This window comes from Engystomops pustulosus, chromosome 9 (assembly GCF_040894005.1).
Source record: "Engystomops pustulosus chromosome 9, aEngPut4.maternal, whole genome shotgun sequence".
Lineage (NCBI taxonomy): Eukaryota > Metazoa > Chordata > Amphibia > Anura > Leptodactylidae > Engystomops > Engystomops pustulosus.
Genome location: NC_092419.1, coordinates 84,439,753 through 84,583,931, shown reverse-complemented (window position 1 = coordinate 84,583,931; position 144,179 = coordinate 84,439,753). Strand labels below are relative to the sequence as shown.

The following is a 144,179-nucleotide window of genomic DNA, read 5'->3' as shown; positions in this document are numbered from 1 at the left end:
CAACAGGTGCAGAGAGGAAAAAAAAATAAAACACTGCAAGTTTTCCATTTGAAAGACCATAATAAATGTCCCCCAATGACTCCCAAAGCAAAACAAATGTAACAAAATGATTCTTTTTTCCTATACTGATTATTGTTAAAAGTTGATGTTCTCTATTCTTTAAAAGAATGGCTTAGAATAAATAAAAATTAATATAAAGGAATGAATTAAAAGTTAAGGGAAAACTGAAAAAGGGAAAATGTGAAGATGGTGCATATATTAAAACATAATGGGGGAATAAGTATATGATTCTGTTGGCCTTAAACTGAAGCAGCAAAGTACATTGCAAAATAAAAAAGAAAAACTAAAAACCAAAAAGAAGGGAATTTATTTACAGTATGGCTATTTTAATCTGAGAGTGAAACCTACAGGTAACAGCAGGTTTGCTATATTTGTGCCATCAAAAGTGCAACAATAAATTGATGAAATTTTTTTTTTTTTATGCAAAAGTCCCAAGTCATGATGAATATGGCTTTGCAGTGGTTCTATGTTTCCACCAGATGAATGAAGTGGTGGAAATATCCCTGAAAGACTTCTTGCAGTGAAAAGGCCCAAAAGTGTCAATGCAACTTTTTGGAGACTTTTTTTATGCCAAAAAAGCCCAGGAAAACCAATGACAAATAACCCCCATTCTCTCTGTGTATCCATATTTTACACAGTTCTATAGACTTCTATGGAAGGGCAGAGCTGTAAAGTCGGCCAAGAATAAGACAAACTATGAGTTCGTCCTCAGGAACACTAGGCTGAGACACTGGGGCTGAGGAATTCTTAGATGTATGTATGAGCCCATAGCAATACATTGGTATGTGAGAATGCCCCACAAAAAATGTCCATATCACCAGAGAAAAAAATACTTGTTTGCCTGAGGGCACATGGATACGAAGTTTGTATAGTATTTCTTACATAATACTGGTTAATTCTTAAAGATTGGACTTGACAGACTTGTGTCTTATTTCAGCCTTATATAGTATGATACTATCTTATAAAATGTCATCTTAAAAAAAAAAAAAAACTCCAAATATTCATTTTGGCGCTTCCTCTTTTTCTTAACAATTTGTAAGATAAGAATCTGATCTTCAAAAATGCAACAGCACTGTAGTTATGTGTCTTATAGACCCAGAAATACAGCAAGTAAAAGACATAGTTAGGAATTGGATCCTTATCTGCAGCTCATATACTCTTTATATAGTTTCTGGTCACAAAGTAGGCTATACTTAGGCCAGAATTAATTTAAATTCGTAAATTTCCCCTATTGGATGAACTGGGTGTAGCCTTATATGAACTTTTCTGGCTCTACTGAAAGCTGTAAATAGAGGAAATTTAGGCAGAAGAACAAGCCTTCTAAGTTCTCTGACCTGATTCACTTTATACTTTTTCCACTCAAAATCAGCCTCATACACGGATGTCTGGATACTTGGCTGCTCCGAGTTACAGTCTCCTTCTCAGTGACACTAGTTAAACTGTGATGGGACCACACCCGGTCGGCAGAGTCGGTGGATGGGAATGAGCCAAAGCAAAATTCTGAAGCATTTCTGTACTGAGAAATATCTTCTGACATTTTTCCAGCATGTCATAGATTTGCTCTGTCCAGTAAAATGATTTTAGCCCCCCGCCAGCCCCATAGGCCTGATTTTGTATAATAATGCAGATTATTGGCTGAATTTTATTTTTTTAGTGTGAATGGTTTGTATTTTTCTAAACTTCTCTTCCCTTTCGGCTTAATTCCTGAAACTTTATGCCACAAGTGACCTAGGCTATATATATACACTCACCGGCCACTTTATTAGGTACACCTGTCCAACTGCTTGTTAACACTTAATTTCTAATCAGCCAATCACATGGCGGCAACTCCGTGCATTTAGGCATGTAGACATGGTCAAGACAATCTCCTGCAGTTCAAACCGAGCATCAGTATGGGGAAGAAAGGTGATTTGAGGCTTTTGAACGTGGCATGGTTGTTGGTGCCAGAAGGGCTGGTCTGAGTATTTCAGAAACTGCTGATCTACTGGGATTTTCACGCACAACCATCTCTATGGTTTACAGAGAATGGTCCGAAAAAGAAAAAACATCCAGTGAGCGGCAGTTCTGTGAGCGGAAATGCCTTGTTGATGCCAGAGGTCAGAGGAGAATGGGCAGACTGGTTCGAGCTGATAGAAAGGCAACAGTGACTCAAATCGCCACCCGTTACAACCAAGGTAGGCAGAAGAGCATCTCTCAACGCACAGTACGTCGAACTTTGAGGCAGATGGGCTACAGCAGCAGAAGACCACACCGGGTGCCACTCCTTTCAGCTAAGAACAGGAAACTGAGGCTACAATTTGCACAAGCTCATCGAAATTGGACAGTAGAAGACTGGAAAAACATTGCCTGGTCTGATGAGTCTCAATTTCTGCTGCGACATTCGGATGGTAGGGTCAGAATTTGGCGTCAACAACATGAAAGCATGGATCCATCCTGCCTTGTATCAACGGTTCCGGCTGGTGGTGGTGGTGTCATGGTGTGGGGAATATTTTCTTGGCACTCTTTGGGCCCCTTGGTACCAATTGAGCATCGTTGCAACGCCACAGCCTACCTGAGTATTGTTGCTGACCATGTCCATACCTTTATGACCACAATGTACCCAACATCTGATGGCTACTTTCAGCAGGATAATGCGCCATGTCATAAAGCTGGAATCATCTCAGACTGGTTTCTTGAACATGACAATGAGGTCACTGTACTCTAATGGCCTCAACAGTCACCAGATCTCAATCCAATAGAGCATCTTTGGGATGTGGTGGAACAGGAGATTCGCATCATGGATGTGCAGCCGACAAATCTGCGGCAACTGTGTGATGCCATCATGTCAATATGGACCAAAATCTCTGAGGAATGCTTCCAGCACCTTGTTGAATCTATGCCACGAAGAATTGAGGCAGTTCTGAAGGCAAAAGGGGGTCCAACCCGTTACTAGCATGGTGTACCTAATAAAGTGGCCGGTGAGTGTATATATCATATATTTACACTGGTTATCAAAATTAGAGAACAATGTATGATTACTTGATCTTTTCAGAAATAATGTAATCTCCATTGATTAACATTTGATATTTTTTTTTGTAATGGGTTACAATGCCACACGAACATCAGCAAAGTATTCCCACATAAAACCTTTATGATTGTATCACAGACTGTGACTGTAGCACAGAGAAAGATTATGGGGGAGATTTATCAGTGCTTCTGGTGTAGAAGCACTGAAACAATTGCAATTTCTTGCAACTGAAATTTTGGGCCTAGGCCACCTCCATGCCATTTATGGATGGAGAGGGCGTGGTGGGGTGTGTATGATAAATTGTTAGCTCTGGTGGGATTGTGGTCCACTCTTCTTCCAGTCTCTTCTATAGTTCTTTGACTGTTTTGGTTTTTTTGGCCATGTCACCAAGGAATATCTAGATTTTTTTCTATTGGATTTAGATCTAGGCTGTCAGTTAATGGTGTTTGTCAGATAAATAAGATAAATAAGGAAATCAGCACCAGGTGCCAGATTAACACCAATAACTTGCCGGGATCTGAAAGTGTTCTCTAATTATGATGGGCCGTCTGTGCAGCTGCCAGGAAGTAGCCTGTACTCTGCTCTTCCTGGCAGCATAAGACCCCCACAAGCCTGGAGCATGTGTGACAGGCCCTGTGCCTGCAATGGGACACCAGGAACCAGCTGTCTGGAGGGGAGAAAGCAGCAGTGCAGTGACCCAGGTGCTGGAGTAGCTTTGAATCTGCTGGTTCTTCTCCTGGGAAGCAAAGGTCCACCTACAGCTTATCAAATGGAGAGGTAAGTACACTCACCGGCCACTTTATTAGGTACACCTGTCCAACTGCTCGTTAACACTTAATTTCTAATCAGCCAATCACATGGCGGCAACTCAGTGCATTTAGGCATGTAGACATGGTCAAGACAATCTCCTGCAGTTCAAACCGAGCATCAGTATGGGGAAGAAAGGTGATTTGAGGCTTTTGAACGTGGCATGGTTGTTGGTGCCAGAAGGGCTGGTCTGAGTATTTCAGAAACTGCTGATCTACTGGGATTTTCATGCACAACCATCTCTAGAGTTTACAGAGAATGGTCCGAAAAAAAAAAACATCCAGTGAGCGGCAGTTCTGTGGGCAGAAATGCCTTGTTGATGCCAGAGGTCAGAGGAGAATGGGCAGACTGGTTCGAGCTGATAGAAAGGCAACAGTGACTCAAATCGCCACCCGTTACAACCAAGGTAGGCAGAAGAGCATCTCTGAACGCACACTACGTCGAACTTTGAGGCAGATGGGCTACAGCAGCAGAAGACCACACCGGGTGTCACTCCTTTCAGCTAAGAACAGGAAACTGAGGCTACAATTTGCACAAGCTCATCGAAATTGGACAGTAGAAGATTGGAAAAACGTTGCCTGGTCTGATGTGTCTCAATTTCTGCTGCGACATTCGGATGGTAGGGTCAGAATTTGGCGTCAACAACATGAAAGCATGGATCCATCCTGCCTTGTATCAACGGTTCCGGCTGGTGGTGGCGTTGTCATGGTGTGGGGAATATTTTCTTGGCACTCTTTGGGCCCCTTGGTACCAATTGAGCATCGTTGCAACGCCACAGCCTACCTGAGTATTGTTGCTGACCATGTCCATCCCTTTATGAGCACAATGTACCCTGTAACATCTGATGGCTACTTTCAGCAGGATAATGCGCCATGTCATAAAGCTGGAATCATCTCAGACTGGTTTCTTGAACATGACAATGAGGTCACTGGACTCAAATGGCCTCCACAGTCACCAGATCTCAATCCAATAGAGCATCTTTGGGATGTGGTGGAACGGGAGATTCGCATCATGGATGTGCAGCCGACAAATCTGCGGCCACTGTGTGATGCCATCATGTCAATATGGACCACAATCTCTGAGGAGCTTCCAGCACCTTGTTGTATCTATGCCACGAAGAATTGAGGCAGTTCTGAAGGCAAAAGGGGGTCCAACCCGTTACTAGCATGGTGTACCTAATAAAGTGGCCGGTGAGTGTATGTGACTGCACTTGTATGTTTACATGTTGTGTATATGTGTGTGATGTGAGCAAATATACATGGGTGACTGTACATTATATGTGTGTGTGTGTTTACAGCCTGTTATCTGAGTAATGTCTGCTATATATACATCATGTGTTTGTGTGAAGGGGATAAGTGTATGAGTGATGTTTATTATGTGTAATAGATGTCTGTAACCTGTACCTGTTTGTTACCTGTACTATGTACATGTGTCTATATTATACATATGTGTAATAGGTATATGCTGCATCTATGTGAGTATATGTTATATGCATTCTAAATAGGTATATGCTGTATGTAATGTATGTATGTGAGTACATATTATATACGTGTATAATAGGTATATGCTGTATGTAATGTATGTATGTGAGTATATATTATATGCGTGTATAATAGGTTTATCCTGTATGTAATGTATGTATGTGAGTACATATTATATAGGTGCGTAATAGGTATGTGCTGTATGCAGGGCAGCTTCTGTATTTTATAGTGGAAAAAAAACTCTACTGCTACTATTTGTGGATTAAAAGCAGCCTCAGAAAGCAGGACATGGCTCTGCAGCCTGCACAGTACAGCACGTGTAATTCACATGCTACGCGAGCCTAGACACAGAGCTGGTATCACAATGTGAGGGGGAGGTTGGAGGCACTAATGGGGGTATACTATGTAGGAAGGAATTTCTCTACCGCAAAATTCGGGAGGTAAGGAGCACAGGGGCCCGCTGAGACTCTGTCGCCCAGGGGCCTCCTTAAACCTGGAGCCGGCCCTAATCCCCACAGTCACACATGGTGGGGGCACCATCCCCACTGTCACACATGGTGGTGGCACCATCCCCACTGTCACACATGGTGGTGGCAGCATCATGATTTGGGCTTTTCTTCAGCAGGGAGAAGGAAGTGGGATAAAAATGATGGGAAGATGGATGGAGCCAAATACAGGAGCATTCTGGAAGAAAACCTGTTGGAGTCTGCAAAAGACCCGAGACTGGGAAGGAGATTTATCTACCAACAAGACAATGATCTGAAACATAAAGCAAAATCTTCAATGGAAGGTTCACAAATAAACGCATCCCTGTGTTAGAATGGCCAAGTCACAATCCAGACCTGAATCCAATCGAGAAACAGTGGAAAGAGCTGAAAACTGCTGCTCACAAACACTTTTTGTTGTGTCCCACTTGTTGATTCTTCACCAAAAAAAAGTTTAAGGGGGCCGAATACTTTCGCAAGGCACTGTATGTACCTTAAGGGTCCCATAAACAGTGTGTTCAGACTGTGGTAAACACATAAGAAAATGTCAGGCCATACTTGATATTCATACAGTACTAAAACTGTATGAATCCCGGGATGTCACTTAGTGTCAGGGTTCCCAGGGATCCTTAGAATACAGAAGAGCTGCTGCATTTACTTAAAAGTGAACACTGCACAAGTAGGGAGGGTATTTACATTTTTCACATTCAACATTTTTTTTACGTATTTACTACGTATTTTACTTACTTACCTATTTAGGATACAAATGCATTGGTTGGCTGAGCATGTAATTAGGGTAATTTGGCAAGACGACAATAAGATTTTGACAACGTCTGTTGAATAGTCTTATTGTGACCTTTTGATAAAACAACAGTAAAGTGATTTTAGCTTTGAAATGGAGAAGACAGCAAACTTCACAAAATGTCTGCCATTGGTAACCTATTCTTTACACCTGTGAGAGCGTGTAATGTGCATTATAGATAGTCAGGAACATTTAGCAGTTTTCTGGCACTGAAATAATCGTAGTTACTAGCAATCCACCTGTAATCGTGATTATTTCTAGGGGGTGTGGCCAGAAGCGGAGTGGGTCGGTGCATGGTGTTCCTTGTTACAGCTGGAACCTCCTGATGCATCCAGCGTTGTCGGAGGGGCAGAGCTTCATCATATGTTGCCGCAATGATGTCCCCCAATGAGCCTGATCAAATTAAGGTTCTATAAATACGAAAACTTTTGGAAGCCTAAGTTTGGCCATCATTTACTGTTATCAGAGTTTCTTATTTTGTCATGGAAATTAGCTTTACTCTAAAATAGGCGCCATGTTTTGGATAAGTAACATGAAAGCCATAGTCATGGAATAAATAGAATGCAATGAATCCTGGGACCGGATGTTATTGACAACATGAAGCTACCAGGTGTGGAAGAAAGGTTTGGGTTGTAGACTTCCTGGAAATAGGGTAAAAACAAGCTGCAGCGGATACTCAGAAAGGGACAGATAGATCCTGAATGTGAACTGCTTACAAAACAGCTGCGGGGAATATAAAACCTATCGACAATATCCTGGTAAAGCCTGGAGAAGCCCATGAAGAAATGAATAACAAGTCATGGGTAACTATGGCAGAAGAGATATATAACCACAGAAAAATATTATACATAAGCATAATAAAATATTGTTATAAAACTAAACCAACTTCTTCTAATTCCGTTTCATATGCAATTATGCCATAAATTATGCTCATAAATAGATGAGCATCCATTGATGCAGGTGAGCTAATATTAATAGATCAAACCTTCTCTAGAATAACCACTGTAGGTAGCCTGAAAGAGTATAGTGAACTTGTCACCATGAAAATGCCCTGGATGTATGGTTTTCATGGGGTGACTCTTTGTGCCCCGTTCTACATAAACAAGTCAACTCAGTTTTTCCTGCTCTATGACCTGCTGACTGGACAGAGGACACTATGGGGCACATTTACTTAATGGAGTTCACCGAAATTGTCTGATGATAATGCCCTGTGCCGCGATCCACCGAGATCATACGCCCGATATCCTGCATGTGTTGCTTCCCTGCTCAGGTCTGACAGAGTTCACCATCTTTTTAGTGGTGCATGTAAGTGCTTGGGCTCGTGACACAATTTGAAAGTTAAATCTGGCGCTCAGATCGAATATGACGGATCGTCCAATGGCTCACCCCCTAATTTGTGTCGCATGAAAGCCAGCGCAGCTGCGGCAAAAAAGGATGGTGTGCACCAAAATTCCAGTTCAGACGCTAGTTAAATACATGTCCCAGCCATGCAATCCCAGAAAAAGGCGCAAAGTTTGATGAAAGAGGGCCGGGCAACCCTTAATGAATAATCTGTTCACCTACTGTTGCTCTATAACATGCGATCTGTAGATTACAATAATTTCTCTAAGAGTGCAAAGTCTTAAAATGCACTACATTTATCCAATTGTCTGATGCTAGTTCCGTAGTTTGAGACTGAAGTCTAACGTAGACCCTCATTTGTTGAATTAGTTAACAAGTAGCACAATTCTGGTGCAGTCTCATATATTCTGGTGCAGGCCACTTTTCCTGTTTTATCAGATCCCTTTCATTGTACTAGACACAAAAGTGTCCAATAACGGTCTAAATCAGTGGTTCTTAACTTTGAGGTACCAAACCCACCAGTTTCATATGCACGGGATGAATCAAATATGTGTGTGTCATGATTTTTGTGGCGCAGGCTCCTCTGACCCCCTGAGACCGACTCACTGAACCCCTAGGTCTAAATGATAAGCACCTTGCAGCACAAGGCATTTTAGGTGGATATTTTTTGCCTTAAATTACGTGAGACTTCTGTCCTTAAATAGATTATTAAATCTGCCCCAATGTTTACAATAATAAATTAAAGACTTTTATATAGGGTTAAAGCAAATCTATCTTTTCATATAACCGCTATTAGCTGTTACTGCTGCGGTGCAGATCTCACCCTCGGGATTGTAGCCATATGTTTATAAAGATGACAGTCTTTCCAAATAAAATAATGTTTTATATTTATGTAAATGGTGCAGAAGTCCTTTAAATGCATAACCCCATAACACTTCTACAGCACCCGCTTATTTCTTTAGCGCTTTCACCTACCAATAATGTAACTGCTCTTGGCTGAAATCTCAAGAGAAATTAGCTATAGAATCCAGAGCCTGGAGGGGCTTCGGTAACACTCCTGGAGCACTTCTTCTTGATAAATATAAAACATTATTTCATTCCTGGCCCAGAGCTGCTGGAGGGGGGGGGGGCACATAAGTCCATATATAAGGAATCCATAGGAACCTGTGTCTTATAAATCCATAGGGGCTGTATATAAAATAACCATGAGGAGGCTGTTTGGTATGATAAACTTGGGAATAATTTAGGGAACTGGAGACTGAATTTTCAATGCGTCCAACGTGAGTTCACTGCGAAGGGGTCCACTGATGAGCTGTCGCCCAGGGGCCCACTGAAACCTGGACCCTGTACAAGAAGGGTTTGGTTGAAATTGCATTCTACCAAATGGTAGATTTCCTTTCACATAGAATTTATACAATTCCTGATCTTGTGGCTTTTTCTTCTTTTCTTCTCAATAACCTGCTTCTTGGGTGACACTTCATAGTGTAATAAAATGTTTCCACATGGTAGTTCCCCAACCTGTTACACCTTTCCCACATTTTGCGCTAGTAAAATCCTCCTCAATATCAGTGATTAGACAGCTGTGCAAGGAAATATTTTGGTGAGAAATAATGTGAAACCCTAGAGAAAGAATAATATATTTAGCAAAGATCCCTAAAGAGCGCTTTGAAGAAGATCCCTATGGGGCTGCTATGGAAAAGAGAGAAGTATATGGAACACAGTGGATACAGGTGCAGACAGGCTGGATGTCCCTCTTTAATACACGTGCAGGACCAGATGTCAGAAAGTAGTTACTTTTTTTTTTCCTTTAAATGCTGTGTTTGGCCACATTACACAAACTTTGAAGTTAGTACATTTTGAGCCAAAATGAACAGAGAAATATCCCTTTTATTGGATTGTTAAAGACCCTTTAAACGGGAGATAAACCTTACATCTGTCATTATCATTTCAGTTTAATGCTTTGTATCTGTTCCAGAATTATGTGACTGTTTCCTTCTTTCTGCCATATAATATTCTAGACTTCCCGTCTGCATTAGACATTTTCCTTTTGGGATGATTCATAGCTCTACATATAGAAATACATACACAACGTTACAACTGCATTACATATGGAAGGCAAGACCTTCTAAACCTTTTAGGATTTTAGGACATGTTTCACCTCTAGTAGCCAGGACAATGAACAGGTTTGCCCAAATTTTAAAATTATGCTAAAGTATCATACCCGTTAGGCTGGTAAATAATTTAAAATGACCCTCATTCCTATTGTATCGCCTGACAATGTTATTGTTTTATAATGTTATTTTGTCTCATAAGATCCCCAGGATCTGTTAAACACGACAAAACATGATGGTGTTATATAAATAAAGATTCATTATTATTATTAATTACCGTATTTTTCGGACTATAAGGCGCACAAAAAATCCTTTGATTCTCTCAGAAATCAAAGGTGCGCCTTATAAGTCCAGCGTGCCTTATATATGAACAATACTTACAGACAACAGCTGCCTTGAACTGTGCACAGGCCTGCCACCTGCTGGTCATTCATCCTTATAATCAGGTGCGCCTTATAATCTGGTGCACCTTATATATGAACCTAGATCTTTTAGCAGGCATTTATTGATGGTGCGCCCTATAATCCAGTGCGCCTTATAGTCCAAAAAATACGGTAATGCAGGTCTATATTCCAAGTTCCATCTCCTGGCTTTAGAGCCACACACAGCAGTAGTTGGGAAGTAAGCAGAGCTGCTGCAAGGGATTAGGAAAAGTAAGCATATGTTTTTTTTTAATATAAGACAACAAAAAAATTGAGTGGTGGAGAGGAGAGGCGGGAATACAATTTGAGCGGGGTATTGTAAATTAGAGAGATATACAGAAAAGGAGGGCATTATAAATGGGGACAGAGTAGTGAATTAAAGGGTTTGCCTGGGAATAAAAAAATAAATAAATGAGTCTGTTGGACTGTAATAACAATAAACCTCTAGCATCGGCCTCAGTATACAAACAGAGATCAGCGGTTATGTCTGGTCCTGCAGGGAACAGGAGCACGGAGAGAGGTGAGTATAAGAGGTTTACTGTTTTTACAGCCCTGCAGCTATATATATATATATTCTATTCCATTCCTGGACATTCACTTCCTTTAAAAAGGTCACCGTAAGGGGAGGACCAACAGTAAAATGAGATTATATGTGAGGGGCCTACAGAAAAGGGAGTATTGTCATTGTGTGACTACAGAGAAGGGGGCATCACTGTGGGCTTAGCTACAGAAATGGGCAACATTTAAGTGTTGGCTACAATTAAGGGGTACTTATATGTAGGTGACCACAGGAATTATTAGTTGGTATTGTCTATGGGGCACATAAGGGCATTATACAGTTTTGGTGCTGGCCACATGACAGGAGGTGTTGTACAGTGGGGGCCAAAATAAGTGGTCAATACACAGTGTGGGTGGGCCACAGAATAGGCAGAATTATAGGAGGATGGAGGTCTCAAAGAGGCAATTTACTATGTATGATTATTTACTGTGTAGAATTGCAAAGGGTATAGTTAGGGATGGATTCATATGTTGCTAATGCTACATCCTTATCATTGCTACATCTGTGAAGCCACAGCGTGAAGAGGCTCTGGTAGCACCCCCAGAGCCCTCCTGAAGTAGATTTTAGAAAAAACGAGGCCAGGATAACAAATATAAGAAGATTACTACAGTCACGGTGCCTGGATCTATGAGGAAGTGCCCCTGGTTTATCATGATGGATTTTGATGGTAGATTTCCTTTATTCCATCATAGATGATGAATATACAGTAGTTGCAAAATATATAAAAAAGTGTGACTGCTAACAGTACAGATAGCGACTGTAGTGACTTCATATTCACGTGTAGCCACGTTTTTCTTCATGGCTAACACGTTAATGAAATACAGGCATTCCCCAAGTTACATACAAGATCAGTTCTTTAGGTTTGTTCTTAAGTTGAATTAGTATGTAATTTTTAAATGTCAGATTTTAAAAATGTTGGGTTGTCATAAGAACCAGGATTTACAATAAAACTTAATTGCAGACACCTTTGATAACTGCTTTAGGCTAAAGTACAGTAAATTATTGATTTCCAGTGGGCCGTTTGTAACTAGGGGTCGTCTGTAAGTCAGGTGTTCTTAAGTAGGGGACCGCCTGTAGTTGTAGCCATTCTTCACTTGATTTTTTATCATTGCTCTTGGAGATAACGGTCTAGTGTGTATTCAGATTTAAGTTGAAGAGAGCTTCATTGGTATAGAACTTTTAGTCATTTTATTACAAACTTTAACTACTATGTGGACCATTAATATTGAGAGCTCTTATACACTATGCTCCAATACATACTGACTCATTACATATTCCAGTGTCTACATGGTAACTTTCTCCCTTTAATCTTTTTTATTTAGGTCAATGAATGATGGCTCTTTGCATTGAGTGTTGTCAGGAAATGCCTTCACATGTAGAGTATGCCGAGCGCTCTCATCTCTTGGGAAGGGCTTCCTGACACATTCCATAGGTCAAGACTGGATCTTGGAGTCACTTCATTCCATGGCTATGATGCTTAGTAAGTGATATACCAATCACTAGATTGTAGCAGCTGAAGTCACCGGAATTCACATCTAGCAGGACAATTACGTCTTCAGGAAGTAAGGCTGGGTCATCAGAGGAAGTCTAGGAAGTAACGTTGACTAATTGAAATACCATTAAAGACATTTGATGTAAATGAAATACACACTGCCCTTTCATGTTCAGACATTATCCTGCCCGCTAATTGTATAAACTTCATGTAGCTAAAAGCATGGGTGTTAAAGCACACCTGTCACCAGGATTGTCATTTTGACAGGTTCAGATGGACTCTGATATGCTGATTTTAATAATTCCAGTAGTTTATAATAGTTTATTTTACATTACCTGGATCCCCGCCAGCAGCATGTGGCGAGCAATAGCCGATCTTCATATTTGACTTCCCAGGGGCCCACGCCTGCCCATACCTGGGCCCTAAAAGAAGATTGCCGCAGCTTCAGAAAAAAAAACCCCCACTATACTCACCTCTGCTGTGGCCATTTCTTTAAAGGGGGCTCTGCAGTGGACATTTCATTGAAGGGGGGGGAGGCTCTGCAGTGGACATTTCATTAAAGGGGGGACCCTACAGTGGACATTTCATTAACCCCTTAAGGACGCAGGGTATTTTCGCTAATTTCTCGCTCTCCATCTTCAAAAATCCATAACTTTTTCATTTTTCCGTGTATAGAGCTGTGTGAGGGCTTATTTTGTGCGTAACAAATTTTACTTTCCCATGATGTTATTTATTATTCCATGCCATGTAGTGGGAAGCCGCAAAAAAATTCCAAATGTGGAAAAATTGAAAAAAACTGCATGTGCGTCATGTTCTTGTGGGCTCAGTTTTTACGACTTTCACTCTGCGCTCTAAATAACACCTCTACTTTATTCTTTGGTTCGGTACGATCCCGGTGATACCAAATTTATACAGGTTTTATTGCGTTTTAATACATTTTCAAAAATTAAACGAATGTGTACAAAAAAGAAAAAAAAATTTTTGCCATCTTCTGACGGTAATAACTTTTTCATACTTTGGTGCACGGAGATGTGTGAGGGGTCATTTTTTGCGAAATGAGGCGACGTTTTCATTGCTACCATTTTGAGGACTGTGCGACATTTCTATCATTTTTTATTACATTTTTTATGCCATCTAAAAAGGTGTAAAAGTTGCGTTTTGGACATTTGGGCGCCATTTGCCGTTCCGGAGGTCACCGCCGTCAATAACCATTTTTATATTTTGATAGATCGGGCATTTTGGGACGCGGCGATACCTAATGTGTCTGTGATTTTATTATATTTTATATCAGTTCAAGGGAAAGGGGGGTGATTTGAACTTTTAATATTTTATTATTTTTTTACATTTTTTAAACTTTTTTTTTTCTTTTTTTCCCCACTATTTCTTAGACCCTCTAGGGTACATTAACCCTAGATGGTCTGATCGCTTCTGCCATATACTGCTATACTACTGTATGGCAGTATATGGCATTTCTGCTCACTATACATTACAATGAGCCACAGGCTCATTGTAATGCATGTGCAGAAGCCATGTATCCTCGGGTCAAACGATGATGACGTTCGGGGGAGCGGCGATCGGAGGTAAGACGGCGGCGCCCATGCGCCGCCAAATTTAAAGTGCCGCCGGCTACTTTGCCAGTGGCAAAGAAAAGGTTAACACCCGCGATCGGTGCAGGCACCGACCGCGGGTGATAGCGATGGGTCTTTGCTGCGATATGCAGCAAAGCCCATCTCTGTATGAAGAAGGCTCAGCCCGTGAGCCTTCTTCATACAACCTTCACAGCTCCATGGCGGATATATCCGTCACGGACCGTGAAGGGGTTAAAGAGGTCTCTGCAGTGGCCATTTCATTAAAAGGGGCATGTGCTGTAGACATTTATGTAAAGGAGGGCTCTGCTGTAGACATTTCTGTAAAGGGGGGCTGTACTGTGTACATTTCATGAAAGGGGGGTCAGTATGGACTGTGGTGGTGCCATTGGGCGGAGGAGATTAGGCCTGGGGGCACAAGGTTAATTTAGATGCTTGGGGGGCCCTAGTCGTGTTAGCAGCCTAGGGCCCCTGGGACACTTAATCCACCACTGGTGGTAAGTCGCTGAGCAGGGGACAGCTTCAGCCTGTGTGTGACTGTGTCAGTCTCCTCCACACTGATGCAGCTCCCTCCCCACTTTCTGTCATGTGTATTGAGCAGGCAGGGGAGGGGGGATGGTGTGGAGGAGAAGAAGAATGCATGAGGAGATAACTGATAACTGTGTTTTGCAACGAAAACTCTTTATGCCTCTGTGTGGCATTAGAAACACAATAGGGCATCTTTACATTGCCAAGGCTACATTTATACCACCAATTAGATGGATCCCTTTACACCACATTATCCCCTCTTAAATCAAGCCCCATCAAGTTAGCCACATCATCTTCCTGTTACATCATGCTCCTTGCAGGAAAAGAAAAAAAAGAGCATAAACAATCATTTTGGTACGTTTTGTCTAAAGCTCCTGTATCCACCGGTACATCGATTTCTACCTGTTAAGTGTGCTAGTGTCATAGTCCCTTTTATCATAGAATCATAGATGTATTGAAACAATAAAAACTGGCAATTAAAGTAATTACCTTTACATTTTTCTACAAAATAAAAATGATAGTACATGATTGACATAATTTATTGACTAAAAGCTCCACGGGGCTCATATTCTCATATTCTCAACCATTCGCTCCCATGTAAACAGAGAAATAGTTTCCACTGTTTGCCCTTTGTAACTTTCTTACCGTGCTACCACATGAAATAAAAACTAATCCAAGTGCCAAGTACAATCTTACCCACAGATCTACATTCAACACTAACCAGATCCCCCACACAGGTAGACCACTGGTAGGCTCATCACTCATTCTATATAAAGCTCATCCTGGTGTTTATAGCCCGGAAGATACATAAAGTGCACTAAAGGTTAGCGCTGCAGCCGTGACTTGTGTTCTTCACGATAACATATATTTCTTATATGGCTGAATATACCAGGAGGAAGGCAACTCACAGCAATATCAGGATTTATTGTGCACTTATAATCATTAGTAAGAAAAGACAACACAAGTGGCTCTTAAATAGATCTGTTCCAACTCCTTTTAAAAATATGTAATGGTTTGATCTTAAAACTCAGTTATTGACCGAGTTTTTAATTAACCGTTTCAAGACAAGAATATTTTACACAGTCCTGAGCAGACAAAGGTTTTTTTTGTTAAAAAGAATAGAAAAGGCGTTGGCCTTCAATTTTTCTTAGAATAGCAGATTACCACTAGCTTACCATAGTAAATTGCTTAAATCTGCTTAGTCATGAAGCAGAAACTACTGTACCACATATTCTTGAGTATAAGCCAACCTGAGTATAAGCCAAGACCCCTAATTTTGACAGAAAAAGTGGAAAAAACCTATTGACTCGAGTATAAGCCGAGGGTGGGAAATGCATTGGTCACAGCCCCCTGGAGTATATAGCCTGCCAGCCCCCTGGAGTATATAGCCTGCCCCTCCTGGTCCGTCGCAAGCACCATGACATCAGGCGGAAGCTGACCTCATAGTGTGTGCCGATGCGGCTGACATCACAAAGACTGACGGACCAGGACCCGTTGTTGGAGCCGGGATGGATGGCGGGGAGCGTCAGAAGGTGAGGTCACTTTTTGGTTTTTTCCTTGACTCGAGTATAAGCCGAGTTAGGGTTTTTCAGCATGGCTAAATAAATATGTTTTTAGGTTGATTTCTCATATGAGTGGCATATAATGGCCAGTTCCTCTGTAGTAAACCTTCTCAGTTTGCACTGTGGGGACTAAAACAACAATTGGGAGAGGCCAGAGGATGGTGCCTCAGTTAATACCTTCTGGAGTAGACACAAAATCGTAACAGAAAACTGCTCACCTGGTAAACCACTTGGTTTCATGAAAAGCAGAAAGGAAATCAATTGCTAGTGTAGTACTCAGAAAAAATACACTCCACCAAATCGATGAAAAGCCAGAGTGCCTGCAATGGCTGTCAGAGTGCCCCCCCATCTCCGAAACAGACAGCAGCCATCCCCATGTATGACCCACTCTGAAAAAAAAAAACATTTACTCACCTTTCCCCGCTCCCTCGAAGTTACATCAGTCTTTTTCTTTACTCCTTCGTCCTGAGGCTGTATGCAACGGCTCTGAAGCCAGAAGAGGCAATGTGATGATGCCATCATGTCTTAAGAACTGCAGCCATCGCACAAAGAAGTAAAGAAAAAGACTGCTGTAGCTTCTTGGAAGCAGCATAGGGATAGGAAGCCAGAGTAAGTTGCGAATAATAGAAGGCCGCGGGCCAAAATTGTGTTTGATACCCATGCTCTAAGGGAAATCAGGCTGTTGGTGACATGTTGTCAGGTGGTCAGTAAGTGGTTAAAGTTGTTATCCAGGACAAGAAAACTCATGAATGTCCTCTTCCAACAACAGCTCTGTACACTAGCTTTTTGTGGTATTGAAGCTCTCGTTTTTTATGTTTTAATAATAATAGCCACTCAAATGATTGCAAAGTAGTGTAAGGACTGTGAGGTGTTTTACACTTTTGCACTTCATGTCTCTTTGAAAATCTGTCACCAGAAATTTGGTCTGGATAAGTGGGTCATCTTTCCCGACACTCCTCTGGAGAGGTTATGCTGTATAGAAGGATGGATCATTCAGATGTAGATAGTAAATGTAAGCTCAAGGTGGTGAAAGCATTAAATACCTTCTTTCCCCTAAAAGTAAGACAGTGTCATATTACTTTTTGCTCCTAAAGATGTACTAGATCTTATTTCCAGGGGTGTCTTATTTTTCCATGAACAATAATTCACATTTATTGTTCAACAAAAAAAGCAACATTTATTTGCAACACCCCTGTTTAATTGCAGCTGTAGATTCTGCCTGCAAAGGCAACAGTTAAACTGGTGTTAGTAATTATTCTATTATGTGCTGTATTGTGAGCTGGAGTGTAATTGGAGAGGTGCCACCACCTGACCAGGGGGAGTATAAAACCCCTGTGCAGGGGGAGCACATGGTCTTAGCTGGTCAGTCTGAGTGAAGAGAGAGACAGTGGTGCACATTTACTAAGGGTCCGTCGGACGCATTTCCATCGGGTTTCCCAAATTTTTCCAATTAGTGCTGAATTGCCCAGGGTTTTTGGCGCACAAGATCGGCGTCGGCTTTCATGCGATACAAATCGGGGACGTGGCCGTCAGACTACCCGACTGATTCGGACAAACTGCGGAATTAAAAAACAAAATTGTGTCACAAGATCAGCACTCACATGCACCGGGAAGAAGAAGGTGAACTCCGGCGGACCTCAGTGGGGAAGCGACATATGCAGGAAATTGGACGCATGAACTTAGTGTCGGACATTCCAGATTGGCAGTGTCAACGGGACGGGTAAGTAAATGTGCCCTAGTGTGTGCAGCACACCTTCAGTGCTGTCACAGATACCAATCCTAGGAACTGAGTCAGGATACTCTAACCCAGAGCAACAGCTTCCACAATTTGGACACAGATCCACCTCAACTATCCCTCACTGCATCTACCATCAGGCTGGTGCACTATTTCTGCGGACCACTCTCTATGACCACTCCAGTAACCAGAATCTGATGTTTGAGGTTCAATAAAGAACTGTAAGTTGATTTGCACAATGTTGCCTCTGTCTGATCCCTGGATACGGCTGCTTACCACCACGGGCTCCCCTATCCATTACCCAGGGATTCATCCTACAGACACTCAGGGGCTGCCCCAGGGAGAACCAGTACATCAGCCTCTCCCTCCATATTTCTTGCACACACCACCTGCTGGAGACCTGCCAGGCTGTAGGACAGCCCTCCTGCCCCCATACCAAGCACTGACAACAGCATGCCCAAGGCACTATTCTGGGCCCCAGCTGCCTCCAGGTGCACAACAAAAGGCTAGGCCTCGGTGGGGGATGTTGCATATTATTAACACAGTCAGGGATTTTATTCCATAAATTCTTCCCCCATGTCACATCCTCCTGAAGTATCTAAATGATCTACTAATACTAATGTATGGCATGGAGGGAGCTGTAGCAATGACTGCCGCTAGGTCTTATTTTTAGGGGAGGCCTTATATTTCTAGGCTTGAAAAAAATTGCACTAGATCTCAGCGTCGGACTGGCCCACCGGAGTACCGGAGAAACGCCTGCTGTTCTCCGGTGCCCGATGCCTGCGGGGGCCCGATACCTACGAGGGCCGCGCCTGTCTGATGCCTGTGCGGCCGCGCCTGTCGGAAGCCGGCACGGGCCGGGCCTAGCTGATGGCGGCGCACGCCGGGCCTAGCTGATAGGGGGCCGGGCCTAGCTGATGCCGGCGCAGGCCGGGCCTAGCTGATGCCGGCGCGGGCCGGGCCTAGCTGATGCCGGCGCGGGCCGGGCCTAGCTGATGCCGGCGCGGGCCGGGCCTAGCTGATGCCGGCGCGGGCCGGGCCTAGCTGATGCCGGCGCGGGCCGGGCCTGACCATTGCTTCTGGGTCCCGATGTTCTGTGCTGCGGTGCGAGGAAATACCCCAGTCGGTGATGTGTTGGTAAGTGTAAGACCCTGTGTGTGTCTGTCTATACTGGGGTGTGGGGGGGCCCTGTCTCTATACTGGGGTGTGGGGGGGCCCTGTCTCTATACTGGGGTGTGGGGGGAGGCCCTGTCTCTATACCGGGATGTGGGTGGGGGGGGAGGCCCTGTCTCTACACTGGGGTGTGGGAAGGCCCGGTCTCTATACTGGGGTGTGGGAAGGCCCTGTCTCTATACTGGGATGGGGGGGAGGCCCTGTCTCTATACACAGCCGTACATGGGGCTACAGACGCAGTTCACAGCCATACATGGGGCTACAGCCGCAGCACACAGCCATACATGGGACTACAGCCGCAGTACACAGCCATACATGGGGCTACAGCCGCAGTACACAGCCATACATGTAGCTACAGCCGCAGTACACAGCCATACATGTAGCTACAGCCGCAGTACACAGCCATACATGGAGCTACAGCCGCAGAACACAGGCATACATGGAGCTACAGCCGCAGTACACAGCCATACATGGAGCTACAGCCGCAGAACACAGGTATACATGGAGCTACAGACGCAGTACACAGCCATACATGGAGCTACAGCTGCAGTACACAGCCATACATGGAGCTACAGCTGCAGTACACAGCCATACATGGAGCTACAGCCGCAGTACACAGCCATACACGGGGCTACAGCCCCAGTACACAACCATACATGAGGCTACAGCCCCAGTACACAGCCCTACATGGGGCTACAGCCCCAGTACACAGCCCTACATGGAGCTACAGCCGCAGTACACAGCCATACATGGAGCTATAGCCGCAGTACACAGCCATACATGGAGCTATAGCCGCAGTACACAGCCATACATGGAGCTACAGCCACAGTACACAGCCATACATGGAGCTCCAGCACATTACACAACCATACATATAGCTACAGTCACAGTACACAGCCATATATGGAGCTACAGCCACAGTACACAGCCATACATGGAAATACAGCCACAGTGCACAGTCATACATGGAGCTATAGCCACAGTACATAGCCATACATGGAGCTACAGACACAGTACACAGCCATACATGGAGCTACAGCCACAGTACACAGCCATTCATGGAGCTACAGCCCCAGTACACAGCACTACATGGAGCTACAGCACAGTACACAGCCATACATGGAGCTACAGCCCCAGTACACAGCCCTAAATGGAGCTACAGCCGCAGTACAGCAATACATGAAGCCACAGTACACAGCCCAACATGGAGCTACAGCCACAGTACACAGCCATACATGGAGCTACAGCCACAGTACACAGCCATACATGGATCTACAGCCCCAGTACACAGCCCTACATGGAGCTACAGCACAGTACACAGCCATACATGGAGCTACAGCCGCAGTACACAGCTATACATGGAGCTACAGCCGCAGTACACAGCTATACATGGAGCTACAGCCCCAGTACACAGCCCTACATGGAGCTACAGCACAGTACACAGCCATACATGGAGCTACAGCCCCAGTACAGCAATACATGAAGCCACAGTACACAGCCCTACATGGAGCTACAGCCGCAGTACAGCAATACATGGAGCCACAGTACACAGTAATATAATAAGATGTTTTCCCAGCGATGATTGGACACAGTTAGGGTGCGAGCTTGGCCGAATGCAACAGTTATGTATGGACCTTGGTTCTGGCTCTGTATCTAATGTTTGATGCTTCTAATAAATCTGCCAGAATGTGTTTTACACTTCAATTAGGAGAAGTCTGGTAGTATTTCTTGTTACATGAAGGGTGGGCCCCCCCAAAATTTTTCTCTGGTGGGCCCAAGGTATTCCAGTCCGACACTGCTAGATCTTATTTCCGTGGGGATGTCTTACACCTTTCATTACCATATGTGACGTGAGTTATCAGAATCTCTGAATTACTGTTCTGCAAAGGACCCTGCATTTTTTTGGACCTACAACTCATTTGAACACACACGGTCACTGGTGGTTTAGTTACGACACACTTGGCACTATGCACAAAGTATCCACATACTGCCGGCTAACCTGTCTTTATATTAGTTAGTGGTTTATAGAAGACATTGGGGCTCATTTACTCAGGGTGGCGTGCGCACTTTTGTCAGACCGTGCACCGTTTTTGTTGATAAAACAACTTAAGAAGTGTGCGCTCTGGAATTGTGGCACAAGCGATCCTTTTTTGCGATCCTTTTTTGCGATCCTTTTTTTCATGCGACACAAAATGGAGGGGGGGGGGTTTGCCGTCGGAAGTGGGATTTAACTTTTAAATTGCGTCGCAAGCCCTAGAGAACCACAAAAGAGAACTCTGTCGGACCTGAGCGGGGAAGCAACACATCCAGCACTGCAGAGAGTCTAGTAAGGCTCAGGCACTCCTCAGTACAAGACCTTAAACTGTTTATAATGGTTATAAATATTTGGTCACTCATTTCGTTTTTGGCTGTGTTAACAACAACTCAGATTATCCACTAATATTCTCGGATAAACAAGAGAAGAGTAAAGTGAGGTTTATTAAACTACTCATCATTGTCTTCTTGTGGAGAATGTGTTCTACAAATGAGAAGCCAAATTGTTTATTTGCCATCGCCAGCATTAGAGTAACCAGGTCTGTTTTCAATGAAGTGACCATGTATCCAGCAATAAGATTTCTCACAGTTCTAAACTTTAATTTCAATACAGTAAAAGTAGAGGAATAGGAATATGGTTAGAATCTAGAGCAAATCCATAAGAACAACACAAATACATATAGACAGCATTATGAGATTATCTCAAAACTAACTGCACTTGACCAGAACTCCAGCGATTGTCACCAGTTTATCACATAATGTCGTCTCTCTATCAGTGACTTTAAGGGGTTTTCTCTCGAAAGAAAATTCTAAAATCTCAGTCCCCCAGTGATGTTTACGCAATAAACATTTTAACCCCTTACTTTACAATTTTACTCAGTTTTAGTGCTATTTTAGCTCCTATAACTCTTATAACATAGGCTGCTCAGTGCAAAATCCCAGGGTGTGGGTGGGGACTCTCTAAGCAGACATCTAGTTCATTTAGCTGAAAATGTGGTTAGATTATCAGGGTACAGGTTTATATAGACTTTCATCTGGCTTCTGAACATTATACTAATACACTGGCACATAGAAAGAGAGATGAGACAGATCAGCGATGAGATGCATGAGATGCCTATTGCACACCGTCAGCACTGCTACATATCTGCTCTCCCTCTCCATACAAAGAACTTATCTGCCTGTAGCTTGCAGCTTCTTTCTCCTGACAATGTTCCGTTTGCTGGCAGGAAGTGAGTGAGTGCCTGTGAGCTCCGTCCGGGACTGCAGGGGGCGGGGCTAGAGTGCAGATAGAGACCTCACACAGAGAGGCGTCACACAGAAATCCAAGATGGTATCCCTGACCCTAAGTCAGAAGTTACAGGGTTGTGTCTAGGAGCAACTTAAATTGTACACACCAGGACTGATAGAGACAGGTTGGACTTATATCTGTGAAATGCTGTATTTTTTTATTAATAACAGTGAATTAGAGAATGTGTTATTTTGTTATCCTGGGTATATTTAACCCCTTAAGGACTTATCCAGTTTATAGCTTAAGGCTCAGCCGTAATTTTTGTATTCTGACTTGTGTCACTTTATATGGTTATAACTTTTGAACACTGTTACTTATCAAACTGATTGTTGAGATTGTTGTTTCCTCACAAGTTGTACTTTATTTTAATGGTAAATGTTGGCCTATATAATCAACCCAATTTTGCACCTCTCAAACTATCAGCTTTTAGGAAGATTGTTAACCCCTTGAGATCTTCATAGTAATTCAATCAAAATGGAGGTGAAATTTAGAACGGTCAAATTTTGTCGGTTACATGTTCATTTAGCCCTGATCCTGCTATTGTCCTAGATAACAAGATGGTGACAATTTATGGCCCTAAATCATCAAGACAGGGTTCAAGTTAAAGGGTTAGTTCACTTTCAGCAAATAATTGCTAAGATTTGTGTAAGCAAGTTATAAAATTTTCCAATACACTTTCTGTATCGATTCCTCACCATTTTCTAGATCTCTGCTTGCTGTCATTCTATAGAAAGCTTCTATGTTTACTTCCAGAGGACAGAAATCTGTCCATGGTCATGTGATGGACAGGCAGGTGCACAAGTCGTTAGTCTCACACGGCTCTCATTACTCCCTGTGATATAATGAGCCGTGCACCTGTGTGACCATGGACAGATTTCTATCCACTGGAAGTAAACATAGAGGGGCAAATTTACCAAGCTGTCTGAAAGTCAGAATATTCCTAGTTGCCCATGGCAACCAATTACAGCTCAACTTTCATTTTACCAGTTGTCAAAGGTGCTGTGCCTGTCCCCGTCCCTCAGCCCGGACTTACCTATTCTGGCTCCTGATGCTGCCACGGTCCCGTCCAGGCCGTAGACCGGCTTCTTTAACTAGGCCCCGTGCTCACGCTGCTATTGTGTGCACATCAGCTCTTTAAGACTTAAAGGGCCAGAGTCCTGCTCATTGGAGTTCTCTGATCTGGCCCGCCCTTATAATCCGGCACCTCCCTTCACTCCCTGCAGGATCTCCTCCTAGGAGCTCCTATGGTTTCCATACCAGGCTTCACTAAGCCGTTCCTTTGGAAGAAAAAGCCCATTAGCGTTCTCAGACGCTTTCCGGTGCCTATTACATTTGACCTTTCAAGAACAATTTCATGTAAAGATAGCAGATTAATTAAAGGCTAATAATAACTATGTCATTGGAAGCAAGTTACTTGTTAATTGAGGTTTTTGAGGTTTTGTAATTTGAGGTTTTGCTTACATTGTGCACATTTTTGCTCTTCAGCCGAGAACTTATGAGCTTACTGCCCTCTTGTGGGTAAGACAGAAATGTTTGCAGCTGGCAAGTTTCAAGTTCCTGTTTATTTTTTTTGACTCGCAGCAATAGATCATTGTATAATGTGTGGATCTGCGGTCGGAAGTGTCATTTTGAATCATTTTGAATTCTATCCCAATTTTTTTTTGTTTGTACTCTGGCACCAGCGTCATCACATTCTTGGAGCCATAACTTCTGAAGTTATTTGTCAAATTGTTAGGGCATATTTTCTGCATTAAGACCTGTAGTCTTTATTTGTACATACAGGGGGAATCATAAACCCTTTTCATTGCTTTTATTATCCAAAGGTCATTGGTGTCTGCATGTCCTGGTCAATTTATGCAGTTCTGTTCTGCCTTTTATTTAAATAATGGGGCACATTTACTTACCTGTCCCGACAGGTTCCCCGAAAGTGCATTGTCTGACCGGAATGAACTGTGCTGCGATTCACTAAGATTGTGCGTCCGATATCCTGCATGTGTCGCTTCCCCGCTCAGGTCCGCCGGAGTTCAGCTTCTTCTTCCTGGTGCATGTAAGTGATTTGTTGTGCGACACAATTTGAAAGTTAAATCATGTGCTCAGTTTGAATCAGTCGGATCATCCAACGCTCACCCCCCCCCCCAATTTTTGTTGCATGAAAGCCGGCAATCCGATCGCGTGCGACACATGTGCAGCTGCGGACCCTTACTAAATAAGCCCCAATATCTTTTAAATCGCTTTACATATCAATAATTTTTACTTAGTTTTCCTTATAACTTTAATTTGATAGGATAATTACATTAATAAGATTTTTTGCTATAGAATTAGTAGTCAAATTGTTTTGAAAAATGTGACAAATATGCTTTTTTGTCATTTTCCCATTAAAATATGTAAGTGGTAAAATTGTATACACTTTTACCAAAATATGCTATAAATAAGTACAGTATCAATCCATCACCAGCTGTCTTCTCCAGCTCCAGCTTCATCTGACAGGCTGGAGAGGGTTCACTTCAAATTATCATATCTCCTGAACTCTATCACCTAGAAACAAAAATTTATACAGGTTTTAATGTGTTTTAGTACATTTTCAAAATGTAAACGAATGTGTACAAAAAGAAAAATTTAGCGGTACAGAGCTGTGGGAGGTGCCAATTTTTGCTAAATGAGCCGACGTTTTCATTGCTACCATTGCTATTGCTACCATATTGCAATATATGGCATTTCTGCACATGATTCATTACAATGAGCCTCTGGCAACTACTATGGCAACCGATCGCCGGCCCCCGATGATGTTCAGGGGAGCAGCGATCGGAGGTAAGATGGTGGCACCCATGCGCCGCCATGCTTTCAGTGCCGCCGCCGGGAAACAACAGGTTAACACCCGCGACCGGTGCAAGCACCGACCACGGGTATTAGCAATGGGTCTTTGCTGCGATATGCAGCAAAGCCCTTCTCTGTGTGAAGAGGGCTCAGCCCGTGAGCCCTCTTCATATCCGCCACGGAGCGTGAAAGGGTTAAACAGTGGATATCTCTGGTTCTGTTTCATCTAGAAACACAAAGACACTGATATTATATTAAAGGGGAGATCTCCCCCCTCACCACTGTTAAACATGGCACCAAAATTTTTCTAGGTGTTTCATTTAAAGTTTGACATTATTATGGCGTTTATATATGTGCTATTTGCATAGGGCTCATGTAAATATATAGCCATAAAGCAGTCGTGAAGAGGTTAAGATAATTTTTTGTGGAATGGATGATTGCTTCCAACTGCCATTATAGTACGTTCTTGGACATCAAGGGGAGGAAAAGCAAAGGGAGAGGCAAATCTTCTGGTGGCATTTAAATGCCACCAGCGTGTCGGTGCCTCCGTATTGGCTCCCCGGGGAACAACGATCTGGAGTCTTATTAAGACTCTAGGACCTGTCAATTATGCAGATCTGTAATTGTGTGCCAGTAGCATACCTACAGATCAAAAGCAAATCTACCATATTCTAGATACTGTAGTATCACAGTATATGGTAGAAGTCATCAAGCCCACTAGGGTAAAAGCTCCCTAGGAGGTCTACAAATATAATAAAAAAAAGTTTCATTCACTCTTCTTTGCCTGGAACTCATAAACATGTTAGTTATCACTGTGTCCTAAAAGTGCTGATCTTTCAAAATTTAAAAACAGTTATTCTCTGTGGTCAACCCCCACTATGGAAAATTGCACTCCAATGTCAAAAGTGGCACTTTTTCACCATTTTCCAACTCATAATAATAAGTGTAAAAAGTGATAAAAAAGTTTATACAGTTCCAAAAAGGTAGAAATTAAAACGTCAGCTCGGTTTGCAAAAACAGAGTCCACATGAAAATGGTACAAATGATTTTTTTTTTGTTAATTTCACATAAAATACCGGCACTAGGAAGTACAAATTGTTATGCAGAAAACAAGCTCTCATGTGGTTCTGTACATGGAAAAATAAAATGGTATGGATTTTTAAAGAATGGGGACAATAAAATGGAAATGCAAAATTGAAAAATGGCATAGGCACAAAGGGGTTAAAAAAAAGTTTTTGGGACATAAATTTACCGATATTTACTTTTGTCTTACAGGTGCAATATCCCTGACCTTTTTATTCAGTCTACTCATTGGATGGACTGAGTCCGGGTCCTGGACCTTGCATCTGAGTGCATATATTTTTGCATGGGCTGCTCCTTTTTGATATTTCTTCTATGTATGTACAGGTATGTATTTATAGACATTGTTACTTATTTATACAGAAAATGTTTCATTCAGTTCCATTATCACATGGCTATTATAACCCAGCCTCCTAGCCACTCAATCTTCCTTTACAAACCCTGAAAATTTTAAGTATACTGAATTTAGTTTTCTTTCTTTTTTTGCAATTTGGAGCGCTGCTGCAAAGGATTCATACACACAATGGGGCACATTTACTAAGGGTCCGTGCGGCGCATTTTCGCCAGGTTTCCCGACTATTTCAGATTTGTGATGCATTTAAGTGGGGTTTTTGCTGCACGTGATACAATTTTGGCGGAATCGCGTCGACTTGCATGGGGCACAAATTGGGGGGCTTGGCCAACGAACAACCCGACTGAATCGGACTAAGCACGGGATTTACAATTCAAATTGTGTTGCAAGACATGCACCGGGAAGAAGAAGGTGAACTCCGGCGGACTTCAGCGGGGAAGCAACAGATGCATGAAAATGGATGCATGATCTTGAAGAATCGTGCCAGACTTCATCCTCGTCAGAGAATGAATCAGTTGGACTGTCCGATGTCACTAACCTAATTTGTGTCGCGTGGAAGCCCACAAAAGGGTCGCGTGCACCACAATCCCAGCGCACACACTTTTCAAATATCAGTGCAAGCCGTTTTTTGCCCCGAAAAAGGTGCACAGGCTGACGAAAGTGCAGTGCACGACCCTTAGTAAATGAGCCCCAATAGTAACTAAAAGGACATGCACCATCAGATTACCTGGTAGAAGATGCTTATAACTCCCCATTCTGTGCCCATGGCCAGAAAACGTCTTTTTGTATCTTTTAGAATGACTGCGGTTCATAGGAATAATGCTTTTTGGCTCCGCTGATAAGTAATTTATTCATGCCCCACGGTGGACTGGCTCAACCTACACTGTGTTAAGTTAATTGGAGACGCCACCGGCACTCTCTCTGCTATTCTGCTCGCTCAGCAATGAGAATACAGCAGGGAGGGTCACTGCACAAATGCTAAGGAAGCAGGGGGAAGGTGAGACAGTGTAACAGCCTGTAAAGCCAGAAGGCTAGGGTATCCTCTTAGGCTCACTAGCATAATTTTGAAAATTGATTTGAGAAGGAAGGAGGCCATAGATAACAAATATAAGAACATTACCACAGTCATGGTGCCTGAATCTCTGAGTATGTGTCCCTGGATTATAATAATAATATCAGGATGTATTTTGATGGTAGATTCCCTTTAAATATGAATTAGCAATCTTTTATCACAAGTTTACAAAGAATGGAGTTTTATTTGGTAAACTATTAATGTACTTCCCTTCTAGTGTCGTTGGCTTTTTTTTTATGGGATAGGTCATCAGTTTTGTTCTGGTAAACCCTTTTATTATTAGTATTGCGCAATATTAAGAAATGTGATGACATTTCTATCACTGTTTGAAACTTCAATCTCAAGAACAAAAAAATAAATGGGAAGTGAAAAACGAATATTTTTTGCACTTAGATACAGGTTACATAAAGGCATGTGATTCCCCACAAACAGTATAAACTAACTATAATAGCATATGATTCAAGCTAGTGACATTATAACTACATACTGTAAGGTAAAGTGTTGGCAAAATTATAGTGGCAGATAGAGTGCTCCAAAAAATAATAGTGCTTAAAATCGTGCACCAAACATTTGTGCCATCTTGTGTATAGCACATGGTAATAGTCTTACAAGTAATGTTCTATGGACTGCCCTCATGCCTCCATGTCTTTGTAAAAAACACTGTTCCAAAGGCTTTCATCTCATGGAGACTTTATCACATACTTATATGATATACCTCAGGCCCTCTTTGTTACGCAGAATACCTCCTGGTCAGTTTTTCATGCCCTCTTCTACAGATGTCTCCCATAGGTCCAGTTCAAAATGGCCGTCTGGTATGATACTATGGGGCACATTTACTAAGGGTCCGCAGCCGCGAATCCGTCGGGTTTTTCCCGAATATTTCCTCTTTGCGCTGTATTTCACGGAATTGTGGCGCACGCGATCGATTTTTGGCGCAATCGCGCCGACTTTCGCGCGACAGAAATCGGGGGGCGTGGCCACCGGACAACCCGAAGGATTCGGAAAAACCGCAGAATTTAAAAAGCCATTTGTGTCGCAAGATCAAGCACTCACATACACCAGAAAAAAGCAGGTGAACTCCAGCGGACCTCGGCGCTGCAGCGACACCTGGTGAATATCGGCGTACGGACCTTAGTGAATCACAGCAGAACCCGACGCTGGATCGCGACTGGACCAGGTAAGTAAATGTGCCCCTATGTCTTATATAGGCATCTCATTATGCCCCCATTTGTCTCACATACTGCCCTCAATGCCAGTCTCTCCTAGACTGGTCCCTATTTCATCTTTAATAAAGACAGCTCCCTATTTCCTCCCCTAAATAAAGGCACATATTATTTCCCATGCTACCACCCTCCCCAGTAAAGATAATGCACAGTTTTAGTAGTAGAAATTACATTTACTTTCATATTGCCTCTGGTGTAGTAGAGACATATAATAATTCCCTTGTTACAAGTCATATGTATTTGTATAAATAACATTGTCTGATCACAATACCCCAAACTTCCAATATCTCACAGTGTTGTTACCTATAAAGGTCTCGTTCAGTTTCAGTATATACATTCTATTGTTTGTGTTAGGCTACATTCACACGATGTATGCCCGTCGTACCGTAGTACGGAGGGCATACATCGGCGCTGCGGAGAGGAGCAGGGGATAAGCGCTGCTCACCCCCGCCCCTCTCCACAGGGAGATACAGCGCACAGCGCCGTATCACGGGAAAAGATAGGACATGTCCTATCTTTTCCCGTGCTACGGAGCGGTACGGTGCCGCACGTGTGCCCATAGGAGTGTATGGGGGACGTATATCGGCCATATATATGTCGGCCGTATATACGTCCCCCATACATGTGTGTGAATGTAGCCTTATATCTATCATTTTCCTTTGTACTTTTTGTGTTGATTCCTCACAGAATTCCAGATTTCTGCTGTCATTCCTTGCTTACTTCTTGAATCAGATGGTCTTTATTAAAGCATATAAATTGACATCAATTTTGAGGAAAAAACATACATTAGTGCAGTCTTAAATATAAAAATTACAGCACATGACCATAACCATAAACCAACCCCTCCCTTCCCTAACGAACTTCTTCCCCCCACCCAGCGGCCCCCTCCCTCCTAGTCCAAAATTAAAGTCCATTTTTGCTGTACCAAAACACTGCCCCTGCGTAATTCCAGCTCCTACCTGCCCCTCAACAGTCTCCCTGGGCACACCCGTCTCCTTTTTCTGAGTAGCTCCTCTGACCCTAGTCTTGGGCAATCCAACCATTTACTCCACTGCTTTTCGAATTTCCCCAATGCATTACGTTTGAGGTAAACCCCCATTTCCATACGAAGTGTGACATTTACCATTCTTTTAACTTCTGATATACCAGGAGGCGCAGCACCCAGCTAATGTGTAGCTATTGTTTTTCGCATTTGATATAGGATTTTGGCTATCGCCTGCTGTTCTGCCCTTGTAACCTCCAGTTTCCCTACACAGCCCAGTTCACACACCTTCGGGTCAGGCCCCACTGTCACACCAAACACTCTTTCCAGCAGTCTTCTAGCCCTATCCCATAAGTCTCTTAACGCCGGGCATGACCAGAACATGTGCATGATGTCAGCCTCATCCATTAAACATCGCGGACACCTAGCCTCATTACGGATCCCCATTTTTCTCAACAGGACTGGGGTACGGTAGGCTCTATGGAGCAAGAATAACTGCGACCGCCTCTGCGCCACGTTCAGCGACAATTTACAGGGGGACTCCAGTGCCTCCTCCCACTCCTCCTCTTCCAACTCACCTACATCCCTTTCTCACCTTTGCCGCGTTCCAGTCATCTGGTTCCCCAGCACCTTGTCCAATATTTCTCCATACAGCAAAGAAATTAGCCCTCTCATGGATTTAGCATGAACCACCCCAGTCATCACTCCTAGTGGAGAAATCTCTACATCCCCTGACTCAAATTGCGACTGTAAACTGTGCCTTGTAGATATTGGTAAAACATTTGTCTGGGAACCTCAAACTCCTCCTCCAACTGCTGAAACAACTTCAATGTGGAGTCCACATATAATTGGTGTAGGTATTTAACCCCTTTCTGCTCCCACCGTCTTGTGTCGTCCAACATGAACACCTCCCTCAAATACGGATTATTCCACAGAGGCGTATACTTAGTCCAGGGCCCCACCCCCACTAATTGTTTATACGTCCGCCACACCTTGTTCATTAATGCCAGAGTCGGATATTGCCTCACTCTGCCCCCTAACTTCCCTTTCTCCAGTAGCTCCTTGCTTACTTCTAGTGGATAAAAATCCGCCCCTGGTTATGTGATGGATACACTTGTGTATGGTACTACAACTGCGACAAGCCAAGTCAGGGAGGCGGAGAGTTTAACATTGAAGTCAAGCTCTCCCTGCCTCTAAACATCTTCTCCCACGTGATTGACAACATTGGCTGGACTTCAGGAGATCTGATCAATGATGTCCTTGGACGCAGTACCATCATTTACAGTCAAGGGGGGATTTAAAGGCAGAGAAGGCCTGACTTCAGTGTTAAACTCTCCAACACCTTGACTTCATAAAACCAATTTACATTCCACATCAAAGGTGATTTTCTGGATGGTGCCACCAAACAAGGCCATGAAAGAAAGATCATCTAGAACAGTGATGGCGAACCTTTAAGAGGCCGAGTGCCCAAACTGCAAACCAAAGCCGACGTTTGTATCGCAAGTAGCCAACACAGCAATTTAGCCCAATAGTGCCACAATACAACTATACAAGAGCCAAATAACACTTTGACATCATGAGGCCACCATTACAACCACATAAATAGCAGAATTCTGGTTATAAAGATCACTATAGAAAGGCCAACATTACCAATAATAACGCTATACTAGAAGCTAATGTAGTGATGAATACTGTATTACCGCCTGCAGCTGTAGCTCCATATATGGCTGTGTACTGTGACTGTAACTCTATGTATGGCCGTGTACTGCGGCTGTAGCTCCATGTATGGCTGTGTACTGTGCCTGTAGCTCCATGTATATATGTGTACTGCGGCTGTAGCTCCATGTATGGCTGTGTACTGTGCCTGTAGCTCCATGTATATATGTGTACTGTGGCTGTAGCTCCATGTATGGCTGTGTACTGTGCCTGTAGCTCCATGTATATATGTGTACTGTGGCTGTCGCTCTTTAAGTAAAAGTTTTATTTTCTCAGAAAATAACATACACAACATAGGAGAAATGCTGCAGCATTGTGAGTTTAGGGGTAATACCCAGTCCCTCCAGTAGCCAGTATAGAGACAGGGCCTCACCCCCACCCCACTATAGAAACAGGGCCCCCCACCTCAGTATAGACACAGGGCCTCACCCCCCACCCCAGGATAGAAATAGGGCCTCATCCCCCACCCCAGGGTAGAAATAGGGCCTCATCCCCCACCCCAGGGTAGAAATAGGGCCTCATCCCCCACCCCAGGGTAGAAATAGGGCCTCATCCCCCACCCCAGGGTAGAAATAGGGCCTCATCCCCCACCCCAGGGTAGAAATAGGGCCTCATCTCCCACCCCAGGGTAGAAATAGGGCCTCATCCCCCACCCCAGGGTAGAAATAGGGCCTCATCCCCCACCCCAGGGTAGAAATAAGGCCTCATCCCCCACCCCAGGGTAGAAATAAGGCCTCATCCCCCACCCCAGGGTAGAAATAAGGCCTCATCCCCCACCCCAGGATATAAATAGGGCCTCATCCCCCACCCCAGGATAGAAATAGGGCCTCACCCCCACCCCAGTATAGACAGACACACACAGAGGGCCTTACCAAGTGCAGCAGCCGAAACGCGCCATCTCAAGTGCCAGCGAGGATGCAGTGACGTCACCGCCGGAGCACAGGAGCCAGACAGCAGGCATCGGGCGCTGGGACCCCGCAGGCAGCGGGACGCCGGGGCCGCGCAGACGACGACGCGCCGGGGGCCACGCAGGAAGCGGAGCGCCGGGGCCGCGCAGGTATCAGAGCCGCGCACAAGACCCAGCAGGCGTCGGGGCCCACTTTCATGAGACTTGGGAGATGGCACGCGTGCCATACGTTCGCCATCACTGATCTAGAAGCTGCTCAGCTGCTTGACAACATACTGCTAGTGGTTTATTAGGCCAATTTCTAATGACAGCTGGCAACAGGTTCGGATGGCCTATGCTATGCTGATTTTAAAAATTCCTTTGTCAGCATTCTGAATCAATTCAGTAGGTTATATAAGTAAAAAGGGGTATTTCCATGAAGACACAATTCTGAAATGTACTCAGGATAACAAAAAAAAATCACACACACATTCTCTAATTTACTGTTATTAACAAAAATACAGCATTTCACAGATAAAATTCCAACCTTTATCAGTCCTGGTGTGCACAATTTTGGTTGCCCCTGGATTCGTCATAAATCTTCTGACTATTGTCAGATTCTTTTCATAAATATCATCTCCAATATGCACACTGCAGTGCTCTCTGCCTCCTGCCTATCCTCCTGCATTACAAGACCAGATCAGACACAGACACCTCCTGCCACCAAGCAGCAGTGAGCAGATCTGACTTTGAGTGTTATAGGTAACTTAGCAGAGCTGAGAGTGTCATTGTGTTTTATATCCATTTTATGGATCTTCATCTCTCATCTGTCTCATCTCTCTTTTTCTATATGTAACACCTGTACCTTGATAATCTAAGCACATTGTCAACACACAACATCTCATAGCACAGAGGAATCATGAAGTATCTTATTAGAAAGTCTCCGCCCACACTCTGGGATTTTACACTGACCATCACTGAGTGATAAGAGCTAAAACAGCAATAAAACTGAGTAAAACTGTAAAGTATGGCAGATAAATATATCTTTATTGTGTAAACATCACTAGGGGATTAAAATTTGAGAACCATTTTAATTCACAATACCTGGCTCCCTGTCAGCAACATGTGGTAAATCCCATGACAGGGGGGAAACTGCAGCCTATGTGTGCCTCTGTCAGTCTCATCATTATCATAATTTTATAATTGTTTTTTTCAGCAAATCCACTGTTAGAGACTTTATCCAGGGCTCCAACAACCCTCCCTCAATTGTAAGGTGATCTCCAAATTATATGATTCTTTGTTCCCATCACTGGGATCAACAGCACAGAAAAACACACGTAGTTCATAAGCTGTACTCAATCACATTTTATTCAGGGTGCGCAGCCATGTATATAGAAAACAGAAATAGTTTGCATAGGGTGTGAAAAGGTGATACTGAAATGCTATAGGTTAGCTTAAATGTACTTTGAGCACCTCCCCTTAGGCTATTTTCCCAAAATAATGTTGTTGAAATCTCAGTAGCGTTTCTTCTAAAAAGCACTGTTCAGGAATTATCACTAAATGTAATGTGATGTAATGCTCCCCACTAGTCAAAACTTAACCTTCAGGCAGGAGCTGCAGAGAAAAACAGGAGTCAAAGACAGATTACACAAAATGGTGTCTGAATTATGAGATTGTTGACAGTGAACAAGATGGCATCTGGGTGAACAAGTTGGCATCTGGAGAGAAACAGGATATCCATCACACTACTCAATTCAGGGATTAAACAAGATATGTTTCTGCATCAGTGTAGCTAAAGCATTCTCAAGGTATGTTTGGTTCATAATGCATGAAACCAAATGGTAGGTTTCCTTTATTTTTCCGCAATCTAACTTATTATGCATAAAAAAGAATAATAGAGTTGAGTTGTAAGGAGATTTCATTAACATTTCTGTATGCATCCCTATGCCCTTCATATGCAGCAGCAGGTTGTAAATAGATCTTGTTGTATGAGAAAATCACAAAGAGGTTTCCTTAGTGGAGAGTAACCATGGGAGAAACAAGCATCAATAAATAATGGTCATTCTGTTATCAGGGAAAACCAGTCCTGGTGAGTCCATTCCCATAACAACCGGTAAAAATGACATGGGAAAACTATGTGCAGAGAAGCTGGTCCCACGAGAGGACATTTCTGTCAAGTTTAATCAAAAAATAATAGTCAGCATGCTAGAACACTAGAGAGGGGGTTCTACAAATAGTGAGACTGACCCAAAGAGAATGTAACCTGGTCTCCCTACATACCGATGTTTACACACTGAACTGTACTCAAATTTGGTTAATTAAGACTTTAAAGGAAACCTATCACTTTAAAATGGTAGCCTCAAATACCTTGCACCAGCTCAGGGTGAGCTGGTGCCGGAGCATATCTTCCTAATTTTCAGAAACCGCTATATTGCTTTAGAAACTCTTTTATTCATTAGATTTTACCCCCCTTCGGTGCAGCACAATACGTTCTTGGCGCACCATGTGCGCGACCGTGCGTGCACCTGAATAATAAGTGCTTGGTGACGTCACCAAGCTCTCGGGCACACTCGCGTCTGCGCAACTTTAAATTTTTATCCTGGCCAGTATCACGGGTGCTCCCGCGATCCCTGTCTCGGATCACGGGCGCATCTGTGCACCCCCGTTTGCCCCCGCTGCAGGCCGGTCGCTGAACTCACCTCTCCCGGCTCCTGCTCTTCCCCGGACTGCCGTGCGCGCGCGTCCCCGCCTCCTAGGGCGCGCGCGGCTCCTGCCGAAAATTTAAAGGGCCAGCGCAGCACTAATTGGTGCACTGGCTGAACCTCACCTTTAAGAATCCTGCCTCTTCCTGTGTCCCCTGCCGGATCTTTGTGCCTCATAGCCTTAGAGAAAGCTTCCTAGCGATTATTCCTGCGTTCCTGTGTATTCCTGCGTTCCTGTGTATTCCTGCGTTCCTGTGTATTCCTGCGTTCCTGTGTATTCCTGCGTGTTCCCGCTCCTGTGTCCTGTGTTACCCGAGTTCCTCCGTGTTGCTGTGTTCCCGTTCCCACCTGCCTGGACCTCCTGTTGCTGACCCCGGATTTGGACCTGACGTTGCACCTCTGCCGCCTGCCCTGACCCTGTGCCTGGACCTGTCTACGAGATTGTCATCCGCTAAGGTACCTCGACCTCGGCTGCCACCGTGGGCTAGTCACACCTGGGAACGACCTAGTGGTATCCTGCCACAGCCAGTCCAACCCGCTTTGCGGCGGGCTCTGGTGAATACCAGGTGCCGCTAGGCTCCGGTTCCGGGTGTTGGCTAGTTCCATCTCCCGCGGTGGTCCAGAGGATCCACTGATCCTAACAGCCGGCTTCGCATGCAAAGTTGCGCAGGCTCGAGTGTGCCCTAGAGCTTGGTGACGTCACCAGCTCTCCAGCACTTCCTAAAAAGATAGGACATGTTCTACCTTTTCACAGCATACAGCGCCGTGCGCCATATATCCCTATGGAGAGGGGCGGGGTGTGCAGCGCTCACCTCCTCTTCTCCCCACGCGCTGCCGTGTGCCCGCCGTGCTACGGTATGGCGGGCAATGGCAGTGTGAAACCAGCCTAAGTGTGGGGGGAGGATATTAAGTAATTTCCCAATATACATCTATTAATAGTTCTGCTCCACTTTCTTGATATGTAAAGTGAAGCCTCCTGTCTTTTACCTCATCAGCCAGACATTCCTGTCCAGAAAATGGCTGCAGATGAACAACCAGCCCGACAGATCTTATATTTATAAATACCATCATAAGATCCTGGCTCAGCGACAGAAAGAAATCACATGACCCTTATCTGCGGCCATTTTATGGACAGGAATGTCTGGCTGATGAGGTAAAAGACAGGAGGCTTCACTTTATATATTACGAAAGTGGAGCAGAACTATTAATAGATATATATAGGTAAATCGCCTAATATCCTGCCCCCCACACTCCAGGTTCCACACACAAAAGGGCAAAACCCTTTTAAGACATTGCGGCAGTTTGCCTGTGTAGATTGCAGGGGCCGCCAGATTCATGATTTCTGGCGCATGTTCTTCATGAATCCAGATCTCCCTGCACTGCCCCGACAGAGTGCATCAACTTATTTTTGGTGCATTTTGACTTGATAAATCTGGCGCAAGGTCCAATTGAGCACCGAAACGCCCCCTAATTTGTGCAGCATGGTGCCTAGTGCAGCTGTACCACAAAAGGTTCGCTTGGGACACAATTGTGGTGCAAACACTTCTTAAATATCTGTGCAAGCAGTTTGCACCTAAAAGAATGTGCAAAGCCCTTAGTAAATGTGCCCCACTGTTTCAAGTTTGCATGTTATCCTCCATCCACCAGAAAGGTTGGGACCAAAAATGGAGCTTGTACTGTCTTCTTTTACTTAACTTGACAATTTCCAGCATAAGATAATGAATGGCGAGCATCATGCATGCCAAATCGGTACTTCACTCATTAGGGAGAATGGGATCCAAATTCTTTCGATCCACCAGAATCCATACAATTTGACCCCACCAATTAGCACTGAATTCCCTAACTTCAGCAAACCCCTTTAAGTCATTCCACTAAAGTTGTGTGTCTTTATTTAAATACTATACCCCAAAAATCATATTTAATGTAATACATGTTTTTCCATAAATTTTTGTTAAAAATTAGATGCTATCTGGTCAGAAATATAGTATGTACATTACACTTATTATTTAGCACATCATCTTAAAGAGGAAGTTAGTTTTTTTCTGCAGTTCTTCCACATTAACTGACTGCTCAGTTTGCACATAGTGAGGAAACATAGAGCAAGAAAAGAACATTTAGAAACTGAATTAACGGTTGACAGGACATTGCACCACTGTGGTTAGCCAATTCCTCACCTGAAGACACGTTAAGCATAGTGGCACACGATGTGTAATAAATTTGGTGCATCTTTTCTTATTCCATTAGAATACTGGCGCACATCATTAATACATTACACTTTTTACTTCTAAACGTAGTGCTCTTAAAGATCTCCAAAAATACACAACAGTAGTAATTAAACCTGCAGATAAAGGGGGAGGGGGTAGTCATTATGGATAAGGACTACTATCTAGGGGAAATGAATAGGATTTTATCAGACCAGACCACTTATTTAAAACTAAGGGATAACCCAGTTGAAAAATACAGGAAATTATTCAACATTTTAAATGAAGCTAAGAAGAAAGGGATAATTAATATTAAGGAATTTGATTATCTCTTTATCAAGTTCCCTAGAACACCGACAATATATTTTTTACCAAAACTACACAAAAATAAGACATCCATTCCAGGACGCCCAATAGTAGCGGGTATTGATTCAATATCCAGCTGAATATCTCAATATATATCGATAAATTCCTACAACCGTTTGTGTGTAGTACACCAGCTTATCTAAAAGATTCAGGATCCTTTTTGGAAATCATTAACGAACAAAAGGTGGATACAGATACTATACTTTGTACTTGTGATGTGACTTCGCTCTACACATGTATTCCACACCAACAAGGTATAGAAGCTATTAAAGACACTTTAGAGAGAGACGAAAACATCACTGCTGAACAGAAAGATTTTATTCTTGAGTTAATTAAGTTTGGATTGGAGAAGAAGTATTTCTGGTTCGAGGGGTCTATTTTCCTTCAGCAATCTGGGACGGCGATGGGGGCAAAATTTGCCCCCTGTTATGCCAATTTATATATGCCCTTTTGGCAAAATAAATATATCTTTCATAACAACCCCTTTAAAGGGTATTTGAAAATGTATAAAAGGTACATAGATGATGTGGTCTTCTTATGGAAAGGTACCCAAGAATTATTAGACAGCTTCATTATGTATCTGAATAAAAATGATTTTAACATGTCATTTACTTCCAATTATAGTAAAAAAAGTATCTGTTTCCTTGGCTTGGAATTAATTAAAGAGAACAATATCATTTATACTAGAACCCATTTCAAGGAAACAGATTGCAACAGTTTTATTGAACACGGGAGCTGTCATTATGCTCCATGGATAAAAAATATCCCCAAAGGGCAATTTAAACGTATTAAACGTAATTGCACTAAGGAGGAAGATTACAACAAACAATGTACTCTCCTAAGAGATAGATTTATAGAAAGAAATTACAAAAGGGAAGATATCAACAGAGCTATAGCAGAACTTTAGGAAGAGAACCTAACTAAAGAAACAAATACAATATCACAAAATAAGAATACAGGAACGGAGGACAGTAATAAATCTCTCACTATCCCGTTCATTATGGACTACACAGGAGACCCTTACCATATTCAGCGAATCATTAAGCTGAATTGGCATATTTTGAAATATGATCCTGTGATAGGACCCTCATTGGCAGGACCCAAGTTTATCCATCGAAGGTCCAAAAAAAATGAGGGACCACATAGTACACAGTAGTATTAATAGTCAATTTTTAAAAAAAGATACACTACACACCGGTTTCTTTAGATGTACCCTTTGTAAAGCATGTAGAAATATTGGCAGAATGAACACTGGAAGCATCCACAATTTTTCTTCATCAGATAATTCTGTATCATATGATATTAAACACTTGGCCACTTGCGACACTGATCAAGTTATTTATATGATAATTTGTCCTTGTGGTTTGAAATACATAGGAAGAGCCATAAGAAAGTTGAAAACATGGATAAATGAACATTTTAGAAATATAAAAAAATGGAAGCTGGATCATCTGCGCACTATGCACAACACCACCACAAAAACCTTAGAGGTACCACTTTCTTTAGTTTAGAACGGGTCTCCTCACATTGGAGGGGTGAGGATTTAATTAAAAAAATGAGCCAAAGAGAGTCCTTGTTGACTTTTAAATAAAAACTCTGACCCCACTTGGTTTAAATGCGAATTTTGAAATTACCTTATATACTCGAGTATAAGCCTAGTTTTTCAGCACAAAAAATGTGCTGAAACCCCCAAACTCGGCTTATACTCGAGTCAAAAAAATAAATCAAAACTCACCTTTCCGGCGGCCCCCGTAGATCTTCTGTGCGATCCATCCGCTACAATGGTATTGTTGTGTTGCACAACGGGGGGGGGAGGGGGGTTATATATACTGGGGCAGGGCCTATCAGGCTATATACACTGGGGCAGGGGCTGGCAGGCTATATACACTGGGGCAGGGGCTGGCAGGCTATATACACTCGGGCAGGGGCTGGCAGGCTATATACTGGGGAGGCTGTGACCAATGCATTTCCCACCCCCGGCTTATACTCGAGTCAATAGATTTTCCCATTTTTTTGTGGTAAAATTAGGGGCCTCGGCTTATACTCGGGTCGGCTTATACGGTAAATGGTTTTTTTTTAGAAATAAACGTGTTTTTATGAGAAAGCATTTTTTCAGTTGATAATATTTCAGTCGATAATAACTTTATCAAGAGCACTTTTGATATCACATAATAGCTTCTTCATTGGGACTACATAATAATTTTTAACAAAATTGTACATTAAATGGTTTTAAAAGGATTGTTCAAACATACTGTATAGATTGTTTCTGCCAAAAAATATGTGTAAAACAAATCTGACGCCCATGTATATCGATTTCTGTATAAATAACATGTACTTCCACACGCTGGTAAGCCGTTCCAGGCGAAACTCCGAGTCGGGCATATCTTACCAAGCATGTGTTTTTTATAGGCCTTTTTAATCATCACCTTTGTGAGTATTCTTAATAAAGAAGTTTTAAGAATAATTTCCGGATCTACTGCACTATTGTGAACCTTTCTCCCTATCCCCGAGCAACAAAACAGGAGAGGAGCCAAACAGAGCGGAACTGCTGTGGAGATAGAGTTCCCCGGCCGGAGGAATTTTGTGGTAACACAGGAACTCTCTACTACCGCTGGGACCTCAAGGGAGACGCCGCTTCAGAGTGCGGATACCGCAAGAGGACACAACGGTATTTTAAATACTGGAGGCACAGGACGTTACACTAAATATAAGGACTATCTTTCCATCTCTGAGTACCTATATTACATATCGAAGAAGCACCATATGTCTTTTTTTATATTAGGAGAACGTAGAGGCAGAGGAATAACTGTATTTGTATTTGTTTTGAACGTGGTGGTCTTTCTGGACCTTTGACCATTTTATTCCTCTTAGCGCCGTTCATCCTTTTTTGTAAGATTTGCTCTGCGAACATAGGGAATTGTTTCGTGTTTGGAATTACACTTTTTACTACACCTCTTTGCAATATTCCTTTTCTAGGCAGCTGTGATGGCAAGACACAGACGAGGACAGTGAGCCCTAAAACTGAGCCTCCCAAACTGTCACTTACTGGTTCCACCCTTACGAGTGGCAAGTAACTGGACTTGATTCCTTCCCTAATCAAAAGTGGGAACACAAAACATGACAGATAAATAACACAAAATACAGTCACACAAATACAGATATAGGGCAGAAAATCTGAGATACAAAAGGATAGTCACAAAACAAAGGTCAAAGTTGAGTAAAGGATTGACCGAGGGTATAAAAAACACTTAGGTAGCGGGATAAAAAAAAACATGTACTTACCTCCTGGTGCATCCAGTGCTGCGATCTCTCAGTGCTGGAATCATGTCCATGCAGCCATGCGCCCTGAGATCAGTGCTTGGAGATCAATTTTTTTAAGTATATGCAATTGAAGGGGAAAAGTAACTCTTATAATAATATTAGCCCATATATATTAAAGGGAACCTCTCACCAGGTGATCCCTTTTTTAGAACCCCCCTCCCCCCATAAAGCATTGCACAAACACTGCTAAACATTTTTTGTATGAAAAAACGGCTTTACAGAACAAAAGATATCTTTTATATCAGCAGCGTAGTGTGACGCATGCGCAGACAAATGCAGGGACCTTGCGGCCAGCACCACTTCATCTGCTAATGTTCGCACACACACCATTAATTATTTTATAAACAACCCCCCCCTCCATTAGTTATTTTATATGTCTCCCCCGCACCATTAGTTATTTTATATGTCTCCCCCGCACCATTAGTTATTTTATATACCCCCCATCCATTAGTTATTTTATACGTCTCCCCTGAACCATTAGTTATTTTATATGTCTCCCCGCACCATTAGTTATTTTATATACCCCCCACCATTAGTTATTTTATATGACTCCCCCACACCATTAGTTGTTTTATATTCCCCCCCTGCACCATAAGTTATTTTATATACCCTACACCATTAGTTATTTTATATACCCCCCACCATTAGTTATTTTATATATTCCCCGGTCGGCACAATGTTTTTATTGCTGTTTAAAAAAAATTAAAAATCCTATACTCACCTCTGACTCCCGCGTCTTCTTTCTTCTTGCGGCTGTCGGCAGGAAAAGGTGCGCGGCCGCGTGATGACGTTATCACGCGGCTGCACATGCAGGTTCAAAGAGCGCTGTGCACCGGGGTGGTTTTCCAGCTACATCGCTCCACCTGCAATAATAGTGCTCTAGCAACCGGAAACGGCCACATCGAGCACTATACAGTGACGGGCAGGAGCTTCCTGTCCGGATGGACGGAGGCCCCTGCCCAACTGTCGTAGGCCGCGACCGGATGCGACTGGGGCCGCATAGAAACGGTCCGCAGGCCGCATGTGGCCATAGTTTGGGGACCCCTGCCATAGAGTGTCAATCTATGGATGGTACTTTGCAACCAAAATGCCTGGCAGTAGGTAGAGAGGCTGAGGGAAGCTGAAAACAGAGAAATTGCTGAGAAACAGATGCAATAATGTAATGAATGAATATTGGAAAAAATGTTAGTTTTCAGCTACTGTAGTTACAGGAAACACTTTATACACTCTACAGCCATGTTTTAAGACCTTATGGCTGTGCGTATTAAAAGAATCCAGTAGGGCACATGTATCAAACTTTTGGCTTGCCTTTTTCTTCAATTTTTGAGATCTTTTTATGGTGCTTGTGTTTGTTTGCAACTTTTTTTTGCATCTCTGCTGTGTCCCCTGAGTTATCACCTGAATTCAGATGTGAAAGTTGCATGTTTTTTAAAAAGTTGCAAAAAAGTTGCAATTTCTGGCACAAAAAATGTATGAATTAGCTTAGAACTGATTGCGATATTTGGAGAATTTTTGCAACTTTTATTTTAAAAAGTCGCAAATTCACTAAAGAGCAATCACCACATGTATCAATAAGGAAAAAGCTAAGATACATCTGACCAGCAGAAAAGCTAAGAAATGTCCCAAAAAACTGTTGAACATAGCCAGACTTATAATACATGTGCCCCAGTGTGTTTTTTATAAAGCTGAAATAATAATGGTGCAGCCATTTGATAAGCTGTGTAGTGAAAGAGGTTAAGTAGAATAACGGTTGTTTTAGTTTTTATCTGCTTCCACCCTGCACAGAAGAAGTCTATTATCTGGTGCTGTACAGAATTGCATTATCCGTTATACGTGGCCCCTGGCAGGTCATGTCATTTAGTTCTCTGGTCACTGAGAAATCAGGCAAACATGAAATACAGAGGAAGAAGTTGCCACATTTCTGAGCTTTCTAAAAGAGTAAAATGGAAGTTAAGTCATTTCTGTACTTCAGCTATTGCCAAACATCAATCATAAGACACATCAGCAAAACCGCCTTATTTGTTAACATATTGTATATTCTTTAAAACATCTTAAATACATTTCTAGCCTGCCCTGCACGCAAACATTAAATTATTGACCTTCTTTATATAATAGCTATATCTTAAACTCTACTAACCTACACATTAACGCAAATGCATCTACAACAGTGTGAAAAAAATATTAGCTTTGGGTGGAAGATACCCTTGGCTGAAAACTTTCTGGGGAAAATATAATATGCCCCATAATATTATTAAATACACCCACTGGGACTTATATAACATCCTATTTTAAGTATTGACAGGTCCTTCCCCTTTTTTGGGGAGACACATTCAATTCTTATATAAAGGCCTTCCATAAGATATTGGGATTAGAGATGAGCAGACCCAACATTGACGTTCGGGGTTCTGGTTTGGCCAAGCAATCTGGATTTATTGCTGAATTGGCGACTAAACAGACAATCCGGCGAATCGGCCATGGCTTGGGTCAGCCCTTTTCTCATTGGGATGCGGCTGTAGACTTTTATGACTATATGTAAGGGTTGGGTAAAACCTATGCTAAAAACACACGCTAAACAGAGGGGCGACTACTTGAAGACTCGGAATACACTGGTTAAGCGTGGGAAGGGAACAACACGAACAGACTAACCAACATAAAACAAAAGAGTAGTAACTAGCCGGGGCCACAACGAGAGGGTACGTCAAGAGCAAACTCAGTAAGCAAAAGGGTCAACGTCAAGAACTAGCCGAGATCACAACAATACAGAAGAAGAGCAAGTCAAACCTATAGCAAACAGCAAGTGATGAAGGGATTTCAAACACTGGCAAAGGTGACTAATGAAACTGCAATTTATGCAGCCAGAACCCCACCTCCAGAACCTGATTGGAGATGGACAACTTCAAGGAATTAACCCCTCACGGAACAACAAGGCACAATCCCAGACACTATGCAGAGGTACCACAACTCTCAGCAGTCCAGAACACAACTCCTAAACAGCGCAAGGTCTTAGTAGCCGCTGCCCGAAATGCGCACCATAGACCGCTGGTTGCGGATGAGAGATGGAGTCTGTGTGGAGACGCGCAGGAGGTCGGAGAACGCTGCTAGCACCACCAGAAGCATCGGAGGAAGGACCAGAAGTCCCAGTGTTCTCCCCTGCGAACCTGACAGTACCCCCGCCCCATGATAGGAGGCCTTCAGGCCCCTAGACTGGAAAGGTGGCTTCTGATGATAGGCCTGATGAATAACCTGATTAACCATGGATCATGAACATCTCTAACCGGAACCCAAGACCTATCCTCAGGACAAAAACCTTTCCAATGGACCAGGTACTGCAGGGAGTTACCTACCAATCTGGAATTCACAACCTTTTCCACCTCAAATTCCAGATTCCCCTCTACAATAGATGGAGAAGGTGGATCAGGAAGAGGCAAAACTGGCTCAACATATCGCTTAAGAAGACTCTTATGGAAGGTGTTATGAACCCGCCACCCTGCTGGAAGAGTAACCTTGAAGGAGACCGGGTTAACAAATTGAGAAATAACAAAAGGACCTACAAACCTGGGCGCAAACTTCAAAGAGGGGACCTTCAATTTATGGGTTTTTTTTGGATAACCACACTTTTTCCCCTACCACAGACTCAGAGTGGACCATAGAATTTATTTCCCTCCGAATATTCTGCTGAACTTGTGACCAGAGCATGCGCAACTTGGACATATTAGCTTCAGCCCGAGGAATATTAGGGACAGGCACAGATGAAAACGAGAAACGAGGATGAAAACCATAGTTGCAAAAAAAAGGAGAAACCTGAGTGGAAGAATTATAGTGGTTATTAATAGCAAATTCTGCCAAAGGAAGGAATTTCACCCACTGGTCCTGACTGTCCGAGACAAAGAGTCGCAGATATTGAATCATCTCCCGATTCATTCTCTCAACTGACCATTAGTCTCAGGGTGAAATGCGGACAAGAACGACAGATTCACTTCCAGTCTAGAACAAAATGCTCGCCAAAACTTGGAGACAAATTGTACACCCCTATCTGACACAATATCATCTGGTATACCATGGAGTAATACAATATTCTGTATACACAGTTCAGCCAACTCTTCAGCAGAAGGCAACTTTTTTCATGAAACTAAGTGTCCCATCTTAGAGAAACGATCCACTACCACCCAAATCACAGTGTACCCTTGAGATGCTATCAGACCAGTGACAAAATCCATAGAGATTTTAGACCATGGCCTGGTAGGAAGAAGAGACCCCCTCAGGACGTCTCCAGGGAGTCTTTCCTCGTGCACAGACCTGACAGGCTTGGACGAATGAATGCACATCATTAGTCATGTGAGGCCACCAGTAACTTTTCTCTTTAAGAGATCCAAGGTGACAACATTCCTGGATGACCGGCTAATACGTCTCCTCCAACACTCTCAAACGACTGGAAAGAGGAACAAATAATTTGCCTTCCGGAAGGTCTGGATCTTCCGGAAGATGTGGATCTTTGTCCTGCTTGTCCCGAAGCTATGGGAAGGCATCAGCCTTCACATTTTTAACCCAGGTCGGTAGGTGACCACAAAATTAAAGAGAAAAACAAGGCCCACCTAGCCGGACGTGAGTTCAAACACTTAGCAGTATCCAAATATAGTAAGTTCTTATGATCCGTGAGCACAGTTATAGGATGAAGAGCTCCCTCCAAAAAGTGTCGCCAGAATTCAAATGCCCAATTTATGGCAAGGAGCTCTCGATTATCATAATTCTTCTCACAAGAAGAAAACTTTCTAGAGAAATATGCACAGGGTCTGAGTTTGGTGAGAGTGGAGGACCCCTGAGACATCACTGCACCTACTCCAACCTCGGAGGCATCTACCGCCACAACAAACGGTTGAGAGAGGTCAGGTTGAACCAAAACTGGGGCTGACAAAAAAGCCACTATTAGCGTTTTAAACGCAAAGCAAGCGGTAGGAGACCAATTACTTGGATCAGCAACCTTATGGGTTAGATTCGTGAGGGGTTTGGCGATCACGGAAAAGTTCCGATAATAATTAGCGAAACCCGAAAACGTTGTAAGGCCTTAAGATTGGTAGGCCGAACCCAGTCTGTGAGCGCCTGAACCTTACTCGGATCCATCTGTACATCAGAGGAAGTAACAACATAACCTAAGAAGGAAACCTTCCGGACACAAAAAACACTTTCCAGCTTAGCGAAGGGGTGGTTTTTGCGTAAGCGTGTATGTACCTGGCGGAGATGCTGCTGGTGTGAAACCGAATCAGGAGAGAAAATCAAAATATCGTCAAGATACACCACCATAAACACACCAATGTAATCATGAAAGATGGAGTTTATAAACCCTTGAAAAACCGCTGGAGCATTACTCAAACCAAAGGGTATAACCAGGTATTCAAAGTGTCCCAAAGGTGTATTAAATGCGGTCTTCCACTGATCCCTCTCTCAGATGCGAATCAGGTTATAAGCCCCTCGAAGATCTAATTTAGAGAAAACTTGGGCCCCAGAAACCTGATTTAAGAGATTCGGGATCAAGGGGAGAGGACCCGAGTTTTTTACAGTTATCTTATTTAACTCTCGATAATCAATGCACGGCCGTAAACCACAATCTTTCTTTTCAACAAAAAAGAACCCGGCCCCAGTGGGCGACTCAGAGGGACGGATATGTCTGATTGCCAAACTATCATCAATATAACTCTTCAGTGACTCCCGTTCTGGTACTGACATGTTATCTATACGACCCTTTGGCAATCTAGCATCAGGAACAAGATCAATTTTACAATCTAGCCCCTGTGAGGAGGAAGGACATGGGACACGGGTTTTGAAAACACATTTCAGTAATCAGAGAGAAAAGCTGGAAGACTCTGACCTTCTACCACTACTGTACATAATGAAAGTCTGGTCAGGTGATCCTTACAGTGAAGACCCTAATGGACCAGCTCCAGAGTTTCCCAATTAATCCGGAGCCAGGGTAGACCAATTGATCCGGAGCCAGGGTAGACCAAGAATGACATTTTCAGACAAATTTTCCATAACTAGGAAAGAACACCATTCTTCATGCATATCTCCTATCATAAACTTTATCTGCAAGTTCGGAATATAATCAACCCCACCAGTAGAGGAGTCAAATCCGCACCCGACATCTGGATAAGGGTGGACAATGGAATCAATTACTGAGGCAACTGAGAAAGAAAATTATAATCTATGAAATTAGCTGCAGCACCTGAATCCAAGAAGGCCCGACCAGTACAGGAAACAGACTGAAACTTAACTGTACAAGGTAAATACATTCTAGACACAACTGCGAGTACATGAGCTCCTAAGCAGTCCCCCCGATTACTGCTTAGGAGCGGAAGTTTTCCTGCTGCTACTTCTTGGTACAGGTGTGTATCTGATGATCAGGACTTCCACAGCTGAAATAAAGATGGCGTCTTATTCGATGTTAAACCAACATGGGAAGAGAAAAAGAACTGGACCGCACATCCACACATCACACAATGATCTAATGCCGCTAGGCTACATTATATAACGAACTCGAGGTTCTTAGTTTCATTTTGATCAAATTGTATAAGCCCACCAACCACTTCACGGTGACCTCTTTATGGTGGGTCCCTACGCTATTTTGTGCAGCATCACATGGCATCCACCCCCGCCGCAGCACAGCGCCGGCAGGGACCAAGACCCGGTTGCCCCCCAGTACCCATACTGGCGGGCATAGCCCCCATGGCTCCGGGCCCAGGCCCCCACCAGCACCGCACCACAGAAGCGGCGGACGCCATGCAACACCGCACCATGAGAACAGGAAAAAGGCTCACCATGTGTGAACAGGTGTTAACTACTCACCGTTCCATGTGGTCTCAGACACTGGCTGAGAGGAAGTAGGCGGCCCCTAAATGCAGTCTCCTGCTAATTTAAAAACACCTGGGTCGAATGGGGCGGAGTGCTGGTACCAGGAAAAACAAAATAAATGAAGGGATAGAGTGTACTAAACCAACATGGGAAGAGAAAAAGAACTGGACCGCACATCCACACATCACACAATGATCTAATGCCGCTAGGCTACATTATATAACGAACTCGAGGTTCTTAGTTACATTTTGATCAAATTGTATAAGCCCACCAACCACTTCACGGTGACCTCTTTATGGTGGGTCCCTACGCTATTTTGTGCAGCATCACATGGCATCCACCCCCGCCGCAGCACAGCGCCGGCAGGGACCAAGACCCGGTTGCCCCCCAGTACCCATACTGGCGGGCATAGCTCCGGGCCCAGGCCCCCACCAGCACCGCACCACAGAAGCGGCGGACGCCATGCAACACCGCACCATGAGAACAGGAAAAAGGCTCACCATGTGTGAACAGGTGTTAACTACTCACCGTTCCATGTGGTCTCAGACACTGGCTGAGAGGAAGTAGGCGGCCCCTAAATGCAGTCTCCTGCTAATTTAAAAACACCTGGGTCGAATGGGGCGGAGTGCTGGTACCAGGAAAAACAAAATAAATGAAGGGATAGAGTGTACTAAACCAACATGGGAAGAGAAAAAGAACTGGACCGCACATCCACACAACACACAATGATCTAATGCCGCTAGGCTACATTATATAACGAACTTCATTTATTTTGTTTTTCCTGGTACCAGCACTCCGCCCCATTCGACCCAGGTGTTTTTAAATTAGCAGGAGACTGCATTTAGGGGCCGCCTACTTCCTCTCAGCCAGTGTCTGAGACCACATGGAACGGTGAGTTTAACACCTGTTCACACATGGTGAGCCTTTTTTCCTGTTCACATGGTGCGGTGTTGCATGGCGTCCGCCGCTTCTGTGGTGCGGTGCTGGTGGGGGCCTGGGCCCGGAGCCATGGGGGCTATGCCCGCCAGTATGGGTACTGGGGGGCAACCGGGTCTTGGTCCCTGCCGGCGCTGTGCTGCAGCGGGGGTGGACGCCATGTGATGCTGCACAAAATAGCGTAGGGACCCACCATAAAGAGGTCACCGTGAAGTGGTTGGTGGGCTTATACAATTTGATCAAAATGTAACTAAGAACCTCGAGTTCGTTATATAATGTAGCCTAGCGGCATTAGATCATTGTGTGATGTGTGGATGTGCGGTCCAGTTCTTTTTCTCTCCCCATGTTGGTCTTATTCGATGTTGCTTCCGCTGTGCAGGAGAGATGCTATCCAGCTCCATGGATTCCTATTCTTGACGGCCTGGAGACAGACTGGCCGCTGGCTGACAGTCAGGGGACACCCGGAGTGACCACCTGGATCTTAGGCAACGATCAACTCGAATGACCAGAGTCATAATTTCATCTAGTGTCTGAGGCTCGGCATAAGCTAAGACTAAGTCCTGTACTCTGTCAGATAGTCCGGACTTGAATTAGTCTTTTATGGCACAGACGTTCCATTGTGAGTCAGTAACATACTGTCCGAGATCACAACAATTCAGAACACAGAGCTGATTGGAGCTGGACAACTTCAGGGAATTAACCCCTCATGGTGCAGAACAACAAGGCACAATTGCAGACACCATGCAGAGGTACCACAACTCCCAGCAGTCCAGAACACAACCCCTAAACAGCGCGAGGTCTTAGCAGCCGCTACCCGGTGCGCGCACCAGAGACCGCTGGTTGCAGATGAGAGATGGAGTCTGTGCGGAGACGTGCAGGAGGTCGGAGAACGCTGCTTGCACCACCAGAAGCATCGGAGGAAGGACCAGAAGTCCCAGCAGTCTCCCTTGACACTATTCATCCAGAGGAGTATTTGTTAAGTCATATTATTATTTTAGAGGACATGTTCAGTGGTCTGTGTAGGTTGTTAAACTCACCCAACCCTCTCTTCATGGATCTTGCTTTGGGTAAAACACTGATAATTTCTTCCCACAGCTTGGAAAAATGCAATTGTACAAAATTCCTTGGTATGCTTATGATAGATGATAAACATAAAAAGCAGAGGTAACACCCCAAAAAAAATATCCAATCCTGTAGAGTTATCGCTCCATACAGGAAACTTTGCCTTGGGATATTAGCTTCTGCTAAATTCTGCCTTGCCTAGGCATTTCTTATACTTTGTACAGATCTGTCCAACATCTCTGTGGGTCCATAGCACCATATGTCATGCATTGCAATAGTAGCTACTAATAGTAGCTAATTCAGTTAGAGGAATACCAACTTTTTATTGAGTTTGACTTATACAGCAAAAAATAATGACAGTAGAAACGGTAGTTTCATCTACACAATACGTAACTTCACCTTCAAGTTTACTGTGCAGTTTACTGGTTCATTGGAGTCGTGATTATTTACTACCAAATTCTGTTTACCAAGAGCCCACTGAGCTTCATCCCATCCTTCTACAATTCAAATTAGTTGATCCTCCGCCTCTACGTTCACCTACTCCAAGAATAAGAAAAAAACGTGGTACCTTTCCGATCTAACAATTCAGTACTCACGGGGACCGTACTCAATGTCCTCAGTTTTCTATGCATAGGGCATAGGAGTCCTCTTATGAGGTGCGATGTTTCAGCATGGCGTCCCTCCTAGGGATTTCGGAGGTAGCGCTTAACCTCTGTGCTCTGTGCTGCCCGCAGTTGTACCGAGCGTGTTCTTTTATTAAGGCCTTTTTATCTTTTTCTCTTGTGAGCATTTCTAATAAAATAGTTTTTAAGAAACTGAAAAGTACTGCACCATCGGTTTTTGCTTTTTCTTCCTACCTTGAATAGCGATCAGGGGAAGGAACGAGGTGAACGGAATGAAAAGTGGAGGAACAAGTCCCCTGGCGGGAGGAATTAGGAGCAGCACAGAGGTTACGCGCTACCTCTGAAATCCCTAGGAGGGACACCGTGCTGAAACATCGCACCTCATAAGAGGACTCCTATGCCCTATACATAGAAAACTGAGGACATTGAGTACGGTCCCCGTGAGTACTGAATTGTTAGATCGGAAAGGTACCACGTTTTTTTTCTTATTCTTGGAGTAGGTGAACGTAGAGGCGGAGGATCAACTGTTTTTTTATCGATAACATAAGGTTTTTTGGATCTTTCAACCTGTATCCTCCTTGCGCCGTTCCCTCTATACATCTGCGAGCAAGGGTAATCATATTGTTGTTATTTATCCTTCTACAATTCACCAGTCCACTCCAGTAGTGGATTATAATGCAGGTGGTTCGTGCTATCTAGGGGGCCCATGGCTGCCCAAATCACCCACCAAATTTTCAACTGAAAATGACCTTCACCCATGAAATCCTCATCCATCTGTTCATGCTCTCAATACACATGTACACAAGAGCCATTTCCTCCAAAAGTCCTGAAACCGCAGATTGCTATCAGACAGAAGGGACGCATCCTCCAGTCCCCAAGAAGCTTGATTCTTATGTAGGAAGTGAATTCCAGACTTGTATGGGCTATTCAATATTCATACAACCCCCATACACGAATTACTGGGAAATCATGTCATCTGTGTTGTGTGCCATCTTAGTTGATTCCTCAAGATTAACCCCTTATCACCGACACTAGTTTTCAGCTCAATGACCAGATTCGATTTTTCAAATCTGACATGTCTCACGATAATTGGTTATAACTTTGGAACGATTTAACATATCCAGGTGATTTTGAGACTATTTTCTCGTGACACATTGTACTTCATATTATTTGTGAAATTTAAGTGCTAAGTTTTGCGTTTCGTTCTGAAAAAAAGTGAAAATTTGGCAAAAGTTTGTAAAAATCATTTTCCAAGTTTGAAATGTCCTGCTTTCCAGGCAGGAGGTAAAACTACCCAAAAAGCTTGATAATTAACATTTACGGAATGATATTTTATGCGTACTCTCATTTTTCTAGGATGTTATGAGGCGCAGGACCTTAGGTGCGATTTTTCAATTTTTCATGAAAATTGCCAAAACTCACATTTTGAGGGACAACTCAGCTCTCAAGTGACTTTGAAAGAACTAAATAATAGTAAAACCCCATAAATTACCCCACTATAGAAAGTTCACCCCTCAACATATGTAAAACAACTTCTATTAAGTCTATTAACCCTTTAAGTGGTTCACATGGGTTAAAACAATATGGACCTGCGATTTAGAAACTTTAGAATTTTTTGGGAAAATACATTCATTTAGGCCAAAACTGAGAGTTTCAGAATAAAATAAATGATGAAACGCACTGCAACGCTTGCTGCCCAATTCCTCCCGAGTGTACTGATACCCCATATGTGGTGGTAAACTGCTGTATGGGCGCACGGCCGAGCATAGAATGCATGGAGGCGCCATTCACAGCAGATTTGTATTGTCACATTGTACGACCTATACATTTTTATTTTTTTTGGTAATGCAAACATATGAGGGCTTATTATTTACAGGATGAGATACAATGTATAGATACCGTAATTCATTTTGGGGGTCTATAGCTTATTCATGAGATTTTATTAACTATTTCAAGGGGGACACAAACAAAATCATCAATTTTTATTCTGGATTTTTAGCATTTTTTCCCCCGCTCACCGTAATGTAAAAATAATATTTTATCTTTATTCTCTGGTTCACTACGATTGCGGTGATATCTCATTTATATAGTTTTTCTTATCTTTGCTCAATTATCCTGAGCAAAAGCCAATATTGGAGAAAATCACATTGTTTTACTATTGACAACTTTTCAGGGCCATAACTTCTGTATTTTTCTGTTGTCAGATCTGGTTGAGGGCTTATTTGTTGCAAAAAGAGTTGTTCTTCTCAGTCGTATCATATTAGGTACCGTAACTTTTTTTTATCACTTTTTAGAACATTTTTAGTGATGGTTGATGAAAAATTGTATATTATGGGAGTTTTTTTTTTTTACGTCGTTCACCGAGCGGGTTCAATATTGATTTAGATTTATTGTACAGATTTAATACAGACGCGGTGATACCAAATATGTACGTGTTTTTGTGTTTTATATACTTTATTTTATGTGTAACTGGGGAGATTATGGGACTTATTTATTTTATTTATTTAATAATATTATAAAATGTTTAAAAAAATCTTCTTTTTTTAACTTTTCTACATTTTCTACTTCTTGGCTTGATCAAGCGCTCATCTGAACGCTTGTTCAAGCCTTTACACTGCAATACACAGTGTACAGTGTACAGTGTAAGTAACTGAGCATGCCGAGCATGCTAAGTTATATACAGCCGCTTCCTGCCAGGAGGCGGAACCTGGCGGGGAGAGGAGTCGGAAGCCTCGGGTCACTGGTCGGAACTCGGGGCTGCGGCCGGAGGGATTGGATCCCCTGATAAGCACACCGGGGGGGTCCGATCCACGGTGGGGACACTTACACGCCACGGTAAAGCTTGACCGCGGCGTGTAAGGGGTTAAACACCTGGCATCAGAGTTTTTCCGATCATGGGTGTTAGTGCTGGGTCTGGGCTGTGATATCACAGCCCAGACCCGGACCTATACTGACGCGATGTCCCGAAATCTTCTTTCTACGATGGTGCATCAGAAGAAGTTGCCTTAATGACCGCCGTAAAAAGCCGATACGGCGGTCATTAAGGGGTTAAAAGGATTACTGCACCAGGTGTTATGTTGTGTAAGTAAGCAGCTCCTAGTGCTTAAACAAACGCCACAGTGTTAGAATCATAGCGTTATCGGAAACCTAACACTGCAGCGGAGTACAATGTAAAAGCCGGACCGCTCCATAGGCCGGCGGTGACTGCCATGCGTCATGGGCCAGTCACCACACCTAAACCCGCCCACAATCCCGCCCCTTCATGAATATGTCAGACCTCTTTGAGAGCGGTCCGGCGTTTCTATTGTACTCCGCAGCGGTGTTAGATAGCGTTATTGGAGGTTCCCACGCTGCTGTTTTGCATTTATAGGACAATAATGCTCTGAAATAACTGTTGATGAAGTGTGTAGGTTATTACTCTAAAAAAAGAAAAAAGACAGCAATCAATCTATTTAGCAAAAGTTGTTTGTTTGATGTACGCAGCCCAGGGTCCTAGTGTGAAGGATCCATAGTCCAAGACAAAAAGGGGAGAGAAGGCCACAGCTTCCAATATGATGAAAAAAGGTTAAACCTTTATTCACACAGGCATAGAAAAAAGTGCAACGTTTCGATTCACAATGAATCTTTATCAAGCATCTTTGTCAAGGTATATTTTATAATTGTAACTAGAGACCAAATTTTTTTTGTCTCGATGGTAATTGGATTTACAAAGTTTTGTGCTGTAATGGGAACAAGGATTATTAACCCCTTCACGCTCCGTGGCGGATATATCCGCCACGGAGCGCAGTGACTTAGCGCTCAGTGGCGGATATATCCGCCACGGCACTTATGCCGGCTCGGCTCTGGATCAGAGCCGAACCGGCATCGGGAAACACGGGGTGCCGGCTGTAACTAATAGCCGGCACCCCAGTGTAACACCCGCGATCGGAGTTGTCTTCGATCGCGGGTGCTTAACCCGTTAAATGCCGCGGTCAGCGCGACCGCGGCATCTAACCTGCATCTGGGGGGTCTTTCCTCCACGATCGGCCCCCCCGAACCGTTTTCGGGGGGCGCCGATCGTTGCTATAGTAACTCTGGGGTCCGATCTGGACCCCAGAGTTACTTGCAAGAATTGCCAGTAAGATGGCGTCTGTGACGTCATCTTACTGGCACAGTGCCAGCCTATGCAAGTGTATAGGCTGACACTGATAATACTCTGCAATACATCAGTATTGCAGAATATTATCATGAAGAAGCAATCAGAAGATTGCTTCTTCATGTCCCATGGTATAAAAGTGAAAAAGTAAAAAAAAAAAGTTATTCAATAATAAAATTAAAGTCATAAATCACTAAAAATGCCCCAAACTCCCAAAACATATAAAGAGACATATAACTCAAAAAAAAAGTCTAAATCATAACACAAACCCCACATATATAGTATCACCGCGTCCGTAACAACCCGTAGAATAAAAGTAAATCATTATTGAACCCCCACGATAAATGCCGTAAAAAAAAACTGGTATAAACCCTCCAAAAATTATGATTTTTACCTTTTCAATCCCACAAAAAATGCTATAAAATGCGATCAAAAAACCATATGTACTCAAACATGATACTGGTGCAAAGTACAACATGTCCCGCAAAAAACAAGCCATCAACCAGCTCCGTAGCCAAAAAAGTAACAATGTTATGCCACTTGGAAGACGGCAATACATAAATGATAGATTTTTCCCCACATTAGGGTTTTGTTTAACAAATTTAGTAAAACGTAAGAAAATATATTCATGTCTGGTATCCCCGTAATCGTATCAACCCATAGAATAAAGATAACATGATTATTAGTCTATACGGTGAACACCAAAAAAAAAAAAAGTAAAAAATCCAGTACAGAATTGATGCTTTTCTACTCCTGCCCTCAAAAAAAGTTCCTAAATTTTCAACAATAGGTGATACCAACCCCAATATGGTAACAATGGAAAAAGCATCTCATCCCGCAAAAAAAATGCCGTCACATGACCCAAATAACGAAAAAGCGAAAATTTTATAGCCTTCAAAAGGGGGCAACGAGAAAACTAAAATCCTGGCAGCTGCAGCGCCCTCCTTCCCTTCTGCACCTCGCTGTGCGCCCATAAAACAAGTCACAGCCACATGTGGGGGGTCTTTGTACTCAGGAGAAATTGCAGAACAAATTGTATGGTGGGTTTTCTCTTTTTATATTTTGGAAATGTGTAAATTTTAGTGCTAAATGAACGTATAAGGGAACAATATGACCATTCTAAATTTCACCCCCATTTTGATTCAATTACTATGAAGATCTCAAGGGGTTAACAATCTTCGTAAAAGCTGTTTCTGATAGCTTGAGGGGTGCAGATTTGAAAATGGGTTGGTTATATAGGGGGTTTTGATGCTAAATATGTAAAATTTCATTCAAAACTGTATTTATCCCCAAAATAGTCAATTCTGAAAATCCAGAAAAGCGATATTCTATTTGTAAGCCGCGTAACATCAAAATAAATTATCCAGACATTTCAGAAATTATGAAAATGTAAAGTAGACAAATGGGAAATGTTATTCTGCAACTTATTTAGGTGGTAAATCTATCTGCCTGAAAACGCAATGATTTAGAATTTCGAAAATGGCAAATTTTTCAAAAAATGTATCATATTTTCTTTTTTTTGTAAATAAACGCAAAACTTATCTGCCAAAATTTACCACTAAAATGAAGTACAACATGTGGGGAAAAAACAATCTCAGAATCGTTTTGATAAGTAACAGTGTTCAAAAGTTATAACCATATAAAGCGACGCAAGTCCGAATCCAAAAAATCGGGCTGAGCCTTAAGCTACAAAATGGCTGCGTCCTTAAGGGGTTAATAAAATGTCGTTACAGACACCTTACAGCTGATCATTGCAGCCTGGGACGTCTGTAAGTCAGGTCTCAAGTCAGGGACTGCCTGTATGTATTGCTTCGCTGTGCTGAGTTGCATGATACTTGGCTGAGTCAAGAAAGAGCCAGGCAGAATAACTGTAGGCTGAACAAGCATTTGGATAAGAGTTATTGAAGGTAAATCTTTAGTCTTTAGCTGGATATGCTCATTTAACCAGTAAGTGTGTATGGGGGGGGGGGGGGGGGCGCTCTCCTTTGATCACAGATGTCAGAGGAGATAAGGATCAATTAGTAGGATTTCAACATGCCCAATCCTTTTATTCTCAGGCAGATAGGCCACCCCCTCCCGCCTTTCTCTCTCCATTCAGAATACATACACAACTAGCATGCATCTGTATTATGCAGGGGGCAGGAGAGAAAGCTGTAAATGAAAGACCAGTTATGTCTCTGATTATCTAAGCCGCCTGATCTAACCGCCAAGGAACAGCCTCCCAAGTGCTAAGAATTAAGGGGAAAACTCTCCAAGAACGTGCAGTAAGTGAAGCATTACAGTCATATACTCCCAGCCTACAAGTCAAGAAGTGTCATTTCATACAATCCCTCCACCCTCACCATTAACTGGACAACAAGTTGTGCAACTTACTGTAGATACTATGTTGTCATTTTTCTTCCAGATATTTCCTGCTGGCAAACCTCAAACTTATCTTCCTCTTTGTCAGCTTCCTCTTAAAGAAACTCTGCACCCTTCTTAACAAGAGGCCTCACAGCTATAGACACACTTGGGTCTTGGCGATGGCCTGAGTCCTGCCCGCTGCCTGTACATCTAGACCTGGATTTCCTGACATTATTTCTTCCTCTACACTCGCTGTTGCAGCGGTTTGCTTTCCTATTCTCCTGTCATCTCTTCCTTCCATATTACTTACTCTCCCAAACTTCATACAACCCTGTATTAGACCTGTTGTGTGTCTTTCATCACTGCTCATAAACTCATCTTTAACTTTTCTTTATCTTCTCATGTACATTAATTTTAAGATGAAGGAGAGGTAAGTAGTTGCTATATGTAAACTTGATGTGACCATAGAATTAGAAGAATTTCTTTAAGTATATTAGATGTATGAATGTTGACAATTAAAATACATGTAGACAGTTATAGCGGGGGTGCAGCAGTTACACTGAGCATGTTAGGTGTCACTATAACTTTATCATGTCTTAATGATAGCTTTATAAAGTATTAATATTTTTTATTAACATAGATGAAATGTTGGCTCTACCACTCGTCATATGACATGACCTGAGCGGATAAATCTTTAAAAAAATTTGTGAAATGTAGAAATCCACTGCACTTAGATCACTTATTAGTACAAAGGGTCAATAATCTGTAGCTCATCCATGTAAGGACTCAACTTCACAGCTTATAAAGTTATCCTAGACCAGTGGTGGCGAACCTATGGCACTGGTGCCAGAGATGGCACTCGGAGACCTCTCTGTGGGCACACGGGCTGTCTCCCAGGCACAGAGTTTGCCTGACATGACACCTTCTTGCAGTCTCAGGCAGTCCAAATAGTGCCCTGCTATTTTAAAGTGACCCATCCTGTGCTGATTGGTCCTGTCCGAAGAGTGAAAAGGTGTCGGATTGGAGCTCAAAGATTCTGGCAGCAATAAGTTTGTTAATGCCTAAATTGTTGTGTTGGCACTTTGGGAAATGCTACTGTGTTTTGGGTCTCATTTTGGGCACTCGATTCCTAAAAGCTTCGCCATCACTGTCCTAGACTATACCATGTGCATTGTCATACACAAGAAATAGATGTGAAATACATTTAAAGTTTAATATTGTAAATATACATGGGTCAGAAAATGAATTTTACTGTACAGCATTGCTTAGACTTCTGTTCTTTCTATTGAATAGAAAAGTTCAAGATTCTAGATTCCCTTGTGATAGATATAGAAATAGAAGTGTTTGCTAGGCTTCCTTACACAGGTACAGACTCTTCTACATATGAGCTGCTGGAAAATCCAAACTAAAAATTCACTAAAAATCTGCCTGAAATATTAGTGGATTCATAGAGGATTTTGAAATCTTCTTCTCATCCAGATCATGTGCAGGGCACCTATAGGAGAATATATAACTGGGAGGCTGCCCCCTGTATTCACCATCCTGTATGTTGTATAAGCCACATAAAATGTTTCTGAAATACCATAGGATGTTCTCATGAGCAAACACATAATATAGGTAATTCTAGAACTAAATTGTAGGTTTCCTTTATAAATATTTATTTGTGGAATTAATTTCATATTTTGCACTGCATTTTCTTAGTCCTACCTAAAAGTGTTTCAGATAATGGCAAATGTCACTGATGCAAAAATTACTGCTGCTGTTGGCAGTATATTTTATTCTTTCTTTATTTACAGCATTTGTGGGGGAAAAGACCTAGAAAATGATTGGTTACAGTGTATACTCGAGTATTAGTCCACCTGGCTTAAATATCACATATATATATAAAAAGATAAAGTCATATACTTACCCTCCGACGCCCCCAGCAGCTCATCTTCTTCCAGTGGCTTGGTTCACATGCACAGGAAGATGTGAAGCCCATGCACTCTGTGCAGTGGATGGGAGTCCTGCATTATATAGAAATATATAATGCATGGACGTTCCGTCTGCCAAACAGCTGCAACGGATCTGTTTTAACTATTACAGTTCAGACGCAGCTGTTCGACAGACAGGGCATCCATGCATTATATATTTCTATATATGCAGGGACTCCCATCCACTGCACTGTGTGCAGTCTGTGGAATTGGCCCAAGATAAGGCCCAATTCCATGACCTTCATATTTCCCTGTGCAGCACTGGTAGAGTCCATCTATGAACTCTAACCTGTGCACACACTGATGACATCACAGTGTTTGCGCAGGCAGAGTGGATGGAAGCGCGTCTGCTTGCTCCACATGAAGACAAGAGGGAAGACGAGCGCCGGAGCGTGAGGATAAAAGTTTTTTTTTATTGAGGGGAGCACTGCATGGGACATTCCATTAGTTTGGGTTGCTGCATGGGGCATTTCATTAGTGAGGGGAGGCTGCTGGGCCTTTTAGTAGTGGGGAAGGCTGTTGAGCATTTCATTGTGACCAATCATTTTCTACCCTGGGCTTATACTCGAGTCAATAGGTTTTCCCACTTTTTGGGGTAAAATTAGGTTCCTAGGCTTATACTCCGGTCAGCTTATACTCGAGTATATAAAGTATATATCCATTGAAGTAGTGCTACATCAAGGGAAGTTATAAAAAATTTTCATCTGAATGATATTATCAGGCAATCATTTACTTAACATGTAGTAATAGCTCTTACATTTCTATTACTATGTCTCTAGTTCAATAACTATGAAAGTGACCTGTACCCTAGGGATGTAGCAATTATACCTAGCACCACACAGTAGTATATACAACCTCCCACAATACAAGTCAACACACTAAGGTGCACGCAGGTACTTCGGTTACACTATTTTAGGCAGCATCTTCTGTAAGGTTAAGTTCCAGCAAGCTGAATTCTCCATACAGCTAAAAGTCAATTATAATATATACAAAAACTCAAGACTGGAACAAGTTAAGTAAAGAAAACACAATACTGTGTACTGACTGCACTACAGGTAACTATTCCATGAAAATCTTACTTTTTATCTCCCTAGGTTATACTGATGGCTATTGACCAGGATTGACCTGACATTTTGTAGACATTCATACAGTTTGAGTACGCATTTGAAATATATTATATATAGATTGATATTATAATAGTATTATTGATATGGTATGAATCATAAAGTGTTTAAAGGGAATAACTTATCGTTTAAACATTCCGATATTGCTGAACATGAGCTGTATATGACTGATGCAACCAAACACTGGCCTCAGCAGGGATTCCTGCAGAAGACTGATGAGGCTAGTGCTCAGCTACTGAGGTCTCATATAATGGCATGCCATCACTGCAGGTATAAGACCAGAGGAGACCACCAGAGCTACAACTCTGAAGCATTAGGGGATATAATAAGTATGCAAATTGGCTCTATAAGTCAATGTTAACCTAATAAACATGCTATGGAATTTGACTTGGATTAAAAATGCTTGACAGCTACCAGAATACTAGATACTTTCTCTGTACTAATTTTACTCCTATGAATAATGTATTAGTGAGTTGCAGAGTGGGTCTAGAATTATTATATATGTCAAGTCACCATCTCATGGTGGTGTCCTAAATATAACTTGCTAGAACTCAACACACTTGTTCTTAAAGGAACTCTACCATCAAAATCTATCATAAGAAACCAGGCACTTTGCCTGCGGTAATATTTGTTATCCATGGTCTGCTTTCTTCTAAAATAAACTTTATGATTATGCTAATGAGCCAGGATGGCTCTTTGGGGTGTTACCAGAGCCCATCCTTGCTTCATATGCTGTTACACTGTACAAGAACACTTTCCCCCTCCTACTGTGTGAGATTACATCAGGCAGAGGGCACTGGGGGAGAGACAGTGAAACAGCCTGTGAAGCTACAGCACAGAGGGGCCCTGGAAACAAACAAAGAAGCCCTTCAGGCTCATTAGCAGAATTAAAAAGTTTGATTATCTTCTTATAATTGTTATCCATGGCCTCCTTCCTTCTACAATCACAGTCACAGTCCCTGGATCTATGAGTAAGTGTCCCTGGTTTATCATGCTCAGTTTTGATGGTAATTTGTTTTAATGGTGATAAAGTGCCATCAGCATTGCTTAAATTGATGGTTAAAACTCCTCCACCTATAAGATAGATATATGTAAGAGGCCGTCTGTAAAAATACTGTAATTCTGGGACTACTATATGCTGTTCTATAGTTGACTTAGTAAATGCTTTATATGGATTGATGATTACAAATAAAGCAATAGTTACATCCTAAACGTATGTATTTCCTTTCAGATTTCTACTATGTATCGAGAGGCAGATTCTTGGGTGCCGCACTAAGTGTATTTGACAAGCTGAATTTGACACTCAACCTATCAGTGTCAGTTTGTCAAATACCCCAAGTGAGACACTCGCATTGAAGGATGTGCACCGATGTCTTCAGCTTTCATCCTTACATGTTCCAAACACGGAGAGAACATCCAAACTCTTTTCTTACACAGCTGTACATTTTGGACAAATATGTTCACATTTTACTGTATTTTACCAGTTAAAGGGGTTTTCCCATCTGGGCATTCACATTTAATTAAATTCATTTGCCATATGTAAACATTTCTTCAATTGGATGTTAATAAAAAAAAATGTTCCTGTGTGAAGATAATTTCTCATAAATGTAGTCATGTTGTCCCTTAGAAACGAGATGGCTTCCTCGGATACGACCACGTCACACTCTGGCAGCAGTGGCCACACATGCGTTATTAAACGCTGCCTGACCACCAGGATTCAGCAATCATTACTACAGGACGGCAGTAACTCCCAGACATTTCATATACAAAAACCTTTTTGTTTGTTTGTACAATCCCTCCAGCATTGGTGGCCGTATCCAAGGAAGCTATCTCGCTTCTCAGGGACCATATTACTACACACATATTATCTTCACATAGGAACATTTTTTTTAATAACATCTAATTGAAGAAATGTGTATACATGGCAGATTAATGAAACTGAATGTGAATGACCAGACGAGAATACCCCTTTAAACTAGGAAATTTAATTGAGGACTACAACAAATCCAGTTGCAGTTGCTACATACAAATTGGATTTTTGTAATGTGTCTCCAGATAATGTTTATTTATGTCTTGGTCTCACATTGTTGTCTAGTTTACTGTTTATATACTTGTCTCTCATGACGTTGCGGGGAGTGTACATCATTTCTTCCAGAATGGTTATAAAACTGTTGGATACAAATATTTGGATGTTCTGCTCGTTTTGTGCGATTGCAAAATGTTCCTATAAATTATATGTCTGTACAGTATCAAGCCGGGGCATGAAGAGACCAATAACTCATAGGCAAAGTATTTTATAATGGATATAAATAAAATTGTTTTGAAATGTATGATCTTTCCTGTTTTACCTTTAAAGTGGTTGCCAGACTTTTAACAAACTGTTATATGAGACTTGGGGCAGTAGAAAAACAACAAAAACCTTGTAAATAGTAAAAGAAGATGGGCGGCACTCACATTCCACCATCCAACAAAATGGCAATATCACACAGGGACGCTGGGTTCCTCGAGGTAACAGACTGCATATAGTGCTTTTTCAGACCTCCTTATCACAGCACGGGTGCTTTCCCTATGAATGAATGGGAAAAGGGTGGGGAAAAGGTGCAAGGTAACAAGGAAAACCCAGGGTAGGTAGCACCTGTTGCCATAGTGAGCAGTACATAATAGTGATTGTCACTGATAGAGGTGTTCCGCTGCACAATCGGACTGTGCGCCACATTTATCATGCAGTGTGCAACAGAAGTGTGTTGCACACCCTATGTTAACCGTGCACCAGAAAAATAGTTGGTGCACTCGGAGCAGTGCAGGGGGTGCCAGATTCATGAAGAACGTACAGCACAATTTATGAATCTGGCACACCCTGCACACTAGTGCGGACATATGGGGCACATTTTCTAAAACCAGTGCACTATGTGCAGTTTGCATGAATGGTTGCGCATGTTCTTCATGAATCTGGCGCTCCATGCACTGTTCCGATAGAGTGCAGCAACTATTTTTTGATGCACCTTTAACATGGGGAGTGTAAAACATTTCTAAGGGACTTTGCATGTTAAATGTGGCGTGTGGCCTGACTGTGCACTGAAACACCCATTTAAATGACCAAATTTGTGTTTTGTGAAGAAAAGTACTGCCGCGCCACAAAAGGGTCACGTGCGACACATAGGGCAATGACATTTCTTAAGTACATGTACAGGCGATTTGCACATGAAAGAATCGACAGAAAACTGGCACAATGTCCATAGTAAATGTGCCCCTGTGTCTTAATTCTTATATCTTAGGCCCATAAAGCAGAAGTTAGGAGGGGGACATTACTCCGTACAGCTGACTTGTGCAGAGGACGTAACCGCTCATCTTTGGAGGCCTCTGTTACATGTTATCAGTGCATCTGCTGTCTTCAGAGACGGATGCTGGTGTATAAAAGGTGTCGGCATTCAGCACTTCATCTTGATGAACTGCTTCTCCATTGCTGTTGGACTGTAGGATTAGTGCTTTAAAGGAAGGGGAGGGGGGGTTGTCAAACCTGGACCAATTCACATCTGCAGTAATAAGTAAATGAGTTAACACCCTTTAAGTCATGTTCACCAGTGCTACATCTGTGTATGAAACATAATAACAGTATTCCAAATGTATTCCTCCATTAATATGCATAGATCCTTTGAGTCCCCAAGAGCCTTAGATTGACATTTCATGGGGACAAATTCACTGTAATATTAAAGTAGGAGGGGCAGGGAGAAATTTAAAGGGCCCAGACTGAGCCAGTTTTCTTTATTAACACGTCCAGTCAATAGTTGTTTAAAATTAACATTTTTAGCTTTAAGTAACTTGGCCCGTGGAGAAAATGACGGCTGAGCATTGATTATGAAAACACGTGTAGACAGGCTTTTCTTGACCTTGACGCCTCAACTTTATATCTAAAACTTTCTGCACACCATTGGCCAACCGCTACTTTAGACCACATTTCTCATTCTAAAAAGTAGGGGGATTGTGCTGCCACTTTAAATATCACAGTGCTCCCATTGGTGTCTTAAAGTGAACCTGCCAGGTCATTTGGGGGCACTTATGGACTGGTGGTTTTCATTACAATTGATTACCATTTGGTCTTAGCAGCTCCCTTATTATGAGGGCTTGAGCTGTACAAAACCTCAACGTCCAAGCTGGCAAAATATATATCGAATTACACATGCAAACTCTCCGTTCTCCCTCCATTGTGTCATTTATAGGTGATAGTAATGTGACTATGAAAGGAGAAGAATGTGGTCTACCTATTTTTAGAAGAAGATGTTGATGTCGGATACAATTGACCTCCCTCAGGGCCTTAATGGCAAAATTCAATTTGCAGGTTTTATCTCACAAACCGTAATGATTTCTATATACATTTCATGAGTGAATCATTAATGTCTTACCAGCCATGGATCCCCTGTATGTGACTTGAGAGGTCTTTACATATTCATATTTTCCTCAATACAGTAGGTAATAGATCATGCAGTATCCAATATGATCATGATTTATGTCATGATGTTAATACGGAACAATGATCCGTTCCCATGGCAGTCTGTATAAGAATGCAGGACCTATCATTTGGCAGGATCTATAACAGTGTCCCGGAGGACTTACTTAGTATTGTGGTATATGGTAGGAATGATCAGAACATGGGAGAGCGAGGTGCCGTCAAACCAAAGGCATGAGGTCACCTCCTTCTACCAGCATGGAAGAGAAAGGTGCAGAGGTGCACATATTTCTAGGGCCGTGAGTATTTATAGTTGTTTTTTGTGTTTTTTGAGTGGTTGATTTCCTTTAAGGGGTTAAACATCTGTGACAAGCCATTACATTCCTTTGATACTATACTTGGTATCTCTGCCAGATCAGGCCTGGTGTGAACAGGTCCGACCTGGTGGAGATTGAACCTGTATATACAGAGAGGCCAGGGCTTCTTAGTAGGTCCAGAACACTGGGAAAGAATTTTGAGACTGGCTTTTAAATGCTTACATTCTGCATCAAACTCTGATTGGACATCCTTAAATTGAGTCAAGCCCCTTATGAATTTTGGGGATTGTGTAGAATGTAGCCCTACATGGAAATTCAGGCAGCATAAAAAATTTAAGCTGTTACAGTGGCTCATTTTATCATTTTAATAAAGGTTACTTTTTAAAGGAAATGCCCATTCTGACCCACATATACCTTTACACAGGTCACTGAGCTGATGCAGGGAGATGGCTTGAATAGTCCCAGAAACCACTTTTTTCGTCTGGAAATTGATTCTTGTATTATGCTGATTAGCCTTTGGCGCTTCTGTGTCTGTACACCGCAATCCGGCAATAGCATAATTATGCACGCCATTTGCGTGTGTCTTCGCTGCTACTTTCACTCTATTTCTCGCTCCTGAGAATCGGTGACGTCACAAAGCTCTTGTGAACATGAGTGCACGCTCATATTACATAAAGTCAACTTTATCTTATATTAAGAGGGTGCGTGTCCCATGTCTTTTCTCAGCATGTCATGTGAAATGGGTCATGTCATCTAAGGTCCTTTACCCAATAAGATTTGCAACATCTCCCCAACGTTAGTATCTGATTGGATAAAATCATAGCGTGCCTCCATGGAGGCATGGGGGGAGTAGAAGTCCATGCATGCTATTAGTTCATGTGATCTGATACAAATATGGGGTAGACATTGCATATCTTAGTGGGATCACATGACATGACACAAAGTGACCAATGATGTAACAGAGCTCTCTCTCAATGTACCACACAGCAGCATGTCCTAGCAGTGAGACCTGTCAATCAGGAACAAGGAGGTAGGGAAGTGCAAGTAAAATTTAATATGCAGGACTCACTTTGTGTGATTGGACACATATCAGGTGAGTTGCGTATATGATTACAAACTGATTTTTTAAAATTACAGCCATCGAAAGGAAACATTTAGAAATAAGGGCAATGATTTAATGAAATATTTATTTTGGGTGGGTTAAATGACACGTTCTCTTTAAAGCAAAACTCTAATTCATCGGGAAGCCTGTGATATGACAATGACCGGCATGCCAGAATCATTAATTGGGCAATTATTAAGTATCAGTGCAATAAAAAGAGAATTAACAGGAATCATAGGATTGAGGACCTGGAACTTTGGGGAATGGGCTGCAGACATGGCCTCCTGTAATGGAGGGTAAGGAAGACAAAGTGCAGGAGATAATAAATGATCAGGAGGAAGATAAAGTTAATGAGGATAAAGAAGAGAGCTGCTTGGGAAGATGGACTGCAGCAGCGAGAATTAAGAAGATCTCAAGATTTACGGAGAAGAAGAGAGAAGCCATAGGATGAATGGAAACAGAGTGAGAGAGTATGAAAGTTCACGGAGAAGAGTTTATACATGTTATATGTGTGGTGTGAAGGGAATATAAGAGGCACAGTGTAACCGGGGGGTTATGTACAAGATAGGTTCCAGAGGTTTGTTCTTAAATTGAATTTGTAAGTCGAAACTGTATATTTAAAAATTGTAGATCTGGAAAAAAAATTTTTTTTCCCCAGTCACAATTGGAGTTTCCAAATTTTTTGCTGCAATTGGACCAAGGATTAGCAATACATGTTCATTACAGACACCTTACAGCTGATCATTGTAGTCTAGGACTATATTACAGCATTCAGACAGCTTCACCAGAGGTCACAGTGGGCAGAGGGGTCCATCTTTAACTAGGGGTCGTCTGTATGTTGGGTGTCCTTAAGTAGAGAACTGCCCGTAGCTGTGGTTTGAGGGGTATATATTATACATGTGTAGAGAACAGTGTAGTAGGTTGTGGTGTGAAGGGTACATTTTATGTATGTGGGGGTACAGTGTGGTGAGTTGCTCTATGAGGGGTGTATAGTAAATATACAGGGAGACAGTGTGGTCAGTTGTCATGTATATAAATCAATGTAGCCTAGGGTTAGTATCAATGTAGCCTAGAGAGGTTCTGGACTTGAAAGAGCATAGTCCTCACCTAGATTCCACTCCTGTGTTTCACTGAAGCCATTGATTAATATTAAAGCGTATGAGACAATGATATGAATGTGATATGGTGCGCAATATGCACAAGGGATGAAGTTACACAAAATTTGCTTGTATGGGGCCTGGGAATAATATCAGATGACTGCCCTGTCCTTTAACAGCCAAAAGAGGTGATTTAGTCTGTTCCTTTTTTTACTTTTGTGATCTTATTGACTTGTCAAGTGCAGTTTTGAAAAAATTACTTTAAGCATTATTTTCACATTATTTAGGAATAATATGAAAATAGAAAGCAGCATTTATAATAATTATATATTACATCCACATATTTAACTGACTCAATGTTATGAAAACAGACAGGTGACAGAGACAGAAACAGTAAGACCTAACAGCAAGCGGTCTTCCCAGCTGTCCCTGCCTGATTACCTTGCCTACACTAAGTAGCAGGGTACAACTACAGTATTTTTTGGACTATAAGGCGCACCATCTATAAATGCCTGCTAAAATGTCTAGGTTCACATATAAGGTGCAACGGATTATAAGGCGCACCTGATTAAAATTATAAATGACCAGCAGGTGGCAGACCTGTGCACAGTTCAAGGCAGCTGTTGTCTGTAAGTACGGTTCATATATAAGGCTCACTGGACTATAAGGCGCACCTATGATTTCTGAGAAAATCAAAGAATTTTTTATGCACCTTATAGTCCGAAAAATACGTTAATTGACATTCACTTCCTGCACCAAACTGCAAAACACAGAGGTGAACGTAAAACCGAATTAACAAAGAGGAGTAGTTACCAGAACCGGGTCACAATAAAGTGGACACACAGTACATAATTTCAAGTCAAAAGGATAACCTGAATAGAAGCAAAGGTTCAATATACCAGATTACAAAAGGCATATTGAACAGGAACAAGCTAAATTTTAACTATAGCAGGCAAAGAGCTTTATAGGAATCTTTAGTCCTGGTCCGGAAAATGATTGGAGAGAAACTCTGTCAATCACAGCGAGTTAACTGCTAGAGAACCAAAGCAGAGTTTGTAGGAGACAGACGAGGGTGTTGTAATTCAATCAAGGCTTTCAGGAGAAGGAATACACCAGTGTTGATATTTACAGAACAAAACAAACTGACATAGCGCATCCTCAGTACCTTATGAACAGAGGGTGACACCTGCACAGAAGTAACGCTATTATTTTACTATTTAATAGAACAAATTATTTTCCTTTTGCTATTTAAAAGAATATATCATGTTGCTTACATTAGGTACATAAGGCCAATACCATAGCCAGTTAATAAGGTCATTTATTTGATATCCAGTAACGCTATATATGTACACGCTGGTAAATGTATATGTACAATGTATATGTCACTTCTTTCTTGCTATTTATATTCATAGAGACATTCAGAGAATAAAAGGAAACCTATCACATGGCAGATCACTTTACATTCAATATTTATTTGTGGCTTGTTCTCACAAGGGAGGGCTATTTAAACACAATAAACATGTACTTACCCCCTCCGGTGCTGCCGATGTGCCGCGGCCGGTCTTCTCTGTGCGCCGGTTTCATTACAAGTGAGCAAAGGGCCGGCCGGAAGCTCCCATGCGCACCATCTCCCAGCGCTTACAACACTGAGAGATAGGGACGGATGGGAGGAGCCGTCCACATCGCAGACCGGAAGCTCCCTGCGCTGTTTGTTTACAGGGGCACGGATCGAAGGGACCGCGGCGCGGGACGTCAGCGGCGCCGGAGGAGGTAAGTCCATGTTTATTATGTTTAACTAGCCCTCCCCAGCCGGCCATAAGAAATTTTTTTAAACCCGGATAACCCCTTTAAATTCTTCATTCTCATGAGATGCAGACACACACAGACAGTCATTTGCTGTATGTGACATACAGAGCAATACCGCTGGTGCCTCAGCTGCCATTTTTTATCTTGGTAGTGATGCATCCAATGGTAAGTATAGTATCAGGGGAATAATGTGATAGGACAGTGCTAAAACCAAGGAGTTGTAAAACGAGAGGGAACTTTAGTTTCAAGGTCTAATTTTTTTTTACAAGAATCAGACAACTCCTTTACAGCACTAAGTTACACAATTGTAGTTCAGATTTCATAGTGATGAGAAACAAATGTCCTAAATATTTTCTGCTTGCCTTTAACGCTGTCATATAGGCTATTAAGAACTGTTTTCTGGATTTTTTTCAATTTGAAGTGATTCATATTCATTGGAAAAGTTTAGAATTATTCCTTCATATACTGGCACTGGCGGATTGCATGGTTCGTAGGTGTTACTGGCTCTGGTATCATTAGTACATGATTGACATCCATTTTCAGCACCTTCCTTGGCCAACAACTGATTCATCCTAAGGATAAGTAAAAGAAGAATAAGAAATAGCACATATATATGGTTATCCACCACGTGGATATTTACAAGTCTATAGAAACTAAAGAATAAATCTGTTACACCTGCAGATTTAGTGTTATTTATTTACCGTATTTTTCAGACTATAGGGCGCACCGGATTATAAGGTGCACCATCAATAAATGGCTGCTAAAACGTCCAGGTTCATATATAAGGCGCACCGGATTATAAGGCGCACCTGATTATAAGGATGAATGACCAGCAGGTGGCAGACCTGTGCACAGTCCAAGGCAGCTGTTGTCTGTAAGTACAGATCATATATAAGGCGCACTGGACTATAAGGCAAACCTTTGTTTTCTGAGAAAATCAAAGGATTTTTTGTGCGCCTTGTAGTATGAAAAATATGGTAACTAGGTGAGAGACCTTTTCTGTGTGAATGTGATGCCACCAAAGGTCAGGCAATTCATTCACACCAGAGTAAACTTGTAGTAGAGAAATACGTAATATATGGCCATCACAGTCTGATTACATGGTACGCTTGATGAAGTGTACACTTGGTTGAAACAGTAAAACCTATGGTAAACTGAAGGTATATGGAGAGCTGAATAATACTTGTGTGGGACTGAATTGTAGGTACTTTGGGAATACACCATATTATGTCAAGGTTGGTGGTTTGTTTTTCACAGACTTTTTCACAGCTTCTCCCACAGCTTGCTGAGCAAAGAAAAGGTTCCTACCTACTTCTTCTGAAAACCAGGCCAAGATCCTTTCATCCCTAGCAATGATCATTACATCATCTGCTTATTAGAGGCCTCTATACTGTACATAGCCTCAGAGTCCTCTACACTGTACGTAGCCATTAACTAATACATTTTTACAGTTCCGGTATTCAACATCTTAAAAAATCTACACAAAACCATGTGTCAAGTAGCAAAAGAATAAATATGTATTAATAGATTGCACATATATGACAACTAGACCCCTGAGGAAGCCGTGATACGAGTGGGGCACAGTGAGCCATGAAGCTTCACACTGTCCGAATCAAATGGTAATTGTAGTCACAGAGCAGGGCTCATTGCTTATGTGACCCCTAGTCCATGGGTTTGGTTTGCCCATATAACTAATGTTGTAGGATGTGTGTGTGTGTTAATAGGAGCTTTACATTTTTTTTGGTATCTGTACATGGTCTTTTGGGTCCCGACACATTACCATTTTCTCTGCATTTTTCACTATTTTTTCAGCTATTTAACATATTGGCCACACATCATTAATACTCCTACTTCTCCGTATGATTGCCCACCATAGCTACTTCCCCTGACCATGACTTGTATCTGCAGTGTTTGCTGCCTAAACACCCTTGCCTTCACACATCTTTAGCAACCTCCCCACTGGTTGACATATCGTTAGTTGACATATGCTAGGATGGTATTGTTTGCTTTAATATTTTGGTGCAACATATTTTATGTACATTTTTTATCTATATGTGCCAAAAAGAATGGAATTTTCCAGCATCCTAGGAGAAAGTTGGTCTTCAAATTTTACCACTTCAGTTTAGCCTATGGAACTGCCCCAGGAAGTTGTAGAATACATTTGAACCTTCCATATAGTTGTAGGTCGTTGAGCATTATACGCTCCTGCTTCCAGTGAGTTTCCAGGAAGTTTACAAATGTCCACTACAACTGATACAGACGTAATTGTGAAGTCATTGGGGCAAGGGCTAGATGATGAAGGAGCACCAAGTGGATCCAAGAGGAACAAATGTATGTCCTGTGTCATTCTAATGTGCTCTAAAACATGCAGCTACATAGTCCTGAGGTGGTAGACTTCCTTTAAACTGTTGGTGGACATTTCGTACAGAGCCCAGTCCCTGACGTTTTTTTTTCAGACTCTGGAATGGTGACATTCCTATACGTTTTGGTCAGTCATCACTTTAACCCCTTAATGAAGCGGCCTGAAAAGGCTCTAGTGACCTGGCATTTTTAGCAAATGTTCGCAATCGGTGGGCCATAACTTTTTTTTTTGCATGCTACATTAACATTTTTGCTGTGGGGTTTATTTTGGGACACATAGAGATATTTAAAACGGGATAAAAGTTTCAAAATATTTATTCATTTATATTCTTATTTGGGTTTAAAAGTGGAAAAAGTATTTTTTTTGTAATTTATAGTACATATTGTTTAAAAAATTTTCAAATTAACTCAAAATCAACATTATAAATGAATTCCATATTTTCTTTTGGTCATTTTGTTATATAATATGTACGGTCTCAGGTAAAAGTGGTGACTATGGCGGTAGTGTAGCAGGGGATTTTTTTTTATTATTTGGGGAAATGTAATTGTATTTTTTATGAATTTTTATTAATATTTTGAGTGTGTGTTTTTACTTAATATGTCATAAAATTTGTCATTTTCATGAAAATTGCTAAAACTCACATTTTGAGGGACAACTCAGCTTTCAAGTGACTTTGAAAGGCCTAAATAATAGTAAAACCCCATAAATGACCCCACTATAGAAACTTCACACCTCAACGTATGTAAAAGAACTTCTATTAAGTCTATTAACCCTTTAAGTGTTTCACATGGGTTAAAACACTATGGACCTGCGATTTAGAAACTATGGAATTTTTTTGGAAAATACATTCATCTAGGCCAAAACTGAGAGTTTCAGAATAAATTAAATGATGAAACGCACTGCAACGCTTGCTGCCCAATTCCTCCCGAGTACTGATACCCCATATGTGGTGGTAAACTGCTGTACGGGCGCACGGTCGAGTATAGAATGCATGGAGGCGCCATTCACAGCAGATTTGTATTGTCACATTGGGGGTCATTTACTAAGGGCCCGATTCGCGTTTTCCCGACGTGTTACCCGAATATTTCCGATTTGCGCCGATTGTACCTGAATTGCCCCGGGATTGTGGCGCACGCGATCGGATTGTGGCACATCGGCGCCGGCATGCGCGCGACGGAAATCGGGGGGCGTGGCCGAACGAAAACCCGACGTATTCGGAAAAACCGCCGCATTTAAAAACCGAAAAAGTGTCGCTTGGGGAGCGCTTACCTTCACCTGGTCCGAGGTGGTGCATTCCGGCGCGATGAGATGACTTTCAGCGCAGCAGCGCCACCTGGTGGACGGCGGAAGAACTACATTCATAAATCCCGGCCGGACCCGAATCCAGAGCAGAGAACGCGCCGCTGGATCGCGACTGGACCGGGTAAGTAAATGTGCCCCATTATATGACCTATACATTTTTATTTTTTTTGGTAATGCGAACATATGAGGGCTTATTTTTTATGGGATGAGGTACAATGTATAGATAATTCATTTTGGGAGTCTAAAGCTTATTCATGCGATTTTATTAACTATATTAAGGGGGACACAAACAAAATCATCACTTTTTATTTTGGATTGTTAGCATTTTTTCCCCCCGTTCACCGTAACATAAAAATAATATTTTATCTTTATTGTCTGGTTCACTACGATTGCGGTGATACCTCATTTATATAGTTTTTCTTATTTTTGCTCAATTTTCCTGAGCAAAACCAATATTGGAGAAAATCGCATTGTTTTTACTATTGACACCTTTTTAGGGCCATAACTTCTGTATTTTTCTGTTGTCAGACCTGGTTGAGGGCTTATTTTTTGCGAAAACAGTTGTTCTTTTCAGTCGTATCATATTAGAGAATGTAACTTTTTTTGATCACTTTTTAGAACATTTTTTGTGATGGTGTTTGATGAAAAATTGTATATTATGGGAAGTTTTTCGATTTTTTTTTTATGTCGTTCACTGAGCGGGTTCAATATTGATTAAGATTTATTGTACAGATTATTATGGACGCGGTGATACCAAATATGTACGTGTTTTTGTGTTTTATATACTTTATTTGCATTTTATGTGTTACTGGGGAGATTATGGGACTCTTATTTATTTTATTTATTATTATTTTATTTATTTATATTATAAAATTATTTAATTTTTTTGTTTAACTTTTTTACATTTTCTACTTCTTGGCTTAAACAAGCGATTATCCGATTGCTTGTTCAAGCCTTTACACTGCAATACACTTGTATTGCAGTGTATAGTGAAAGTAACTGAGCATGCCGCGCATGCTCAGTTACTTACAGCCGGGTCCTGCCAGGAAGGCAGAACCCGGCGGGGAGAGAAGCCGACAGCCTCGGGTCACTCGTCGGGACCCGGGGCAGCGGCAGGAGGGATCGGATCCCCCGGTAAGCACCCCGGGGGGGTCCGATCCACGTGGGACACACTTGCACGCCGCGGTCATGCTTGACCGCGGCGTGTAAGGGGTTAACACCCGGGATCGGAGTTTTTCCGGTCCCGGGTGTTAGTGCCGGGTCTGGGCTGTGATATCACAGCCCGACACCGGCACCAGCGAGACCCGGTGTCCCAAAATCTTCTTCTGACGCGCCGCCGTAGAAAGGCGTACGCATCAGGAGAAGTACCCTTAATGACCGCCGTATCGGGTTAATAAAAGTCTTTTTTAGAAGAATTGTGGCTCCAATCCCATGGATAGGCAACAATGGAACATGTATAAAGACTCTAAAAAGTATTGTCTGGTTTATGGGGTGGGGGATCACTGGTTCTTTTTAAATGATTTCAAGAACAATTTTTTTTATAAAAAGCTTTTTATATTCATTTACAAAGTTAATAATTATTCATTCATACACTTACATAGGAGGATTGCATGGTTCATAATTGTTACTAGCTCTGGTATCATTAGTACATGATTGGCCTCTATTTTCAGCATCTTCCAATGCCAACAACTGATTCATCCTAAGGATAAATAAAAGAAGAATAAGAAATGCCTGATAGAAATGCAAATTCAAATAATTTTAAAGTTTTTAAGAGAGTGCCTGCATAGTTTCACACACTGTCTGAAGTGTTAGTTTGTGCTAATGTAGTAGAGGACAATGGGTCAGATTTACTTACCTGGTCCATTCGTGATCCAGCGGCGCGTTCTCTGCGCTGGATTCGGGTCCGGCCGGGATTCATTAAGGTAGTTCCTCCGCCGTCCACCAGATGGCGCTGCTGCGCTGAAAAGCATCGGAACGCGCTGGAGTTCACTGGCTCGAGCTGAGTGAAGGTAAGTGCAAGCTCCGCGACAGATTTTTTGTTTTAAATGCGGCGGTTTTTCCGAATCCGTCGGGTTACCGTTCAGCCACAATCCAATCGCCAAACCATGCGCCACAATCCGATCGCGTGCGCCAAAATCCTGGGGCAATTCAGGGAGAATCGGCGCAAATCGGAAATATTTGGGTAACACGTCGGGAAAACGTGAATCGGGCCCTTAGTAAATGACCCCCAATATGTTACACCAGCAACTTTCTCAGCGTTCACAGTACAGTGAAAACAAGTTACTGTGATTATTTTTGAATGGAGTAATGTAACTTCCCTTCTCTTTCCCATATGGCACAGTCCACTACTCGTCCCAACCATGATGTCACATCCCCATTATACCCACCCTATTAAAAAAATTTACTGGAATTGTTTATTCCAATACCTCCTACTGCTGTCACTTTTTTGTGTCACGGCCAGTAATTGGGATTATTTATCCCCTTTCTTCACATGAAGAGGGTTGCAGCCAGCGACCTGCGCACTCACTTCTGCCAGCAAACTTTCAGCCAATGAACTGATGTATCTGGTGGTGCGGTAGGTGGCAGGGCGCTCAGCATAGTGGCATCATATGCTAATAATACTTCACACTATTCTGCCCCACACAGTATCAGCATCACAATTATAGCCCACATCACAATTACAGTGTTTCTCTGTAGCATGCACATAGTAATAGTGCCCTCAACACATCAGTTGTGCTCCACACTAAGTGCACTCATACAGTACTAGTGCCGCTAGGTCCTCTTTACAGTATTCGTACCCTCTGACTGCCCATATAATCACATAATGATCCTAAGTGCCCTCCCTGGCAGTGGAAGTGCCCCTAAAGAGCCCCTTTAAGTGCTCCCACAGAGAAAGAGTGCTCAGCCAAAATAAATTGTTATATTATTTTTGGACAAAAAAGGATATACATCTATTCTATTCTAAGTATATTCTATTCTATATCCAATGTAATGACAGCAGGCGTTTAGTAGGTAGGGATATATAGCAAGGGGCTTTAGTGGTTGTAGCCCATTCTGTATTGATTGCAGCATCTAAAGCATTAGAGGACCTGTCACTAGAGATGAGCGAACACACTCGTCAGAGCTTGATGCTCGTTCGAGCATTAGCGTACTCGTAACTGCTCGTTGCTCGGACGAATACTTCGCCCGCTCGAGAAAATGGCATCTCCCGCCGTTTTGATTTTTGGCGGCCAGAAACAGAGCCAATCACAAGCCAGGGACTCTGCACTCCACCCAGCATGACGTGGTACCCTTCGATAGCAGTGGTTGGCTGGCCAGATCAGGTGACCCTGGGATAGACTAGCCGCTGCCCGCGCTGCTCGGATCATTCTCTGTCTGGATGCCGCTAGGGAGAGAGCTGCTGCTGGTCAGGGAAAGCGTTAGGGTGTTCTATTAGCTTACTGTTAGGCAGGAGTGATTCTACAAGAACCCAACAGCCCTTGTTAGGGCTAGAATAGTGTTATATATATATATATATTTTTTTTTTGCTTGTGGCTGGGCTTGCTGGCACTAGTAGTGCAGCTAGTACCATATTGTGAGGTATTTGCAGGGAGACTTGGGAACGTTATATTTAGCTCTTAGTGACACACACATCTCAAACACCTAAGTGGGACAATTTATTAGGGGTTTGATTGAATTAGGCAGAGTCTGCTGATTTTTTTTTTTACGTTTATTTCTTTATATAACTCAAAGTCATCAGGCACAGCACAAAATCCAGTTGTGTGCTGTCAGTGTAAGTTAGAAACTAGCCATAGCAATGGGATAGCATCGTTTTGTAAAAAAAAAACCACAAAAAAACACAAATAAAACAAAAAAAAAAAATCCCCAAAAATTTACAGTTTACACTTTAATTTTGAAAATGTTGAACCCGAGGGCTAGGGGTAGAGGACGAGGGCGTGGACGTGGGCGTCCAACTACTGCAGGGGTCAGAGGCCGTGGTCCTGGGCGGGTGAGACACCACCTGCTGATGAGGGAGCAGGGGAACGCCGCAGAGCTACACTCCCTAGGTTCATGTCTAAAGTTACTGGGACTCGTGGTAGAGCACTGTTGAGGCCAGAACAATGCAAACAGGTGATGTCGTGGATTGTGGACAATGCTTCTAGCCATTTGTGCACCAGTCAGTCTTCCACGCAGTCCACCCATGTCACCAAAATCAGCACTCCTCCACCTCCACTAGTATGTCAGTGTGCTTGGTTTACAATCTTTAATCCTGGTGGTAGATTTCCTTTAATATTAATTTTAGTTCCAAATGTATCTATTCTATTTGTTTTATTATACTTAACTGTTTACAGGAATGATTTTAACTAAAAAGTTGAAAAGTGGACTTACGTGGCTAATTGATAAGTGTAACCTAAAAATGGAAAACAAATAATTTTAATTAATTCAAATAAAACAATTGCAGATGCAGCATTTCAAAATGACATGAAGACGAAGCGAAATTTCCATTTCTATTTTTTCCTTCTTCCTTCTCCTTTAGTGAGCAGTCTTTCTAAAAGCCTTCTCAGGTCTGCACACAGTAGATAGATGAAAAGAGGAGTATAAAGATTAACTCTTTCCAAAGCTCTGTAAGGAGGTAAGAGTATGCATGGACTGTAAAGTATAAAAATGTTTGCCTAACTCTGCACTGAGTAAATATAAGCAATTTTTAAATTTACTCTAATTAGCTATCTGCAGCTGTTTGCCTAGCAGGGTTTTAATCTTGTCCCACTGGCTGCTTTCCCTCACTTTGTTTGCATTAGTTGCCAGGGGAATCCGTATCTGTATGCTGGAGATGAGAGCAGGAGGGCACTAGGAGAAAATATGTAGCTTTGGGTGCAGGAGAATATCAGTCCTCACTATTGCTGGAAGCATGTAAAAAACTCCAGGACCTGAGTGATGTCACAGTGTGACTGGTAACATGCTTCAGATCATCAATTACAAAGAGGAAGTCTCTTCATACTGCTGCTGGAATGGTGTATAGCAGAGCTGGGTGTTTTGAATGTTTGAATGCAGCAGATTTGTGTATGTCTGGATGTTTGAATGCACAAATAAAGAGAGCTTAGGCTCCTCATCAGTTCTAATGAATCATCAGATCCTGCACACAAAGCACAGTATATATACAGTGACACCTATCTGGAAATGGGTGGTCTGCGGATAGGGGGCAGCTTGCATAAAGTATAATGGCAAAGAAAATAAAAATAAAACATCAGACATTGAATATAAAAATACCAGTCTTTAAAGGGGTTTTCCCACAAACTAAAGTTAGGCCCTATCCCTTCTGTTAGACCCCCACAGAAAATGCGATCTCCGTCAGCTCCATAGAGATTAATGAAGCATGACAGTCATGCTTGGCCGTCTGCTCCATTAGAATGAAGGAGCGACGAGGGGTCCTGTGGATAGGGCCTAAATTTAGTTCATGGGAAAATCCCTTAAAGCGAGGGGGTCCTCTCAGAGAGGTGATATATATATACACACCATGAAGTTGCTATGTGTTTATCTTTTTATTCCTATGTACAATAAGTGTTTTATGGTGTAGGTGGACATGCTTTAACCCCTTAACGCTCTGCGCCGTAGCTCTACGGCGCAGAGGTATAAGGGATGTATGAAGAGGGCTCACGGGCTGAGTCCTCTTCATACAAAGGTGGGGGTTTTTGCATTTTGCACAAAACCCCCACCGCTAATAACCGCGGTCGGTGCTTGCACCGATCGCGGCTATTAACCCCCTAAACGCCGCCGGCAAAGTCGCCGGCGGCGTTTAAAAGACGGCGGCGCGTGGGCGCCGCCATCTTTTTTTCGATCGCCACGCCCCCGAACATCATCGGGGGGCGGCGATCAGTTGCCATGGTAGCCTCGTGTCTTCTTTTGACACGAGGCTATCTGGCAGCTGCATATTCGTTACAATGAGCCAGTGGCTCATTGTAATGAATGTGCTGCAAAAATGCCATATATTGCAATACAGAAGTATTGCAGTATATGGTAGCAGCGATCTGACTATCTAGGGTTAATGTACCCTAGATGGTCTAAAAGATAGTGAAAAAAAAAAGAAAAAAAAAAGTTTAAAAAATAAAAAAAATTAATAAAATATTAAAAGTTCAAATCACCCCCCTTTCCCTAGAACGGATATAAAACATAACAAACAGTAAAAATCACAGACATATTAGGTATCGCCGCGTCCCAAAATGCCCGATCTATCAAAATATAAAAACGGTTACGGCCGGCGGTGACCTCCGAGGCGGGAAATGGCGCCCAAATGTCCGAAATGCGACTTTTACACCTTTTTACATAACATAAAAAATGAAATAAAAAATGATCAAAATGTCGCACAGACCTCAAAATGGTAGCAATGAAAACGTCGCCTCATTTCGCAAAAAATTACCCCTCACACATCTCCGTGCGCCAAAGTATGAAAAAGTTATTAGCGTCAGAAGATGGCAAAAAAATTTTTTTCTTTTTTGTACACATTCGTTTAATTTTTGAAAATGTATTAAAACACAATAAAACCTGTATAAATTTGGTATCACCGCGATCGCACCGAACCAAAGAATAAAGTAGGCGTGTTATTTGGAGCGAAGAGTGAAAGTCGTAAAAACTGAGCCCACAAGAACGTGACGCACGTGCGGTTTTTTTTCAATTTTTCCACATTTGGAATTTTTTTTCAGCTTTGCAGTACATGGCATGTTAAAATAAATAACATTACGGGAAAGTAAAATTTGTTACGCACAAAATAAGCCCTCACACAGGTCTGTACACGGAAAAATGAAAAAGTTATGGATTTTTGAAGTTGGAGAGCGAGAAATGAGGCGAAAAACCCTCCGTCCTTAAGGGGTTAATATATATTATTATTATTATTTATATTTTCTTTGTGGCGTAGTAGATAAACTTTATGATCATTTCTTACTAAGATTCACCGCTCCAGTGCTCTGGGATGTCTTCCCTGCCTTACTCTGCTCTAGATCTCTGTACTAGCAGTAGCTGATTCTGTGTCCTGATTGGCTGGTCTGCCTGTGCATGCCTTCAGTGTTTTGGCCTCAGTGCCCTTAGCTGATGTCACAATCAGGAAGTTCATGCCCACTTCGGGAGAAGTGAAGAGGATTTTATATAGAGGGCTGCTTCTTATATATAAGGCTATATCTCAGGATAGGAAGAAGCTAGAAGCATGGTATAGGTATCTTTGGAATTGTTGTAAAAGGCTCTCTCCATCTGTGCTAAACCAAAAGTAACTTTACAGTAACGCTTCAAGTCTTAAGCTACTTTATCATATGTATATATATATATATATATATATATATATATATATACATATATATGTCTTAAGCTACTTTATCATATATATATATATATATATATATATATATATATATATATATATATGATAAAGTAGCTTAAGACTTGAAGCGTTACTGTAAAGTTACTTGTGGTTTAGCACAGATGGAGAGAGCCTTTTACAACAATATATATATATACACTCACCGGCCACTTTATTAGTTACACCTGTCCAACTGCTCGTTAACACTTAATTTCTAATCAGCCAATCACATGGCGGCAACTCAGTGCATTTAGGCATGTAGACATGGTCAAGACAATCTCCTGCTGTTCAAACCGAGCATCAGTATGGGGAAGAAAGGTGATTTGAGTGCCTTTGAACGTGGCATGGTTGTTGGTGCCAGAAGTGCTGGCCTGAGTATTTCAGAAACTGCTGATCTACGGGGATTTTCATGCACAACCATCTCTGGGGTTTACAGAGAATGGTCCGAAAAAGAAAAAACATCCAGTGAGCGACAGTTCTGTGGGCGGAAATGCTTTGTTGATGCCAGAGGTCAGAGGAGAATGGGCAGACTGGTTCGAGCTGATAGACTCAGTGACTCAAATCGCCACCCGTTACAACCAAGGTAGGCAGAAGAGCATCTCTGAACGCAGAGTACGTCGAACTTTGAGGCAGATGGGCTACAGCAGCAGAAGACCACACCGGGTGCCACTCCTTTCAGCTAAGAACAGGAAACTGAGGCTACAATTTGCACAAGCGAAATTGGACAGTAGAAGATTGGAAAAACGTTGCCTGGTCTGATGAGTCTCGATGTCTGCTGCGACATTCGGATGGTAGGGTCAGAATTTGGCGTCCACAACATGAAAGCATGGATCCATCCTGCCTTGTATCAACGGTTCAGGCTGGTGGTGGTGGTGTCATGGTGTGGGGAATATTTTCTTGGCACTCTTTGGGCCCCTTGGTACCAATTGAGCATCGTTGCAACGCCACAGCCTACCTGAGTGTTGTTGCTCACCATGTCCATCCCTTTATGACCACAATGTACCCAACATCTGATGGCTACTTTCAGCAGGATAATGCGCCATGTCATAAAGCTGGAATCATCTCAGACTGGTTTCTTGAACATGACAATGAGTTCACTGTACTCAAATGGCCTCCACAGTCACCAGATCTCAATCCAATAGAGCATCTTTGGGATGTGGTGGAACGGGAGATTCGTATCATGGATGTGCAGCCGACAAATCTGCGGCAACTGTGTGATGCCATCATGTCAATATGGACCAAAATCTCTGAGGAATGCTTCCAGCACCTTGTTGAATCTATGCCACGAAGAATTGAGGCAGTTCTGAAGGCAAAAGGGGGTCCAACCTGTTATTAGCATGGTGTACCTAATAAAGTGGCCGGTGAGTGTATATATATATATTTATATTTATTTATTTATTTTTTAATTATTGTGTATAACAGATAAACTATGACACGTTACCTTTCCTTTTCTTCTTGTTGATGATGAGGACAATGACTACAGTCATGATGCATAAAACACACATTATAATGATTAAAAGTGTATAAAATGATATCCCCCAACCTGCAAAAAAACAAAAGAAGAGATGTGAAACAGCTGTTTAAGTAATTCAATAGATAATACAGAATATTCAATCCAGTAATGTATAAATATATAACTGTACATTTAATTTGGGGGTTTATGGATTCCCGGAAGCATTTTGAAGCAATATTTTCCAATACACATTGGGGGGGGGGGGGGGGAATTTAATATGCCTCGTCCATGAGTTTTCTTGTCCACTGCATTTCTGACATTTTTGTTCGCCTTCTGTCCTATATGGCACTTAGGCATGACATGGAGCTATCATATTTACTATAGTTTCTGCCGAAAAAGCAGCAGAGAATATAGCTGAGGTCTGATGGCAGGGATTGCAGTGCAGTGCTTCATGTTAATAGCACCTTTAAAAATATTTTTGTTTCGAAAATTGGTGAAGCTTTTAACACTATTTTATTATTTCACTGTAGTTATCCCTCTTTCTACTGGCACTTTTCATCAAATGTAGCTCGTTAAAACCTTGAGTTAGTTTAGTTTTACTTACAGTTTGTATTGTACCTATATTTTTCACTATATGTATATCATTTCACAATTTACCTTTATTATGAGCGATTTCTGCATTATTGAAGAATAATTCCGTAGTATACATGGATATCAACGTTGTACTTTCATGAAAATTCACAATCGCTGTAGATTTAATGGTTTCCGTAGTGGCTGTACTAATATGTGAGCCATCATCACTTTCAGAAATTTCTACAACAGAAAAGGTTAATTTTTACATACAGAATACATATTTCTACATTTTTAAGTACCGTACATAAACATTATCTGCAATATAAAAATTGCTAAATGAAAGTTCAGGACTAGAGATGAGCGAGCACTAAAATGCTCGGGTACTCGTTATTCGAGACGAACTTTTCCCGATGCTCGAGTGCTCGTTTCGAGTAACGAGCCCCATTGAAGTCAATGGGAGACTCGAGCATTTTTCAAGGGGACCAAGGGTCTGCACAGGGAAGCTTGGCCAAACTCCTGGGAACCTCAGAAAAGGATGGAAACACCACGGAAATGGACAGGAAACAGCAGGGGCAGCATGCATGGATGCCTCTGAGGCTGCTTAATCGCACCATTATGCCAAAATTATGGGCAACAGCATGGCCATGACAGAGTGACCGAATGAGGCTAGATAGCATCTAAAACATCCAATAATTGACCCTGACACTATAGGGGATGGCATGCAGAGGCAGCGGCAGCGGCAGCAGCGGCAGGCTAGAGAGTGTCATGGCAACATACCCTAAATGGACTCAGGCTTCAAACCAATGGGAACCAAAGGAACCAAAGGAACCAAAGGAGGTGAGCAAGAAGCGCTCAAATAATATCGGTACATGATAAAAGTTTGCCAGTATATTTTGTGGATTACACAGCAGGGTGGCGACAAAGTTAACATGGAAGCCATGAAAACAATCCAAAATTCTGCCTGACACAGCTCGTTTGATAAGGGGACCATGTATGGAGGCAGTGAACTAGTAGTAGATTAAAGGTGCTGCAGTTAAAACTATGTTAGTTGGACCTTGGCATGGAGCTGGCGCTCCGCTGCCAGGCAAGCTTTCGCCAATCCAAGCCCCTGTCTCTAGGCTACTCCCCAAACAGCACTTCTAAGAACCTTTTGTATAAGATCAAGTGTAGTAGCGTTCTTATAAGTTTGGGATATGGCGGGTGAGGGGAATGTAAACAGATGCGCAAGAAGCGCTGAAATAATATCCGTAAATGATAAAAGTTTGCCAGTATATTTTGTGGATTACACAGCAGGGTGGCGACAAAGTTAACAAGTTTGATGTGGAATGCCCTGTAATAGCTCTTGGGCGGTGTGCCTTTTATCGCCTAGGCTCAGCAGTTTGAGCACCGCCTGCTGTCGCTTAGCGACGGCACTGCTGCTGTGCCTAGAGCTACCGACTGATGGCGCCATGCCCACGGATGGTAATTCGGAGGAGGAGGTGGAGGAGGGGTGGGAGGAGGAAGAGGTATAGTAGGCCTTTTTTAGACCTGGACCGAGGTAGGCCCCGCAATCCTCTGCGTCGGCAGTATATGACCAGCCCCAGGGTCAGACTCGGTCCCAGCCTGCACCAAGTTAAGTGTAGTAGCGTTCTTATAAGTTTGGGATATGGCGGGTGAAGGGAATGTAAACAGATGCGCAAGAAGCGCATGATGCGCATGGAGCTGGCGCTCCGCTGCCAGGCGAGCTTTCGCCAATCCAAGCCCCTGTCTCTAGGCTACTCCCCAAACAGCACTCCTAAGAACCTTTTGTATAAGATCAAGTGTAGTAGCGTTCTTATAAGTTTGGGATATGGCGGGTGAGGGGAATGTAAACAGATGCGCAAGAAGCGCATGATGCGCATGGAGCTGGCGCTCCGCTGCCAGACGAGCTTTCGCCAATCCAAGCCCCTGTCTCTAGGCCACTCCCCAAACAGCACTTCTAAGAACCTTTTGTATAAGATCAAGTGTAGTAGCGTTCTTATAAGTTTGGGATATGGCGGGTGAGGGGAATGTAAACAGATGCGCAAGAAGCGCATGATGCGCATGGAGCTGGCGCTCCGCTGCCAGGCGAGCTTTCGCCAATCCAAGCCCCTGTCTCTAGGCTACTCCCCAAACAGCACTTCTAAGAACCTTTTGTATAAGATCAAGTGTAGTAGCGTTCTTATAAGTTTAGGATATGGCGGGTGAGGGGAATGTAAACAGATGCGCAAGAAGCGCTGAAATAATATCCGTAAATGGTAAAAGTTTGCCAGTGTATTTTGTGGATAACACAGCAGGGTGGCGACAAGGTTAACAACTTTGATGTGGAATCCATGAAAACAACCCAAATTTCGGCCTGACACACCTCGTTTGATAAAGGGACGATGTATGGAGGCAGCTATATAAACGACTTTTGGAGGTAGCAATGGAGACAACGTGTGGAGGCTGCTATGGAGACAATTCAATTTGGATAGTGCCTGTATGTGGCAGTCCAAAAAAGTTTTCAAACCAGAGGAGCAGGTAGGTGGCCCTCCAGAAAAATGGAATAGATTGAGTGCCTGTATGTGGCAGTCCAAAAAAGTTTTCAAACCAGAGGAGCAGGTAGGTGGCCCTCCAGAAAAATGGAATAGATTGAGTGCCTGTATGTGGCAGTCCAAAAAAGTTTTCAAACCAGAGGAGCAGGTAGGTGGCCCTCCAGAAAAATGGAATAGATTGAGTGCCTGTATGTGGCAGTCCAAAAAAGTTTTCAAACCAGAGGAGCAGGTAGGTGGCCCTCCAGAAAAATGGAATAGATTGAGTGCCTGTATGTGGCAGTCCAAAAAAGTTTTCAAACCAGAGGAGCAGGTAGGTGGCCCTCCAGAAAAATGGAATAGATTGAGTGCCTGTATGTGGCAGTCCAAAAAAGTTTTCAAACCAGAGGAGCAGGTAGGTGGCCCTCCAGAAAAATGGAATAGATTGAGTGCCTGTATGTGGCAGTCCAAAAAAGTTTTCAAACCAGAGGAGCAGGTAGGTGGTCCTCCAGAAAAATTGAATAGATTGAGTGCCTGTATGTGGCACTCCCAAAAATTGTTGAAAACAGAGGACCGGGTCGGTGGCCCTCCAGAAAAATTACATGCATAAAGTACTATAGCTAGAGCCAGTGGGCCCTGTCAAAAAATAGCCAGTTTCCTCTGCTTTACTGTACAAAGAGGAGGAGAAGGAGGAAAATGAGGAGGAGGAGGAGTGGATAAATTATTCAGGTTGAGCTTCCTTCACCTGGTGGAGATTGGAAATTATGAGAAATCCAGGCTTTATTCATTTTGATAAGCGTCAGCCTGTCAGCGCTGTCAGTCGACAGGCGTGTACGCTTATCGGTGATGATGCCACCAGCTGCACTGAAAACCCGCTCGGACAAGACGCTAGCGGCAGGGCAGGCAAGAACCTCCAAGGCGTACAGCGCCAGTTCGTGCCACATGTCCAGCTTTGAAACCCAGTAGTTGTAGGGAGCTGTGTGATCATTTAGGACGATGGTATGGTCAGCTACGTACTCCCTCACCATCTTTCTGTAAAGATCAGCCCTACTCTGCCGAGACTGGGGACAGGTGACAGTGTCTTGCTGGGGTGACATAAAGCTGGCAAAAGCCTTGTAAAGCGTACCCTTGCCAGTGCTGGACAAGCTGCCTGCTCGCCTACTCTCCCTCGCTACTTGTCCCGCAGAACTACGCACTCTGCCGCTAGCGCTGTCAGAAGGGAAATACTGTTTCAGCTTGTGCACCAGGGCCTGCTGGTATTCATGCATTCTCACACTCCTTTCCTCTCCAGGGATGAGAGTGGAAAGATTTTGCTTGTACCGTGGGTCCAGGAGAGTGAACACCCAGTAATCGGTGCTGGAATAAATTCTTTGAACGCGAGGGTCACGGGATAGGCAGCCTAGCATGAAATCTGCCATATGCGCCAGAGTCCCAACTCTCAAGAATTCACTCCCCTCACTGGCCTGACTGTCCATCTCCTCCTCCTCCAACTCCTCCAACTCCTCTTCTTCTGCCCATACACGCTGAACAGTGAAGGTCTGAGCAATGGTCCCCTCTTGTGTCTCGCCAACATTCTCCTCCTCTTCCTCCTCATCCTCCTCCACCTCCTCCGATATGCGCTGAGAAACAGACCTAAGGGTGCTTTGGCTATCAACAAGGGAATCTTCTTCCCCCGTCTCTTGTGAGGAGCGCAAAGCTTCCGACTTCATGCTGACCAGAGAGTTTTTCAACAGGCCAAGCAGCGGGATGGTGAGGCTGATGATGGCGGCATCGCCACTGACCATCTGTGTTGACTCCTCAAAGTTACTCAGCACCTGACAGATATCAGACATCCACGTCCACTCCTCATTGTAGACTTGAGGAAGCTGACTGACCTGACTACCAGTTCTGGTGGAAGTTGACATCTGGCAGTCTACAATCGCTCGGCGCTGCTGGTAAACTCTGGATAACATGGTCAGTGTTGAATTCCACCTCGTGGGCACGTCGCACAACAGTCGGTGAGCGGGCAGTTGGAGGCGGCGCTGCGCTGCCCTGAGAGTGGCAGCATCTGTGCTGGACTTCCTGAAATGCGCACAGATGCGGCGCACCTTCGTGAGCAAATCAGACAGATTGGGGTATGTCTTGAGGAAACGCTGAACTATCAGATTTAACACATGGGCCAGGCATGGCACATGTGTCAGTCTGCCGAGTTGCAGAGCCGCCACCAGGTTACGGCCGTTGTCACACACAACCATGCCTGGCTTCAGGTTCAGCGGTGCCAGCCACAGATCAGTCTGCGCCGTGATGCCCTGTAATAGTTCTTGGGCGGTGTGCCTTTTATCGCCTAGGCTCAGCAGTTTCAGCACCGCCTGCTGTCGCTTAGCGACGGCACTGCTGCTGTGCCTAGAGCTAGCGACTGATGGCGCCATGCCCACGGATGGTCGTTCGGAGGAGGAGGTGGAGGAGGGGTGGGAGGAGGAGGAGGCATAGTAGGCCTGAAACACCTGGACCGAGGTAGGCCCCGCAATCCTCGGCGTCGGCAGTATATGACCAGCCGCAGGGTCAGACTCGGTCCCAGCCTCCACCAAGTTAACCCAATGTGCCGTCAGCGATATATAGTGGCCCTGCCCGGCAGCACTCGTCCACGTGTCCGTGGTCAGGTGGACCTTGTCAGAAACGGCGTTGGTCAGGGCACGGATTATGTTGTCTGACACGTGCTGGTGCAGGGCTGGGACGGCACATCGGGAAAAGTAGTGGCGGCTGGGGACCGAATACCGAGGGGCGGCCGCCGCCATGAGGCTGCGAAAGGCCTCGGTCTCTACTAGCCTATAGGGCAGCATCTCCAGGCTTAGCAATCTTGAGATGTGCACATTAAGGGCTTGGGCGTGCGGGTGGGTTGCACTATATTTGCGTTTCCGCTCCAGCGTCTGGGGTATGGAGAGCTGAACGCTGGTGGATGCTGTGGAGGATCGTGGAGGCGACGATGGGGTTTTTGTGGCAGGGTCCTGGGCAGGGGGCTGACTATCAGCTGACACAGGGGAAGGAGCAGTGGTGTGCACGGCCGGAGGTGAACGCGCTTGTTGCCACTGAGTGGGGTGTTTAGCATTCATATGCCTGCGCATACTGGTGGTAGTTAAGCTATTAGTGGTGGAACCCCTGCTGATCCTGGTTTGGCAAATTTGGCACACCACAGTCCGTCGGTCATCCGGTGTTTCCTTAAAGAACCTCCAGACTTCTGAAAATCTAGCCCTCGCCGCAGGAGCCCTCGCCACGGGAGCTTCACTAGTTGACACATTTGGCGCTGATGCACCAGCTCTGGCCCTGCCTCTCCGTCTGGCCCCACCACTGCCTCTTCCAACCTGTTCTGGTCGAGGACTCTCCTCCGTCTCAGAAGCACTGTGTTCACCCGGCCTCTCAACCCAGCTTGGGTCTGTCACCTCATCATCCTCCGATCCCTCAGTCTGCTCCCCCCTCGGACTTCCTGCCCTGACAACAACTTCCCCACTGTCTGACAACCGTGTCTCATCATCGTCGGACACCTCTTTACACACTTCTTCCACTACGTCAAGAAGGTCATCATCACCCACAGACTGCGACTGGTGGAAAACCTGGGCATCGGAAAATTGCTCAGCAGCAGCAGGACAAGTGGTTTGTGACTGTGGGAAGGGTCCAGAAAACAGTTCCTCAGAGTATGCCGGTTCAAATGGCAAATTTTGCTGGGAGGGGGCAGACTGGGGGGGAGGAGGCTGAGGTGCAGGAGCTGGAGGAGTGCCGATTTCGGTGACATGGGTGGACTGCGTGGAAGACTGACTGGTGGACAAATTGCTCGAAGCATTGTCGGCAATCCACGACATCACCTGTTCGCACTGTTCTGGCCTCAACAGTGCTCTACCACGAGTCCCAGTAACTTCAGACATGAACCTAGGGAGTGTAGCTCTGCGGCGTTCCCCTGCTCCTTCATCATCAGCAGGTGGTGTCTCACCCCGCCCAGGACCACGGCCTCTGACCCCTGCAGTAGTTGGACGCCCACGTCCCCGCCCTCGTCCTCTACCCCTAGCCCTCGGGTTAAACATTTTGAAAATGAGAGTTATAACTTTAATTTTTTTTTTAACGTTTTTTTGTTTTTGTTTTTTTTTATTTGTGTGTTTTTTAGTTTTTAAAACCAAACGATGCTATCCTATTGCTATGGCTATTTTCTAGCCAAGTATAAAAGCACACTGCTATGCCAGATGAGATGACGCTGAGTTATGAAAAAAATAAACGTAAAATAAAATAGGAAATGGCAGACTGTGCCTAATTGAAATCCAACCCCGGGCCCTAATAAATTTTCCCACTTCGGTCTTTGCGATGGATATGTGCGTCACTAAGCGCAAAACACAGTGGTCGCAAGTCTCACTCCAAATTGCTCACAATTTGCTAGTAGATGCACTGCAACAACTACAGCCACCAGCAGATCAACCAGAAATCAAATATATGTAACGCTATTGTAGACGTAAGTAAGCCTTTTGGATTCTCCTATGGCTATTTTCTAGCCAAGTATGAAAGCACACTACTATGCCAGATGAGATGACGCTGAGTTATGAAAAAAATAAACGTAAAATAAAAAAGGAAATGGCAGACTGTGCCTAATTGAAATACAACCCCGGGCCCTAATAAATTTTCCCACTTCGGTCTTTGCGATGGATATGTGCGTCACTAAGCGCAAAACACAGTGGTCGCAAGTCTCACTCCAAATTGCTCACAATTTGCTAGTAGATGCACTGCAACAACTACAGCCACCAGCAGATCAACCAGAAATCAAATATATGTAACGCTATTGTAGACGTAAGTAAGCCTTTTGGATTCTCCTATGGCTATTTTCTAGCCAAGTATGAAAGCACACTACTATGCCAGATGAGATGACGCTGAGTTATGAAAAAAATAAACGTAAAATAAAAAAGGAAATGGCAGACTGTGCCTAATTGAAATCCAACCCCGGGCCCTAATAAATTTTCCCACTTCGGTCTTTGCGATGGATATGTGCGTCACTAAGCGCAAAACACAGTGGTCGCAAGTCTCACTCCAAATTGCTCACAATTTGCTAGTAGATGCACTGCAACAACTACAGCCACCAGCAGATCAACCAGAAATCAAATATATGTAACGCTATTGTAGACGTAAGTAAGCCTTTTGGATTCTCCTATGGCTATTTTCTAGCCAAGTATGAAAGCACACTACTATGCCAGATGAGATGACGCTGAGTTATGAAAAAAATAAACGTAAAATAAAAAAGGAAATGGCAGACTGTGCCTAATTGAAATACAACCCCGGGCCCTAATAAATTTTCCCACTTCGGTCTTTGCGATGGATATGTGCGTCACTAAAACACAGTGGTCGCAGGTCTGACTCCAAATTGCTCACAATTTACTAGTAGATGCACTGCAACAACTACAGCCACCAGCAGATCAACCAGAAATCAAATATATGTAACGCTATTGTAGACGTAAGTAAGCCTTTTGGATTCTCCTATGGCTATTTTCTAGCCAAGTATGAAAGCACACTACTATGCCAGATGAGATGACGCTGAGTTATGAAAAAAATAAACGTAAAATAAAAAAGGAAATGGCAGACTGTGCCTAATTGAAATACAACCCCGGGCCCTAATAAATTTTCCCACTTCGGTCTTTGCGATGGATATGTGCGTCACTAAGCGCAAAACACAGTGGTCGCAAGTCTCACTCCAAATTGCTCACAATTTGCTAGTAGATGCACTGCAACAACTACAGCCACCAGCAGATCAACCAGAAATCAAATATATGTAACGCTATTGTAGACGTAAGTAAGCCTTTTGGATTCTCCTATGGCTATTTTCTAGCCAAGTATGAAAGCACACTACTATGCCAGATGAGATGACGCTGAGTTATGAAAAAAATAAACGTAAAATAAAAAAGGAAATGGCAGACTGTGCCTAATTGAAATACAACCCCGGGCCCTAATAAATTTTCCCACTTCGGTCTTTGCGATGGATATGTGCGTCACTAAAACACAGTGGTCGCAAGTCTGACTCCAAATTGCTCACAATTTACTAGTAGATGCACTGCAACAACTACAGCCACCAGCAGATCAACCAGAAAACAAATATATATAACGCTACTGTAGGCGTAATTAAGCCGTTTGTATTCTCCTATGGCTATTTTCTAGCCAAGTATTACAGCACACTACTATGCCAGATGAGATGACACTGAGTTATTAAAACAATAAACGTAAAATAAAAAGAAACTGGCAGACTGTGCCTAATTCTACTCAAACCCCTAATAAATTTTCCCACTTTGGTGTTTGAGGTGGATATGTGTGTCACTAAGAGCTAAACACAACGGTAGCAAGTCCCCCTGCAAATTCCTCACAATATGGTACTAGCTGCAAATAAAAAAAAAAAAAAATTATAACGTTATTGTAGCCCTAAGAAGGGCTGTTGGGTTCTTTTAGAATCACTCCTGCCTAACAGTAAGCTAATAGAACACCCTAACGCTTTCCCTGACCAGCAGCAGCTCTCTCCCTAGCGGCATCCAGACAGAGAATGATCCGAGCAGCGCGGGCAGCGGCTAGTCTATCCCAGGGTCACCTGATCTGGCCAGCCAACCACTGCTATCTACGTGTAAGGGTACCACGTCATGCTGGGTGGAGTGCAGAGTCTCCTGGCTTGTGATTGGCTCTGTTTCTGGCCGCCAAAAAGCAAAACGGCGGGAGCTGCCATTTTCTCGAGCGGGCGAAATACTCGTCCGAGCAACGAGCAGTTACGAGTACGCTAATGCTCGATCGAGCATCAAGCTCGGACGAGTATGTTCGCTCATCTCTATTCAGGACACAAAATAAAAATAAGTTCAAATATGTATATAACATTTTGATATCCAAGAGTGTATTTGTATATACAGGCTGTAGTCTTTGGTGTATAAAGTTCATTTTATGTGTTTTAGACTAATCTCTCATGTAATGATAAAGCCAGGTCTCTTCTTCATGAAGTAGTCATCTGAAACAGGCAACAAGCAGTCTCACAACTGTACCACTTTTTTCATGTGGCTACAGGAGTAGAAAAAAGGAGCCAGCTCTCTCTGGTCTGAGGAGTGACTCTGTCTATCACCCCTGGTTAGGAGAATTGAATGAATAGGAAATGGGCAGCTGTTAAGCAGTGACATCACTGTTTCTGCTTCTGGAACGTTGAGGCAATTAAGGGATCAATGACACTTCCATTTAGTTTGGAATATTGATTTATACTGAAAGGCAGTGTTTTGTGATGGAGTATAACAATGTAAATGCCATTTCATGCTCAATTACATGGTGATGGTCTTTTAAGGTCTAAGCCAGGGATAGGGAACCTATGGCTCGGGAGCCAGATATGGCTCTTTTGTTGGCTGCATCCGGCTCTCAGACAGATCTTTAATAAATAGTGACGGCTGCTGTGTGTCTCTCAGACTGATCACAGGCAGCGATGTTACCACTGCCTATGTCCTTTGTACGACCCAGGCGCCATCATCTAAGCCTGGGTCAAAGAGAAAAGCGTGGGAGCGATGAGGAGCTGACTGCAGGGAGCACTGATAAGTGAATATTCTTCTTTTTTTTTTTTTTGCTGTGACTACCTATCTACTGGGGGCGTGTGCTGTGGCTACCTATCTACTGGGGGCATGTGCTGTGGCTACCTATATACTGGGGGCATGTGCTGTGACTACCTATCTACTGGGGGCATGTGCTATGACTACCTATCTACTGGGGGCATGTACTGTGGCTACCTATCTACTGGGGGCATGTGCTGTGACTACCTATATACTGGGGGCGTGTGCTGTGGCTACCTATCTACTGGGGGCATGTGCTGTGACTACCTATCTACTGGGGGCATGTGCTATGACTACCTATCTACTGGGGGCATGTGCTGTGGCTACCTATCTACTGGGGGCATGTGCTGTGACTACCTATCTACTGGGGGCATGTGCTATGACTACCTATATACTGGGGGCATGTGCTGTGGCTACCTATCTACTGGGGGCATGTGCTGTGACTACCTATCTACTGGGGGCATGTGCTATGACTACCTATCTACTGGGGGCATGTGCTGTGACTACCTATCTACTGGGGGCGTGTGCTGTGACTACCTATATACTGGGGGCGTGTGCTGTGGCTACCTATCTACTGGGGGCATGTGCTGCGGCTACCTACATACTGGGGGACATGTGGTATGGCTACCTATCTGGCAGCCGCCGGTCTTTATAGGAACCCAGGAAGTGGGAAGCGGCACACTGGCCCTTTAAATCCGCAAGTGCTGGGGAGCATGTGCATGTGGTACGGCTCTTACGGAATAACATTTTAAAATATGTGGCGTTCATGGCTCTTTCAGCCAAAAAGGTTCCTGACCCCTGGTCTAAGCCTTGGAAAACTAACAGATAAACCCCTTATGGGCAGAGCGTTCTAGCAGTAGGGATGGGTAGACAGATGTTAAAAAAGATTAGTAAGTGGCAATGCTCTTTAATAATGTGAAATCCCTCATTTGCTCCTTGCTTGGTCTCTCCATACCGGTTACTCTGGTGGTGCTTCTAATCCCAGTAGCCAGTGGGGGTACGAAACAAAGGACTCCGCTTGGTTCAGTTTATTACTTTAGCTACAAGGATCCATACAGCTGCCAAATGGAAAACACCTGAACCTGTCTTTTACTGCACTCAGGAATTCATCTTATTATGCTTTTTGAAAGAACAGAGGCATCTGGATCGGACACTTAAAGGAAACCTACCATTTAGAATGGCAGGGGTAAGCTGTAAGTACCGAGCACCAGCTCAGGGTGAGCTGGTGCCGGTACTTACTTTCGTTAGTGTTATAAACCGCGGTATTGCGGTTTTAACACTTTTTAAACTTTAGAGCAGAAGGGGCTTCGGCGCTGCGCGCGACCGTGCGCACGCAGCGCCGAAGTGTCTTCTGCTCTAAAGTTTAAAAAGTGTTAAAACCGCGATACAGCGGTTTATATCACTAACGAAAGTAAGTACCGGCACCAGCTCAACCTGAGCTGGTGCTTGGTACTTACAGCTTACCCCTGCCATTCTAACTGGTAGGTTTCCTTTAACCGATATTCGAAGCTATATGCACCCCATGTATTACAGCACAAGGCTCACCGATAGTTGGAAGAGTGTTAGTACTGTCTACCTGAGCCCCACCCAGCCTTTACCATAGCTCATACCTCCTGAATAATCTGATATTACTATGTTTCCTTACGTTACTCCTGTAAGGATGCTGTGATTTTCCAATAACATTTATTCTTCTCCCTCCCCCATTCCATCATTGGATGTATAATGTCTGTTATTCACATATTTCATCTGTCCTCCTGTGTGGGGTTTCTTTCTGCCAAATCCGGTTGGAAGGCAATTCAGGCGGTCCCCTGCTTAAGAACACCTGACTTACCCCTAATTACAAACGAACCTCTGGATTTTGGTAATTTACTGTACATTAGCCTTAGGCTACAATAAACAGCTATAACAGTTATCAAATGTGCCTGTAATTAAGATTTATTGTTAATCCTGGTTCTTATGACAATACAACACTTTTAAAATCCAATTGTCACAGAGACCAAAAAAATTTTCACTGAGGTTACAATAATAAAGTATACGGTTGCGACTTACATACAAACTCAACTTAAGAACAAACCTACAGAACCTATCTTGTATGTAACCCGGGGACTGCCTGTATTCACCTTTAAAGGACATATACCATCAGATTTACTCAACTGTCTTAAGTGACATGCTCATTACCTTTGGGGGGTCCATGCACCTCTTTTCTAATTTTTCGTAACCTCCTGTATACTGAGAAATATACTTTATAAAAATATGTAAATAAGTCAGAGGAGCTCCTGCCAACATCATCGACAGCGCCGCCATCTTCTAAAATATGCACACCTTAGGACCTACTGGCTAGAAGCTTCGGGTATTGAGGTTGTTGCAAAGGGTATTTGAGGCATGATTTAGAGCAGCCACAAGGGCAACATATTTAGAAATATTGAGAGCCAGAAGGGTCAAATGATACTAAGAGCCCCCTGCCATAGGGACAGTGGAATGGTGCACAAGCCAAGACCATATCTCTGTGTGAATTAGGCAGTTAGTTTGACAGCTTCAGCTACAGTGTGGTTTGGAGCCTAAAAGTTACAGTGCTGTACTTGGTGAAGTGTATGTGCCTCTTACCTTTCATACGTTTAGTGACCAAAAAAAATTCTGGCAGCACTTTCTTTGCCTTTTCTTTATGGGGTTTATCAAGGGAAAAAAAATTGATTTATGGTACAAATCATTATATATATATGGGAATTCCAAATTACATACTGTTTTTGTCAGTTTTCTTTTTAATTGGGCAAAAAATTTTTTTGGTATTTTCTAACTTATAAATAATTTTTACTCCTATTATGTAATGAGAACATGAAATCCTCTGATCTCTCAGAGAATACACTGCATAACTAATATACAATATACTTCACTGTACAATTTGTTAACTTAAAACACTGACAACAGAGAATACCTTGAACAAAATAACATTTTTGATTGCCTGCTATTTACTTTGCAGACACTAGATGGCTCTCATATGATAATTATTCTCCTGCAAATCTGATAGACAATGGGGCAGATTTATCAAGCAGTCTGAAAGTCAGAATATTTCTAGTTGCCCATGGCAACCAATCACAGCTCAGCTTTCATTTCACCAGTGCTCATGAATATTTTAAAGGGGAGCTGTGATTGGTTGCCATGGGCAATTGGAAATATTCTGACTTTCAGACTGCTTGATAAATCTGCCCCAATATGTATTTTTTTCCTAAACTTTTTACACATTTCCCATATATACAGCTATATTGTTAGGGGCACTTATTTATAGTTTGTCTTCACTATATGTAAGGCATTTGCAAATGGTTATCAGGTAATATTTGCATGTAGCTGTATGGTGGTGGACCCCAAGAATAGATTTTATTGGTGGTTCCAGTCTGAAGCTTGTTTACAGACTAGAATTTCAACACTTGCAGATGATACTAAGCTCTGTGCAGACTATGGCGCAGTTATACGCTGGGCTGGACAGATATCAATCGGGAGTCCGAAGCCTCTTGATAGAACCGGTGGGTAAGGCATAATGCAACAGCATATAATACATCCCCCAATAGTTTTTCTGACGTGTGATGAAAAGGTATAGTATGTCATATCAGTCCATAAGAGAAAATGGAATAACGGATCTTTTGATTATAAAATTATGAAAGGAACCATCCAGGCTTGAAGTCTATGGGAACTTATAGTAAATAGAATGCCATCATTGATTTCCAATTTTGGAAATCCCTAGAAGAGATGTAAACTTAGCCTATGTATGGCTATATTTTAATAGTTTCAGAGTGCAGCTTTTTCTATGTGTCGGACACTGCTCAGGTCGGAAATATACTAAAGATAACAAAATAACACATTCTCTAATTCACTGCTATTAATAAAAATACAGCATTTCCCAGATATAAGTCCAACCTGCCTCTATCAGTCCTGGTGTACACAATTTCAGTTGCCCTGGGATCTGACCATTAACCTTCTGACTTAATGGTCAGGAAGACATATTGGGCCACATTTACTAAGTCCTTTGTGCCAGTTTTCTGTCAGACTTTGCATGATCTTTTAGGTGCAAACTGCTTGCACAGGTATTTAAGAAGTATCTGCACCACAACTGTGTCGCACGTGACCCTTTTGTGGAGCAGCCGCTCTAGGCATCAAGCCACACAAATAAGGGGGCGTTACGGTGCTCAGTCGGATCGTGCACCAGATGTAACATGCAATGTCCGAAAGAATTGTGTCGCACGTCCTATGTTAAAGGTGCACCAAAAATAAGTTGGGGCAGCTTAGGGAGAGCCAGAAATGTTTAATCTGGTGCACCCTGCAGTTTACAGGGTTCTTCTGTCTGACGATGCACTGAGCTGCTCTCTGCAGTAGCCCCACCCTTGCATTCCAAGACGAGCTCACACTAGTGATGGGAAATCCGGCTCTTCTTAGCGAGCTGGATCATAAGGCTCCGCTCACTAAGAAGCCAACTCTTCTGGCTCCTGAACGGCTCCTTGTTTATATATAATAGGGAGCCTAGGTCCAGAAAGTTAACCCACTCCACTTTTAACCTGATCTTAACAGATTAAAGGGGGCGTGGAGAGCCATTTAGGAGTGGGGTTAAGTGAGCTACCGGCTCACTGAAGGTAGACGACTCCCGTCATTTATGTGAAAGAACCGGCTCTTCATGGTGGCTGGTTCCCGTACAACCTACCACTAACTCACAAAGACTTCCTGCCGGCAAACATGAGGAGCGGAAAGCTTCAAGATCTTTATCCAGGGGGGTAGAGGGGGGCACATTATGTTGTGGCTGAGATGTAGCAAAGCTGAGAATGTAATTGTGGGTAATAGGCATCTCATGGATCTCATCATCTCATCTCTTTTTCTATGTGTCAGATACTAGTGAATGTTCAGAAACTAAATGAAAGTGTAGATATACCTATACCCTGATAATCTAATCACATTGTCAGCACACAGCATCTCACATCACTAGAGGGATGACATTGTTAGTACATTTACTTTTCCGTTCCTTGGAGTTCACAGAAGTGCATTGTCCGACAATAATGCACTCAGCGGCGATTCACTAAGATTGTGTGCCCGATATCCTGCATGTGTCGCTTCCCTGCTCAGGTCTGCCGGAGTTCACCTTCTTCTTCCTGGTGCATGTAAGTGCATTGTCTTGTGACACAATTTGAAACTTAAATCCTGGTCTTAGTCCGAATCAGTCGGCACGCCCCCTCGATAGCATGCGACACAATTCCAGCGCAAACCCCTGCTAAATTCCTTTAAATCCCGAAAACGCCAAACAGTCTGACGAAAGTGCATGCGCGGACCCTTAGTAAATAAGCCCCATTGTGTCTCGCCCACTCCCTGGAATCTTACACTGACCAGCCTAGGGAGTGATAGAAACTAATACAGCAATAAAAATGTAAAGTGGGGGGTGGGGGAATTATGTTCTTTATGTAAACATCACTAGCGGATTGAAATTTGAGAAATTTCTTTCACGGGCAAACCCCTTTAATAAGCTACGTGACTACCGATCTCTACATTTCCTGCTTTTTTTCTTCCATCAGCTTTTATTTTACATCTGTTTAGTTACAATGAAAAGTAAGTTGACAGGTTTATATAGAAATGTGCATGGAAATTTTTTAAGAATTACAAGAAGTACCTGCCAGGTCAACATTGTAAACTATTTCTTTATGTCTCCAAAAGGTTTACTCATCAATTTGTTGATAACTAACACTGGCTTACACAGCATATTACAGTATTTGTCATACAGTCACTGTCTCTGTGATAAGAAACAGATGGTTTACAAGAAAAGGAAACCTGAGCTCTACAAAAAATTTCTTCAAAATACATGTTTTGTTTGGAACAATGCCAATGTGGTGCTTTGTTTGGCAGATTTGAATAAACAGAAGAAAATCTTGATGTATACAGGACAAATCTACTTTGTCAGGCTATTAATATCACCATATCATTAATATCAATATAACAACTTATCCTTAGGATGCCCATACCCATTAGAGGTGTGCCAGATATACCTACAGATTTTGCTATCCTCTCTGTATCAGGGTATCTTAACCCTCCCTTAATAAAAGCTGAGCATGTTGAATATCAATCCCTTATTCCCATATTTGTAATGTAAATATTGGAAGTATATGGGAAGCTTAATTTGTATACAACATGCACTGAATGAGAGAAAATTCTAAAAAAAAACATTCAAAGGAAATAAACCATTTGCTTTTATGTATTATACACCTTGAGAATGCTGTAGCTACACTAATGCAGAAACATATCTTGTTTAAGCCCTGCATTGAGTGGTTTTGCTGATAAAACGATTATAAAATAATGATAATGAGGCTCTGTTGCTCCTGTTGCTCCTCTTACCCTATTCACTGCTCCAGCCTTGTCCTGACCAGCATAAGTCAAGAATAAGTCATCACAGTGTTGTCCCTGACAGCCAGAAGTAATCAATCACTGCACCATCCCCCAGCTGCTGAGTATGAGTCATCCAGCTCAGGTTAGTTAGTCCTGTCTAGACAGTTCAGTCAGCTCTTATATGTATGGCACCCAGCTTTCCCAAGGTTCTGAATGTTATAATTATTTTTTCAGAAAAACCACCCAGTTCAGGGATTAAGCAAGATATGTTTCTGCATCAGTGTATCTACAGCATATTGGCTCACAATACATAAAAACAAATATTAGATTTCCTTTAAAAGTTTTAAAGAGATTGTGCGACTAGTTTCCTCCTTAGGTGCAAATGTTTCAAAAGTCGCAATTTTCATCATACCAGAAATTGCAACTATTGTCACTTTGCAAGAAATGATAAATCAGTCCCTACATGTTTCCGGCCAGGATAGGTAGGTTACATAGGGTGCAGGGGTAATCTGAATTTTCCTGAATTGTATAATAAATGTGTGTATGATGAGCGAATTCTGATTCATTTGAGTCTGTATAATAATGTAAAATATACATATTAGTACAGATTAGACTGGTATCACAGTACAGAAGGGACATGTTGAAGACGGACAGATGTTTGTTAGTTTGATGCATAATTACAGTATTTATAGGTGTTAACAGGAACATATATGAATATTCTAGGTTGGAAATAGTTAACCACAAGATGTTATCTCTAACTGGTTGTACCTATATGTAACATGGCAGAATCATCTTTTTCAGTATTTTTTTTTTCTAATTGCTAAAATTAACAAGTGTGCAATACTATTTTCCCGTGTGGAAAGATTAGCTACAAACTGATACTAGACCAGCATTGGCAGTAGCAACATAAAATTTTCTGCCCGGATTGCTAGATCACCCCTTATTTTATTTGAACATCAGCAGCCGGTGTCCACTGTCCGAAACAGGTTGTAAACAAGGCTACATTCACACGAACGTATGGAGGACGTATATACGGCCGACGTATATACGGCCAATATACGTCCCCCATACACTCCTAAGGGCGCACGGCACCCTACGGGAGCGGTACGGTGCAGCACACGTGCGGCACCGTACCGTTCCGTACCCGGGAAAAAGATAGGACATGTCCTATCTTTTCCCGTAATACGGCGCCGTGCGCCATAGGTTGCTATGGAGAGGGGCGGGGGTGAGCTGCGCTCACCTCCTCCTCCTCTCCCCGTACACTGCCGTTGCCCGCTACGGTATGGTACGGGCGGGCAACGGCAGTGTGAATATAGCCTAAGGGTGCATTCACACGCGGTATGCCCGCTGTGCAGGCATACCGCCGTGTGCTGGAGAGGAGGTGACCCATCCATGGGAAACAGTGGCACACGGTCGCACACCAGGGAAAAGATAAAGCATGTTCTATCTTTTCCTGGTGTGCAGCGCAGAATGGTGGCACCAAACCGCCGCCGTGCCGCCATTGCCGTCTATGGGGACGTATATGGGGCCGCACAGTCCTATTGATATTAAATTGATGTGGAATGAATCAGTAAATATATAAATATCAGTGATATACAAATAAACAGAAATAGTCTGTTTTTCTTCCATTATTGCTCCCACTATATTTTAGGTTTTCACGTCTTTTCACCATAACAACATTATTCAATTGAATCATTCTTATTCTTATTCTTATAGCACCAACATATTCCCAGAACTTTACAAATACATATAGAGATGGTGTCAGAGAGTTTGCCCTTACTTGTCTGGTGCTCTCGAGGTGTTGTTATAAAAATATCACTTTGGGGTTTTTCAGTTGTTGGTCGCACTAAAATAAAAATGATAATAGTAGGCAGTTATTATTTTGAGCATTTCCACCTCTACAATGAGGCATGAAGTATATGCAGAAGGACCTATGAGGCAAGACATTACAGCACAGCAGCGTAGCAGATAGAATATATCGTACAATAAAAAATACACAGACAAGTAATAAAACAAGTGACAAAAACTAAAAGCCATCAAAATTCTTCAAAAGAACCTATCAGCACCTTAGTCACCCAGTGATGGCGAACCTTTTAGAGACCAAGTGCCCAAATTACAACCAAAACCCAATTATTTATCACACAGTGTTATCACAGTAGTTTGAGCAGTAAGTTATTACTAACGGTTCTGCCACAACACAAGAAATGTGGGGCCAGCAAGAGGACCTCCAAAAATAATGCAGCCCTTTACACAATTCTCACTGTTCCTGCAGTCCCAAGTAGACAATTATGTGTAGCGCTGAGAGCAGCTGGAGTCTCCAGGGACTGCAGAAAGATGAGTTTGCTTGCTGAACTCTGTGCTAGGTCAATGGTTTGGGTGCCCACAGAGAGAGCTCTGAGTGCAACCTCTGGCACCCGTGCCATAGGTTCACCACCACTGCCCTAAGCCCACCAACAGTACATTGTTATGTATTATGCATGCCCCCCAGAGGATCTTTTGTCATATTTGCACTTTTTATGTAAAACACAGTGAAGCAAGTAGGGCTGCTCGTACAAGAGGTCAGACCGCCCCACCACCTGACCCCGCACTGTGCGCACTGCGTATGCGCCCCATGTGCAGCACATGGCACCACTTTATATCACAGCATTGAAGGAGAATGAGAGGTGGGCATAAGGGCAGGGCTGGCAAGCATCATACATGGAAAGGGCAGAGCATACGGCGGTCAGGAGGTGGTCTGACTGCCTGGATGAGAACCCTACCTGCTTCAGCAGTGCTGACATGTACGAATATGACAGAAGAACCTCTGGGGGACATAAATAACAGGGGCGCTAAGGTGCTGACAGATTCCCTTTTGTATTTAGGCAGTATCAAAACAATATTGAACATGACTTTGGGATCAGCAAGAGCAGGGGGCAGAAGTCAATGTAAATGAACATATATGCTTCAGTAGACACTCTAGGGGAGATTTATCAGAAGTGTCTTAGAGCACAACTGTTCTATTGCTCATGAAAACCAATCAGAGCTCAGCTTTCATTTTCGCCACAGCTGTATAAAATTAAAGCTGAGCTCTGATTGGTTGCCATGGGCAACTAGAACTGTTGTGCTCTCAGACAATTTTGATGAATCTCCCCCTCTGTGTTTTTTCCCATTTACCTTCTGTAGTTGTTCTTCAGTTGGGTTATGTTATCTATGTGTTACATGGATCTGTGTATCTTACAAGGTCTCTCTCTCACTTCCTGAAGAAACATTTGCATGGACTGTACAACAAAAGCTCTTCACAGGGGGAACATATTTTCCTATCTGAGCTACTATGATTATAAATTACACACATACAATGTAGCTTCCTGGATTTATACATATGCTCTCTTACATTTCCTAGGAGAATGTAGAGTGGCATATCACACTGTCCTCCCAGCAGGCAAAGATGGTCTTTAGCTAACCATGTGATGCTCTGACAGCCATGATGGTGTCTAATGTGAGCAGATGGAAACAGCAGATATTGTTAAAAGCTCGCATTTTGCAGAGACTAAGTCCTGTGTGTCCCCAGCCTGAGATAAATACGGCTTCGGATACATTTAACATATGCTAAGGGAGCTTTCTCAGCATATATCCCAAATGGACATTGCCGTTCAGCCTTATACCATATTATATAAGGTTTACTATATAAATATATATTTGAAATGTTGTTATTGTCTAAAATATTGTTGCATGCTAATTGCCTTAAGATATGTAAATGATCCATAAACCTAGTATGATCACTCATTCTCTTCATTTTATACAGATGAAAGAATAGTATGTCGCTATGTCTTCTCAGTTCATATACACATACTTTTCAACTTTCACCAGAATTTCTTTTTTTTTTGCTTAGTACGGTATATAGTATTTTATAATTGTGTTTCTATCATTTTATGGTGTTTGTGGGGTGGTGACTGAAATATTTCATAATTTAGGATTTAAATGATGGTCGTCACAGATTTACTCCTCCTCCAATAGAAAAAGTGTGAATATAAATATGAAGTATAATACTCCGAGAGAACAATATTACACAAGCTGAAAGCTAATTTAGCGGACACAAGATATAAACGAGCCAGGGACTGAACAGCAATAAGAATAAATACGAAGATATGAAGCCACGCAAACAGAAGATTCTTTCTCAAGACTTAATACTTGTGATGAAATCTGGTTCTTCTGTTGTAATGACGTCCATGGATGTTTCTGAAATTGCTGTGATACCAAAAAATACATCATTTGAAAATGTAGTGAAAATAGTAAAATCAGACTATTTTACATTTTTCATTTTCATGAAGAACATGTACCAGAAATCCTGAATCACGTCAAAACCATTGACCATCATCAGACAGGATGCGCCAGTTGTGTGAAAGAGAAGAAGATGCCTCTATGTGGTCCATGGCACAAAAAGATCCCATTCTTGTGGGGCTAACCCCGGGTTTTCCCACCTTAGATGCCATAGCTTCATCTTCTCCTCCCACATACCACTGCCACTCTGTGTCTAATGAAGGTCAATGGTTTTTGAAATGTCACACATGAATAATGATAGTTTGCCAGTGACGTGTGCTCGCCCGTAGCTCAGTGCTGGAGAAGAGGAGGGATAAGTGCTGCTCACCCCTCTCCTCTCCATAGTAAACAGTGCCGCACAGCCATTCGTATGGGCCAAACTAGAGTGAAGGCGAAGATAGACCTGTCTACCGGCCGAACAGCAGCTCCGAAATTGCAACCACTGTTCTTCTTTTCAGTATGATACAAGAACTCCTCCCAAGTGCACTATACTCGATCTAACCAGTTCACAGGTGTGCCTTATAGTCCAGTGCGCCTTATATATAAACCGTACTTACAGACAACAGCTGCTTTGAACTGTGCCACCTGCTGGTCATTCATCCTTATAATCAGGTGCGCCTTATAGTCCGGTGCGCCTTATATATGAACCTAGACGTTTTAGCAGGCATTTATTGATGGTGCGCCTTATACTCCAGTGCGCCTTATAGTCCGAAAAATACTGTATATATATATATATATATATACACCATATTTTCCGGGCCATTAGGCGCACCGGAATATAAGGCGCATTAGTCCGATGCGCCTTATATATGTAATAATTCCATATATAAGGCGCATCGGACTATAAGGCGCAGGGTCGGGGGCGTGGCGGAGGTCCGGGGGCGGAGCGGAGACCCGACGGGACGCGACGCGGAGAAGAGACGCGGCGACGCGGGGAAGGTGAGTGGGGAAGGTGAGGGGGAGGTGGAGGATGGCAGCGGACCATACTTACATAGGTCCCCGCTACCGGAGACAGCAGATCTCCAGCGGGAACTGCAGACCACGCGGCAGAAGTTGTTCGTGCCGCGTGGTCTGCAGTTCCCGCTGGAGATCTGCTGTCTCCAGTCTCCGGTAGCGGGGACCTATGTAAGTATGGTCCGCTGCCCTGTGCCATACATAGGGCGCACCGGACTATAAGGTGCACTTTGGATTTCCAAGGAAATCCAAGGCTTTTAAGTGCGCCTTATAGTCCGGAAAATACGGTATATATATATATATATTTATATATACATGCCAAAGCTGTAATACAGCTATGCACATAAAATTTTAGAGCCTTTGCATCCAAACCATGAGATAAACTCTGCTACGATAAGTGATGTCCCTTACACTCTTGAGTTGTTGTTGTAATGATATTTCTTTTGGGTTCTTCAGTTGACTTCACTAAAAGTCAGAAATTTATGTAGTTAATATTATGAGCAGATTGAGAAGGTATCTATATGGTGAAGCATTAGCACAGCAGCACAACATATGCCATATACATCATATAACAAACTTTTCACTGCCATGCAGTAAAGCAACATCGGGTTTCCTGGCACCACCGATACAAAGTAGGTGGAGAATAGTTAATGGGTATGAGGTCAAGGTGTCAGATCCCCTATTCCTGAGAACAGGTGCTCTGTATAAAATCTGAGTGTGTGACCATAAAACCATTGAAACTGTACCATATAAATACTTAACATGACTCTGACACATGTCATGTCTTAGATACATGCAGGGTCGCATCTGCCATGAGGCCGCCTCAGGCAGCAGATGAACGAGCCTTGAGGGAGAATTTCTGCCCGAATCACCAACCACAAGTATGGACCTGCCGCTGGCAAGTTCGCACTGTGTGAGATTCATCAATGGCATTTGTGTCTCACAGATGCCATTGATGTACAGAGTGGCGCAGAAGAGTCGGGAGAAGAGGAGATTGCAGAGCCATGGGAACAGGGAGGTATTAATTTCATTAATTGCCACATCCCGGAAATACATTTAGGGGTGTATATGAACTGTGTAGGGTATTTATATAGTCAGTGTGCATTGGGGGTCTATATATAGTCGGTGTATGGGGGGCTGTATATAGTCTGTGGGGGGGGGGTTGTATAAAGTCTCTGTGTGTGGGGGGGATGTACATAAATTGTGTAGGGGCTATATATAACCTGTGTGGCGGGTTGCATATAAACTGTGCATGTAAACTGAGGAGATCTGTATATAAACTGTGGGGGGCTGTATGTAAACTGTGTGGGAGTTTTATATAGTCTGTGGGGGGGCTATATATAAACTGTGTGGGAGTTTTATATAGTCTGTGGGGGGGGGCTGTATATAAACTGTGTGGGGAAGTTGTATATAGTGTGGGGAGCTGTATTTTGACTTTAAACGCTGCGTGCACATGAAGTGTTTTTGGAATTCATTGGAAGAAATGCGTATATGTTATATTAGTAAGGAAATGTGTTTTACACTGAAAATCCTTATTAATAATATTAAAAGACAAAACCCATGCTGCTACTTATATAAATTACTTACACATATGGGTTTGGTTTTGAGTTTTGCCTTGAGTGTTCGCAAAGCACAATGCATTATGGGTTCCGGTATGTAAGCACTGCTATCCAGGTGACGTTAAACTGTAAGTGACTTTGTTATTTTTACGGGCGCAGTGTGGAAATGTGCTGGACACCTGACAATAAATGCAACATTGATAAACCATGGCCGCAATGGTATTGAGTGGTATTGAAGTTCTCTCGCTGATGGAGCTATTTGTGAGGTTCACTTGTAAGGTACTAGATGTCACTAATGTCTATGCCACTGACTGACTACTAGTGTGTGAGACAATATCAGCCTGTGTAATAATGTTGTCATAAATGTTTGATCAGGGTGTGGGCGCTGTTTAAAGATTCGTCTATCTATTGAATAGACAGAATATAGCAGCAAAAAGGCTAGAATCAGCCCAACTGCACGAGGCGGTCATGGATAACAAATATAAGAAGATTACCACAGTCACGATGCCTGGGTCTATGAGTAAGTGTCACTGGTTTACCATGATATTGATGGTAGATTTCCTTTAAAGGGCACCTACCACCACAAATCTACCTATAAAGGTAGATTGGGTGGTAGGTGGATCAATGGGACGTGAGGATAGCCCTTTTAAGGGCTAATCCTCACGTCCCCACATTTTTTTGATAACTTTTATTATCCCTATATTCAAATTTACTTATGCGGCTACTGGGGCGTGGAGTAGCCGCATCTGAGGTTACACGAGGCGGCTACTCCACGCCCCGGTAGCCACTTTACCCCTCCTACTCACCCATCTTCGGCGCGCAGCTCCGCGTAGCTGCGGGCCCTCGTCCGGCGATCCTGCCGTCTGCGCATGCGCAGAAGAGCAGGCCCGCGCCTGCGCGCTCACTGCTCCGAAACAGGCGCGGGCCTGCTCTTCTGCGCATGCGCAGACGGCAGGATCGCCGGACGAGGGCGCGCAGCTACGCGGAGCTGCGAGCCGAAGATGGGTGAGTAGGAGGGGTAAAGTGGCTACCGGGGCGTGGAGTAGCCGCCTCGTGTAACCTCAGATGCGGCTACTCCATGCCCCAGTAGCCGCATAAGTAAATTTAAATATAGGGATAATAAAAGTTATCAAAAAAGTGTGGGGACGTGAGGATTAGCCCTTAAAAGGGCTATCCTCACGTCCCATTGATCCACCTACCACCCAATCTACCTTTATAGGTAGATTTGTGGTGGTAGGTTCCCTTTAAGGTACATGAAGACACAGGAACTGCATGTAAACTAAATGCATACATACAAAGCTTATTAAGCGGACACAAGATATATTTAGCAGCCTGGGACTGACTCTAGAAAGGAAAAAAGCCACACAAACAGCAGTCTTATTTCTAGAAACAAAATACTTGTCTCAAGCTCAGGTTCTCCTGTAGTAATGACGTCCACGAATGTTTCAGATTTTTCTGCGATACCAAAATATACATAATATGAAAATGTTTGTTGTTGAAATTGTAACATTTGTAGGAGCCGTGTTGTGTCACAATCACACACAAATTCTCACTTACATCACTTAAAGGGGTTATCCGTGTATATAAAGTTGCGTATGGCCTGGCTGGGGCGGGCTATTTAAACATAATAAACATGTACTTACCTCCTCCGGTGCCGCTGATGTCCCGCGCCGTGGTCCGTTTGATCCTTGCCACTGTTTACAAGGGCACAGAAGCCACGCACAGGGATCCTCCCATCCGTCCCCATATCTCAGCGCTGGGAGATGGTGTCGGATGGGAGCTCCCTGTGCGCCCCTGTAAACAAACCGGCGCACAGATGAGACTGACCGCGGCGCGGGACATCACCGGCGCCAGAGGAGGTAAGTACACATTTGTTATTTTTAAATAGCCCGTCCCAGCCCGGCCCTAAGTAAATTTTTATACCCGGATAACCCCTTTGATATCTTAAAGGGAACCTGTCAAAAGATTTTCACATCTACCCAGAGAAAATTCAATAAAGGAGAAAAACCCTGCAGCAACCTGATAGAATAGCAGGATACCGAGCACATGAGCTCAGTTATCATGCATTCAGCATAGCAATCTCCTCAGAGGACAGCAGCTTTTCCATTTCAATATTCCTAGTGATTGGTAATGAGACTGCTGTTCCCAACTTTCTAAGATGCCATGTAAGGGACATTTGTTTCATTTTACAGTGCTTCTATGTATAGACAGTCTACAATGCTGTAGTTTTTCAGTGGAATTTGATGGAAACAATTTGAGGAAAAGTTTTGTATGTCTCCATAGAAAACTCCATATGTCTCCATAAAAAACTGAGACATACAAAGAGGTACAGTAAGATACCATTATCCTGTATAAATTCATTCCAATGCCATGATATAATGTTGTGCATGAGGTTTTACAGTCTGTGCACCCCAACAATCACTTCTCTTACGTTCTTGGGCTGTTGTTGTAATGTCATTTTCTTTGGCTTTTTTTGTAGTTTGTTTCACTAAGATAAAAGTCATAAATGTAGGTAGTTATTATCACCAGTTAAATGAGAAGAATTAAAGTATAAGCAGAAGGACCTGCAAGACATTGTAGCACACAAACATTGGATATATAGTATATGAGGTAGGATAAAACTTTTACTGAAATGATCATGTAGTATGTATGTATTTCTCATACATGACTGAAGCGCAGAGTTGAGGGATACTGAATATGTAAAGTAATCTGAATGTGGTCTTCCATTTACTCTCCATAGAAAGTATAGACAACAAATGTAAAAATTATAAAGCTATACAAACAGCAGATTCTTTCTAAAAGTGACATACTTGGCGTGAAGGTTGGTTCTTCTGTAGTAATGAGGTCCACTAACATTTCTGAATTTGCTGCAATAGCAAAATATACATTATATGAAATAGGTTCTTGTGGAAAATGTTACAGTAGTAGAAGTATCAAAATCACAAAGCAGGGGTGCGACATCTGGAACCCCTGTTATAAATACAGCTCCACCTATAGCGTATAGGTCATTGGTTTGCTCTGCTTGAACAGTTATAATAGACTTTGGTAAAATAAATGAATATTACTCTATTTAGTTCACTAGATGCTCTATGGGATCCCATTGGGAAAATAGACAATACAGATACAACTCTCAAGACTTTGAGAGACTACATTCACACGACTGTATGAGGGACATATGTACAGCCGCAAGCTTGTGCCCGTGCATACGTCCCCCATAGACGTTGATGGCTGCACGAAGCGATGCGGTGCAACACCGTACCTCTCCGTACATGGGAAAAAGATAGGACATGTCCTATCTCTCCCCATTTTACGCCCCATACGTCATGCATTGCTATGGAGAGGGGAAGGGTCACTCCTCCTCCTCTCCATGGCGCAGGATGTATGCCTGCCCAGCTTCGGCCCGGCGGGCATACGTTCATGTGAATGTAACCTTAGTGAATTTAACTTTTACTATATTTTATTTAATTCCTGTTTAGTAAATATTATATTCATTTCCTTTTGAGAACCAGGGTTTGCATCTTTGTTGTATACATACACAGTTTTAAAGGAAACCTACCATGTCATTTGATGCATTATGAAGCATACATACCTTGAGAATACTGTAGCTACACTGATGCAGGATCATATCTTGGTTAATCTCTGTGCTGAGTGGTTTTGCTGATAAAACAATTATAAAATTATGATAATTAAGTTCTTGCTTCTATGGCTGGCTCAGCCCTTCTCTTAGCACATTAGTTATTCACTGATTTACAGGTTGATGTAATCCCTGGGTTGTGCCTGAAGGTAGAATAATCAATTGCTGCCCCATCCAGCTACTGTGTAAGAGGTCCTGAATGTTATAATTGTTTTTTCAGTAAAACCACACAGCTCAGGGATTAACCAAGATATGATCCTACATCAGTGCAGCTCCAGCATTCTCAAGGTATGTTTGCTTCATAATGCATCAAATGGTAGGTTTCCTTTAACGTAAGTAATTGCAATCTGCACTTTAGTGTCACTAAACTGCTGACACACTACAGATGCAGCTGTAATCTTTTCAGATTCTAGTGTACTCTAAAAAATTTGGCCAATGTTGCTGGTTCTCACACCATCACCAATCAACTATTATTGACCTATCCTATAGGAAAGTCATCAGTAGTTTCTGGCAGGAAAACCCCTTTAACTGTGTAAAATTAATATTGATAATGGGGAACCTGAGGTTCCAATTAAGTATACCATGTGATATAGGAGGATACTGAATGGCTGCAGTGCAAATGCAAAAGAAATACTGATGAAAAACTGATGGAATCCTGATCAAATACTGATTTATCCTCTATTATTGTACAATACATCTGTATTACAGAAATACTACAATACGGTTTTCCAAAAAAAGCCTTAGGGTGATGCCGCACATGGCGTTTTGAACCTGTTTTTGGTCTGTTTTTAAGCAGCCCGTTAAAAAATGGATGCGTTAAAAAATGCATCTGTTTTTGACAGGTTTTTACTAATTATCTTAATTAAAACTGGTCAAAAATGGAAGTGTTTTCAAAAAACACATGCGTTTTTCAAAAAAGCATGCGTTTTTGGACAGACTGCTTAAAAACGGGCCAAAAACACGTTCAAAATGCCAAGTGTGGCATCACCCTGAGGGCAGTTTCACAAAGCAGTGTAATTCGCTGACAAACTAGCGTAGTCTATCCGTGGGATGTAACGACTGGAACCCATAATGATTGAACCATGAGCATGTCTGTTCAGCTGCTCTGCCTTTGGGATGGTAAATCCAACAGACACAGAGAAAGTTACTTATAACAATGACTCTTATGTAAAATTGCCCTTAGGTCACCTGCACAAGAATGCAAGAAAGTGCTCGGCCTGTGGACCAAGATTCGTGGACCAAGCACAATGCAGTGGATGGGTGTCCTTGCATCATACAGAAATACAATGCAAGGATGCAAGGACCTGTATGCTGGCCAAACAACAGCACTGGCTTAAACATATTCATGTGCAGGTGGCCTTAGTTATAGCTATATTATATTCAGTTGCCTATACAGTGTATAAGTATAGTTAGTATCCATGCACCTTAATAGATGCCTTATCCCTACTCTATACATGCCTTAGCCATAATACAGCTATGTATGGGGATTTAAAACCATTAGATAGACTCTGCTACAATCCATTGTTTCCCTTACACTCTTGAGTTATTGTTGTTGCTGTAATGATTTTTCCTTTGGGTTCTTCAGTTGGCTTCACTAAAAGTCATAAATTTATATAGTTAATATTATTAGTACTTTGAAAAGGTATCTACATTGCGAAGCAATAGCACAGCAGCACAACATATATCATATACAATCATGTAATAAAAGTTTGCACTGCCATGCAATAAAGCAACAATACGTTTCCAGGCACCACTGATACACAGTGGGTGGAGAATAGTTAATGGGTAAGAGGTCAAGGTGTCAGATCCTGAGACCATAAAACCATTTAAATTGTACCATATAAATGTTTAACATATAAGAAAATGCCCACCATGAATCAGCTGTAGACGTGTCTTAAATACATGTGTCACTTCCCGGCCACGGGATACGGAGTGAGAAATAAAAACATATTGGGGCAGATTTACTTACCAGGTCTTGTCACGTTCCAGCGGCGTGTTCTCCGACGAGGATTCGAGTCTTCCGGCGATTCACTAAGGTCGCGCGCCCGATGTCCACCAGATTTCGCTGCTGCGCCAAGGTCCGCCGGAGTTCACCTGGTTCTTCTCGGTGCATGCTTGATTTTTCGACACACTTCGTTTTTAAAATTCTGCGGTTTTTCCGAATCCGTCTGGTTTTCCGTCAGCCACGCCCCCCCGATTCCTGTCACGTGAAAGCCGTCGTCGAAATCTGATCGTGTGCGCTAAAATCCCAGCGGAATTCGGCACAAAACGGAAAAAGTCGGAAACCCGACGAAAGTGCGGCCACGGAGCCCATAGTTAATGAGCCCCACTGAGTGAATGAAATAGTGATGGTAGATTCCCTTGTACTCATTATTATGAATGCACAGGAACTGGATGTAAACTAAATGCATACATACAAAGCTTACTTAGCGGACGTAAGATATATAAAGCTGCCAGGGACTGACTCCAAGAAAAATACAGAAGCCACGCAAACAGCAGGGTTTTTTTTTCTAGAAACAAAATACTTGTCTCAAGCTCAGGTTCTTCTGTAGTAATGACGTCCACGGGTGTTTCTGATTTTTCTGCGATACCAAAATATACATAATATAAAAAGGTTTCTTTTGGAAATTGTAACATTTGTAGGAGCCATGTTGTGTCAAAATCATGCACACATTCTCACTCACATCACTTAATAGGGGACCTGTCACCAGATTTCCACCAATAAACCTAATGACAGGTTCCTATAGCACTATGTTAACTATTGCCTACGTAGGTTTTAGCTAAAAAAAAATTCACAGTTCCTATCCCCAGGAAATGAATTTTTTATTCCGACCTGAGTGTGTGTTATTCATGCAGTCACTATGTGACTCAGCACATCATGTCTCCAGTATATCCCTCATCCCCCCTCCCTTGGTCTGACATCATCCTCTCCTTTTCTTTGCCAAAGGCAGGGGGAATGAGGGTGATGTCTGATAATTTTATCCTCAAACTTCCCAAATTTCTTCAATATTAAGACTGTTTGCTTTGGGGCGTTCCAAAGAACTGGTCACATTTTAACTTCTGTCTGTTTGTCATTTAAATAACCCAGATTAAATCATGTTTTGCAAGAACATGCCACCTAAAAATGATATAATATTAATCAGATAAAGCTATACTTGTCTGATAAGACCCTTGAGAATATTTGAGACCCGTGAGTCTCCAAAATAATTAGGTGCCTACTTCTTTGCATTCTCTTTCTGGGTGCAAGAGGTTGGGTCATTTTTGTGGTGTATCAAGCATCTGTCGGTCTTCATGTTCGCCCAGCTTGGTAGTACATAGTGATCAGAAATTGCTGTTTAAACAAAAATTGATGACAGTATGAAAAGGTTACCTTACCTCTTACCACTTTCAGTACGGTGATATCCTCATTAGAAACCAAGGTGCCATCTTTTTTCTTCCAGGTCACTTTGCACTTGATGTTACCCTTGTCAATAACACTGAGTTTCCTCATAGTCAGGGACACATCATCCGGAGCTTTTGATATTTCCACTCTATCTCGGAATTTTGTCAGTGGGATATGGTCCTCTGACTCAACACGATGAATGATCACTTCAGAGTCTAAGGACCACTCAACCTTGTGCTCTGAATAGTCTTTGGGTGCCGTGTATTTGCAGGGAATGACCACTGACTGACTGCGAACTCCTGTCATGGTTTCCTTCATATTTAGGGAAAAGTCACAAAAAGCTGTCAGGAACAAAATAGTAAATTGGTTTAAATAAGACATACTTTTAGAGAACAGAATTATCAGCCGAAGTGGAGCTTACATTTACATTTTTCTGCCTCACCATAAAAGATTCACCACATAATAGTCACCACATAACAGTCAAGTATAAGACCAAAGCACTTCCAGAGCCCCTCAGTGCTACAGATTCACATCTGTTACAATGAGCAGAACATTTCTCACCCAACCCCCTCTCTCTCCCTCCTCCCTCTGCCATTGTAGAGTCCGACCAGGAAGTGCAGAGGGAGGGGAGACCTGCTCTGCTCATTGTAACAGCCTGAGGGGCTCTGGAAACACCCACAGGCTCATAAGCATAATTTTAAAAGTTGATGTTAGAAGAAAGGAGGCTATGTTTAACAAATATAAGCAGATTATCACAGTCATGGTGCCTGGATCTATGAGTAAGACTTCCTGGTTTATTATGATGGATTTTGATGGATGGTAGATTGTCTTTAAAGGAAATCTACCATCTGGAATCTACTTACACATGTAGCTCCAGTGGCAGATTTCCTAGACCACTATGATTCTGGGTGAGTTTTTTTTTTATAATCAGATTTACTTTGTCATTAAAAAAATTATTTTAAATATGCTAATTAACTGAAAGTGCTGCAGCCTCATCCCCAGAGCCTCTATGAGCTCCAGGGGCTATGGCTATTATACACCCTGGAGGACGGTGTACACACCCCTTCCAGGTTTTCTCTCTCAAAAGGTCACATCTTGGCATGCTTTCCTTTTACTAAGTGAAGTCAGAGGTTTCAAATTGTTAAACATGGAAACTTTTGTCTGCAATCACGCCCCCAAATTCGCAATTTGTGATTTATTGGTTCAGACCTCTGGAGTGCCAGGCTTCATAAATTCTCCCAAAGTGTCTTTTTTGTTGCAGTAATCTTGATTTGATCATGTAATTAATCCAAGTTTTATTTTGAGGTATGGTACCATGGTAATACTAAAGGAAATGACTACAAGGGCTCACCCTAGATATAAAAAACACCTCCATATCCGTTCTAAGTCGATGGTAAACTCGACTATTTTTGCAACACTAAGACCTTCACATTACCAATCAGAAATAGGTTACACAGCACAGTGAAAGGGGCTTGTATATATGAGCTGAAAAGAAATCTGTATTATTAGGCCACTAGCAGCATTTTATAGGGCACCTAGAGTTCCAGGGATAGCTGTCTCCATTTACTGTATATGAATTCTTATAAATAAATAAATTTGGAGAGTCATATGATCTTTATATCTCCATGAACAATCACCCTGCCAAGGCCCTGATCTCATATTAATGAATACTGTCATAAGGTCCTGGCAGGGCGATTGCTCATGGACAGTAGGGATCACATGACTTCCCATAAGCGGCCATTTTCTGGACAGGAATGTCTGGCTGATGAGTTAAAGACAGGAGGCTTCACTTTACATATGAAGAAAGTGGAGCAGAATTATTAATAGATGTATACTGGTACATTACCTAATATCCTGTAGCACACACTTACACACACATTGCAAAAAACATGAAAATGGCCAACCCCTTTAAATTGTCCATATTCAATAGATAATAAATGTACAGAGGTCTTCAATTTTCTTTTAAATGGAGCGTTGGTCAAGGATGTTTATTAAGTATTGCTCCAATCTAAAATTGTGGGATACCCAAGATCACCCTGTGCTACACTTGGCTATCACCTCCACTCTCTTCAGATCGCATTCCTGGTAGCAGTCACTAATTGTAGTGTGGATAGGAGACAACATGCTACTACTAGGTGATGGGGAGAAACCTGTTATGACTTCAATATCCAATTTAATACCTTGGAAAAAAATGACTATATGCAGAATGTTGCAGAGAAAGCCTTAGCTGTGCTGACCTATATACAACGTGTGTGATTACAACACTGTATGGTGAATAGGGAACGCATGAAGCATTTCCGTTACTGGGAAGCTCACATGAACCAGCCTAGCATCAGCAAAAATACATTTCACAATAAAAGATGAAAGAAAATGTCAAAATTCAGTCATGAGATTCTGATATGGTTCCCCAATATAACCTTCATGTCCGTCCTCCCTTAGTCATCTCTATGGAGCTGGCTGAGATTAGCGAGACCTGTTCAGACCCACGTCCTCATGATCTGTGGGGGTCTCATCACTGAGACCCCCATGGATCAGCTAGTTAGGCCCTATCCTGTGAATAGGGCCTAACTTATTTGGTGGGAAAACCTCTTTAAGTTACGACTTATCAAAATATACTTGTGAGTCTGTATACAGCACATTCAATCCCTTGTATCTTATCTACAAATTCCTCTTTTTTTTATATCAAAGGTTACACATTATTAATATAGAAATGCTGCATGACATGTAGGGAATTACAGGAAAATAATTAGGAGCAAATTAAGATGGAATGTTTATATTTCTGACTAGGTTTTTATATCTGCGTCACGTTATACCTTTTTTACATGGTCTGAGAATTATTCTGTTCTTGTCAGATTCATCTACTGTTTGCACATATTTGTATTTAACGGATTGATGAATTTTGGCTTTATAGTAATGTTTTTATATTCATGCTTTCGCTAGACACTTTCCAGGTTACAGGCTTGCCCTAGTGGCCGTCATAATCCACAATCCATCCTTTGTATGTTCTGTGTGGTGCTGTGCTAATTAATTGCCTATTTGGCAGCCATATGGACTAGTCACCAGATGATGAATTAAAGAATATTAATTGTTTCTTCCATGTCTCGATCATGTGAATCATGTGATCTTGGGGTGAATGACAGCCTGGAAGCAAGCTGGAGGACATTTTGGACCGTATTTTTCGAACTATAAGGTGCACCAGAGTATAAGGCGCACCATCAATAAATGCCTGCTAAAACATCTAGGTTCATATGTAAGGCGCACCAGATTATAAGGAGCACCTGATTATAAGGATGAATGGCCAGCAGGTGGCAGCCCTGTGCACAGTTCAAGGCAGCTGTTGTCTGTAAGTACGGTTCATTTATAAGGCGCACTGGACTATAAGGCGCATCTTTGATTTCTGAGAAAATCAAAGGATTTTTTGTGCCCCTTATAGTCCGAAAAATATGGTACCTTTTTTCATGCATATGACTGGGGAACCCTTGTGTCTGCAGCAGGCTCCCTGAGCCGTCTATTATGGCCGGATATACATTCCCATAACGGCCGTGTGAATGGGGCCTTAGGTGCATTTGCCCATGAGGTGAACTCCGACAACAAATGATCCAGTCATGAGTAAGTGATTAAGGGATTATTGAATGGGGTATAAGGGGGGTTCACTGAATGAAGAAGAGAACATGGAGGGGAGAGGAGGAGGGGTAACTGAATAAAATGGGGGAGAACATGGTGGGGGGGGTTAGTGAAGGAGTATGGGGGTCTGTGTGAGGAGCGGGGGAAACATGGGAGGGCAAATAGAGCAGAGATGGGGTAAAACATAAAAGTATTACCTCTTGTTACCTTGCACAAACAATCTAACACCAAATGACAGAAGCAGAGGTGCGCCCCTGAAACATTAACATACTCGATGTCCCTGTATACCAAATCCTGATTGAAAATATTTTAAAAAAACATCATTATAACTGTGTACCATAAAAAATGTCTGATTCGCTGCTTTTTCACCTTTTCACCACTCATCAGCTTTTCCCGCATAAAATAAAAAACCTTACTAAGGTATATACACAGACGTATGGAAGAGATACGGATGTCAGAATATGGCGAAACAGCAAATATGTTGCCAAAGATTTAAATTTTGTTTTAAAAGTATAAAAAACATAACAAACCTAAAAAAAATATAGGAGAGGTGACAATTGAATGCCGTAAATGAAAGATAAAAACTGACAGACTACAGATTAATATTACCATAATGAAAAAGATCAGAATCTATGGATATAACCGAGTTTGGATGAAACTATTTGACAATTGCTGATGAGTTTTCATTTTATGTCAAAAATTCTTGGACTACAACTTCAATGGATAATCTAATATTATTGAATCCAAAGCATAAACCAGAGTTCCCACATCTTTTATAACCTTGTAGATCCCATAAGACGTTCTTTGATGATGGAGAGCCACAAACTTAGATGGAACAAAAACATGGCCAACATTTGGATATGTATTTTTAGAGGAAAATTCTTGCTAAATCAACACTGTTTGGTAATTAGCATATGAATACAATAATATCACTTAGCAGTATTCACACAGGGCACTTGGTGGAACAGATTTTTCTGGGTTTTCCTATGTTCAGAACCCAGCACTGAGACACATACTCCCCATACTGTAATAAAAAAAACTTTTAAATATTGCCTAGATGAATAAAAACTGTCCCATATCAGTATAGCACAATAATAATATAAAAATAGAAAATTCCAAAAAACAATTAGCTCACCATTTCTGCCTGAAAAACAAATGGCGAACACAGAGAGCCACTTGATGTGCCCCAGGATCCGGTCATTGGCCATTCTTCCTCTCAGCCAGTCATACACTGCAATGACAAGAAGGACAAGGACAATTTCCCTTTCTACTTTCTATGTTAGTTTCAAAGCTCTAGTGATACAGTTTCCTTCCCTTTTCTCATTACGTGTCAGATATCATCGAACCAAGTATTTCTGATATCTATTTCAAAGTTTGGGATTTTCAACGTGACCTTAGGTTATTGTACACTAAATTTTGTGAGCTATTGCAACAAATCTGAATATTACAAAATAACTTTATATTTGTTTTAACCCCTTAGTGACCAAGCTCATTTGTGCCTTGACGACTAAGCCATATTCTTTAAAAATAACACGTGACCCTATCCAGTAGCAACTTTAGAGTGCTTAAAGGAAATCTTCTCTTTAAAAAAGTAAAAAACACGAGAAACATGCTGTTCTTGATGTTGATCCCAATGCTGTCCTTCGCTAATCTTGACAAGACAGATTCACCTATAAAATAAACTTATAATTAGCAGCATAGACTAAATGTAGTAGATGTGGGAGGAGGGAGGTGACATCACGCATGATAAATGCCTCCTTCTCCCACATGGTACATCACGAAGGGGGCGTGCATATTTAGCAGCCCAAAGCACTGGAGATCTCGTCCCTGTGCTCCGGCCGGCTTATTATAAGTTTCTTTTCTAGGTGATCCCAACGTGTCATGACTAGCAACGGACAGCACCTGGATCAACACCACTAGGAGTTTAGGTAAGTATTTGTACATATTTTTTAATTTTTACTTAAATGGTAGATTTCCTTTAATGAGGTGATTTTGAGAATTTTTTGGGACATTTTGAACTATGGGTTCATGGTAAATTTTGGTCTATATGTTGTGCAATCAATTTTTAAAAAAGGAGGATTTTGGTGAAAATCTAGAAAGCAAATTTCAAAATTCAAAATGTTCTGTTTTTCAAACAGCTAGGCTTACCACCCAAATTAGTTAGTATCTAACATTTACCATATGTCAGTTGGTGTAAGAAGTTCAAAAATAACTTTGTGACTCTGTCGGGAGGATAGATGTGGGGGTGGGGGGGTTGAATAAGGGAAGGTGAGCTAACCCCCGCGATTGTCTGTGTCTACTTGACAACCAGCTAGGTGACATTCCCTACACTGAAAAAGTGTATATTAGCTACTTTGGGGCCTTGTGGATGTACTGGCTATTGTGGAGCCCCTGTGACAATATTGGCTATAGTGGGGCTCCTGTGAGTATATAGGCTACATTGGCTATTGTGGGGGCCGTGTGACTTTATTGGCTACTATATGGCGCATGTTACAATATTACTATTGTGGGGGCACACTTCCTATATTTGCTACTTTGAGCCAATACGCTCAAATTATGAATTTTGTCTAGTGGCGCAGAGAACTCTAGTTACACCACTGGTTTCCCATAATTATATGAACGGTTAGGATCCAACCCTTATAGATACTAAGAAGAAAAGGGTCACAGTGTTGTATCAAGAGGATGAAGACGCCTGTGATTGGGTGTCCAGGTGTGTCTCTGTGCACAAAAAACACAGGAATATGGGAGATTTCTCTTGGGGCCCAGATCTAATAACAATATTTAAATGGCTCGAGTGTTGTAACTCGTGTTCAAAAGGTCACTTCCCCCTTGTGCTGCAGTGTGGCAATAAAGAATTACATTAACATCATTTTTAAGAATTATTTGGGGGGGAGGAATGTGCAATTAAAGCTGATGGTTTTCTGCAGTGGTGGATGTGCAGCTCACATAAAAAAAAATTACTCCTAGATCAATTCAATCTAAATATTAATATAGTATAAAAAGGGGTGATTGTGTAATTTTAAATAAATACCTATCCACTTGTAGCTTATCAGAATATGATCCTGCTATATAAATAGTTATTTATATATTATCCATCTTATCTGTCTGTGTTACCTTGTAAGCAACTCATGAATTTCAATTGCATTGGGTTCATAAGCAAATTGTCAGGCTTCAGGGGTAGTAGACCCACTGGACCACCGTGGACGATGATGTAAGCCGCCACCTGGGAGCGGAGTCTAAGTGGTACCCGGTTTTCACCAGGGCCCGCCGCAAAGCTGGTCAGACTTGCTGCGGCGTGGTACCACCAGGTCGTTCCACAGGTGCGACTTTGTTCGTGGTGGCAGCCAAGGTGAGATACACATGTTGAGCCGAATTGTAGTCAGGGACAGGCAGGAGGTCAGGATGGGCAGCCCGGAATCAGAGTCGGGGACGTAGCAATAGGTCAAGGCAGGCAGCAGAGGAGCCTAGTCAGGGACAGAACCGGGGTCACAGCGGGAAATCACTATAACAGAGACAAGCTTTCTCTAAGGCACAAGGCACGAAGATCTGGCGGGGTGAGCAGGAAGAGGCTGGGTAGTATAGGATTCGGAGAAGTGCCAGTACCAATGAGCATGTGCTGGCCATTTAAATCTTCGAGAGACGGCTGCACGGCAGCCGGAACCAGAATGGGGACAAGTAAGTGGCACGGGCGCTGCACTGGTGAACACTGATGGGCACGGGTGAGCCCGAGACCTGTGATATGGGTTGCGGAAGCACCCGTGACACAAGTTAAGTCTTTACATGGTAACTGTCACTAGGTTTTTGCACATCATTATGCGCTCAACCTGAGTCATTGGCTGGTCTTGGTGATCACAATCTAAGTGAAATTACCACTGCTGGTGCAATGAGACTGAAATTGTGAGTCAGGGAACCTGCAGAGTGGTGAGAAGTACAAATGATATAAAACTATATTGAACTGACACAACAAGAATGACTCTGCCCATAAGTCTATATATGAGGTAGATTTTGTAGACAGGAGGGTAGTCAGGTTACATTTGAAGTTTGAAAACATCACAGACTACTTTTGCTCCTCTAATACAAGATATTTGAGCACTATATGCAAACAGCAATAATAATAATAAACTTTTATATAATAGCACCATCATATTCCCTAATGCTTTACATATCATAGGGGTCATATACAAATAAAATAAGATATTACAGAGTACAAACAGTTGTATGAAACAATAGGAGTGAGGGCTCTACTCGCAAGAGCTTACAGTCTATGAGAATGAAGGGATTGAACGGAATAAAATAAATGAATAAATAAAAATTTTGCTGCTTGAATCAGCCTTCTTATATACAAAGTCCAAGGTGAAAGTGACTGCAGAGAAGGCTGGAGCTTGGTGTCTATCTGGTGTTTGCTGGATAACAGACGGGAGATAGGACATAGGATGGGTTAGTAAAGAAAGAGTTCAAATTTCATGAAGTTAGCAAGTGTGATAGGCTTGCCTAAAGAGATAGGTTGTAAGAGCACTTTTGACACTTTTTAGGTTGGATATTAGTTTGATAGACCGGGGAAGGGCATTTCAGAGAATAGATGCAGCTCGAGAGAAGTCCTAGAGACGTGCATGAGAGGTTTGAATTAAGGTAAAGATTAATTTAATAGCACTGGCAGATCGAAGAGCACGGACTGGAGGAAAGACTGAGGAAGGTGCAGAATTATTGAGAGCTTTGTGGATGAGGATGATTATTTTAAACTGCATTCGGAAGGAGACAGGTAACCAGTGCAGTGATTGGCACAAACTGGAGTCATCCATGTAGCGTTTGGTCTGACAGTTTTGTGAGTGGAAGACCGATTAGTAGGGAGTTACAGTAGTCTAAGAATGAATCAGAGCAACAATTAGCATTTTAGAGGTTTAATTTGTAAGAGCAAGTGATTAAATACACGTTGCAAAGAAGAGATTTGAGACACAACCCCAAGACAGTTGTCAGGGAGAGTAGATCAGGGTCAGGTTTTTTAGTAAATGGTGGTAAGACAAGGAATTCAGTCTTAAAAAAATTAGGTTTCAAGAAGAAAGAGGACACAATGTTAGAGATGGCAGAGACAATCGCTAGTGTTCTGAAGTAAGGCAGGGGTGATGTTACGTGCAGAAGTATATGGCTGGGTATTATGATACTAGATGATACTGGAAACCAAATCTGGAAAAGAGAAGAGGACCTAGAACTGACCCCTCAGGAACCCCGACACTAAGAGGAAAATGAGAAGAGAAAGATCCAGAAAAGGAGACACTGAAGGTGCGGTCAGACAGATAGGAAGAAAACCAAGAGAGCGCAGAGTCCTTCAGGCAACTAGAGTGAAGCATTTTGAGGAGGAGCTGGTGGTCCACAGTATGAAATGCTACTGAGAGATCCAGCAGTATGAGGAGAGAATAGAAACTTTTGGATTTAGCAGGGAGTAAATCATTGGAGACTTTAGAAAGAGCAGTTTCTTTGGAGTGCACATTACAAAGACCAGACCAGTAGGGGGTTTAGAAGCGAGTAAGCAGAGAGATAACGAGTAACATGAAAATAGACCAGGCATTTCAGGAGTTTGTAAATGAAAGGGTGATTAGAGACTGGTCAGTAGTTAGTAGCACTGGACGAGTCCAGGGAGGGTTTCTTTAGTAATGGGGTAACAACAGCATGCTTGAAAGAAGAGGGAAGGTAGCCAAAAGATTATAGTGAGGTGAGAAGTGACTGTACAAGGTGTCAGTAGATGGGTCACTTATGCAGGTAGTGGGGTGAGCAGAGGAAAGGAGCAAGGACACTACATCCTCTGTGATTGGCTCAACGGAAGAGAGCGAACAGGGTGTAGTATTAGAGGAAAAGCCTCACCAAGATTCCTTTGCCATAAAGCCTACAGCCAGATCTAACCTGACAAAGGTCAGGATGACCAAAATGTCGTAATTTCTGATCTGTTACTTAAAATAAATTTCACTTTATCGTTATATTGTGGTGAATGCTATACTATGTGAAATACTCAATGAAAAATAAGAAAGAGAAAAAAAGAATACAGAACGTGTGTGTGATGTTTTCTGATTGGATACAGATTGGATTGAGAATCCCACATTGAGCACCAACATTGCAAGAGTGTGCGGTTTCTATTGTTCCAGATACATAGTAAAATGTTATCTGGATATTGGTCACAGAAGGGAATTCATTGTGAATTCATCTTTGTTGGATTAATGTTTACGATGTATCATACAGTCCATACAGACAGGTCTTTGTCATTTTTTTGAGTAACACATTTAATTAATAACCTGACTGTATAACCCATTGTCAGATAAGAGAAACAAGAAATATCCCCTAAAAGCACAGAATTCATATCATGTTTTTACTAAAGTTTTGACAATTACATCCAACAATAACAACAACACTGTTTTTAGAATTTTCTATGTTCTACTAGACTAAAAGTCTAAGTGGGAGATGCATTGTGCACCATCACTTTATGTAAGCTCCACCCTGGTCCTGCTGGGTATATAGAGGCTTTGGTGCATGTACAAGCCTTCATAAATGACCCCCTATACATTGTGGGACTGATAACTTCTTCAGGGCTAACTTATACATTACAGTTAAATGTTTGTTTCTTATTCAAGAAGGGTAAGAATGGATTTTTTTCTGATATAAGAAGCAGAAAACCAATGTACAGTAATATATAGCAGAGGTCTATTTAAATTGAATTTAGTTAAGGACTCCAGTTTCCCAAATACAGTACAAAGTCTAAAGTACAAAGGGCTTGACAGGCTGCAATTCATATCACAATTATTTGTAACTCACTTACAAAATGTTGACTTTTTTGGCACTGACAAGTTTTGGGATTAGAGGTTTAATTAATGACTCACTGGGAATTTTTTTTAACTCCCTGCTAAGCACTGGTAAGGACTCCTTGCAGCAAAGTGAGATACAGTACAACGCAAACAGGCCCTGCTTTCCGGTGGAACAGCAGTGTTGAATTGTAATCATGATTACAGGTTGGCGCTGCTGTTTTCCGGAACTCTTTGCATCACATATCACTATGATTAAAGGAATCCCACCCCTGTGACTTTGCATGGTCCATGAAATCTAGCCAATGCACAGCCCAATGATCAAGGACGGAGTATAGTTGTGTGGCATTGACAGGGCCGAATTGGTTTGGTGGGGGGCTCCTGGGCGCAAAATCAGGTGGGGGCCCCCATTGAATGTAGTCCAGCCAGGGTATAGCAATCGCTATATGCTGCCCCTCGGCAATAACAATTTACAGTCTCCCCAGTCATCACTATATACAGCTCCCCAGTAATCACTGTATACAGCCTGCAGTAATCACTGTATACAGCCCCCAGTAATCATTGTATACAGTCCCCCAGCAATCACTGTATACAGCATTTAGTTATCACTATATACAGCTCCCCAGTAATAAATATATACAGCTCCCCCAGCAATCACTATATACATCCCCCAGTAATCACTATATACAACCCCCAGCAACCACTTTATACAGCTCCCCCAGCAATCACTATATACAGATCCCCCAGCAATCAATATATACGGCTCCCTCAGCAACCACTATATATGGCTTTCCCAGCATCCCCCCAGCAATCACTATATACAGCCCTACTAGCAACCACTATATACATCCCCCAGCAATCACTATATATAGCCCCCAGCAATCACTATATACAGCCCTACTAGCAACCACTATATACATCCCCCAGCAATCACTATATATAGCTACCAAGCAATTACTATATTCAGCCTCCACTAATCACTGTATACAGCCCCCCAGCAATAAATATATTCATCCCCCAGTAATCACTGTATATAGCCCCCAGCAATCATTGTATACAGCCCCCCTATAATCACTAACTATATATAGTCCCCCTATTATAACTATATGCACCCCCATACCTATATACAGCCCCCCTACAATACCTAACTATATACACCCCCACCCATAATAACTATTTGTAGTCCTAGGTAAAATGATAAAATTGCATTCGCCTTTCTCTATTCCCCCGATGCGCAAAGTCCTCAACTTCCCTCGTGGTATCCCTCTGAGGTGTACCAAGATGGCAGGCGGCGCTGTGACGTAACAAAAGAAGAGAGCACATGTGATGACAGAACAAATCAATTTTTATTAGTTACAAAAATATTTAAATACAATTAAAAGCCCCTCCAAAAACAATAGAGGGGATTAACACGATTGGTCCTCCCCCACACATAACGCTAAGTATGAAGGCAAGTCACTGCATTAGTGCAGAAGGCTACACACAAGTACTGAAATAGAGATATAACCATACAGCAGTACAAGCAAAAAAAAAAAAATGTCTGTAAGGAGAATAGATGTGATAGATGTGTGTGGTGGTAATCACATTCAATAAATCACAAAATTTAAAGTGACTGTAGCATAAAATATATGTCACTAGTTATAACTTGGTATAGAGTAAGTAGACACAGTCCCAAGGTATTGGAATAGTCACATAAAGTGCAATGTGCAGTGATGAAGATGTTAAATTCATGAAGAAGTGATGAAGATTACAAATCCATGATATTACCAGATGGACCAAGGTGGAAGGGAGAGAGACCGAGAATGCACCATGTTTATCGCATGATATACAGACTGGAGGCGTGATCACATCTGGGTGTGTCTGCGCCGCTAGTAGTGGCTGGGTGCTGCCATCTTGGCATACCTCCAATCGTCTATGGCAGAGCAGGTAACTTATTGTTCTCTGGCACTGCCACAGGCTGAAGTCGGGGCATGCCGGATGTGTGCTGAGTATGGCCCGGAAAGCCCTGACCCAAACACTCTGTGGGCGATTCAGGCGGCCACGTGACAGCCCGAATCGCCCACATTTGGTGGGGGCCCTTTTAAGGGCAAAGTGGTGGGTGCCCCGGGCGCCCCCCCCTATAATCCAGCCCTGGGCATTTGCCTCAAGTGACATTGTCACCTTCTATCTATATCTTTAATTGTCTCTACCTTACAAAATCAAAAAGGTACAAGGAACCTTGGCACTCACAAGAAGCCACCAGGTTTGGTTTAAATAAATTTCTTCCTCTTTATTCACATCTCCGGAAAAACAGCTTAAAAGATTGACGCGTTTTGACGCTTGTGCGTCTTAGTCATGATCTAAGACACACAAGCGTCGAAACGCGTCAATCTTTTAAGCTGTAACTGCATGTTGTTCCGGAGATGTAAATAAAGAGGAAGAAATGTATTTAAACCAAACCTGGTGGCTTCATGTGAGTGCCGAGATTCCTTGTACCTTTTGCTGTTTCGGGAACCGGCGGTGGTCTTCCATCTTTCGTGCACCAAGGCTGATACCAGAGGACTGTGGACCTTCACACTGTGGGGTGAGCTGAACACGCACCTGTTAGGGTGCTACTTACACATGTTTTTCGTTTACAAAATCAAAAGGTATAAAAGAGGAGATTTTTATCTGTAGTATGAGACAACTGGGAAGGGGGATTTCATTTTTGATAATCCCCATCCCCCAAATTTACTTTATTGCTGAAGAAAGGGGCGTCTAAAGTGATGCACTTCCTCCAGCCCCTAAAGGTGACTCGTCTTATTTTCACATGACTTTGGAGGTGATTTTTTTAAATGTAAACAGGAGAGATTTCACAAAAAGGAGGCAGATAACATCTCTGTAAAATAACATCTCTACACCTCAGTGATAATCTATTCACTGTAGACTGGCCTAACCTGAGCATTTCAATTGCAGGAGAGCACAGACTAAAAGATCAGAGATCAACAAATAGTCACTTACATTTCTCAATAAAGTAGCCTGGTTTCTTCCCAGAAACACCCTATTTTATCATGTATACAGGCTTGAATTCTACATTTTTAAATTTTTTGGCATGAATTTATTTTAAACTATGAAAATAAGGATTAATCATCTACTTACCTTGCTATAGTTTCCTGCTGAAGTCGGCTCAGCTTTTGCACTGTGGATCCTGGGCACCGTTCACCTTGAGAAATGGAAATAGTTTACAGATGAATGAATTTCTTCTAAATGGTAAGCTGTTGTTCTTTTTACTATTTTTTGCACAGAGTAATAGGATGCAGAGGATTAAATTCCAGTGATCCATGACTCCGCTAGATTTGCTGATGAAAGGGGTAGGAGAAGGGATCATAAGGGATCATAAATTACTCTGAGGGATCATGTGAGGATAGTGTTTAGGTTCCAGGGATGACCAGTGACCAGATTGTATGAGTGAATTTGTATTGCAGACATGGATCAGGAGATTGCCAATTTACTGCTGACAAAGGAACAGACTAACCTATTATAAACTGTGTCTGAACATTTGGGGCTAAAAGTGAAAAAAAAAAAATTTCTTTTGTAATTTATAGCACATATTTTTTTTAATTTTCAAATTAAGTCAAAATGAACATTATTAATGTGCATGGACTTCCTGAGCACATCATCTCTGATTAGGGGGTGCAGTTTGTTTCCCGCTTCTGGCGGTCTCTCTGAAGTCTACTACAAGTAAAGTTGGATTTCTTTTCAGCGCACCACTCTCAGTCTAATGGACAAGTAGAGAGGGTTAACCAGACTCTGGGATGTTATCTCCGTCATTTTGTTTCTGCCCGTCAAGACGACTGGTCCGCTCTGTTGCCATGGGCAGAATTCTGCTATAATTCTATGGATTCTGAATCTTCCAGCTCTGCCCCCTTCTTCATTGTCTATGAACAATCCTCGTCCACCTCTCCCTCTGCCTGTGACATGCAACATTCCTTCTGTGGAGGAATTGGTCAGAGATCTTAAGTCCATCTGGGAGCAGACTCATTTCTCCCTACTTCATGCGTCTGCCCGAACCAAAACTCAGGCGGAAAAAAACGCAGACCCCCTCGATTTGTGACGGTGTGTGACGGTCATCCAAATATGTTTGGCTGAAGATTCCCAGCCACAATCTTGGTCCTCGCTTCCAGGGTCCATTCGAGGTATTGAATCCTGGGGCTTACAAGTTACGTCTTCCTCCCACCATGCGCATCCCGAACGTCTTCCACGTCTCCCTGCTGAAACCTCTCATCCTGAATTGCTTCTCCCGGCAAGTACCTCCTTCTGCTCCTGAAGCCGATGCTACTGACATCTTCGAGGTAAGAGAAATCCTTGATATGAAGATGGTCAGAGGGAATCAATTCTATCTTGTCGACTGGAAGGGGTTCAGGCCAGAGGAGAGATTCTGGGAGCCGGAGGATAACATCTTGGACTGTGGTCTTCTACAGAAATTCATCCAGTCCAAGAAGAGGGAAAGGTCAAAGGGGAATACTGTCACGGGTGCTCCCACAACCCATGACTCGGGTCGCAGGCTCACCTGTGCTCTTCTGTGTGCCCCCTGTCCCCAGTCATGGCTCACACCTCTTCATGATCTAGCTGATAATCGGTGCTAGCCGGCTGATAATTCTGATAAATTTTCAGCCCCTTCCTGTCTTCCCTGATGGATCTTTGTGCCTCACAGCCTTAGAAAAAGCTTGTTCCTATATCCTTTGCGTTTATAGTGATTCCCCGTTGGGATTCCGTTCCTGACTTTGCTCCTCTGCTGCCTGCCTTGACCTGTTGCTAAGTCCCGACTCTGGTTCCGTGCTGCCCGTCCTGACCTCCAGTCTGTTCCCGACCACGAACCTGCCTTCCATTTCTGTACCTTGCCTTGGCTGCCACTGTGGACAAGTCCAACCAGGTGTTGGCTTATGCCATCGTCCACAGGGGTCCTGTGGATCCACTACCTCTGGAGCCTTACAATACCTTGAGAATGCTGTAGCTTCATAATGCATCAAATCAAATGGTAGCTTTCCTTTAATAATATTTTTTGTGTGTGTGTGCTTTTACTTTATAGGTCCCCCAGAGGACATAAAAGACCCATGGCGGACATTTTCACTTTTTTTTTTTATCTTTTACATTTTTTTTCTTTTACAAATTTTCCCCTGTAACTGGGGCATCTATAAGAGCCCATGTGAAGGCTGATGTTGATCAGAGCTGTACTGGGTCTAGCAGCTCTGATTAACCCCTTTAGACCTGGTGGTCGCGCAGTAATAGTAATCTCCCTTCTTCCTAGGGCCTCCCTAGAGACCTTGACCAGAAACCTGTTCCCACAACTAGCCTCTTGAGTTTTTTGTCAATTTCATAAAAAATTTTTTTCCAGATTCCCAGTACAGTACATGAGATATTGAATGGTGCCACTAAGAAGTCCACTACAGAAAACAAGTCCTCATATATCTATTTAAACAGAAAAATAAAAAGTCTTGGCTTTTCGAATGAGGGGATTAAACATTTGAAATTGGCTGCATTGTTAAAGGGAACCTGTGATTAGGAGCCCTTTTTGCGGCTTCCCCCATTTCCCCATACAGAATAATTTTCACATTGCCAAAAATAAAGGAATTTCAAAAAACCCAGACTCTTGAGGTACAGATTTGAATGATCATGTTACATATTCAACTTCATGACCAAACAATTAGGAAAAAAACTTAAAAAAAAAGTATGGTGTGTGTCCTTTTTCAGTTTAATGATTCTGTAATATATCATTGTGTGTGAGCTATTTTGTTACCATGTGCAGCTCTTCCATGCTGAATAGTGCATTGCAATCTGTATCTGTGACTTAGTACTTCCTTAATTGTGTTACATGACGAATTATCAAGAAGACTTCAGCTGACACAGCACCTTATGTGTGGACATGAAGTTAGTTCCTCTATTCATTCCTATCAGAGCCTTACTGTCTTCATACAACAATATCAGTCTGAGAGTCTAAAGTGGATAACACATAAAAATAGTATATTGTGTATCTTTCTAATGGACCACAAAATATAAATATATATGGGTGTGCAACTTTAACCCCTCAGTGACAACCCACACAGGATTCTACTTCAGTCACTAAGGGTACCTTAGGCTAGGCTCCATCAGTCCAGCCTAAGTTCATTGTCTCGGCTATCATATGACAGCTGGTCACCTGTTCTTACAGTCCTGATCAGAATGACATTCAATCCAGACTGTTAACCTCTTAAATCCCATGTTCAATGCTCTGACTGCAGGATCAACATACCTGTTGAGGAAGAGCTACTAGCACCTTGCAACAGCATTGCGGGGTGCTGTCTCCTTCTCAGGACATCTGGGGACCTAATGATCCATCTCCTGGCAGGACTGTGCAGTCTGCCTTTCAACCTATGGCTATACATATATATATAGAGAGAGACACACACATATATATATATATATATATATATATATATATATATATTCACACACACACATATATATATATATATATATATATATACACATATATATATACACATACATATACAGATACATATATACACTCACCGGCCACTTCACCTGTCCAACTGCTCGTTAACACTTAATTTCTAATCAGCCAATCACATGGCGGCAACTCAGTGCATTTAGGCATTTAGACATGGTCAAGACAATCTCCTGCAGTTCAAACCGAGCATCAGTATGGGGAAGAAAGGTGATTTGAGTGCCTTTGAACGTGGCATGGTTGTTGGTGCCAGAAGGGCTGGTCTGAGTATTTCAGAAACTGCTGATCTACTGGGATTTTCACACACAACCATCTCTAGGATTTACAGAGAATGGTCCGAAAAAGAAAAAAACATCCAGTGAGCGGCAGTTCTGTGGGCGGAAATGCCTTGTTGATGCCAGAGGTCAAAGGAGAATGGGCAGACTGGTTCGAGCTGATGAGTCTCGATTTCTGCTGCGACATTCGGATGGTAGGGTCAGAATTTGGCGTCAACAACATGAAAGCATGGATCCATCCTGCCTTGTATCAACGGTTCAGGCTGGTGGTGGTGGTGTCATGGTGTGGGGAATATTTTCTTGGCACTCTTTGGGCCCCTTGGTACCAATTGAGCATCGTTGCAACGCCACAGCCTACCTGAGTATTGTGGCTGACCATGTCCATCCCTTTATGACCACAATGTACCCAACATCTGATGGCTACTTTCAGCAGGATAATGTGCCATGTCATAAAGCTGGTATCGTCTCAGACTGGTTTCTTGAACATGACAATGAGTTCACTGTACTCAAATGGCCTCCACAGTCACCAGATCTCAATCCAATAGAGCATCTTTGGATGTGGTGGAACGGGAGATTCGCATCATGGATGTGCAGCCGACAAATCTGCGGCAACTGTGTGATGCCATCATGTCAATATGGACCCAAATCTCTGAGGAATGCTTCCAGCACCTTGTTGAATCTATGCCACGAAGAATTGAGGCAGTTCTGAAGGCAAAAGGGGGTCCAACCCGTTACTAGCATGGTGTACCTAATAAAGTGGCCGGTGAGTGTATATATACACACACACATATATATATACATATATATATATATATATATATATACACATACATATATATACACATATATATACATATTTTATATATATACATATATTTAATTACTTCTGGAACATGGCAATTGCTGTCTCTCATATTATAAACATACACTTTTTTATCTTTTTAATTTGTTTGCTCATAGTGGCTCTCTGTATTACACTACTTTTAAATGTCATCCCATATATGTTCCCTTCTTCCTTTTTTTAAATGATCACTTCCTGTTCTTATGACCTATTTAAATGTTATTATTAGAGATGAGCGAACATGCTCGTCCGAGCTTGATGCTCGGTCGAGCATTAGGGTACTCGAAACTGCTCGTTGCTCGGACGAATACTTCGCCCGCTCGAGAAAATGGCAGCTCCCGCCGTTTTGCTTTTTGGCGGCCAGAAACAGAGCCAATCACAAGCCAGGAGACTCTGCACTCCACCCAGCATGACGTGGTACCCTTACACGTCGATAGCAGTGGTTGGCTGGCCAGATCAGGTGACCCTGGGATAGACTAGCCGCTGCCCGCGCTGCTCGGATCATTCTGTGTCTGGATGCCGCTAGGGAGAGAGCTGCTGCTGGTCAGGGAAAGCGTTAGGGTGTTCTATTAGCTTACTGTTAGGCAGGAGTGATTCTCAAAGAACCCAACAGCCCTTCTTAGGGCTACAATAACGTTCTACTTTTTTTATTTTAATTTGCATCTAGTACCATTTTGTGAGGAATTAGCAGGGGGACTTGCTACCGTTGTGTTTAGCTCTTAGTGGCACACATATCCATAGCAAAGACCGAAGTGGGAAAATTTAGTAGGGGTTGGATTTCAATTAGGCACTAACTCAGTGTCATCTCATCTGGCATAGTAGTGTGCTTTGATACTTGGCTAGAAAATAGCCATAGGAGAATACAAAGAGCTTACTTACGCATACAGTAGCGTTCTATATATTTGATTTCTGGTTGATCTGCTGGTGGCTGTACTTTCTGCAGTGCATGTACTAGCCAATTCTGAGCAATTTGTAGTGAGACTTGCGACCGCTGTGTTCTGCGCTTAGTGACGCACATATCCATAGCAAAGACCGAAGTGGGAAAATTTAGTAGGGGTTGGATTTCAATTAGGCACTAACTCAGTGTCATCTCATCTGGCATAGTAGTGTGCTTTGATACTTGGCTAGAAAATAGCCATAGGAGAATACAAAGAGCTTACTTACGCATACAGTAGCGTTCTATATATTTGATTTCTGGTTGATCTGCTGGTGGCTGTACTTTCTGCAGTGCATGTACTAGCCAATTCTGAGCAATTTGTAGTGAGACTTGCGACCGCTGTGTTCTGCGCTTAGTGACGCACATATCCATAGCAAAGACCGAAGTGGGAAAATTTAGTAGGGGTTGGATTTCAATTAGGCACTAACTCAGTGTCATCTCATCTGGCATAGTAGTGTGCTTTGATACTTGGCTAGAAAATAGCCATAGGAGAATACAAAGAGCTTACTTACGCATACAGTAGCGTTCTATATATTTGATTTCTGGTTGATCTGCTGGTGGCTGTACTTTCTGCAGTGCATGTACTAGCCAATTCTGAGCAATTTGTAGTGAGACTTGCGACCGCTGTGTTCTGCGCTTAGTGACGCACATATCCATAGCAAAGACCGAAGTGGGAAAATTTAGTAGGGGTTGGATTTCAATTAGGCACTAACTCAGTGTCATCTCATCTGGCATAGTAGTGTGCTTTGATACTTGGCTAGAAAATAGCCATAGGAGAATACAAAGAGCTTACTTACGCATACAGTAGCGTTCTATATATTTGATTTCTGGTTGATCTGCTGGTGGCTGTACTTTCTGCAGTGCATGTACTAGCCAATTCTGAGCAATTTGTAGTGAGACTTGCGACCGCTGTGTTCTGCGCTTAGTGACGCACATATCCATAGCAAAGACCGAAGTGGGAAAATTTAGTAGGGGTTGGATTTCAATTAGGCACTAACTCAGTGTCATCTCATCTGGCATAGTAGTGTGCTTTGATACTTGGCTAGAAAATAGCCATAGGAGAATACAAAGAGCTTACTTACGCATACAGTAGCGTTCTATATATTTGATTTCTGGTTGATCTGCTGGTGGCTGTACTTTCTGCAGTGCATGTACTAGCCAATTCTGAGCAATTTGTAGTGAGACTTGCGACCGCTGTGTTCTGCGCTTAGTGACGCACATATCCATAGCAAAGACCGAAGTGGGAAAATTTAGTAGGGGTTGGATTTCAATTAGGCACTAACTCAGTGTCATCTCATCTGGCATAGTAGTGTGCTTTGATACTTGGCTAGAAAATAGCCATAGCAATAGGATAGCATTGTTTGGTTTTAAAAACTCAAAAAAAAAAAAAAAACACAAAAAAAAAAAAAAAACACAAAAAAAAACAAAAAAAAGTAAAAAAAAAAATAAAGTTATAACTCTCATTTTAAAAATGTTTAACCCGAGGGCTAGGGGTAGAGGACGAGGGCGGGGACGTGGGCGTCCAACTACTGCAGGGGTCAGAGGCCGTGGTCCTGGGCGGGGTGAGACACCACCTGCTGATGAGGGAGCAGGGGAACGCCGCAGAGCTACACTCCCTAGGTTCATGTCTGAAGTTACTGGGACTCGTGGTAGAGCACTGTTGAGGCCAGAACAGTGCGAACAGGTGATGTCGTGGATTGCTGACAATGCTTCGAGCAATTTGTCCACCACCAGTCAGTCTTCCACGCAGTCCACCCATGTCACCGAAATCGCCACTCCTCCAGCTCCTGCACCTCAGCCTCCTCCCCCCCAGTCTGCCCCCTCCCAGGAAAATTTGGCATTTGAACCGGCATACTCTGAGGAACTGTTTTCTGGACCCTTCCCACAGTCACAAACCACTTGTCCGGTTGCTGCTGAGCAATTTTCCGATGCCCAGGTTTTCCAACAGTCACAGTCTGTGGGTGATGATGACCTTCTTGACGTAGTGGAAGTGTGTAAAGAGGTGTCCGACGATGAGGAGACACGGTTGTCAGACAGTGGGGAAGTTGTTGTCAGGGCAGGAAGTCCGAGGGGGGAGCAGACTGAGGGATCGGAGGATGATGAGGTGACAGACCCAAGCTGGGTTGAGAGGCCGGGTGAACACAGTGCTTCTGAGACGGAGGAGAGTCCTCGACCAGAACAGGTTGGAAGAGGCAGTGGTGGGGCCAGACGGAGAGGCAGGGCCAGAGCTGGTGCATCAGCGCCAAATGTGTCAACTAGTGAAGCTCCCGTGGCGAGGGCTCCTGCGGCGAGGGCTAGATCTTCAGAAGTCTGGAGGTTCTTTAAGGAAACACCGGATGACCGACGGACTGTGGTGTGCAACATTTGCCAAACCAGGCTCAGCAGGGGTTCCACCACTACTAGCTTAACTACCACCAGTATGCGCAGGCATATGAATGCTAAACACCCCACTCAGTGGCAACAAGCCCGTTCACCTCCGGCCGTGCACACCACTGCTCCTTCCCCTGTGTCAGCTGCTAGTCAGCCCCCTGCCCAGGACCCTGCCACAAAAACCCCATCGTCGCCTCCACGATCCTCCACAGCATCCACCAGCGTTCAGCTCTCCATACCCCAGACGCTGGAGCGGAAACGCAAATATAGTGCAACCCACCCGCACGCCCAAGCCCTTAATGTGCACATCTCCAGATTGCTTAGCCTGGAGATGCTGCCCTATAGGCTAGTAGAGACCGAGGCCTTTCGCAACCTCATGGCGGCGGCCGCCCCTCGGTATTCGGTCCCCAGCCGCCACTACTTTTCCCGATGTGCCGTCCCAGCCCTGCACCAGCACGTGTCAGACAACATCATCCGTGCCCTGACCAACGCCGTTTCTGACAAGGTCCACCTGACCACGGACACGTGGACGAGTGCTGCCGGGCAGGGCCACTATATATCGCTGACGGCACATTGGGTTAACTTGGTGGAGGCTGGGACCGAGTCTGACACTGGGGCTGCTCATATACTGCCGACGCCGAGGATTGCGGGGCCTACCTCGGTCCAGGTGTTTCAGGCCTACTATGCCTCCTCCTCCTCCCACCCCTCCTCCACCTCCTCCTCCGAACTACCATCCGTGGGCACGGCGCCATCAGTCGGTAGCTCTAGGCACAGCAGCAGTGCCGTCGCTAAGCGACAGCAGGCGGTGCTCAAACTGCTGAGCCTAGGCGACAAAAGGCACACCGCCCAAGAGCTATTACAGGGCATCACGGCGCAGACTGATCTGTGGCTGGCACCGCTGAACCTCAAGCCGGGAATGGTTGTGTGTGACAACGGCCGTAACCTGGTGGCGGCTCTGCAACTCGGCAGACTGACACATGTGCCATGCCTGGCCCATGTGTTAAATCTGATAGTTCAGCGTTTCCTCAAGACATACCCCAATCTGTCTGATTTGCTCACGAAGGTGCGCCGCATCTGTGCGCATTTCAGGAAGTCCAGCCCAGATGCTGCCACTCTCAGGGCAGCGCAGCGCCGCCTCCAACTGCCCGCTCACCGACTGTTGTGCGACGTGCCCACGAGGTGGAATTCAACACTGACCATGTTATCCAGAGTTTACCAGCAGCGCAGAGCGATTGTAGACTGCCAGATGTCAACTTCCACCAGAACTGGTAGTCAGGTCAGTCAGCTTCCTCAAGTCTACAATGAGGAGTGGACGTGGATGTCTGATATCTGTCAGGTGCTGAGTAACTTTGAGGAGTCAACACAGATGGTCAGTGGCGATGCCGCCATCATCAGCCTCACCATCCCGCTGCTTGGCCTGTTGAAAAACTCTCTGGTCAGCATGAAGTCGGAAGCTTTGCGCTCGTCACAAGAGACAGGGGAAGAATATTCCCTTGTTGATAGCCAAAGCACCCTCAGGTCTGTTTCTCAGCGCATATCGGAGGAGGTGGAGGTGGAGGAGGATGAGGAGGAAGAGGAGGAGAATGTTGGTGAGACACAAGAGGGGACCATTGTTGAGTCCTTTACTGTTCAGCGTGTATGGGCAGAAGAAGAGGAGTTGGAGGAGTTGGAGGAGGAGGAAATGGACAGTCAGGCCAGTGAGGGGAGTGAATTCTTACGCGTTGGTACTCTGGCGCATATGGCAGATTTCATGCTAGGCTGCCTATCCCGTGACCCTCGCGTTCAAAGAATTTATTCCAGCACCGATTACTGGGTGTTCACTCTCCTGGACCCACGGTACAAGCAAAATCTTTCCACTCTCATCCCTGCAGAGGAAAGGAGTGTGAGAATGCATGAATACCAGCAGGCCCTGGTGCACAAGCTGAAACAGTATTTCCCTTCTGACAGCGCTAGCGGCAGAGTGCGTAGTTCTGCGGGACAAGTAGCGAGGGAGAGTAGGCGAGCAGGCAGCTTGTCCAGCACTGGCAAGGGTACGCTTTACAAGGCTTTTGCCAGCTTTATGTCACCCCAGCAAGACACTGTCACCTGTCCCCAGTCTCGGCAGAGTAGGGCTGATCTTTACAGAAAGATGGTGAGGGAGTACGTAGCTGACCATACCATCGTCCTAAATGATCACACAGCTCCCTACAACTACTGGGTTTCAAAGCTGGACATGTGGCACGAACTGGCGCTGTACGCCTTGGAGGTTCTTGCCTGCCCTGCCGCTAGCGTCTTGTCCGAGCGGGTTTTCAGTGCAGCTGGTGGCATCATCACCGATAAGCGTACACGCCTGTCGACTGACAGCGCTGACAGGCTGACGCTTATTAAAATGAATAAAGGCTGGATTTCTCAGAATTTCCAATCTCCACCAGGTGAAGGAAGCTCAACCTGAATAATTGATCCACTCCTCCTCCTCCTCATTTTCCTCCTTCTCCTCCTCTTTGTACAGTAAAGCAGAGGAAAATGGCTATTTTTTGACAGGGCCCACTGGCTCTTGCTATAGTACTTCATGCATTTAATTTTTCTGGAGGGCCACCTACCCGGTCCTCTGTTTGAAACAATTTTTGTGAGTGCCACATACAGGCACTCAATCTATTCCATTTTACTGCAGGGCCACCTACCTGCTCCTCTGGTTTGAAACATTTTTGGGACTGCCACATACAGGCACTCAATCTATTCCATTTTACTGGAGGGCCACCTACCTGCTCCTCTGGTTTGAAAAATTTTTGGGACTGCCACATACAGGCACTCAATCTATTCCATTTTACTGCAGGGCCACCTACCTGCTCCTCTGGTTTGAAACATTTTTGGGACTGCCACATACAGGCACTCAATCTATTCCATTTTACTGCAGGGCCACCTACCTGCTCCTCTGGTTTGAAACATTTTTGGGACTGCCACATACAGGCACTCAATCTATTCCATTTTACTGGAGGGCCACCTACCTGCTCCTCTGGTTTGAAAAATTTTTGGGACTGCCACATACAGGCACTCAATCTATTCCATTTTACTGCAGGGCCACCTACCTGCTCCTCTGGTTTGAAACATTTTTGGGACTGCCACATACAGGCACTCAATCTATTCCATTTTACTGGAGGGCCACCTACCTGCTCCTCTGGTTTGAAAAATGTTTGGGACTGCCACATACAGGCACTATCCAAATTAAATTGTCTCCATAGCAGCCTCCACACGTTGTCTCCATTGCTACCTCCAAAAGTCGTCCATATAGCTGCCTCCATACATCGTCCCTTTATCAAACGAGGTGTGTCAGGCAGAAATTTGGGTTGTTTTCATGGATTCCACATCAAAGTTGTTAACTTTGTCGCCACCCTGCTGTGTTATCCACAAAATATACTGGCAAACTTTTACCATTTAGGGATATTATTTCAGCGCTTCTTGCGCATCTGTTTACATTCCCCTCACCCGGCATATCCTAAACTTATAAGAACGCTACTACACTTGATCTTATACAAAAGGTTCTTAGAAGTGCTGTTTGGGGAGTAGCCTAGAGACAGGGGCTTGAATTGGCGAAAGCTCGCCTGGCAGCGGAGCGCCAGCTCCATGCGCATCATGCGCTTCTTGCGCATCTGTTTACATTCCCCTCACCCGGCATATCCTAAACTTATAAGAACGCTACTACACTTGATCTTATACAAAAGGTTCTTAGAAGTGCTGTTTGGGGAGTAGCCTAGAGACAGGGGCTTGAATTGGCGAAAGCTCGCCTGGCAGCGGAGCGCCAGCTCCATGCGCATCATGCGCTTCTTGCGCATCTGTTTACATTCCCCTCACCCGCCATATCCCAAACTTATAAGAACGCTACTACACTTAACTTAGTGCAGGCTGGGACCGAGTCTGACCCTGGGGCTGGTCATATACTGCCGACGCAGAGAATTGCGGGGCCTACCTCGGTCCAGGTCTCAAAGGCCTACTATACCTCCTCCCACCCCTCCTCCACCTCCTCCTCCTCCGAATTACCATCCGTGGGCATGGCGCCATCAGTCGGTAGCTCTAGGCACAGCAGCAGTGCCGTCGCTAAGCGACAGCAGGCGGTGCTGAAACTGCTGAGCCTAGGCGATAAAAGGCACACCGCCCAAGAGCTATTACAGGGCATTCCACATCAAAGTTGTTAACTTTGTCGCCACCCTGCTGTGTAATCCACAAAATATACTTGCAAACTTTTACCATTTAGGGATATTATTTCAGCGCTTCTTGCGCATCTGTTTACATTCCCCTCACCCGCCATATCCTAAACTTATAAGAACGCTACTACACTTGATCTTATACAAAAGGTTCTTAGAAGTGCTGTTTGGGGAGTAGCCTAGAGACAGGGGCTTGGATTGGCAAAAGCTCGCCTGGCTGCAGAGCGCCAGCTCCATCCCAAGATCCAACTAACATAGTTGCAGCACCTTTAATCTACTACTAGTTCACTGCCTCCATAATAATAATAATAATAATAATCTTTATTTATATAGCGTCATCATATTCTGTAGCGCTTTACAAATCATAGGAAACAAATACAAATGTAATGTAACAGAGCACAACATTTGTATGGAACAACAGGAGTGAGGTCCCTGCTCGCCAGAGCTTACGGTTTATGAAGATGATGGGGTAACACGAGGTAAAAGAATATTTAATGGTCAAGCCATTCTTCTTAGGGAATAGAAAAAAATATAATAAATGGAATTGCTGTCGCTTGAACCACTCAGCCGTCATCTTATATACCAGGTCCAGGGTGAATGGGACTGCAGAGAAGTCTGGTGCCTGTTGGTTGCTGGATAACAGATGGGAGGACGACACAGGACGGGTTAGTAGAAGAGTTAAAACTTCATGCAGTTAATGAGTGTTATAGGCTTGCCTAAAGAAATGGGTTTTAAGAGCACGTTTGAAACTTTGGAGGTTAGGTATTAGTCTGATAGTCCAGGGCAGAGCATTCCATAGAATTGGTGCAGCTCTAGAGAAGTCTTGGAGACGCGAGTGGGAGGTCCGCACTAGGGTAGAGGTTAATCTAAGATCACTGGCGGATCTAAGAGCACGGGTTGGGCGATAGACTGAGATAAGAGAGGAGAGGTAGGGGGGTGCAGCATTATACAGAGCTTTATGGATGAGGGTTATTATTATTTTAAACTGTATTCGAAAGGAGACTGGCAGCCAGTGCAGCGACTGGCATGAACTGTAAGCATACATGGTCCCCTTATCAAACGAGCTGTGTCAGGCAGAATTTTGGGTTGTTTTCATGGCTTCCATGTTAACTTTGTCGCCACCCTGCTGTGTAATCCACAAAATATACTGGCAAACTTTTATCATGTACCGATATTATTTGAGCGCTTCTTGCTCACCTCCTTTGGTTCCTCTCTGACACCCATTGGTTTGAAGCCTGAGTCCAATTAGGGTATGTCGCCATGCCACTCTCTAGCCTGCTGCCGCTGCCTCTGCCTCTGCATGCCGTCCCCTATAGTGTCAGGGTCAATTATTGGATGTTTTACATGCTATCTAGCTTTATTCTGTCACTCTGTCACGCCATGCTGTTGCCCATAATTTCGGCATAATGGTGCGATTAAGCAGCCTCAGAGGCATCCATGCATGCTGCCCCTGCTGTTTCCTGTCCATTTCCGTGGTGTTTCCATCCTTTTCTGAGGTTCCCAGGTGTTTGGCCAAGCTTCCCTGTGCAGAGCCTTGGTCCCCTTGAAAAATGCTCGAGTCTCCCATTGACTTCAATGGGGTTCGTTATTCGAGACGAGCACTCGAGCATCGGGAAAAGTTCGTCTCGAATAACGAGTACCCGAGCATTTTAGTGTTCGCTCATCTCTAGTTATTATGTGTAGCATATGACTAATACCATACGCATTAATATACTTTTATTACATTTCTAATGTAATTTTAAGTGTTTCTATGAATTAAAGTATTCCTAATAGGTTGTTCCCCCTCAAAAACTCATAATCCACTGTTCAGGGCAGTTTCTATGTAGTTTATTTGTTGTACAGGTCGAAACCCGTTTTTTTTTTTTATTATTATTACCATAAACAGCCCCACCACAAGTTAAAAAAACTGGACACACATTTATGTATGGATTATAGTTAGAGATGAGCGAACATACTCGTCCGAGCTTGATGCTCGTTCGAGCATTAGCGTACTCGAAACTGCTCGTTGCTCGGGCGAATACTTCGCCCGCTCGAGAAAATGGCATCTCCCGCCGTTTTGCTTTTTGGCGGCCAGAAACAGAGCCAATCACAAGCCAAGAGACTCTGCACTCCACCCAGCATGACGTGGTACCCTTACACGCCGATAGCAGTGGTTGGCTGGCCAGATCAGGTGACCCTGGAATAGACTAGCCGCTGCCCGCGCTGCTCGGATCATTCTGTGTCTGGATGCCGCTAGGGAGAGAGCTGCTGCTGGTCAGGGAAAGCGTTAGGCTGTTCTATTAGAATAGTGTAAGGCAGGAGTGATTCTACAAGAACCCAACAGCCCTTCTTAGGGCTACAATAACGTTATACTTTTTTTTTTTTTATTTGCTTGTGGCTGGGCTTGCTGGCACTTGTATTGCAGCTAGTACCATACTGTGAGGAATTTGCTGGGAGACCTGCGACCGTTGTGTTTAGCTCTTAGTGACACGAATATCCACCTCCAACACCGAAGTGGGACAATTTATTAGGGGTTTGAGTAGAATTAGGCAGAGTCTGCTGATTTTTTTTTTTTTAGCTGTATTTCATTTTATAGCTCAAACTCCTCTTGCAAAGCAGTGTGCTCTCATTGTACGCTACAAAATAGCCATAGGAGAACCCCAACGGCTTACTTAGGCCTACAATAGCGAAGTGGGACAATTTATTAGGGGTTTGATTAGAATTAGGCAGAGTCTGCTGATTTATTTATTTTTTTTACCTTTATTTCATTTTATAGCTCAAACTCATCTTGCAAAGCACAAAATCCAGTTGTGTGCTGTCAGTGTAGGTTAGAAACTAGCCATAGCAATAGGATAGCATTGTTTTGTTAAAAAAAATAAAAAACTAAAAAAAAATAAACACAAATTTTTTTTTTCAAGTTTACACTTTAATTTGGAAAATGTTTAACCCGAGGGCTAGGGGTAGAGGACGAGGGCGTGGACGTGGGCGTCCAACTACTGCAGGGGTCAGAGGCCGTGGTCCTGGGCGGGGTGAGACATCACCTGCTGATGGGGGAGCAGGGGAACGCCGCAGAGGTACACTCCCTAGGTTCATCATGTCTCAAGTTACTGGGACTCGTGGTAGAGCACTGTTGAGGCCAGAACAGTGCGAAGAGGTGATGTCATGGATTGCGGACAATGCTTCTAGCCATTTGTCCACCAGTCAGTCTTCCACGCAGTCCACCCATGTCACCGAAATCGGCACTCCTCCAGCTCCTCCACCTCAGCCTCCTTCCCCCCAGTCTGCCCCCTCCCACCAAAATTTGGCATTTGAACCGGCATACTCTGAGGAACTGTTTTCTGGACCCTTCCCACAGTCACAAACCACTTGTCCTGCTGCTGCTGAGCTATTTTTCGATGCCCAGGTTTTCCACCAGTCGCAGTCTGTGGGTGATGATGACATTATTCACGTAGTGGAAGAAGTGTGTAAAGAGGTGTCGGACGATGAGGAGACACGGTTGTCAGACAGTGGGGAAGTTGTTGTCAGGGCAGGAAGTCCGAGGGGGGAGCAGACTGAGGGATCGGAGGATGATGAGGTGACAGACCCAAGCTGGGTTGATAGGCCGGGTGAACACAGTGCTTCTGAGACGGAGGCGAGTCCTATAGCAGAACAGGTTGGAAGAGGCAGTGGTGGGGCCAGACGGAGAGGCAGGGCCAGAGCTGGTGCATCAGCGCCAAATGTTGCCCGTAGTCAAGCTCCCGTGGCGAGGGCTAGATTTTCAGAAGTCTGGAGGTTCTTTAAAGAAACACCGGATGACCGACGGACTGTGGTGTGCAACCTTTGCCAAACCAGGATCAGCAGGGGTTCCACCACTACAAGCTTAACTACCACCAGTATGCGCAGGCATCTGAATGCTAAACACCCCACTCAATGGCACCAAGCCCGTTCACCTCCGGCCGGGCACACCACTGCTCCTTCCCTTGTGTCATCTGCTAGTCAGCCCCCTGCCCAGGACCCCGGCCCAAACACCTCCCGTGCGAAAACCCCATCTTCGCCTCCATGATCCTCCACAGCATCCACCAGCGTTCAGCTCTCCATACCCCAGACGCTGGAGCGCAAAAGGAGGTATAGCGCAACCCACCCGCCCAAGCCCTCAACGTCCACATCTCCAAGTTGCTTAGCCTGGAGATGCTGCCCTATAGGCTGGTAGAGACCGAGGCCTTTCGAAACCTCATGGCGGCGGCCGCCCCTCGGTATTCAGTCCCCAGCCGCCACTACTTTTCCCGATGTGCCGTCCCAGCCCTGCACAAGCACGTGTCAGAGAACATCCTCCGTGCCCTGACCGACGCCGTTTCTGACAAGGTCCACCTGACCACGGACACGTGGACGAGTGCTGCCGGGCAGGGCCACTATATATCGCTGACGGCACATTGGGTTAACTTGGTGGAGGCTGGGACCGAGTCTGACCCTGGGTCTGGTCATATACTGCCGACGCCGAGGATTGCGGGGCCTACCTCGGTCCAGGTCTCAAAGGCCTACTATGCCTCCTCCTCCTCCCACCCCTCCTCCACCTCCTCCTCTGAATTACCATCCGTGGGCATGGCGCCATCAGTCGGTAGCTCTAGGCACAGCAGCAGTGCCATCGCTAAGCGACAGCAGGCAGTGCTCAAACTGCTGAGCCTAGGCGATAAAAGGCACACCGCCCAAGAGTTATTACAGGGCATCACGGCGCAGACTGATCTGTGGCTGGCACCGCTGAACCTGAAGCCAGGCATGGTTGTGTGTGACAACGGCCGTAACCTGGTGGCAGCTCTGCAACTCGGCAGACTGACACATGTGCCATGCCTGGCCCATGTGTTAAATCTCATAGTTCAGCGTTTCTTCAAGACATACCCCAATCTGTCTGATTTGCTCACGAAAGTGCGCCGCATCTGTGCGCATTTCAGGAAGTCCAGCACAGATGCTGCCACTCTCACGGCAGCGCAGCGCCGCCTCCAACTGCCCGCTCACCGACTGTTGTGCGACGTGCCCACGAGGTGGAATTCAACACTGACCATGTTATCCAGAGTTTACCAGTAGCGCAGAGCGATTGTAGACTGCCAGATGTCAACTTCCACCAGAACTGGTAGTCAGGTCAGTCAGCTTCCTCAAGTCTACAATGAGGAGTGGACGTGGATGTCTGATATCTGTCAGGTGCTGAGTAACTTTGAGGAGTCAACACAGATGGTCAGTGGTGATGCCGCCATCATCAGCCTCACCATCCCGCTGCTTGGCCTGTTGAAAAACTCTCTGGTCAGCATGAAGTCGGAAGCTTTGCGCTCTTCACAAGAGACGGGGGAAGAAGATTCCCTTGTTGATAGCCAAAGCACCCTTAGGTCTGTTTCTCAGCGCATATCGGAGGAGGTGGAGGAGGATGAGGAGGAAGAGGAGGAGAATGTTGGCGAGACACAAGAGGGGACCATTGTTCAGTCCTTCACTGTTCAGCGTGTATGGGCAGAAGAAGAGGAGTTGGAGGAGTTGGAGGAGGAGGAAATGGACAGTCAGGCCAGTGAGGGGAGTGAATTCTTGAGCGTTGGGACTCTGGCGCATATGGCAGATTTCATGCTAGGCTGCCTATCCCGTGACCCTCGCGTTCAAAGAATTTATTCCAGCACCGATTACTGGGTATTCACTCTCCTGGACCCACGGTACAAGCAAAATCTTTACACTCTCATCCCTGGAGAGGAAAGGAGTGTGAGAATGCATGAATACCAGCAGGCCCTGGTGCACAAGCTGAAACAGTATTTCCCTTCTGACTGCGCTAGCGGCAGAGGGCGTACTTCTGCGGGACAAGTAGCGAGGGAGAGTAGGCGACCAGGCAGCTTGTCCAGCACTGGCAGGGGTACGCTTTACAAGGCCTTTGCCAGTTTTATGTCTCTCGGCAGAGTAGGGCTGATCTTTACAGAAAGATGGTGAGGGAGTACGTAGCTGACCATACCATCGTCCTAAATGATCACACAGCTCCCTACAACTACTGGGTTTCAAAGCTGGACATGTGGCACGAACTGGCGCTGTACGCCTTGGAGGTTCTTGCCTGCCCTGCCGCTAGCGTGCTGTCCGAGCGGGTTTTCAGTGCAGCTGGTGGCATCATCACCGATAAGCGTACACGCCTGTCGACGCTGACAGGCTGACGCTTATCAAGATGAATAAAGCCTGGATTTCTCCGCATTTCCATTCTCCACCAGGTGAAAGAAACTGAACCTGAATAATGTATGCACTCCTCCTCCTCATTGTCCTCCTTCTCCTCCTCTTTGTACACTAAAGCAGAGGAAAGTGGCAATTTTTTTGCCAGGGCCAACTGGCTCTGACTATAGTACTCTATGTATTTAATTTTTCTGGAGGGCCAACTACCCTGTCCTCTGTTTTAAACAATTTTTGGGACTGCCACATACAGGCACTCAATCTATGTAATTTTTCTGGAGGACCAGCTACCTGCTCCTCTGGTTTGAAAACT

At 43.3% G+C, this 144,179-nt stretch overlaps 1 protein-coding gene and 1 long non-coding RNA gene across 7 annotated transcripts; one reads left to right on the top strand and one right to left on the bottom strand.

Annotated features, from left to right (window-relative positions):
* Positions 1-57,268: 57,268 nt before the first annotated feature.
* Positions 57,269-62,557, top strand: LOC140077228 (uncharacterized). The gene is made up of 2 exons (XR_011849734.1): positions 57,269-57,560; positions 61,459-62,557. It is a non-coding gene; the product is annotated as an uncharacterized lncRNA (long non-coding RNA).
* A 6,707-nt stretch (positions 62,558-69,264) lies between these two features.
* Positions 69,265-117,149, bottom strand: VSIG4 (V-set and immunoglobulin domain containing 4). Of its 6 annotated transcripts, XM_072123422.1 has the most exons (15): positions 117,015-117,149; positions 112,249-112,596; positions 111,399-111,455; positions 110,408-110,467; positions 108,050-108,106; positions 107,671-107,727; positions 106,638-106,694; positions 104,092-104,145; positions 102,598-102,654; positions 100,211-100,276; positions 82,092-82,247; positions 81,423-81,524; positions 77,026-77,047; positions 74,255-74,356; positions 69,265-69,565 (listed from the first exon to the last, which is right to left on the bottom strand). In XM_072123422.1, exons 1-15 carry the CDS (start codon positions 117,085-117,087, stop codon positions 69,379-69,381), a joined length of 1,455 nt encoding a protein of 484 aa, XP_071979523.1. In that variant the 5' UTR covers positions 117,088-117,149; the 3' UTR covers positions 69,265-69,378. The 6 variants fall into 6 exon arrangements, with proteins under 6 accessions (XP_071979523.1, XP_071979524.1, XP_071979525.1 ...); XM_072123423.1 differs by lacking the exon at positions 108,050-108,106; XM_072123424.1 differs by lacking the exons at positions 102,598-102,654; positions 104,092-104,145.
* Positions 117,150-144,179: the final 27,030 nt, after the last annotated feature.

Coding starts and splice junctions, on each gene's coding strand:
- VSIG4 (XM_072123422.1), bottom strand. CDS start 117,087: ATGGCCAATGACCGGATCCTGGGGCACATCAAGTGGCTCTCTGTGTTC. Junction 77,048..81,422: donor CAACAAGAAGAAAAGGAAAG/GTAACGTGTCAT, acceptor TTCCATTTTTAG/GTTACACTTATCAATTAGCC. Junction 74,357..77,025: donor TACACTTATCAATTAGCCAC/GTAAGTCCACTT, acceptor ATTTATCCTTAG/GATGAATCAGTTGTTGGCAT.